Here is a 144,179-nt window from a genome sequence, read left to right on the forward strand (position 1 = left end):
TTACGTTTTTATCTCACTTTGGTGAACAAACCCCCCCCAAAAAAAAAAAATAAAAAAATAAAAATAAAAATACTAAAATAGAACTACATTGACAAAAATTATACGTCAATAAGGAACAATGTCTAATAAAAAAGTATTTCAAAAATTCAATCATACCCATTGACAATAATAGTAATTTACATTTTTTATTTACAGAAACATACACCAATTTTAAAATTGTTTGTATGATTTCTTGAACAAAAAACGGCAAAAAAGACCATTTGTGAGGGGAAATAATCTGCAAATTGTTCGTGTATATAAAGGCTTGGGGAATAGAAAAATAAGAATGAGTGTCAATGTTCCCGTACATGACACTATTTAGATGAATTTCTCTGGACACTGATTACTAGACCTATCTGGAATTGGATACAGAATATTTTTTCCCCGTAGCCTTATTTCATTGTTATTATTTTTAGGGGATTTGTTCACAAAACATGTCAGATTTCAAATGAATATTCATTTATTTCTCCTACTGCACAATTTACAGCACTGCATTAAAATGATGTGTTAATTGCACAGTGGATACAGATTAATAAGATTTTTGACAAATACTTTCAACTCAGAGAAGACCTCGAAAACTTTGATTGATTACTGATAACGGTGTAAATAAATAATACCGTAACCATGCCATTACGTGCGCTCATCTTGTAAACTTATACTGTCTGCTTAATGACAAAGTCCTGCATCGCGTTATTCTAAATGTATGTTCATTATAAATTTCACACCTTATGACCAATGACACGATAAAGCAACAACATAAAACCCAGAGCGACAACGCACTTTGCTTCTCGTAACCTTCCACCAAGCCGTTATACCGTTGCGTCGCACAGGATGAGCTAAACAGAACGCAGTTATTTGAATCAAAGTTAAGACTAACGTCGTGAATCAAGACTACGATTCCATTAGTTCCAGTTGGATTCAGGATCATACTCGGCGATCTCATGACCATTAACTCTCACAGTATTCATTTAGAATATTTATTTACACAAAGGCATTATACTATACAGACAAACACCTGTGCAATAATGGTGAAATTAATGGTACGGTGCATTATTGGTTTGGAGAGGACTCATTCAGCCCGAGCATACGCCTCTCAGTTAATATTTATGCATGACGTCATAATTTGTACCAAAAATGAGGATATGGGCGCACGTCCGCCACCACTTGTAGTGGCTGCGCCAATAGCCTCGTCTTTGGGGTCATATTGTGTCGTACCTCATGCATAACAAAAAATATGAAGAGAGGCGTATAGTTTTCTACAAACAATCAACATGTGTAATTTGATTGATGAGATATTCAAATTGTTTTAACGAGTGTTTTTAGTGATTTGTACACGTGGACGTTCACCATGTGCCTATTTTGATTGCTAAGAGCGAATTCAGTATGACGATGTTATTTTTCATGTCTTCAAATGATGTATTCTCGAATTCTAGTATTTCAGGCAGAGACATTTTCCTGGAGGATTGACCCAGGTAAATTTTAACACTACATTCAATCAGCTTAAAGATTACCACCAGTCCTATAGCAATCCTATGTTTATCTTTCAAACTCAACCTGAACGACAATGAGTCAGCAACATGTCGACCATATAAGATGTTTTGTTAAACTTTCAGCAAAACTATGATTTGCCGTGTCATTACAACTATCAGTTAACAAAGTCTCTTCAACGCAAAAAGAAAAGTAAGTAAGTTCAACAAGCCTCGACAGTTCACTGAATGTTACCGGTATACTTGAAACAAAACTTATCTCATGATTCATGAATAATTTATATTGACGTGCCACCAGAAAATGATTCCCGTGCATAATTACAAACCAAGTGTATCAGACGCAGGGGTCCTTGCCCATTCAAACACAACACCTGCCAACACCTCATTATGCTGACTTTGCATTACATCTCACTTCATGAACATTGACCAAGGACAAAAAGCAACCTCGTACAGTCCAAAAACTCACATCTTGAGTAGCACTGATGTATGAGAATGGTATTCACACTGCAAAGACTAGGGTGTTGAAAGACACCATGTGTGTTTTCACGTATATATACTGCACCATGGGTGTTTTCACGTATATATACTGCACCATGGGTGTTTTCACGTTATATACAACACCAACAATCCGAACATCTAATAATAATAATAATTTATTGGTTTTATATTGCGCTCTCTCCAGGACCAGCCTATGTTCGAGGGCGCATAACAGTACAAATTGCAAGATATTAAGAAAATCTACTCCGCGGTAGTAGAATATGTAGCAAGATAAGTTCTCTAAAGAGCAAAATCTACCTGGCAAGTAGATACACACATGGTGTACCGCACACCAAATATACATTGATACCTCATCATGCAATGCCTTATATCCCATAAAACATACTTATCCCAGACAACCTTCTCACCCAGTCTTCAATTTGACAATAACAAAATATGACATCGCAATCCACTTCATGAGATAAAACACTGTCATAATAACGCCCCCCCCCCTCCCCAGCCCACACCTTAACATCATACCCACACCTCCGTGTTCAAATCCCCTCTTCAAATCATCTATAACTTGCCATTTTACAAACCGAAGTACGTGCTCACCCTACGGTCGCGATCTAGCGATCCGACACTTTATATGCACTTAAGTAAGAGGAATGACCAATACGGGCAAGAAGATAAAATGAAGGCACATAATTTGATCGACGGAACTTTTACCAGCGTGGGGAGAAGAGAAGGAGATAAAAAGCCCGGGGAGGTGGAGGGCCTGAACTGACTCTCTCTTAAAGGCACTGGACACTATAATTACTCAAAACAATTGTTAGCATAAAAACGTATACGCGGTAACGAGCAATGGAGAGCTGGATAGTATACAACATTGTGAGACACGGCTCCCTCTGAAGTAAAGTAGTTTTTGAGAAAGAGGTAATTTCTCACTCAATTATTTGAATCAAATTAAACACTTTTGGTCTGAAGTCCTTTTTCGGCATCTGAAAGACGCGAATTTGTGCAACAAGTGTCTTTTTTAATTCATTATTATCTTGCAACTTTAATGACAACATTTTGCAGTTTATGCATTTGTTAGAATACACTAAGTGAGAATCTGGTCTTTGACAGTTACTAAACGTGTCCGGGGTTCGATTTCACAAAGAGTTACAGGACTAATCCTAACTTAGGACTTGTCCTAGGACATATGAAAAACGTGTGGCTAGTCCTAAAACTAGGACGAGTATTAAGCTCGTCCCAACTCGAGATAAGACTAGTCTTAACTCTTTATGAAATCCACCCCGGTACCTTTAAAGGACAAATATGATTCGTGGTTATAAACTGCAAATAATAATCAGGAGGTATTCTATTTCTGCTCGATCGACGCAGGATGACAGGCCTATGACACAGTGACTGATGGGCATTTGGAATTCTACGCGGAACGGCAAGTAGAGGGGGATAGCGAAGTGCAAACAAACCCGATGAAAAGTCTGATATGCCGGCCAGGCCACATTGCCTTGGTTCGTAATAGGATAGTACACGAACTTGGGACACGTCCCCTCTATACATACACAGAGCAGTCACTCGGTGTACTTTTATACGAGTAGAGATTGTGTAATGCTATAACTAATGGTCTACTTCTATGGAAATGATCGGTCATTTATTCTATCCCAGGGATTCTCATTTATTTTCCACTGTCTCTTGTCTCAATATTCGTACAAACAGTTCTTACATGACAAATACAATATACAATACCATTATTAACAATAAAAGCAAGTTAACCTTGGCCTAAGATAAAAAATGAGTCCCATTTCTGATAAAACTTGAAGTTTACTCCATTAGTAAAAAACATAATTTTTTCCATTGAATAGTACTTTTTCACCTCTCGTTTTAAAACTAAAAGTGATGGGTGTTTCCCGATCATTTTCATTGTATACACGTGAAATCTACATATCAACAAGATCAAGTTAACCACATTGCTATTTTTGGTATTACCAAAAAGAAAGACTTCGTTATCCATTGCAAGGGAGAAATTGGTCTGTTCTTTTATCCATGAAAACACTGAGGACCAAAAAGAAATAGTATGGGTGCAGGAACAGAAAAGATGGAAAATGGTCTCTTCTTCTTTTTTGCAGAATGTACAGAGATTAGTGTCAGTCTTATTGATTTTAAACAAAAATGAATTAGTGCCCAGGATCCGATGGATTAATCTAAATTGAAACCATCTTAGTTTAGTGTCCACAGTACATGAGTAGGGAATGTTAAAAATCAAAGACCACTTCGAAGAATCGAGGTTGGTATTAAGTTTGACGTTCCACTTGTCAATAAATTTCCTTTTGACCTGTTTAGATAGGACTAAAACATGATAGATTCTTTGTGACCCCTTTTTGTCCTTTAAAAGGACTTCAAGGTTGAAAGGTAAAAAAGGAAACTTAAGATGCGAGTGTTCTATCAAGATGTCCTTAAAGGACGACTTAATAGCTCTTAACACCCCACTATACTCCAGGAAGTTAGTGTGGACACTAAATGTGTTCTTGAAATCTTCAAGAGGGAGAAAATCCCCATTCTCGTCAATAAGATCACAAATAAACTTAACTCCTTTGCTTTCCCAATGTTTATAATAAATACACTTCCCACCAACTTTAATTTTATCATTAAACCAGAGTGTGCTCTTTAATACCTCCACTGTAGTTGTGGGTAAGTGGACCCGAGTAAAATTAGACCACGATTTGAACACATCGAGCCAAAAATTATTATAAATTCTTTGCGTACCCACAAATTTTGCTGAGCCACCTTCCAATAATAACCAACGAGTAATGGCAAAAATATGATTACATAAAGTGGACCAGTCTGACGACTGGTTAGCCTTGGGAAGGATTTATACTTGATACGCCTATGTTTGTTTGCTTTGCAAAGCAGCCATGAAAAATGTATGTATTTGGACCACTTCCACAAAGCCAGACTTTTCTGTGCTCGGCAACTTGATGATGCTTGACAAATATAGTAAGAGTGAACGTGCACGTTTCAAAAAGATGTGTGGCACTTCAACATACACGTTAAAGGGACATGAATGTATAGCAATTGATGATAGCCCAAACCCAAATCTAGGCTAAAGATTGCGCCTAAATGTACCCAGAATGTACGCCAAATTTTGTACATATTGTACCCAAAATGAAGGCTATGTCAAATTGTGTACCTATATGTACCCCAAATGTATAGATAAGACCAAACACTGTACCTGTACCCTAATGTAGGCAATTACCCCAAATGTAGGCCAAACATTGCAAATAATAATTATACCCCAATCTTCTACTCAAGAGTGGCGAGCTATCAACCAACTTGGCCTGTATTTCGTGTTGACCAAACTTGTGCCGCACCAACTACAGACAGAATACACACTAAAATTTTCAAATTTAATGCTTTTTCTATGCTATTAGAATATATTTGGATAACAAGAGCTTGGATCGATTTAGATAATAAAACCAACTGCCAACTTGTGAAACATGAGACAACCGAAGCCGATTCTAAATAATATGTTATGTCAGTTCCACACAAAATGGTCCATTACAAAGCAACACATACGAAGAAGACTCTGGTGATCAACTTGAACAACTAACTCCTCACATATAAAGGCTATTTGTCTCTCTTTTTCTTACAGACATGAGGCGATACGCTAGCCCCCCTAGGACGAGGATTGTAAGCTGAAACCGTCCCGGACTCTTCTCGAATCTCTGCAAAGAACACTTGAGGAGCACTCCTAAAGACGGCAGTCCAAATCCAGCGAAGCTTGGACTGGATCAGATTTCTCCGACAAAAGCACTTTCAGAGTCAAGAACGGCCCGCAATCATTTCCGAGTTTTTTTTTCCTTTCTCTCTTTCTTCGTGATCAAGGAGACACTTATTGCAGCTTAAGGCGTGAAATCTTGTGTGGATCTTGCCCTTCCTTAGCGTGTGTCTTTTTTTTTTTTTTTTTTTTTTACGATAACGCTATTACTATTATGGGTGATTATACACACATCTTGGCCGTGATGTCTACAATGAGCCTCAAACGGTGAACTCTACTACGATTGGGGGATGGTTTCTTGCCATGTTATGCCCTCGTGCATCTTTGTTGTCAAAGCAACCATTTGAAGACGTCCAGTGGACAAAGAAAAGCTCATCATTTCTAAGTATTATTTTATAATGTAGTATACTGTGAAATTTATAATGAATAAATTCAAGTGAATTATGCAGAAACTGTACAAATTTGGGTCTGAGGAGCGTTACTGACAGTAACGTTTCTCATATTGTATATTCTTATTAGAGGTTGTTCTCATCTCTGTCGCCATAAACGCTCCGGATGTTGGGTGATGGTTTGCCATGTAATGGAGCCCTTGCGCATCTTTGATGAATTCGAGTGAATTATGCAGAAAGTGTACATCAAATTTGGATCTAAGGAGCGTTACTGTCAATAACGTTTCTCATTCTATATTCCTATTAGGGATTGTTCTGTCGCCACTAACCGCTGCGGAATTTTTGGGTGATGGTTTGCCATGTTACCCTCGTGCATCTTTAATGTCAAAGCAACCATTTGAATACATCTAGTGGGCAAAGAAAGTCTTATAAGTTTTTATTGATTAATGTAACATGTTGTAAATTTATAATGAATAAAGTCAAGCGAATAAACTGTACATTATTAGCATCCAGTGACAAAAAAGTCTCAGCATTTCTAAGTATTGATTGATAATGTAATAAAATACTTTATATTTATAATAAAACACAGTCAAGCAAGTGCAGACACTCTATATCTTTATCACCACCCCAGGAGAGCTTTTATAAAACTGACACTGTCATTTCACTGACATGCTCTTGATGAAAACGAGCAAAGTACCACTGACGGAAACTCATCCGAGTTTTCAATCAATACTTTCCAATAAGTTATGCATTCTACATTTATATTTTTAATGTTTTCAAAGTACTCTCATGTTATCCTTTTAGAAATATCGATACATTGCTGTCATATTATTGCACATGATGAGTTCCGGCACGTCTTAGCTTGGTTAACACTTCCGCTAGCGCAAGATGTAAAAATAACACGCTGGGTGAATACTAAGGAAAACGAGAAGAAATTTTAAATTAATATCTTTATTTATCGTTAGCATTGTTTCATCATCACATACACTTCAGTACATTTAATCACGATTCAGATGGTACTATTCATGAATGGCATTACCATACACAACAAGGTTTCCAGCCAAACCACTGTTATCACTTTTACAATTTGTGACATTATCCTGCTCATATCTGCTTAGCAGAAAATTATTAAGCAATATTTTCTGTATAAGCATCCCTATGAAATGGGGCCATGTGTCAAACTTCATAGAGCCGCTTAAGCAGAATAATTTGCTTAAACAGTGATGTGCTTAGCAGAATGGGGAGGACACCAGCGTTACAACGTCTCATGTTTTGACGTTCATATAGTTCGTTACAGGCAAAGTGTAATTCCTCAAATCGTCAGTCTTTTAAATGTCTTTTAATATCGTGTGTGTATTATATACTCGTGCCACTTTTTCCTTCTTTTTCCAATGTTTTTTTTTGGCTGGTAGCCTTAACCTTTTAAGAATAACTTGGTGGTGCTTGTGGTGTGCTTCTAGTAGCACTGTTAGGGCCTGATGGGGCTACTTGGACCAATTCCTGTTGCCCCTTTCGTATCGATAGAGCTCCTTCAAGTTATATGAGAAGTAACGTGCCTGAGCTCATATGAACTCAGACTGTAAATATCAGATGTCGAATACGGAAATAGGATTCCGGTTACCGGAACACCATGAAAACAAATACTGCTCGGCTTTTTGAAAGGGTAAAGGGAACATTGAGCTACGGTAATGGATAGACGGTAACATTAGGGAATGTCTTCGATAGGCTCTGAAAAAGAAAGTGCAGGATTGATGTTAAGGGGAATTGACGAGAAAGTGTAGATTCGGATGGATAGAATGTACGAGCCAAAGGTGAGTACATTGTAGTAGGCCTAATTGTAGTAACGAATCTACACTTTCTTGAACTATTTCCCCTATTGATTATGTAGCAGTTTCAATTACTTGGATTTCCTTATAATAACCTTAGTGTAGATTCGTAAGATTACTCATGCGTAGGGCCTATACATATTTTAACGTGAGAGAATTTCAATTTGAAAGCTCACTGAATAAGTATACGTAACAAACCAATCCTCCCAAAAGTCCGTAATAGCATTTAAAGACCCAATACAAATCGCAGACGTTTATTTCGACGCAGCAATCTAAATAAGTTTGACGTAAACGTTCCTCAACACAAACTCCTCCACATAATGTTCATGGCCTGACGTTTCAACCCTAGGAGAGTATTGCTCTAAGGCTTACAACGGTCGAAACTCTGTCGGTTATAACAGCCAATTCTATTTCTCACAGTTGGAGACTTTGCAACGCTAGGTGGCAGCAGACTTACCAGGTAAGCTCACATTGTATACGTAGTCCTGAGCATGCGCACATTACCGAGAACAATTTATTTACCCGGTACCACCTAGCCCAAAGTCCCTATTACATGACAATAGTTTGTTCAACCCTTATACGTCTATGACGTATATACTTATAGACAGGATGTAGTCTGGTGCACTTAGAAGGAGGCAGGACCGTGACCGGATTTAACCCGCTCTTTAAAGTGCATACATGCTAATCTGAAGCGTATGATTTCGAAATTGTGAGCCTTGTTGAGATCGCATTGAGCGGAAAAGTGCATATTCCCCGTGGCATGCATTTATTACATGAAAGCAACAAATCAATGACAACAGTTTTAAATTGTAAAAAATAATCAGGAAAAAGATAAGGCATCCTTGGTTGTATTATTCATTGATCAGTTTCAATCTTAAAGCTGACTGATTATTAAGCATGATCAACTATAAACGTGACGATCTGGTCCAATTTTATAGAGCTGCGCAGAAAATATTGGTTAACAATATTCTGCCAGGCACTTGTAGCATGATTTTTTATAGCAGGATATCGGTAACGTTTCGTGTAAAATGGTATGTTGGCTGGTAACATTATTTTGGTTTGCATACATTGTAGTCCTTGTCAACTTTTGGGCGTAAGCAGTTCTATGAAATTGAGCCCTGATTAGATGAGCATTCACAGGTTGGTTGATCAATTAAAAAAACTAATGACTTCACTCTTTTTAAAAACCAACGACATACTATCACTTTAACAACTACAGCAGGTCAGTTCTTGCCCAAATTACCATCGATTCTCACACACAAAAGCCGAACGAACATCAATATGAGCAACTCTCACCGCATGCAATGGCGCCACGTGCGCTGAAACCCCCGTTTCAAACAGAACATGCGGTAACCGCTATGGACTATTGATAAAACCTGTAACATTTTACCCACAAATAGTGTCGAGCATGTGAACCGAACCCCTCTAAATGCCCCTAGTCAATTGGGCACTGAGACAAAATCATTGTAATTACCCAATTGGCGAACGTGCCGTGAAATGAACAGGGTTTGTTTGAGAGGGGGTTTGAGGCTTACAGCTATGTACGCAAGGATTTCTGCGAGTACTTTCTTCAGAGAGATACCCATCTGATAGCTCTATTTACCGCTGTTGTCTGCTTTCCATCAACCACACCCATAAAGAGACGGTGCGACATTTCTAATCCACATCTTCCGAGAGACTAATCTATGATAACCCAATGGATAAATGACACAATCTTCGTTGTTTTAACCAAAGGGCCGACAGCAAGAAATGTTTAAGGACTAAACTCGCACATTTCTAAGGATTCAACATAATTTTTGTTGCATGGTAGATAAGATACTCCACGCTACCTAGATTAGTACAACCTTTAAATTTGGCAAAATGTGCATATTATTAGCCATCTCGATACTCTAAAATGGAGTATAGACTACTTTGCACCCAGGCCTCGTTTTGAACACGTTCACTGGTAACGATGATAAAGCACTAACAAGATCGCCATAATGTTATAAAAGTAAAAACAGTCAATGTAGTATTTTAAATCGTCTCGCCACAAAAGACAAACGACAAGCGTCAATACCAACACTTGAGAGTATCGAATAAGTTAGGCTATACTCTGTGGTAAAATTGACGCAAGGAATCCACAAACACGTACATATTTTGTTAGAAGTTTACACCAAAATTGACTTGATCGCAATAAACGGGTTCAACATTAATTTCAATGACAACCTCAAAATCATTCCCAGTTTGAGCACGAGTGCAAAAGTTTACCTCAATTTCATTAGGCCTTTGTAAGCAAATTATTTGTGCATCTCTTATGGGAAACCATCCATGAAGCGCGGACAGTCTGAACGAAAATGAAGGATAGTGTTGTGAGTGTAGGCCTAATGACTTCTACCACTGAATTTGAAAGTGTTGATACTTCATCTGAAAGCCCACTTTATTTAGAAAAGATTATACAACCATTACCAATCCTCCATAAACTTGTGTCTGAAAATAGTGGCATTTTATTAATTTTGTTTTATTTCGATTGTTGCAATCGAAATAACGTTGACATGAATGTGCAGGAAATCCCCCAACCCTTTTTATATTTACTAAAGGTAAAGTGAATATATATAATAAATCCTTCTCTCTTAAACTTCACATACATTTTTAACAGGTTGGTATTCATGGTATGTTTATTAAAAACTATAAAGATTGAGAGTGTAAATTTGTCATGCCAAACCCACAACATGACAACAAAAATAAAAGAACAAACAAATCAAGTTCAACAATATCGCCTTACTGGCCTTGATGTGTCCCAGTTATTTTGGCCTAGTTATAAAAGAGGAGATCAGACCACTGTGACCCTGTAACTAATTAAATTGGCAACAAATCGGACTTGACGTCCATCCGTCTGTTCGATCCAATTCACGCTGGATTATAACTGTGTCCAATTGAAACTAGTGTGGGGTTAGTCACTGCAGCTAAAGTACGACACCTAGTGTCAATACGACAAAAGGTTGAGGCCAATAGCACACTGCGTGTATACTCATGTGAACGGTTCAATCTTTTGTATAGCTCCATAGTTAGTTCAATTAGCATTGCACAGTATGACAAGCGAAATGAAAATGTATGTTTCAATTTGGTGTACTCTTTGTACAGCTAGGCTATAATATCAGTCATCATTATTTGAATGCGCGTGTTACAGCCTTGCATGATAGAGAATGATAAACAGTTCATGAATAATGTCGACAAGTGAAGTTGTTGTGTATGTTACACAAACATGATGTGTACCTCCATACAGCACCATGGAGCCACAAAACCTCACAGCATTAGCATTCCATTGGGATAGGGACATTGATTACAGAATAGCACGTTCAAATCTAAAAGTAAAGGCCTACAAGCAATTTCAAAGCGCGTTGAGCACAACGGGCCGTATATACGTCCATATGGCATAGCTACTCAGAGACCCAAAACACCACAAATTTGTTCATATTCAAAGCGTTTGTTATTTAGTAGGATTTGAAACTTTGCCTCGTGGTTATACAGTAAAACCGTAACATTGTCGGTAACACCATTCAGTGCAATATCTCTCTGTGAGTTAAAGACAACTCGACGTTTCGAGCAGTGTGCTCTGATCGTCTTTAGGTAAATCTTTCTTTGCAATACGTATGCGTTTAAGCAGTATGCTATTACCTAGTAGAAAACGCACATTGAATAACGATACAGCCAAAGAGATGAAAGTACGTACAGCTATGCAGAGACTCAAAACTCAACATTAGTTTTATTTGTGTTGATCAATTAATCCTCATTTACCCACAGCTACGTAGTGCCACAAAACCCCACATGAATTACATTATTCAAAATGCATTATATAATAAAGTAACACAGCAATACAATAAACCAATTTCAACAGCAATATGTGGCTAATAAAACCCTTTACACCCAGTCCCAATACTTCATTAAAAAGACCATTTAGTTTTTAAAATAACATTATGTTAGTTCAAAGATTGCGAGATGGCAACTATTTTGAAATTCGTTAAAGTTATTGTCATCAGTCTCGGGACAATTCTAGGAAGCATTTCGTACAAAAAAAAACTGACGCTAACAACCACGAGTTTGTTTTCGTCTCTGCGTTTACATTAATTGAAGGCGAACTAGAAAAAGAGGGGGGGGGTCATTATTATTGCCCACGTTTCCCTCCTACTCCAAGCCATAGGCTAAACACACTCCTCTACCGCTGTGTCCAGTTCAATTTTAGCTGCTTATGCCATTGGCACAATTCCACTCGCATCCCCCAAAAGGCCGTGAAACTTTCCCACATCTCCGCCTTTTATCACCTCCCCAGAACCACTCCAACCTTCATCCCGGGGAAAATTCCACTTCTAACGGACACCCAAGACCTGTTAATGCGACATCAAAAAGATCTGTTGGGGATTAGGGGAGCTAATTCAGTTAAACCATAAACACGCGATCTCATAATGTTCAAACAGGACTCAGTTTTTGATGATTTTGCGCCTGAGTTGGCGCCGATTATATAGCCGACGGCTGTTCAAATCAAAATGCATTCCCCACTCGGAAGTTTCCGACACGGCGTCCCAAGGTCCTGCTCCTCCGAACCCAGACATTAATCAATCCTCAATATCTGGCAACACTAAAGTGCAATAATTCGGTTGATTTCCACCCACATTTAGGATTGGAAATTTGTTTCACGAAAATAAACTTCTAAACTTCCCACAGGCATTATAATGGGAGAGTAATGATCAGAGCAGGGCCCGATTTCATGGCTCTGCTCAGCGCCAAAATCCGCGTTTACGATCACCAAGCACCAAATTTCTGCGCTAGCGGTGTAAGCGAAGAATGTCTAGTAATGGAGTACGCACGCGCACAAGCAAAAATTCCAGTGAAATACCAGTGAAATACGCTTGACGTAGGCGTTGAATTAACGCCCCAATTTCATAGAGCTGTTTAAGCACAAAAGTAGCTAGGCAGAATTAAAAGATGCTTACCAGAATGCGGTTACCAGCCAAACAGCCATGTCATAATGTACAATCTGTGGCTGGTATCCTGCCCATCTCTGCTAAGCAGAATTGTATTAAGCAATATGTAGTGCTTATAAGTAGCTCTTTGTGAAATTGGGTCCTGCTTCCGTAAGCGCTGATTCCTTGCTTACGGTAAGCGCCGACTCGCTTACGGTAAGCAGAGCCCTGAACCGATAACCCCCCCCCCCCCCCACACACACACACACACACACACCCACACACACTTATCACCGAGCTTTGTACGCTTTGTATGATCATCACGCGTAGAGCTAGGGTGTTACTGACATGTTAAGGCAGTTAATGTAAGTATTAGAAGTAGGCTAATACGTACAGCCGGGGAGGGTTGTACATCGGATGCTATTAACTAGGTCCCCACTGGATCGCACCATCAGTTGGCAACATTCTGAGTTGACATTACCCTTAGATTGTGTACTGAGCTCTCCTGATGCAACCAGACATTGGATAAGCTTGGGACGTAATTAGCTCAATGGTTTCTACTCTAGGGAGGCAAGCCACAAACAGAGATTTCTGTACAAATACTGTGATTAAGATCAGAACGTAAGGTCAGATTTGTATTGCAGGGTTGAGGAAGGAAAATCAGATTTCTTTTAATTTGAGCACAAAACCACACACCTTCGATTTCTGGGGTATGGGTTCATGCACTCACTCCAATATTAAAACCATTGGATTTCCCTCGAGCATGAAGCTTGTAGTTGTAGCAATTCGCCCCGGATTTCTGCCCTTCATGAACGAACTAAAACTAACAACCTTTTTCTGGGGACGGGTTTTAAAAGCTCTCTTCAAGAATCAATTTGTCCAGAAAGGTTTTTTTTAAATCCGGCTTATCTGAAGATCTGATGCCGAATTGAGGCAAGGCTTCGAGGGAGGAACAACAGCCCCTTGGCGTACTACCTAGAATGACTGCTTCCTCAAATTTCCGTTTGGCAAGGACCGCTGCTTTTCCTGTAATTGGAAAAGAGAGGGGGACGAGGATTCGGTTCGCTTAGTAGTAGAATTGTGAATGATGTTTTGGTTTGGTTGATTGGTTTGAAGAACATGTGATGTGAACAACCCATGTCACCATCTTCACCCCCCCCCCCAACATCAACAAAAGAGGTGTTTTCATTTTAATATAACTCAGTGGAAACGAACGAATGAAACTTCCATTTTATAGAAATTATTATAATGAGTTGTGGTGGTCGGAAAGTTACTATAAAGGGTTTTCAAATCAAGCTTAATTTTACTTATTATAACTAACTAATTCAAACACTTCAATATTATCACCGTGAGACATAGAAATGAGCTCAATCTGAATTAAGATATTAGGTATGATTTGTGGTGGTCGGAAAGTTAACTAATGTTTTTTTTTAAATCAAGCTTACTTTATGATAACAAACTATTGATGACGCTCCAATCTTGCCGACGTGAGATTAATAAATGAGATCAATCTTAATTAAAGATATTCCTCAGTGGGAACATCTCCCTAAACACACAGTTCATTACAGTTCCAATGAAATAAATCCAACATGTAACGTGTTCATGCTCCTTGCAAAATACCAATCATTTTCGAGTTATTTTTCAAGCATGACCGTCTATAAAGGGATGAAGTTTTCAAAGGTTTGTTAAAAGGGAGATATCTTCGAAAAATGGGGACAAAAGCATACTTTCAATTTTGACATCAGATAAAATATTCTTGATTCTTTCTTAACATCACTTCAAATTCAGAGTTGACCCAGTTCCGGGACCTGTGGGGCCTGACCCATTTCTGGCCATTCTGACCCGCAAAAGGGTCAGAATGACGCATACAGAGTCCGTGTTCAACCTCAATGTTTAACCACTTCCCCCATTTAATTCACACTAAAGCGTTAATGTTTTAGCCTATCTTTATAATGCATCCACAATTCGTTTTGTTGCACACCTGATTACGTTTTTCTCATTCAGATTCAATCAAGTCACTCTACTTTAATATGTATGGGCATTAAAGACATTGACCATTGTCGAGATTCTACTACCTATTTACACTTAATGAAAATGAATAGTTCACAAGCTTCTTGCTGCTGGCTTTTACGAAACTGAATGAATCTTGCGGCAAAGTGAAATTGAATGCTCTTATTTATTTGATAAGTGATTTCTAAACTGGTGAAATTGCATTACTCCTTCTGACTAATGAATGCTGATTCAACGCCAGCGTTCATTTTGAAACGAAATTGAGTGAGGGTTTTAAAATGAATGTGCTTTTGTTGAAATTTGCCGGGAAAACCTACAAAATAATTGGACATCACTGAATCCACATCAGGTATTATTCTTTAAGGCGAGAAGATGAAAACAAAAGCAAGACACTTTCACTAGAAGGTGCGTTTTTAAAAAGTATTCCTTTAATTAGGTCATAATGTCATTATTTTGTTGGATTAGCAGTTCGCGACAACTATATCTATTTCTAACCGAATGCAGCTTAGATGTTATACACATTTCTTAAAACTTGGGAATGAAATAGTCTGTTTCGATTCACCGTAAGTGTCTTAACTTTACTTAAAATGGCCAACATGAACATCAATGAACCTAATCAAACGTCTCGCTCGTATGACAGCCTAAAATGAACATCTACATTTTTAGCGCCCTCTGGCGATGGATCGTTGTTATCTTGAAGATATTTTCATTGACTATCGGAACGCGTAATTGTTTTCCTGGGAGGAGTGAGATGAGAGTTTCCTGTATTTATAGTGGTTTACCCTCAGAGGATGATGTGTAAAGGTTATGGGGGGTCGGTTCTCATCACGGCCGTGTCTGAGTTAGCGACTATGGCTACGGCTTGATTGCCACATACGCGCTGAACCATGATGCCCTTAGCAACACCCTTAGCAACAGTCGCAGCCGTTGATGCGGATTAAAGGAAAGAGGAGAGAAGTAGAAAGTGAGAAAGGCTACAACTTATCATAAACGCCTACCATGAGTCCTTCAAGCATATAAACCTTTATCACACTGTCACCATCTTGGTCATGTTCCCTGTTTCCAATAACAGTAACGAATGCTGACATTCATTGCGAAAACATGGCACCAGACTATTATTTCGTCCAGCCTCAGTTTGGTTACAATGAGTTGGAACGGAGTAAAGTCAGGATGGCCAAACCGTGATTAAGGTCTATCGAGGCAAACATTTATTCTTGCCCCATCCCCAACGATAAATCGTGGGCGCAAACTGTACAACGCTACTCTTAAAAACAAAACGCTCTCAAAAATGAAGCCCGGTAAAGCATTCTTTAGTTTTTACCCTTTGATCCCACACTTTGCTTCCAAATAGACCTTGTACGCGAATTGCTTTGTGGAGTACCCCAGTCTTTAAATTAATTTTGTTTTCCCTATTTTGTTTTGTTTTAGGTCTCCATAAGGTCTCCGAAAATGAGCACGAAATTACTTTTACGTTTGTTCGTGGAAAGAATGGAAGGTTTCTTCCTCCATTTTACAGTCTACCGCCTCGAACTCGCGAAGAAAACGACTATTTTGTTAACTACTAGGACCATCGATCGTTATTAATAGTTCATTTTGCAATATGGTCCCTTATATAGTATATCAGTGCAGCAATGACGCATGCATTAAACGATGAAAAATTGAGAGATTCCCCTGAATGTATGCTCTTTAAAAGTGCGCTCGTGGTTTAACTGCCAAAATCATCTGCCACTTGGACGTGACACACAATGGTGTCGTGTAAATGCATTGCAAATAAGCCATGCGAGCAATCAAAAGTGCATTTTCTTGCCTCTTATTGGGGGATATAATCTGCGTAAGGACTCGCCAATAAAAAAAGGGACGCTTTGCAAAGCAGCTGTGATTGATGACTTTGGATTCACTACACTAATTATCAACCCTCGCAGGTTCTCGCATTACAAATACGTGGTTACGAATTTATGATTCTGTTTCTCGGATTACTGTTGTCTCCATGGTTAATTGTGTCGCTTGGAAGCGAGTATGAAACAGATTTGCAAAATTGTATAACGTAATGCCAAGGACACAGTGGCGCACTTAGGGTTCTATAGTTGAGCCACAGCGAACATTCTGCCTTGACCGGAGGGCATGTTCAGTTGGCATTTGGGGTTACAATTTATTCTTCCCATCCTTTCCTCTGGATCTGAAATATACAGTCGGCAAAGCACCCTAATGGAAACATCATGTGGACCATGCCAGCTTTATGTTTAGAGAAGACAATGAAGAGACGAGGGAGGAAAACCCCATAGGAAAAACCCACGCAGCCCCCGAGGTACAGGGACTGAAAACCCCATTCCACATGCAAGGCTCCAGTCGGTCCGGGCTCGAACCGTGGTCCGAAGAGGTGAAAGGCAGGCAGAACCCACTGAGCCAACCAGCTGCTCTTGGCATACATTCCTCTTAACTTATAACACTCTTGTATTATACTAATTAGTAGACAACCAAAACGAAGGGGGTAATCTCCGCACCCATGAGTGTCCGACGGCCAGGACAAGTCTTATGCAAAATCTCAGAACCGATCAAATATAATTATTAATGGATTAAGGCACCATCTATATGGATCCATCGAAACGAATTTTAGCACAACAAATTTAAAACTTTCAAACATTGAGTAGTTAAAGTTACTGTCAAAAACCAATATGTATGCACTTTTTAAAAATACACATCATATCACCAGAATATGAAAACCTCAGCAAATTTATGGATCCGATTCGTGTTCTCATAAAGGCAAAAACTATAACGACATCGATTGCTTTGTCATGGGAGTCGTTTACATGTTGATTTTCTCCATTTGATTTGTTCATAAAGAACAACTTCTAGGGAAAGCCAATTTGTTTCTGTGAGAGCTTTGCAGTAAATGAAAAAAAAGTTATTAAAACAAATGAATCCAGATTTGGATAAATCAGTTCTAATCTATAAAACCCACAGTAGCATCAAGTTTATAAATAGTTCCGGTCGCTGTGAGCTTCGAAAGATATGGTTTTCAATTCAAAGTGTCTAAGTGGTTTTAAAAAAAAGAATCATGGCTTCTTTTGTGTATTGACACTCAGTCTATTTTACCATTAAATAGATACTGTTTTCTTATAGCTCTTAGTTGTACGACTCTTATTTTATAATACGTGTCAATCAGTGTGCATTAAACAGAATGAAACGAATCCCTAACCAAAGCGGAGACTATCGCGTCTTCTTCGTGAGCTATCAATTTTCAGATTTAGATAAATTGGGCTTTATGTGAAATGCAACGCATATCGGAAGGTGTGCATCTGTTTTTCAATCAGACTTGAGTGCCGGCTTCTCCCGTCGATTCCACGCGGAGTATCACGACTTCTAACCAGGGGTAATCAATGATTTCAACCTCTGCCCCAGAGGACTAATCTCGCTCTAGTTTTCCCTATGGGTCCATTTTTGGGAAGGGTAGCTATATTGGGTTTTTTTTCTTCCTCTTGTCAAAGATACTCTCGCCTGAAGCATGAGTTCGGCTGTGATCAAGGGACCCAAAAGTAATTTGTTAAAATGTTTATTAATTGTAGTTGATTTACTAACGAAAAAGGGTTAAGGTAACTAAAAAAGGGTTTCTACGGTGAAGGTAATTCAAGTCCTTCATTCAAGTGTAAGGTGCCTGTGTTTTGGCATAACGATATCTTGTTGTCATATGGATTTTTTTTTTATTCCTCTTGTCAAGAAATTCGTCTTGTCTGAAGCATGGGTTTGGCTTCGACAAACTCTGTGTCAGTTGATCAAGGGATTCCAAAAGCAATTTGCTTAAAATGTTGATTAATTGTAGTTGATTTACTATAGCCCAAAATATGGTTCGGGTAACAAAAAAAAGGTTTCCATGGTCATCTCACCTTTTGTGACTGAGCCTTACAGTTTTGCTATAAAGTCTTAAATTGGGATATCACGCGAGAGCTGAGCCTTCAAGTGATTTGGAATTTACTGTTAAGTCTTTCATCCAAGCGTTGGGTGCCTCTGATTATTATTATTATTAACGATATGTTGTTGTCATCGAGTTTTTTTTTTCTTCTTTCCTCTTGTCAAGAAATTCCTATGGCCTGAAGCATGAGTTCGGCTGTGGCAAACTCTATGCCAGTTGATCAAGGGATTCCAAAACAAAAGTAATTTCTTAAAATGTTTATTTTATTTTGGTTGATTTACAAGCCCCAAAATAGGGCTCAGGTGTGGTATTTTTTTATTACACCGTTGCCGTTTTAACTTCTACGGTTCATATTGTATGTTTTCCAGCTATTTTAAATAACTGTATTTTAATGTGCAGATCGAGAAAGTAATGTTCATACTTGGCATGATGAATAAAGAATAAAATTGAATTGGATTGAACTGAACTGAATTGAATTGAATTGAATTGAATTGAATTGAATTGAATTGAATTGAATTGAATTGAATTGAAGAAAAATGGTTTCCACGGTGAAGTCACCTAGTGTGACTGTGCATTTTGCTATACAGTCTTATTTTGGGATATCAGTCTTAGCTTTGATGAGATTTAGCAGTTACTGTTATAGTCTTTCAAACAAGAGTGTGATGTGCCGGTGATTAGGCATAACGATAAGATGCAATAATTCAACATACGCAAGGCGGTGGGATTCGAACCAAGGTCCAAAGAGCTGGGTTTCACAAGGAGGTAAAACTATAGTCTTACTCGAGTTAGGACGAGTCATAATAGTCCTATAGGACTGTATATAACCTTATGCTTAGGACATAGCCTGAATCCTAGGAAATAGTCCGAAGTTGGGAGTATCCTAAGTTTTTGAAATCGATCTCAGGCTTCGATTTGTGACGTTTGTGCAAACAACGGTATCTCATTGGCAAACGTCTCTAATGAAGTATCACAATATTTTAATGAGGTGGTTAAAAGTGGGAAAAGCAAGCGAGCGATACCCCTGCATGTAACACGATACAAGACTGGATTGACGTACACTGTGTTTTTAAACACACTTCAACCCAAGCTCCCCCAGGCTAATGTAACAGTAGATTAATTACAAGGGCAACACTTTCCATTCAAAGTCATTGTTTCCTGCCTTAAGTCAATTTTCTGTTTTTAATTAAGGGAAAAAAACATATTTCTATAAGGGGATTTAGACAATAATCTTAACTGAAGGAAACTGAATACAAATATCTTCATTTTTAATTTGAAAGCTCTTTTGGAAATAAACTTGATCTGCGAAACGTTTCACTATGTTTAGTGCGGCTTATCGATCTTGAAAGAAGTGGAAAAATGCTGTGCACTGACAAAAATATCCTATCAATCAAAACAGAAATATGAACTAATTGCTTGTGACTTAAACAAACATATTTCTCTTTCGTTCAATTTCTCAGGTCACTTCAAGGCCCTGTGTATTTCTGTATGCTATTTTTCTTAACACACAGTGAAAATACCACTGCACTCAAGCTCTAACATTTTGATTTGCCTACATGGACACATGAAATTATGAAACACTCTGCATTGCAAGGTAGTAATGAACCATTTCTGTTTGGGTACTTTTTGTACGACACAAAACACAATGTCCACAGATTTGCATTACAAGGTCTGAAGATGATGATGGTAGAATATTACTTGCTGCTGAGGTGATGTAGTCCTTTGAGAAATGGGTAAAACGATGTCTAGAAAATAATGTTCGTCTCACGAGGCGAAAATTAATTTAGCATGTACAGCGCATTAGTACTGGTATTTACGCGACTCTCCTAAAAACGTCGCTCTGTGATTTTCTTTTTGTTTTCCCTCAAAACTTGATAAAAAAAGGAAGCTGAAACTTCTACAGGTAATTTTTATTACATAAAAAATACGTCTTCATACTCGGTGAGTAGGGATTCATGTCATGGCAAAAATGTTCATACAAAAGGTATCAACGACTTTCTTGTCCAATACCAGATTACCGTTCTCCATACGGTCTGACCGTGTCACTGATTTCAAATGCACTTTGAGTTTGCAGTGTACGAGCAGCAATCTGTTCGCTCAACTCTAAGCTGCATTGACAGTACAATCTCGTCCTCTACAAACCCCAACATGATCAAGAGCTTAACCCTTAAGTATCCAACAGGGATACAACAATAAAGTTCACCATGTCATTAAACATATGCCACATTATTGGTTTTCAGTGAGAAGCCTTTCCAATCCCAATATTCAATAAACATTGTATGTAAAAGACATTGCTAACATGGATCTTATATGGATTCATGAATCATCATCTCCAAGAAAAATTACATTACTGTTTTTTTTTTTATATAACAAAGGGAGTAGTTGATTCTGGTGATCTGTGGCAATATGAGTTGATATGACCAACAGTGGCAGGTGACAAAACAATTGTCAGAACTCTATCGTACTCATGCACGTAAGACAATAACAACCTTCAGCAGCTCCACCACAACAATCATGGGTACTAGTGAAAGAGAGCAGAGCATTGGCTTATTCTAGCCCAAGGCTGTGCCCGCGACCAGTGGCTATGGGCTGATGCTGCAGCTTGATCGTCAGGTGGACATGCTTTGAAGCATAAGGATGCCTACAGCAACAGCCGTAGACGTAGCCACAGCCGCTGGTTCGGCCTTATTCACGAGTCGACCAGCTTGGTCTTAATACCGGAATACATATTGAAAAGCTTACAAGACATGTTTTATCTGCATGCTAACCAATCATAGGTCATATAAGTGGATTCCGGATTACAGGGATCCTCATTATGTGTTAGGCTGACCCGGAAAATGTTTTTTAAAGAACGTTTTTTTTTACCCTGATTATGCGTCAAGTATTTGACCGCTTTCGCTGTCATTTTGATACAGATTCCTGGTTTTACTATATCCGGTACTACACTCGAAATTTATAAGCATTAAAGTCAATGACCTTAATATGCACAATATTTAACTTTTCTTTAAAAATTCCCTCATATCTTTCATTTACACACAAACAAAAATAAATTGAGGCTTTACAAATATGAGGCTTGGCGCATTATTTTCTCACCCAGTTGGCTTCTTTTTGTGGCTCTGTTTTAAAACAAACACCTACGTACAATATTGGACAATCACAGTGTTACCTTATTTAGACACTTTGTATGTACTTTCCAGCAAATATGGACGTACTGTTTTCCATATCCTTTCGTAGTACCTTGATAGTTATGTGGATCAGACGCAGGTGGCATTTTAGTACGATCGGTTTACATGGCTTCATAGTGCAGGTTGCAAGACAGGTGCGCCAAATCCTTATTTAACTACTGTACAGAGTTGCAGTTCCAAAACAAAACACTTTCAATGACACCGATCAAATTCACAAGCCGAGCTAAGCCAAGTCCTTCAAAACCCTAACACGACATCAAGTACAGGGGTGCTCCTAGTTGAGTATTTCTTTAGAAAATACTTACATTTTCCACTAATATAATATTTCATTATGGATTATGTCAATGGACATGAAATCTTGAAATGTACTTCACTGTAGTTCCCAGTATTTCTTTGGAAAATACTTTCATTTTTTGTTTCACTTATAATTCAGTTTCGATATTTCAACCCATATACACATATTTATACACGGACATATGGAAATCTTGAAATGTGTATATGTCAAAATACACATTCCCGTACAATCAAGACACTTCAGAAATAAAGACACTGTCTTTAATATAAAGTTTGATTGTGGGGATTTGTGACTATTTCTCAATTATGTCACGACCCCTACCAATTGTTCAGCACGTGCAAATCTCCAGTCATTAAACATCGGTTAATAATTTTATTTTTAGTGGAAACAAGTATGTCAGGCCAGGCGAAAGATGAAGATAAGAAAAATTACATCACTCAAATCCTTGCACCGTGTACGCATTTCTTTCTTTGTATGATACTTTAAAAGAACAAATGACAATACGAGAACTTGACATTACTTGACTACACCTACAAGAAATCCAATGCAAAAGAAAGTCATGAAATCACGTATAACATCAGGAAGCGAGAATTGTCTAAAAAAAAACTGGCCTTGATACAGCATAGCACTAAACCACGCGATTGTCCGATTATTATTTGTAAGCAAGGGAGATTCTCGCGGGAATGGTGCCATCTTTTTAATGGCTCTTAAGATGTTCTTGGTCTTAATTGACAGGATAATGTCGGAACTGAATCTGGTTTTCCCCCTCTCTTTGCCCCTTACCTCCTGCCTTATCGTTTCCCCGGGGGGTGGTAGAATCCGGCGTAAATCACTCAGAGTAGCTGCCGAGACAAGCGGCATTTCTCCCCACGGATTGCCCAGTTGCTCTTTCCAACAATTATTATTTGCAGACAGCATCTCACGTAGGCATTTTTGGTTTGGGAGTGATTGTTCTGCAAGGTTTTATTTTGTTGTGCTGGGAATTTCGTTTGGAAGGGCTTCAATTTTTGTATTCTAAAAGGCAGGAATTGGAACAATACTACCTGTCTTCCGTTAGTCCTTCAAGGTGTGTTTATTAAAATAGATATTCGTGGTGCAAGTTTGTTTGATGGTAACATTCTTTATCCCCGATGCAAATTTAACATCTATTATATCGTTGCGGTACCCGCTGCCAAAACATAGGATTCGAACTGCCTCTAGCTGCCGGGCAACCTCGGTAGTCTAGTTGGTAAGACACTGCTCTAGAATTGCAAGGGTCGTGGGTTCGAATCCCACCCGAGTAACATGCCTGTGATATTTTTTCACAGGACTCGGGAAAGTACTGAGTATACAGTGCTAACACACATCGGTGTATGGGTAAAAACTAAAATTAATATTCTTTATCCCCGATGCAAATTTAACATCTATTATAACAAATTATAAATAAAATATTACGAGGAAAAAATTCAATTACATCGAAAATCGCAATTAATTCATTAGGAGCGCACAAATTAAAATAATAATGTCAAATCGTAGTTTGCGTAAAGATGTGGATCAAGGGAGGGTATAATGGCGGTAAAAAGTTTCTGTTGGAAGCCTATACTAAAAAAGGAAGTTTTTATGCCCCAAAACTTGAATCGGAGGAGCGTTTGTGTCAGTAACGTTTTTCTGCTTAGCATTTCTAGTCTGTGCTTAGCAATTTTTAGGTTTTTCTGAAATTGGCCTAGGTCACTTTCCGTAACTTCAGACTTGGGCTCCCCGTCATCAATTTCGGAGCAGTGTATATTTTGCACATTGTTTGTAACATCAAACAGAGCCAGGGGTCGATTTCTCAAATAGTCCTAACGTATGACTAGTCATATAGGACTCTTTATTAGGTACTACAAACGTAAGGCTAGATAAGTTAATGGTCCTAAGTTGAGATATACTATAGTCTAATGAAATACCACCACATCAAGAGCAGGAGAAACCGGCTAGGACGGCAAATAGTCTGACTCATGAAAACTAACAGTATGCAACATTGCTATCCATAGCAATGACCCATACTACTGACCCATACGTACACTAAACTTCGCTTCGAGGCATCTTCGCTATCCTCCAGCGCGTCTTCAACAAGTGCCGTGTTTTGTCAGAAAATACCCCCATCTGAAGAGGGACCGTGTACGGTCACACTGCTAGCATCACGTACAGGACAGTGACTCGTGAAAAAAAACATAATATCAAGTTTGATTAAAGGCACTGGACACTTTTGATTATTAATCAAAATAATTATTTGCATGAGAACTTACTTGGTAACAAGCAACGGAGAGCTGTTTGATATAGTAAAACAACATTGTGAGAAACGGCTCCCTCAGAGATAAAGTAGTTGTTGAGAAAGATGTAATTTCTCACTCAAATATTAAAAGATTTCAGACCTGAAGCCATTTTAAGGCATCGGGAAGCACACAAATTTGTGCAACAATTGTGTTTTTTTTTCTCTTGCAACTTCGAAGACCAATTGAGTCAAAGTTTTCACAGATTTATGCATAATTTATGTTGGGATATCACCAAGTGAGAATACTGGTCTTTGACAATTACCAAACGTATCCTTTAAGAGTGTATATAATTGCAGCAATAACTTCTCTTCGAGCTTATTGTATGTTGTTTTGAGTGTTTTGCTTATACAACTCTCTTGAAATATCACCATGAAGTGATTTTAATTAATATTACATCGCAACGTACTTGACGTTATGATCCTTGCATTCTGTTAGACTTTCCTGCCTTGTCACTACGGAGTTAACCCCAAAGTACTTTTGTAATTCTAAAGAACATTTTATGATTATTAATTACATTATATGGCTTTACCGTCATTTACATATCAATTCTTGTCTTAAAATGCCCTATTAAAAACCGTATTATAATTATGAAGTCACCAAAAGTATATTCATCTGTCTCCAACATAATCAATATCATAAACATCACCCCCGCACTGGTCTTCCCCCTCCCCGTTCTCACCACCCCATCCCAACCCCATCATAATCATTATCACAAATCACTATCACCATCGTCACCTATCACCACGATCATCTCACCATCAACATCCCCATCCCTAACCACACCCCACCCACGCCACATCACATCATTACCATTGTCAATCACCACCATCATCGTCAACATCTTCTTCCCTTTCTTCTTCGCCAAATATTTTTTGAAAGTAAACAACCCCCCAAATTGAAGGCAAATAGCCTCTGGTTAAACCATCACCAGTCCACTCCAAAAGTCTCAGAGTATTTATTTCAAAATAATTATTCAACAGCGCCTCTCTCGTAGACACGATCCTGTTGAGAATAAAGTTGAAGATAAAAAACTAAGATAGCATTTCCTCCCCTCGGGGAGTACAGAAATTCAATCGCGTAATATTCCATCTAATCTCGTCAAATTATCAAGTCATAACTGGACTTCAGTTACTCTCAAACGTAATGGCGGCAGACGGATCAAAACGCTGATTGTCTCAGCCATGGTGTCTGTTGGATAAAGCCAACGAGGTAGAAAAAAGTTCTTAATGGGATGTCCGAATAAGACATCAAATCTGATTTTATATCAGAGCAATGATTTAATAAAGATATGACAAGAGGTAAAGGCCCGATCGCCTTTAACAATGTAAAAATAACAAATCACTGCTGTAAAAGTAAACGGTAACCACGAAGGGAAAACTATTAATTCAGTCATGAAAAGTACATACCATAGCATAAACTCTGGAGGGATTATTATCATTATTCCACAGTTGTAGGCTGGGATAGCGTCCTCACACGATTATAAAAATCAACAGACGTATACAAATCAAGAGAGGCATCCTGAACTTTGACTTCAACATTGAACTTTGAACTATAATCTCCAAATCCAAAGTACTGTTTGAGTGACATTAATGTTGGAAGCTTGTTTTGTTTTTGTCAATATAACATTACTTGTTTTTAATACATCTTTGACAATCTGACGTATGATATATTTTTAAAAGGCGCCGAAAAGGGGGCTTGTTTAAGAAAAGTGCCCGAAGGAATTTGTGCACCCCGTTGATCCCCAACCCCCCCCCCCCTTCCCCTAAACTTTTTACCCTAGTTACGGAGCTGGGGTTACATTATGCGACAGCAAATGTAGGGTTGAAATGTACACATTGCTGGAAGTAAAGATAGTGTGAGATAGTATCCTGTTCATTTATACTCACTGGTGAATCCCATTATTATCTGTGTATTTTTTGAGCCCACCATTGGGCAAATTCAGATGCCCTATCGGCACCTTCATCCACTGAAAAACAACCTTTTATCGTTCACATTTATACGTCAAGGAAAATGATCAAAATATTGATGTCATACTACCCAGTAACAGTTCACTTGGGTTTCCCTTGATGACGTTTGTGTGATTTATTTTGAGTTTTAACCTAACCGAGAACAAGTAGACCCTTATCGGAATCACTAGATCGAGCCAGCTAAAGCTTCCCTAAAGACATCAGATCTAGTCCCATCTTTGCTCGCTGTTCTGCAACAATAAAGAACTTTAACTGTGTTTAATGTTGAATATAACATTACAAAATTCAATCTGAAAGATCAAAAACTATGCAAGCTAAATTATTACAAAAAACTTCCATTTCGTCTAAAACACTAACAAAGTATTTTAAACGGGAAAACCCCTTGAAAAACACTGCATTGTTCTTCAACAATTCCACGATGCAGTCCGTGAAAGTTATAACAACCCTCAATTTCTTTTTTCGATTTAGCCCCCTAAAAAAGATCAAGTCCCACACAAACGCAATCCACATTGTTCTTTTGCCACATAACTTTGACGACACATTCACGAATAAATTTGCATATATAACTGTTTTCAAAGGTAGGTGCGTGACTTTGCACCCAAGCATCAACATAAAGGGTGAAAAATGCTAATGACTTTACATTGCAACCTTTGCAAAAAAGGTCGTGCACAATGCTTACTGGAAAATCAACTTCTCTTTCAAGTTTACGATAACAACAATCCATATACAAAATAAGCCCCACACAAACGTACTCCATATTTTTCTTCTCATACTTTTCTTATGCTAATTTCATCATCAATTTGTTAAAACATTTGTTGAGATAGTAGCTTTATCGATACTCGTTTCTCTAGGATTAATAATTTTGTGGTATCTGTTTTCTTTCGGTTTGTTTTTGTTTTTCTGCACCTTGAACACAGGGTGGATATATGCCGACTACAAGCCTTTATATTATTTTGCAGCCGCGCCGACGGGCTTTTGACCCAAACCACTTTCTTTAAGACGGCACAGGACGCTGCTCAAGGGGCTCGCTTAAGGATGCTCAGCCTTGAAGGCACTCGTGGTCCTAGGAGAGTGGGACAAGGGGCTTGATCGGTGCTCTATGTGCTCTATCGAGAGGCCTTGACTCACAAGAGAAAGGTGGTTCATTTTGAGAGCCTGGAGATCGAGAATGATGGGATGGAATAATTTTTAAGACTTTGAATGTTCACTATCGACAATAGCTATGGGTGTTACAATGAATCTATTTACCCCCAAAAAAAGTTACATGTAGCCTACAAAACATTTATCAAAAATAAACCGAAAATCGAAAATAAACCAAAGGGAAACTGACTGTTGGGTAAATTGTAAATGATTTTGAGTTGAACAACAAACCATTTTTTTAGGGGGATTTGGACCAACGGCCTCCACATATTTATGCCCCTAACCGACATGCTATTTGGTCCTTCCAACAAAGCGGGAACTTTGTATCAAGTACAAGGGCTTGCCTTCATAATACACAAGGTGAAGGCTCTGATAGACTTTTTAGGCCTTAAAGGCAGTGGACAGTGGACACTATTGGTAAATTCTCAAAATAAATATTAGCGTAAAACCTTACTCGGTAACGAGTAATGGGGAGAGGTTTGCAGTATAAAACATTGTGAGAAACGGCTCTGTCTGAAGTGCGGTAGTTTTCGAGAAAGAAGTAATTTTCCACGAATTGGATTTCGAGACCTCAAGTTTAGAATTTGAGGTCCCGAAATCAAGCATCTGAAAGCACACAACTTCGTGTGACAAGGGTGTTTTTTTCTTTCATTAGTTAACTCACAACTCCGACGACCAATCGAGCTCAAATTTTCACAGGTTTGTTATTTTATGCATATATTGAGATACAGCAAGTGAGAAGACTGGTCTTTTGATAATTACCAATAGTGTCCACTGAGGGCAAATCAGAATATCATGCGTGCCGTAAACATATCTATTTAGGCACGTCACAGTGGAGGCTTTTATATTATATTTCATGACATTTCTTGGAAAGAGTTTGATGTTCACTATTTCCTAATGGAAAAGGGTATTTGTAACGACTACACAACATCAAAACAAACAGCTGCTTTACAGTGCATCCCTGTCTTCATATTGTATGTAAAACTAGTCTAAGTTGCCCTCAAACCAGGCTCTGTGACGCTATGTAATAATAGTATAAACATCATCTTAATATTGGACTAGCTTTAGGCACTTCTTATATTCAGCATTATTTCAGGTTGAGTAAAATCTGTAGATCTAACAGGATGTAACTTCAATAAAACTTAGTGTCAACCTTTCAATAAGAACATATAGTCTGCAATTTTGTCCTTCCATTTAGTATGTTTGTTGTAACAAGAAGGAGTAGTTCAAGTGTAAAACAATGGTTATTCATGCAAATCGAGGTTAATTTTCCTCAGCATTGATTTCAGAGAAGAAAACTGTATTGATATGGAATTTTGAGATTGCCGTTCGCCATTTTGCATTTACATTGCTGAAGGCCTATTATATAAAGCCCTACATTCTAGGCAGACATGAATTTGACACGTTTGTTTTATAGAACACCGCGGCACTCCTACGCATCTTTGGACAATAATATGGTTCCTCACGTTACATTGAATTCAAACGAACTAGAACTGTTGGTTTTCTGATTGATTGTCGGGGCTGGTCAAATACAACTCAACCATTACAGATACGCTCAGTGCTCTACATTTCCATGTTTCAGGCGCACTTCTCCTAGAGATGAGGGGGCAAATGTTACACGGTGTAAGGCAGTGGACACTATTGGTAATTGTCAAAGACTAGCCTTCACAGTTGGTGTATCCCAACATATGCATAACATAACAAACTTGTGAAAATTTGAGCTCAATCGGTCATCGAACTTGCGAGATAATATTATGAAAGAAAAAAAACCTTGTCACACGAAGTTGTGTGCGTTTAGATGGTTGATTTCGAGACCTCAAGTTCTAAATCTGAGGTCTCGAAATCAAATTCGTGGACAATTACTTCTTTCTCGAAAACTATGGCACTTCAGAGGCAGCCGTTTTTCACAATGTTTTATACCATCAACCTCTACCCATTACTTGTTTCCAAGAAAGGTTTTATGCTAATAATTATTTTGAGTAATTACCAATAGTGTCAACTGTCTTTAACTACACAACAGACTTGGGGACACAGTCATCCACAGACAACACCAATTACTGGAGGATCGAACCATGAAGAAATCATTTAATTCCTCCATTGCCGAACATACTAATTCTGATGGATTCTGTGTTTGTTTCTATCTTGTTGATGGATAGGCTGCATTCACTCTAGGACCAGTTTGTATGTCTGGGTTTATTTATTTATTTTCTTTTTTTTTGGGACGTTTGTTTGGTGGTTTGTTGGTTTATTTTGGGTGTTTATTGGGATGTTTGTTCGTTCACTGGGGTGTGTTTTGTGTTTGTTTGTTTGTTTGAATTTTCAAGAGCGATAGAGGGCGCTCTAACACATTAAAGGTCGCCTAAATAATAATATAAAATCGCTTTCAAAACTCCTTCACCATTCCCAAGAGTTGCTGCACAATTCACACAATTTCTGCCAACCACTGAAAACTCGATAGCGTAGAGAGAGACATTATTTTGAAAAGTGCAACCTGACAACAAAAATTATGTTTCTCTTAAACACAGATATAGAAGTCTTCCAATACAGAATGCCCTCAAACAGTGTGTTCTTAACTATGGCCTTACGTTTCACAACACAAATAGTCTTTCTCATAACGTTTAAAAAAAAAAAATAATTAAGACCCGACGCCGAGGCACTGCTTCTCGACTGGGCTATCGCTAGAGGTCGCTATTGCAAAGTAACAATAGATTTGAGTGTAGTTATAAGCATGGAGGTAGTAACTGTTGTGACCGCAAATGACCCTTAAAGGCCAAATTGTTTCCAGTATTAAAACAGTTTTTAAAATGCAGGGGGGGGGGAAGAAAAAATATTCGTCTTGCGATGTTCAGCAGCTGTAGTTTGCAATTGCCATAAAAAGTATTTATTTTATTTTATTTAATAAGAAAATCCATTACAAGATTTAACAATCATGATAAATATCATTTAAGTTATATTTCAAGGCTTAACTTAATACCAGTCCATGTTCTGAGAAATATAAAACAACCGTATAAACCAAGATAACCATACATCAAGATTTCGAATAAGGTGAGAGGTATACTTCCAAACTCAAATTTATAAAAACACCGTCTTATTCAGTCATAATTCAATCACTTATTAATAAACCACTGCGCCCAAAAACCCACAATATAAGAATGATATTTATTAATTTTTACTGCAATGATACCTGTTTGGTGGTTTATTTAAAAAAAATTATTATTAAAAAAAATAACGCTTACCATATCTACTGACTTATAGTGCGCTTTTAAATCAATTACCATCAAGTAATTTTGCACAATTTGCCCCATGTACATTCATTGGACCTTCAGTATTCCTGAAACATGATCTCAACTCAAGTTCTTACCATGCATTAACGACAGCAATCTCTACACTTGTGGGTAACCCTGAACTCCTGGGTGAGGAGAAGCAATATTCTCGCCCATGACCAGGATTTGCACCCACACCCACCGACTCATCAGGGCCGAGCCTAATCACTAAACAACTTGACTCAAGTATCAAATAATTGTACAACTACTTCCCTATGGCATTGCACCTTCAGTATTCCTGCCAATGGGTTCTTATGATACTGTTCATTCACAACATCGATCTCTACATTCGCGAGGCGCCTTGATCGGTTTTCTGGAAAAGTGCGCATTATAAATCCATATTATTATTATTATTATTATTATTAACAGTGTACTGTTATGACAGCAATCTCTACACTTGTGGGTAACCCTGTACTCCTGGTTGAGGAGAAGCAAATCCTGGTCCAATGACTAAGAACTTTGGTCATTGAACCTTCAGTGTTCCTGAATGAATTCCTGAACCTATGGGTTCCTACACACGCAGGTAACACCCTATACTCCTGGGTGAGAAGAAACAATTCTTGCCCATGACCAGGATTTGAACCCACACCCATTGACTCAGACATCAGGGTTGAGGCCAATCACTAGACCGCTCAGCTACAAGCATCAAATCATTTCACACCGTTACTTTCCTTGATCATTATACACCTTCAGTATCACTATACATCCTAAGAAGTATGTTGAAGTAACCAATGGGTTCTTGTGATGGCGATCGTTCGCATCAACTATCTCTAACCATGCAAGTAACCCTGTACTCCTGGTTGAGGAGAAGCAAATCTTGCTCATAACCATGGTTTGAACCCACACCCAATGACTCAGACACAATTGCTTTCCTTTGGTCATTACAGCATCAGTATTCCTAAATCACTCTTACAACCTACGAAGTATGCGACCCATTGGATCTTGTGATGCTTATCATTCACATCAATAGTCTCTACACTAACAGGTAATCTACTCCTGGGCATGGGGAAGCGATAAAGGGTTTTTCTCACACAAGGATCATGACCCAGATTTTAACCTGGACCTATTGACTCAGACATCAGGCTAGTCTGATCACAAGATTTATTATTTTTACACGCATCATATAAAATGCATGTGAGGCCTCAGAATACAAGTACATCTATGGGAGTCGTCTTCAAATTAGTACAAAAGTATGGGATTCGTTTCACTTTCCTAATGAAAGGTTAGAAAAGAAGTGTCCAACAATTTTGTTTTTTTAAAAAGCCTACACTAAAACTAACCTTTTATCTCATACAGCTGTCTTCATCCTATCCTGCCAATTGACCTATTCATTATTTCCCTTTGAGCTCTGATAGCTTCTAGCACAAGTCCTGTCCAATTGAAATTATATAGGTAAACTTTATCGGTGGTTTCTTTAAAACTTGTTGATTTAAAAAAATTGCATTTGTTAAATAAAAATGTCCTTTTACTTTGAAAAATACGTGTTCTTTATTTAAAGTATGGATGAGAAATGCACTTTTAGAAACATTTTTATTGAGATAGGTTTGAAGGCAAAATTATCGATACAAAATCAATGTTTCTCGGTCAACAATAAGCATTTATATCATACAAAATTCTTTTAACAATTTAAAACTGGTTTCTAAATCTAATTAAAGACAGTGGACACTATTGGTAATTGTCAAAGACTAGTCTTCACAGTTGGTGTATCTCAACATATGCATAAAATAACAAACCTGTGAAAATTTGAGCTCAATCAGTCGTCGAATTTGCGAGATAATAATGAAAGAAAAAACACCCTTGTCACACGAAGTTGTGTGCTTTCTGATGCTTGATTTTGAGACCGCAAATTCTAAACTTGAGGTCTCGAAATCAAATTCGTGGAAAATTACTTCTTTCTCGAAAACTACGTCATTTCAGAGGGAGCTGTTTCTCACAATGTTTTATACCATCAACCTCTCCCCATTACTTGTAATCAAGAAAGGTTTTATGATGATATTTATTTTGAGTAACTACCAATAGTGTCCACTGCCTTTAAGAATGGAAGCTTTACAAGCTAAGAAAATTAATTTACAATAGCGCAATTTCTTCAAATAGCCTAAACCAAACCAATATATTATCTCATACAACAGTTACCCTTCATACAAAAGTCTTGAAACTAGGCATAAATTAGATACAAGTGTCAATTAACCAAAACAATTATTTCTGATATTTTTGAATACAATTCCTGTCCAATTGAAAACTATGTACCGGGTAAATGTTATCATTTGTTTCTTCAAAACGAATTGATTTGAAAAATTGCATTTGTTAAATATCAATGTCATCGATTAATGTTTCATTATATAAATGGCTCTGTTAGCAGAAAACTTTGCTTAAAGCCATTGGACACTTTCGGTAAACAGTATTGTGCAAGGCCCACACTTCGTGTTATCACAACTTCTATATAAAATAACAAACCTGTGAAAATTTATGCTCAATCGGTCATCAGAGTCGGGAGAAAATAACGGGAAAACCCACCCTTGTTTCCGCCATTTCCTCGTGTCATGACATGTGTTCAAAATAAATTTGTAATTCTCGCTATCGAGAATTGATATTGTGGTAATGTTTTCTCAAAAAAGTAAAGCATTTCATGGAGTAATATCTCAAGAGAAGTCTTTCACAATTACCTTTTGTAAACCCTGTAAGTTATTTGTAAATCTGTGAACTTTTTTTATTTTTTCTGTCATGAAAGTGTATAATGGCTTTAATGTAGTTAATTTAAAAAAATAAGTCGATCATGCAGCTTGTGCGTTCACCATGGATAAGCATTTTCATGCAGTAAGCACCAGATGCCTTTTCGTGTGCTTTGCCTTATGAACTTAGTAAGCATGAGTTCTAATGCTCATGGTGTCACCGCAAACTTCAATACATTTGTATTCCCGCCTCACAAAATTTCCCATTAATCTTACTTCGTGTGTATATTCCAAGATGCCATTATGAGCTGGCTCCAATACATAAAGCTGTTGAAGAAATATTACAGAATTGGTTTTGCTAGCAAAAAAATTGCTGGCAGTGTAAGCACTTTATGTAATCCACCATATACATAAACTGACAAACCTGTAGAAGTTCGAGATCGATCGGCCATCTGGGTCACGTTTCTTACCAATTCTGTAACGTTACTTTAAGCAACAGATATTGCTTCACAAATTTCTTTGCTTAGCAAAAAATGGGTGGGGCACCAGTCACAACAGGGTAAACTTAATTTAATTTTGGCTGGAAACCTGTTTCTGTTTAAGCAGTACTTTTTCTGTGCTTAACCAGTTATTGTGCTTGCAGGCTTGATGAATATTTTGACCCTGGCTACCTTGTGTTCATCTTTGTGTCCATCACCTGAACTCAAGTCCCTCGGTTCATCAGTCATCGGGCATAAACTCTGTGAATGCATCAAGCTCTCGTCCTGTTGTTGGTTTCAGGTTTTCCCAATACTCCCAATTGGTTCTGAAATAGATAGATTGATTACAGGTTTAGCACAAAGCTAAAGAAATCCAACTCATCCCCTTCACTCTTTCATTCACATTCTCCTATCAGAAGGAACCATCCCTTTCTACTTGTACAAACCGGTTCAGACTTTCTTTTTTATCCATTGCTCTTCATCTTTTAAACTCACTTTTGATAAGACTTTTGGGGGCTGTCAACTCAAATCAACTGTCACCCTGGGCACGTTGCCACCTACTCCAGGGTTACCCCATTCGGATTCCGTATGGATGTAGGCGTGGGTATCATCCACTAGGAGCCTGGCTGGTAGAGCAAGATGCACTACCATCCAAATGTTGTACGAAGCCATTATGGTTAAAAGTGTTTTTTCTCAAGGGCACAATTAAGTGTCATGACCAGGATTCGAACCCACGCTCTGCTGCTGACCGTGCAGAGCTTGGGTCCGGTCAAATAGATCGCTTGGTCAGGACACACAATGCAATGTCTTTGTTCGAGGGGTGCCAGTCAGACACCCTACAACATGTAACTACTGTGAAGCCAGGGATCACATCTGAATACACCATACAACCTGGGAAATGGCAGCCAAGGGACCACCTGAAGGGGATGCAACTTTATATTTTCAAATATCAAGAAATAAAGCACAAGGGACACTGATTGTGGGTAATTTTTTAATAATTTGAGATTGAACAAAGAACAAATTTACCAATGACCTCCGGGATAACATGCCGGTGCTCTACCAGCTGAGCTTAATGTATGTTAAGTGGTGTAACTAAGAGGGGGGCATTGATGTTTAAGAAAAAGGGCAGATAGAAACTTGGCCAGAGGTGTCCTCAGCTAGAAACTTAGTGCAGCCCCCCGTCCCCTTTAAATTTTACCCTAGTCACAGCACTGCCTATGTTTGGCAGTCTCCCTATTTTGTCATCTTTGTTCAGGGGTGTCAGAATCCGTACAATCTGTAACTGCTGAATAGCAAAGGATCATACCAAGGTTTACAATACAACTTTGGAAGCGATATACTAGCTTAATATGATTAGAGTCATTACAATAATTATGTTGAATTTCAAAATACTCACTTATTAGAATAGTACTTGATGTGACTCAAACCCAAACTTTTCCATGAGCCACCGACAGGAGCACTTGGTGGAAGACGCCCTCGCTCTTCAGCCAGCTGCCAATCAGAAATGACAACTTTATTAAACTATTATAGTGATCATTTTTTCAGGCTCTCCAACCAAGTCCTATTTGTTAACTTGCTGGTTCTGTATTATGGGTGTCATTGGCTCAAACATGGTCTGGTGGGGTTAGCTTATAAAAGCTAGTGCAAGTATGTGCACTGCAATGAACTGGAAAAGACATTGCATGTGTGTAATTTCCGAGTATAGACAAGAGCCACTGACGCCCGCACTTGGTGGAAGCGCCCTCGCTCTTAAGCCAGCTACCAACAAGAAAGCAACAATTTTATTATAATGTGCAAGTCAGGCAAGTCCATTTTATTATGTTGTTGGTTCTGTATTCTGGTTGTGGTTGGCTCGAACATGGTCTGGTTCAAGAAACTTGCACAGCATTAACCGAGACATTTCTTAACTGTGTCTCTTATCCCCGTGGAAATACAGCTTATGGAGGGAGGCCCCAGGAGATTGTTTTACCCCACCTCTACCTCGGTACACTTTCACACTGTCCCCCATCAAGGTTTCTAATCCACTTCTCCATTTGCACATTTTAAGAATACCCCTGGGTTGGACTGCTAACTCCTATTATAACACCCCTTACAAGTATTCTGCCTGCTCATTGGTTTAGAGCGCGTCACATGACATGTCTTAGTTTTGCTAGACGACGGCCATGTGATAGTGCGTTGGTTTGCCGTGCGCTAGTCCGAAGACTAGCACACGGCGTGCAGTACCCAGACGTCCTTTGCGTATACGAGGATTATAAATTAATAGTCTGTAACCATTTCGGATTGCACGACACAACATGCAGCACAGTAAAAGTTTTTGCAATCTGTATTCGCTGCGTCCGTTGATTGTAGCATTCAGGTCTGTAACTTAATAATAATAGTACAGTATTTAGAAATGTTTGGGGTGTTATAAAACAAATATTGACTGCTTTTACTCGTGCAATGGTTAGAACTATGACTCCCTCGGTGATCCCCGTGGCGTTCTATTTTCCCTCGGCTTCGCCTCAGGAAAATAGTACGCTCCGGGGATCACCTCGGGAGTCATAGTTTTAACCATAGCACTCGAAGCAGTCAATATTTGTATACTACAGTGCAGGGGTGGCTATTCCTATGTATGCCCATCTGCAGGGGTATATTGGGAGTAGAGCGATCCAAATGTGAAAGGGCTTATTCCTGAAGTTGCAACCAGGGAATAGAGCAGTGTGAAAAAGGGCTCAAATGTTTAACAGCAATATACTCAAAGTTTTTACTGGTAACAACCAATCCTTTATTTTGTCTTTAATAAGTAATTGAAAAGGTAGAATATCAGTGATGCATTACCTCTTCTGCTATTGCTTTGATATGATGTGGCTCGAATCCACAACATCCTCCAATGTAACGAACTCCCAGCTCATAAGCCTCTCTAGCAAAACGATGAACATCAATACGGGTTAAAGCACGAGGCTCCATTGCTGCAAAACAAAAAGAGAGAACATTAATGAGAGGCCAGGGTCTCTGTTCCTCTGTTGCCTTTAATAATAATAATAATAATAATAATAATAATAATAATAATAATAATAATAATAATAATAATAATAACAACCAATTCTTATATAGCACATTTCACAAAAACCGTATCAATGCGCTTAACATTAGTGCCCTGGTCATAGGGCAAATAACATCCCTTTTAATGTTTCTTAGCTCCCCTGGGAGTGTACAACCGTGGCAACCGTTTAGATCACTCCAAAGGCTTTTTTCATTCACAATATAAACCTCTACCCTCACAGGTACCCATTTATACCCCTAGGTGAAGAGAAGCAATTATGGTAAAGTATCTTGCTCAATGGCACAAGTGTCACAACCGGGATTCTAACCCACACTCTGGTGACTTAGCAACAGAACTTGAATTTGATGCTCTTAACCACTTGTTTTTGTACCCCCTTCATACAGACTTGAAGATTTTTTATTGTAATGGTTTCTGCATACTTAAAGGCATTGCTCGTTCCAGGCCTGTATAAGCATCAATTTTGAAAGGGTAAGGGCACCTAGGTGAGGGCACCAAGGCAAGGGCACCCTATGAGGAAATTGTAAATTTCTCCTAGGGCATTTCAAGGGCGTCATGGCAATGACAAGGGGGCATGGAGGCAATCGCCTCCGTTGCCTAGTGAAGTATCAGGCCAGCCCTTCAAAGGTGTGTTTTGGGAAATGAGACATTAAACTTAATATTACTTATAGGCATAGGCAACTAGTGCAATTTACTACTTGACTAGTCGCGCCTCAAATAGACTAATATTTCCCAAGACGCATTGTGGTATGTCGTTCTCCACAGGCACAATATAGTAACATTCACGCTGAATGGATTGAAGGATTGTGCCCCTGATGTCTGATTGTGATTCATAAATAATATTTTTGTGAATAGTCGTGAGCGACACAATCGGTTCACCAAGCAGGTAGTCACATCTGTTTTTGTGGTAGTCATGGCGGCACCATTATTCGAGTAGTGAAAAAAGAGAAGTCGCGACTCGACTAAGCATTCAATAGTTGGGACTTCAACACTAGTTCCCCCAGTCGTTCCCAGGCTTAATTAACATATTACTAAGAAAGTCAGCAAATTCATGGTCTTACCAAAAGGCCATGATGGTAGTGCGGCGTAGGTCCTACACTTCTCCATCCCAGGGTCCTGTGTATGATAGCCCAATGGTTGGACCATCAGATAGGTCTGGAGTCCTGCCTCCTCTAGGCCCTTCTTCATCAAGGCAATTGATTTTAGACTGATTACTGGATCATAGATGCAGTTAACTCCAACAACGCTAGCACCTGCATTTCGAAGGCAACCACAATGTAAAATGTCATACATCCCTCTAGGATAACAATAAATATACACTTAGACCAAAAAAGTTAGCTTAACAAAACTAACTTTCAAGGAAACTAATTTTACAGCTTTTTACCCATACACCGATGTGTGTTAGCACTGTATACTCAGTACTTTTTTTATCCCCGATGCAAATTTAACATCTATTATATCGTTGCGGTACCCGCTGCCAAAACATAGGATTCGAACTGCCTCTAGCTGCCGGGCAACCTCGGTAGTCTAGTTGGTAAGACACTGCTCTAGAATTGCAAGGGTCGTGGGTTCGAATCCCACCCGAGTAACATGCCTGTGATATTTTTTCACAGGACTCGGGAAAGTACTGAGTATACAGTGCTAACACACATCGGTGTATGGGTAAAAACCAAAATTAATATTCTTTATCCCCGATGCAAATTTAACATCTATTATATCGTTGCGGTACCCGCTGCCAAAACATAGGATTCGAACTGCCTCTAGCTGCCGGGCAACCTCGGTAGTCTAGTTGGTAAGACACTGCTCTAGAATTGCAAGGGTCGTGGGTTCGAATCCCACCCGAGTAACATGCCTGTGATATTTTTTTATTTTTTTTTTCACAGGACTCGGGAAAGTACTGAGTATACAGTGCTTACACACATCGGTGTATGGGTAAATACCAAAAATAATATTCTTTATCCCCGATGCAAATTTAACATCTATTATAATTTTACAGCATTCAACAACTAGTATTCATTTCAAGAATTCTCTTTTGAAAAACTCTAGGCCTTTAGTGAACAAATATTTTGTATACACCAACTTGACTAAACTAACTTCTAAGGAAACTTATTTCACAGCACAAAAAAAATAGTTTTCATTTTAAGAATTCTCTTTTCTTTTAAAAAACTCTATGGTGAGAATATAACACATGGATATTCCAGGTGGAAATGGATATAGCTATTTATTGTTCTAATAACTGCTATAATAACAACCATCTGATACAACACTACTTTAGGCCTAATGAATCAACAATTAAGAATTAGTTAACCACACTAAACCTGATATCTATACTGTAAAGTTAAATCTTTGTGTTAATCTATAATCATTTTCTGTGGGTAATACATGAACCTTGAACCTCAATGTGAAACAAATGCATTCAAATAGCAAAATTACAGATCAAATAAAATATTCAAAGACAACAATCATTTCAACTATCAAGATACAATTATGGCAGAGGGGGCTAGAATTAGAAAGTATAAAATTTGGGGGAAGATACCAAGTTCAAGAGGAAAATATTGGAAGTCAAAATGGACAACGGTTTATATGTATTCACCAAGGAAAGAAAGATATAACCAAACAAAAAACAAATCATATAATGCACATCTGTTTAGTGTGAATGTGAATAAGGAATGAATTGAAGTTATATATGACAATTATTTCTTTACAATTCTTAAGGATCTTTTAGTATAAGAAAGTATTCGTTTTAAATGCAAAAAAGTTCAATATGAATATGAAAGAATGAAAGTAATAGTTGAAAATATTACAATTCAAAATGCACAAAGGTTCAATTTGAGAAAGGCAGAGAGAAGTTACAGATGGAAAAAGTACAATTCAAAATGCACAAAGGTTTAATTTGAGAAAGGCAGAGAGAAGTTATAGATGAAAAACATTACAATTCAAAATGCACAAAGGTTTATTGTGAGAAAAGCAGAGATATAGGTAAGAATATTACAATTCAAATTATACAAAGGTTTAATTTTAGAAAGGCAGAGAGACGCTATATAGGTGGAAATATTACAATTCAAAATGCACAAAGGTTTAATTTGAGAAAGGCAAAGAGAAGTTATAGATGAAAAACATTACAATTCAAAATGCACAAAGGTTTAATTTGAGAAAGGCAGAGAGAAGTTATAGATAAAAACATTACAATTCAAAATGCATAAAGGTTCAATGTGAGAAATGCAGAGAGAAGTTATAGATGGAAATATATAGATTTCAAATTACACAAAGGTTTAATTTTAGAAAGGCAGAGAGCAATTAAATATGAAAACATTACAATTCAAAATGCACACAGGTGTATTGTGAGAAAAGCAGAGATATAGATAAAAACATCACAATTCAAATTACACAAAGGTTCAATGTGAGAAAGGCAGAGAGAAGTTATAGATGGAAATATTACAATTTAAAAATGCACAAAGGTTTAATTTGAGAAAGGCAGAGAGCATTTATATATGAAAACAATACAATTCAAAATGCACACAGGTTTATTGTGAGAAAAGCAGAGATATAGATAAAAACATCACAATTCAAATTACACAAAGGTTCAATGTGAGGAAGGCAGAGAGAAGTTATAGATGGAAATATTACAATTTAAAAATGCACAAAGGTTTAATTTGAGAAAGGCAGAGAGCATTTATATATGAAAACAATACAATTCAAAATGCACACAGGTTTATTGTGAGAAAAGCAGAGATATAGATAAAAACATCACAATTCAAATTACACAAAGGTTCAATTTGAGAAAGGCAGAGAGAAGTTATAGATGGAAATATTACAATTCAAAATGATAAAATTAAAAAATGCAGTAAATGCACAAAGGTGTTTATCGTTTAATTGTAATTCTGATATTTTCACACTTAAGAACAATTTTATTGGACTGTCTGAGTCAAACTCCTTCTTACATGTAAGTGAGGTGGACAAGGAAAATTTGAAAATACAGAGAAAAATGCTACAATTCAAAAATGCACAAAGTTTTAACAAAATTATCAATGCAAATACTCACATAGCAAAATATCACAATTCAAATTACACAAAGGTTCAATGAAAATATGGAAGAAAAGGTAGAGAGATACACAACAGGAAACAACATATCAGATATAGGGAAACAGCATAAATCATGTGAACAAGTATTTGAATAGCCTCACTAGGGAATTTGACTCAGACAGCCTTACAACAATTTTTCAAAAGTGCAAAAATATAAGAAGTATAATTTAATGAAAAACACACACGTTCTAAACAGGTTCAAAAGTCAATTACCAATAACTGTTTACTATTCAACAAGTTAGATTTTCTGATAAACCATTGTTAGTTTGAGGGCCTGAAGTATGTTACAAGCAAACAACGTACCTGCTTTTGCCATGCGGACAGCGCATTCTGCCACAGATACCCCAAGAATATCCCCACTTGGGGGTAATCGCATGGTGAAAGCCACTGGTACTCCAACTTCAACCATGGTTTCAATGGCCCATTCAGCTTCCGTCACATTATTGAAAAACTGCATTGGAAGAAGATGAAAAGGAAGAAAATACATACAGTTGAGCAGTTGCGTTATCCATTAACAGTGGTCTGTTGGCCAAGTGCCAGTTAACACACATCAGGACCAGTCAGAATTCACTCAAAGTGGTCCATATTTGAAAATATGGACCAGTGAAAAGCTGATGGACCATTAAAATGACAAGCTAACTGGTTCTGCTGGCCAGTCAATGAAAATTTTAGGGGCAAACCCCGAGATTCATGCTGAAATGTTGGGATGAATTTTTGAACCCACTTTACTTTTTGTTTAGTTATTTGTTTAATTAATAGTATTTATTGTTTATTTGTTCTTTTTTATTTTATTTTTCTTCAAGAAACTTTGTATTGAATATTTGCTTTTTCAAGGCCCTGCAGTGGGAGACCACAAAGTTTGTGAACAGGTTTACCCGGAGAAAAGATAAGAAATAGATTAATATACGAGATATAAAATTATGTACATATTTACTTAGACCCAGTCTGCCTCAGCCCTGTGCGTTTAAAAAGCCTTTAGTTAATGATACTACATTTGAAATTCAAAATAAATTAAGTTAAAGAGGTTGTTTGATGACAAGTAAGGGCTTGATTTTTACACTGAACAGCAGTCCTGAGGCCAGTGGTTTAAGTCAGGAGGTCTTGTGTTTTTCAATTCACTACCAGTCATATACCTCACTGCATGTTCAGAACTAAAACATAGTGTTCAACTGTTGACTTTGAGTCTAAAAACACCTTTCGATTCTACTTAAGTGTACTTAATAGCCAAATGAAGAACAAATGAGATCAAACTTCTCTATTATGTCTAAGTGCAGTTATTGTTCAAACAAGAACATTTAAACGCATGTTGACTGGAAGTTTGTTCACAATTTGATTCTAGTCTTGTACAAGAACCCCAGTCCAATAGAACATTTTCAGCAACACACCCTTGGGTTTTGTGGATCTTCCCACAAAAATCAAGCCCTGCAAGTTATAATTTTTTAAACTATCAATTTTATTGGTTTTATTTTTGAAAAATTCTAGTAGGAAGTTGCTATGGACCCCCACCGCAATCCCCCAAATGGGGAGGGGAATCCTCCAAATCTCCCAAGTGGAGCTCTAGCCTAGGAGGCCAAAGTCTGTCTACATACCTCGCCCAGAAGAAAATCCACACCCTTATCTTTGAAGATCGTCAGCTGCTGTCTGAAAGCATCCTGGCAGTACTTCTTGCCTTTCCCGAAGCTTACTTGGGAAACGAAGACACCGAGCCAGCAACAAGTGCACCGCCCTCTTGTGCCACTTCTTTGGCAAGGTCAACGGCAGCAGCATTAATTCCATCTGCAGTCTAGCAATTAAGCATGAAGTTATAGATTTAATAAGAGCCGGGTCTGGAACTTCATCTTTGAGAGGGCAAGGCCATTTCATTTTGCAAAGGCCATTTCCATCACTTGAAAAGCCTAAAAGGCACTGGACAATTTTGGTAATTACTCAAAATAATGGTTAGCATAAAAACTTGCTCGGTAACGGGCAATGGAGAGCTGTTGTAAAACATTGTGAGAAACGGCTCCCTCTGAAGAAATGTAGTTTTTGAGAAAGAGGTAATTCCCCACTCAAACAATAAAAGACTTCAGCTGAAGCCTTTTATTATGCATCTGAAAGCACACAACGTAACTCAAAAAGGGTGTTTTTCTTTTATTGTTCTCTTGCAAATTCGATGACCAATTGAGTAAAGATTTCCAAATGATTTATTATTTTATGCATATGCTGGGATATGCCGAGTGAGAATGCTGGTCTTTGACAAATACCTAATGTGTCCAGTGCCTTTAAGAGGAATATCAATTTCGACCTTGATCCCCTTGAATTATTTTCATCAATGTTTTCTTCTTGTAGCACTTTACCAAGAGTGGCTTATTTAGTTTTGTTTGCCCTGCTCAGACTGTATCTCTTATTCCTGTAAAATACAGCCCTGGGAAGGCCCACCACTACCCTAGAGAGCTTTCCCACTGTCCCCGCCTAGCTCGCAATTCCATTGTGTTCCGGCTGCATGTTTCATGAATACCCCAAATGCTCCACGGGGTACGCCCATTTGCCGAGGCAGACTGGGGTCAGACCTGGGCCCAATTTCATAAAGCCTGTAAGCACAAAAATTTGCTTAGCATAAAATGTCTTCCTTGGTAAAAACAGGATTACCAACCAAATGTCCACGTGACTTTTAGGATTTATCAAACAACAGCTAAATACCAGTATCAAGAAATATGCAACAAATGAAAACTTGGTTGGTAAACCTGTTTTTACCAAGGAAGCAATTTCATGCTAAGCAAATTTTTGTGCTTACAGGCTTTAAGAAATTTGGCCCTGGGGTTGAGGCAGGCCATTACCCCGGGCAACCCCGGGGAATAGAGTAGTGTGAAAAAGGTTTTATATTAAAAATTGCCTTAACTTACCAAATTTCCCTTGTTGTTAATGCCATCTGAAACATGTGCCAGTTGCTCATCTGAGCAGTAAAATGTAAATGTCTGTAACACATCAGCACCATTTCTCAGGAATTCACGGTGGAGCTGTCGAACTGTAAATATATATGAAGATACACAAATTATTATAACATTGTAAGATGTCATTATACAGTAAAAAGAAGGCCTCCTTTATATGTGGTACAAGTGTTCGAAAGTACAAGACTGTTGTATTTCAAAACTACAAAACCATCTGTCCAGGATTAGGTACATTCAGCTTGTAATTTTACTATATCCAGCAGGACCACTTGCGAAAGAGTTTTGGTCCATGGCTCAAATTTGTGGGGTGGGGGGGGGGGGGGGGGGGGAATCCACAAGACCAGCGGTCTTGTATCTCAAAATGCTTACTGGACCAGAAATATTGTTTTAGAAGACCAGCCAGACGAACCATTTGGAGAGAGTTTGACTGGTCCTTGAGTGTTTTAACTAGCATTTGCTCAGCGGACCACTGAGAAAGGACAAACAGTGGGTCTGATGAAGCCTGCTTCGAACCTTTTCGCAGGGCTCGAATTTCACGCTGGACCACAGGCCCGAGGCCAGTGATTTTAGCTTCGGTCCAGTCAACTTTAAGCCGAACAAGTCCGGCGGTCTTTTTTTTTTTTTATGCATACTAATAATTATAGTTACCATTAGAAATAATTATAAGAAATATATTATCTTTCATTAAAAAATGTATTTCAATCTCATTTAGAATAAAAGTTTTTGTTTACTTGTCGTCAAATCAGTGTTCTGAGCACGCCTGCGGAACGTCAATCCGTCCTTTTTTCACGTGCATCAGGCTGCATACAAGTTTTCCATTCAGTTTATTCATGCCCACACCTTGTACATCTAGTCTCAAACCATTTATGTTTATGCACCCGGGGAGTGAGTGAGCGGGGATGAGAGAGTGATGTGTTGGTACCCGGCGCGGCGGCACACCTTAGTACAGCGATGTTTGTTTACCACTGACCATGTGTAAAGTCTCATACCTTACAAAGGAGTGTTGAATTTGCATTAAGAAGGTCTGGTTGCAATACCACACATCCCTGTGTTGCATGGATTAAAAGTAAGGTCTTGTTGCCAAACATCTTGCTAAGTATGGCTACCAACAGTGATGAGCTTCTGACTACTGCTGTCAAATTTTTGGTCAATCTTTTTATGACGATCTTTTTATGAATGCTGCACGTTGCAGTGTTTTGTTGGTGATTTGCCTGTCAAATCAGAATTTTTTTTTTGAGGCGGCGAGAATGACGTGAAGTAGGTATATGGAACTTTATTGATTGGGTTTCAAAGCAAAAAAAAAAAACCTCCTAAGGGATGAAAAAGGCCTGCTGTTCTATCGTGTTAACTTTTTTTTTCCTAATAAAATTTTGGTCTTGTAAAAAATCTTCCGGTCCAGTAAAAATTCTGAGCAACAAGCCCTGCGGTCTTGTGGATTTTTTCCCCAAATTCGAGCCCTGTTTTGGTTAGCGCGTTCTGCACCAAGAGTAAGGATGAATAGGAAAGTGTAGCTCCTATAGTAAGGATCGTTAGTAATGAACACCTCATCACATCTTTGGGCCACTTATCAAAAGAAAGGAAAGAATTCACCACACAGGCCTACCCTGTAGGTCAGAGTCAATGTGTACCTGCATCGGGGTGTAGAATACAAGCCTCCGGTGTCCAGGCACCAGCAGTTGCATATCCCCTCTTCTCCATGGTCAAAATGAAGCTGCCATCACCCACTACAATCCCCTCAGCCAAACGCTCCAACAATCCCTGCAAAGAATAAAAGCTTCAAAATAATAACAACTTGGAAGTAAAAAACCCTTCAGTTTGTACGAACACACAAATATTCACAGGTTTAAATATGACACTTATTACACGGTTAAAAGATAATGATGGTATCAAGCTTCCTTTAAAAAATTACTTGCCGATCTATGTTTTTGCTATAGTTTTTGGAACAAAATTAGAAAATAACTTTTGTCTCAGTGAGACGACCAAATCATGTACATTATACACTTGATTTACATGAATCTCCTGAAAACATATCTGTGGTTTTCATTTTTTTCTGAAAAATTTGACGACCTACAGAAAATAATATATTACACACATTTTTCTTCATTCACAGTTAGTAGGACAAAATTAGATCTACAAAAGTTATCAAAACCCTTTAATTGTTTAAAAATTTATAGCATTGTACCCGAATTTGATGGATTTGGCATAGCACATCTATTCTGGGAATTGGGTCAGGTGACGTTAAATGTGACACAAATTCAACACTAAATATTTTGTTTGAGTACTTATGTTACAACTACTGTTTTTTTTTTTTTTTTACATTTAAGGCTTTCAATTAGACCATAAATGTGTTGACATATCTTCAAATGCAATATTTCAAAAACTATTACAGAGCCCCAGTTACTGGGTCTAATGGAAAGCCATTATAATGCAAAAGGGCAATTCTATGGTCAGTCGCATTACACTTTTATGTTTCATTTCTTGATCTTGGTGCTAGTAGTTCTATGTGAGATGTTATTTCCACAAAGTTTATAGACTGATTTGTACTTGACACCCAAGGCTTTGAAGTGATGATATTAGAAATGTTGTGGGCTTTGTACTCTGGATGTTATAGCTTTGTAAAAAGCGGTCAGTCGCATTACACAAAAAGGACATGGTAAAAAATACACCTGTCTCAATTCAAAAGTTTTCTCAAACTAAAAAACTTGTAAAAGTTTTACTAGTTTTGCTGCTAATCACATTTATTAAAGTTTTGCTGGAAGAACCCTTGTGGGGGAAAATATCTAACTTTGAAGAAACCACCTTAAAGCCATTATTCACTTTCAGAACAGAAAAAAAATAAAAGTTCACAGATTTACAAATAACTTACAGGGTTCACAGAAGGTAATCGTGAAAGACTTCTCTTGAAATATTATTCCATGAAATGCTTTACTTTTTGAGAAAACATTAAAACAATTATCAATTCTCAATAATGAGGATTACGGATTTGTTTTAAACACATGTCATGACACGGCGAAACGTGCGGAAACAAGGGTGGGTTTTCCCGTTATTTTCTCCCGACTCCGATGACCGATTGAGCCTAAATTTTCACAGGTTTGTTATTTTATATATACGTTGTGATACACGAAGTGTGGGCCTTGGACAATACTGTTTACCGAAAGTGTCCAATGGCTTTAATGTGCTCACTTTTAGGGTCCAGTAACAGCTTGTGCAAACATGAGCTGAGTTTGTACAAAATGGTACAGAATGTGTAAACAAAGTTATTGTCTGTTTCCTTTCATATGTTAGCTATAACTTTGAAGTGGAAAGAAAGTTGTGACACACATTTTATTTGTTGGTGTCATGTCCATGTTTGCTTGGAATTGCCCAAAACAAAAACAGTTGTTGTAACAGTGTTACATTCAAACAAAGTGTTAAATTGGTTGCAAACAAAATTAATGTGAGGTATTTGGGAAATAAATCATATTTTACAATGTCTCATTTGGAGTAAATTATAATATTTTGAGTAGTGGTAACACTATTTATTCATACTGTTTTTTGTGTTTTGTCTTTTGGGGGGACTGAGAATTCAGTACAGGCTAAGCCCCCAGTTCCTGGTTCTAGCTTACCATAGTTTTCCAACCTTGGGACTGGGTGGCAAATACTCAGACTTTGTAGACCTTGCAGTAAAAAGGTCCATTATGATAACCCCATGTAAAGAGGGCCCACTTTAAGGATACTAAGTGGATTGACCCTATTGTTTGCAAAGCAACCTACATTTAGCGTAATCATTATACAAGTGACAAGGGGCAATCTACAGGCATGGCATAGTGATTCACAATAGACGAGGTTGCTTTATCAAGTACTCTAGATTTATTCATTCATTCATTTTATTCAATTCTGTCACAGAAAAAAAAAAACTGGAAGCATAAAAAGCATAATACATTAATCATGATTATAGAATAGGTAGGATAGGGAACAGGATGTCTGGTTTATAAATGGACACTAAACAGACTAATTTTTTTTTTAAGCCAGAGTTAGGAGTAAGGGGTCAGGGAAGGGAGGAAAGAGAATGGGGTATGTGTGTTTGGAGTATAAAAAAAATAAAAAAAGCAGCAGATGAACATGGGCTACTACTATTTAAAAGTGACATTAATTTGTTTCCGTTTTCACAAAGTGGCGAGTCCACCCAAGCAGCTGAAACACAACAATTGAGAAAAACGTAACCTTGACAAGTCAATCAGTCCACTTAATATTCAGACATTTTCAGATGGACAAGAACTCAGTTTAGACATTAAACAAACAACACTGTGAAGAACAAAGATTTGAGTTGGGGGATAGTAAAAAATAAGTAAAACAACAACAAATAAAATATGGCAACAATAATGTGTGGGCAAGGCCATTTTCATTTTGCATTTTCAAATCTTGAAATCAATGGGGGGAAACTCTGTGTGGCTTGTGTATAATTCCCTGAGCTGTGAGTCACGTACACGATAGGCTACATGAACATGCAATGCATACAACAGTGAACAGTCAAACTGTAAATAAACTGGTAGGAACAAAAACAAACATTATTGACAAGCAGTTACACAGTCTGGGGTTCTAACCCCTACCCCCCCCCCCCCCTTACTTATGTTTAACAATTCTGACATTTGCAGTTCCGTACAGTCTGTAGTTCCGTACAGTAAATGCAAATGTCAGAGTTGTTCAAAAATAAATGAGTAGGCCTACATAGCCCCAGAATACTTGGTCTTGTATTGTATACAACCAAAGGCACAAATACTTCAGTTCAGACAGACATGACAGACGAGTGAAAAGCAGGTGCTGATATAGGATTTGAACAAACAAGCAAATAACGACTCCATAGAAACTTAGAAAGTAGTATTGTTTTAGACTAACAGACAATCAATGTACACACTACATGTACATCTAGCCCACCTTGTTGGGCTATAAATGGCTCCGCTTTTAACATCGGTCTCATATTACATGGCGACAGTGATGAGACACAACAAGGTGGGCTAATGTACATCATGTGTAGTGCACATGAAGAAGTATTTACTGAAATTTTACATCCAGCAATGACAAGCGGACAGGTGTATGCAAACAAATCAAAACAAGTCAGTAAGTTTTCGAGGTAAAAAAGTAATAATTTACACAGTAATAATACGCACCTTTTTCAGACAAGCCATGTCATTGCTGTGTACTATCAGCATGTGTGCACACTTATATCCATGAGAACGTGGCAAATACCCGGCCTCTTTTCGGTCGTTAGGTAGGTGGTTCCAGGGTCACTGAAGTCGAATGCATTGGTGCGTGAAAACGTATACAATGTCTATAAGCGACCGAAGGTGGCGCTCTTTCCGTCACTTTTTTCCGTTTCTTTTAGAGTTCCCGCCAAAATAGCCTAGTTCAACTGCGGTCGTCTGCGTGGTCGTCTGCAAGATGGCCACACTCCCACAATGGGGTTATCGTTGGATTTTTTGTTATAAAAAGTTCTCAGTTGGAATGCTTACGTTTGGTTATCACTTTTAAAATTGATGGCAATAAAAACTATTGGTTAGGGGTATTTAGGCTAGTAATTAGGCTAAATTTCACTTCAATAATATGGTTATGTAAAAGGATATTAGTTAGCATGCCCCCAAATTTGAATCTATTGAAACGCAATTCTAATTCTCAGCTTGAGTATTTCTACGGATTCTTGGTGATATCTTAAAAACGTGACCACATTTCCAAATGGAATTTTCACATAATTAATTAGTTTTGTTGTATAGGCCCCCGGGCGGTATGCCTACATCTATTATTTACATAGAATGTAAACAATCGAACGTAAAAAAAAGGCATGGTTAGACCCAGTGACTGGGGTGCTAGATACCTTTTTTCGAAATTTTGACATTATCGGTCACTCCCATTTTCAAAATGTTGACCTAATCAGTCACCGATAATGTCAACATTTCGGGGGAAAAAGGAATCTAGCGCCCAGTCACAGAGTTTAAAGGCTAGTACTTCGCAAGTTATAATATAAGAATAACCAACAGTTGAACTGCTATATTTTTAATGGGGTTTTCAAGGTGAAGCCCCCAAGTGGAATGAGCTTCAAATGGGTGTATGACTGAATTTGCTTTACATTTATTGGGCAAATTAATTTCGCTAACTATTAAAATAGTTTAACAGCACAAAGTTTACAATCAAACAAAAGATTACAACATTCAGTTATGCATAAAAGTTACTTTTATTTAAATACTTATCTTTAAATCTCTATCGCGATGCAGACTAGAGAGTTTTTTTTAATTATTATTATTCATGGAACAGCATTTTCTTTACGATTATTTTCATGTAACTTAAAAAAGAAATTATTATTAGTTCACCAGCTTTATTTTTTATTAAAGGCAAAAACAGAAACAAATATAATTCCTACAAAAGTATCTAGAGACCAATTATATGCTCAAGTTTCACATGTATAGACTTATAATTACTATTATTTCAAATATTATTTGCATAATTTTCAGACCCCCGTGTTACAGGATACTCTGAACCCAGAGATTCTGTCCCCCCCCCCCATACAGGGAACTGTGTACAAACTTCTTCTGAAAACGCCTTTTGAACCAACCTTCTTCAGTGCATGGTAGTGTCAAACAAGGGGGTGGGGGGGGGCCACACTGAATCTCCGGGTGACAGATGTCCCTATGACACTGGAATACATGACCGATATAATCAACTATCGGTTGCGGGAAGACTGTAAACACACATCTTTAAAAACAAATGTTTGGAATGTACAGGCTATTTTATTAAAGTTTTTAAAATCGTAACTTGTTTTGTTCTCAAAATCTTAGGTTTCGCGACATGTTTCACGTTCTTTCTAATGGTGTGTGTTTTGGGGAGTTTTTCCCACAGAGATGCTATGCTAAACCTTTTCACCCAATCACCCTGTTGTTGAAATCTTGTTCAATTATAAAATCATAAAGTCTGTATACTCTATTCATTATGCTAAGAACCACTCTGGGTTAGTCTATTAAAGGTCTCTTTTTTTCCTATCCTTTTTCCTGATTTCAAACCCGGTGATATTTCATTTGGAAAATTGCTTTTATTGATCGTCCTGGCATTTGAAACAGAATAAACTGGACCTCTGATGGAAAGTTACTTTCTCGTCATCAATCAATCAATCAATCTATCAATCAATCAATCAATCAATCAATCAATCAATCGATCAATCAATCAAGCTGGCTGGTGCAAGATCTGAGAATGCTTCGATAGAACGGCCGGCCGTTGGTGTCAAGTTGTCCCAATACTCCCAATTGGCCCTGGAAAACAAATTAACAATAAAATGAATAATAATAACTAGTTCTTTATAGCACATTTTGCATTTTACAACAACCGTATCATTGTGTTTTACATTAGTGGTCAATGGGTCAATAAAACTCCTGTAATCTTGATTGTTTGGCGCTATAAAGGCTTTTTCATACACAATCCACCTCTACCCCATGCCCCTTGGTATAAAGCAACTTGCTCAAGGACGCAATTGGAGGAAACCATATCATTGATAATTTATTTAATGCATCCAATACGATTCACAGGGTAGGGACTGGGCCTTTTTAATTTTAATATCGACAATTTTGTTATCCACATCACAAATGCATTTAAAATAAATGATAATAATAACATGCATTTATATAGCGCTTAATAACAGGGCCTGATTTCATAGAGCTGCTAAGCACAAAAATTTGCTTAGCATGAATTTTGTTGCCTTGATAAAAACAGGATTACCAACCAAATTTTCACGTGATTTTCAGGATAAGCAAACAACAGCTGAATACCTGTAACAAGCAATATGCAACAAATGGAAATTTGGTTGGTAATCCTGTTTTTACTGTGCTTAGCAGCTCTATGAAATTGAGCCCTGGATTCTAAGCACTGAACAAGAAGCGCTGAACTCATGGGGGGCGGGTGTTCAGGGTTGATTCACTTACTTTTCCGCATAGGTTTTGACCTCACAGAGGGCGAGACTTTTCCACGAGCCTAGGGCTCCCGCACTAGGTGGATGGCGACCCCGCTCTTCAGCCAACTGCCAACCAGACAAAAAGAAACCAAAATAAACCCAATTGTTTTTATACACATTTTTATTCATGCATGTGTATCGGACAGCATAATATTAAGCAGGCTTTTAATTTCTAAGTCTATTCGTAAGTTGATCATCTATCAAAATGAAAAAAAATCATTTCCCCATGACTTAACTAACAAAGTAACCTAAAACGCCATTTTGACAGTGGGCACACTAATGCGCCACTAGTCCAATAAGCCTTTTTGAGATATGGCAGACACAATACTACAACACTATGAGGTTTGAGTAAATAATTTGTCTGTATACACCCAAGTCATACGGTGTACTCCTAAAGTGTCCACCATACCTCAAAAAGGCCAACTAGGTTTGTGAGTATTAACCAAACCAAGCCCTTCTGAATCAGATTGTAACCAGGGAATAGAGAAGTGTGAGCAACCAATCCTGTATTTTGTCTTAAAGCCATTGGACACTTTTGGTGAACAGTATTATCCAAAGGCCCACACTTCGTGTATCACAACTCATGTATAAAATAACAAACCTGTGAAAACTCCAATGACCGATTGAACCTAAATTTGCACAGGTTTGTTATTTTATATATAAGTTGTGATACACGAAGTGTAGCCCTTTGGACAATACTGTTTACCGAAAGTGTTCAATGGCTTTAAAGCAATTGACACGTAGGATATCAGTGATGCATTACCTCTTCTGCTATTGCTTTGATATGGTGTGGCTCAAATCCACAACATCCTCCAATGTAACGAACTCCCAGCTCATAAGCCTCTCTAGCAAAACGATGAACATCAATACGGGTTAAAGCACGAGGCTCCATTGCTAAATGACAAAAAGAGAAAACAGTTTACTTCTCATCAAACCTATTAGCCTTTCGTCATGGCCTTCGTGGCTGGGACAGCTTTGTAGAGACCCGGTCTAGAGCAACTGGAATGGGAGACCAAAAAAGCCAAGAGGGCCCTCCTTCGCCACTAGTGTGTGTTGTCTCCGGTTCCAGTCGCTTTGAACCGCGGCTCTACGAAGCTGTCCCAGCCAAGAAGGTCTCGACAAAAGGCTACATCGAACCAGGTATGTAGTTAAACAGAGGGTCGCCTGTTCATCTATTGCCATTGGTCTTGGAATACCTCTAAAGACTTTTGAGGCCAGTTTTTAATTGTTTTGCTTTATTCAGGAAAATAAGATTTTCTTATTAATTTCAAATTGCACAAAGTTATCTGTCTAATAATAAAACATAATATGCATACTATAATCAACATGACTAAGAGGTGTGTATCATCTGCTTTTTTATTAGAGATATAACTCTCAAGCTTGTTAACAGTTATTATCTCAATCCGAGGAACATACTTCATTAATGTTCATCACATTACGAGCACGCCCAATGGGCAAATGTTCCCTTTATTTGGGGTAGGCCTACATGCCTCTATATTTATGTATGTAGTCTGTTCCTCACAAGCTTCAGCTTACTTGCACATCATCCTGACCCACTTCTTATAATATTTTTAATTTGCTTGTATTGTACTACTATAAATTTGTCCTAATTTGTGTTTTCTTATTTTAAGTATATGGAATTCATATACGGAGTTCATTGAATTGAATAGACCTTTATCATGGTATAGCCATCTTGATTTTACTCCATTTCAAATCATTGTAACCAAACTGAGGTTGTACAATAATAGTATGGTTCCATGTTTGCGCAATGAATGTTAGCATTCATGCTGTTATTGTGACTGCGTGATAAAGGTCTAGCGAAAAATTGACTCGAGCACCATCTAAATGCCTCACCATAAGGGAACTGTGGTAGCGCCTCGTAGCCCATTGGATGTGCTTCGGTGCCTGGATCTTGTGAATGGTAACCAAAAGGTTGGACCATGAGATACGTCTGGAGTCCCGCCTTCTCCAGGCCTTCCTTCATCAGGGCCATGGATTTGAGGCAGATGGATGGATCATACAAGCAGTTCACACCTACTAGGCTGGCACCTACGTTAACAAATCAAATGAAGAAATCATTTGTATGGCTTGCCTTGCTATCTTAGCAAAAAAACAAAGATATCAGGGTCCAATTTCATAAAGCTGCTGAGAAAAAAATACTTAGCAAAAGTTGAGTTGGGCACCAGACACAACAATGTAAATTAACTTCTTGTAATCTCGGCTGGTATTTTGTTTCTGGTGAGCAAGTTGTGCTTAGCAAGTTGTTGTGCTTCCAGGATTTATGAAATTGGGCCCCTGGTAGGGGTGGCCATCGGGGCAAAAAGGCAAACGGATAATTTAGGACAACTAGCTAGAAGTCATATAAAAAGTTTGTCAAAAGGCAGTACTGTAATTCATTGCAATGCATGCATTCTCGCATGAGTATACCGAGTGATATGCCTGGGCTTTTTTTTGTAAAGAGAACTCGGGAAAGTACTGTAGGGTAAAACCAAAATTACTATTCCATAAAGTTACCTGCTTTAGCCATTCGGACAGCACAATCCTGAACAGAGACGCCAGTGTGGTCACCACTTGGAGGTAGACGCATAGTACATGCTACTGGAATGCCCATCTCCACCATGGTTTCTATCGCCCACTCAGCCTCTTCCACTTTCTTAAAAAACTGTTGGTATTCAAAAGTAAAAAGGGGTCAGTTGGTCTTTTTTTGTTTTCTCTTTACCTTTTTTTTCATTAGTCTGAAGCCTGGTTCATACTTCCTGCAATTTTAAATGCGAAACGAAGTTTGACGTCACAAATTCGCGCGAACATTTTGTATCAGTTAAAATGTGCTCAACCCTTCCGAATCGTGGCGAATTTGTAATGTGAATACATTCGCATTCGCAGGAAGTAGGAACCGGGCTATATGGCTTAAATAGTTGTTGAACACTATATGATTATTTCTTTGGGATGTTCGTCTTTGTTTCCGCAAGAAACGTGTATTTGAACATTTTTGAAAACCTTGTGCCCTTATATAGATTCTGAGAACCTTGGGTTCCTAGACACATTCTTTGCAAACCTCGAATTCCCATATATTTTCTTAAGAAAGTCATGTTTCATATATTTATTTTTTTAAATCTAGGGCTCTCAGATACCTGATTGGGAGCCTCTGGTTCCCAGATACATTAATGAGAAATTTTGATTCGAGAACCTTTGGTACCCAAGTACATTTTTGAGATCCTTGGGTTAATTTTTGGGGGCCTCTGGTTCCCATAAACATTCATGATAGTCTTAGATTTGAGAACTTCGGGTACCCAGACACCTAGACACCTTTTCGAGAACCTTGGGTACTAAGTAACATTTTAAGGATTGTCCGGTTCCCGGATACAATGATGCAAGTCTCGGATTTGTATACGTTTGTGGGAACTTTGGGTTCCCAGTTACACTTTTAGGAAATTCGGTTAGCAAGTACTTTGTTTTTCACCCACATTAACGTGTGCAACGCTAGAAACTTGCACAGACTTTTCCCTTGGATTGCATTATCTCTTTGACTCTGATATACGCCTCTCTTAATACTTATGCATGACGTCATAATTCTTACCCCAAAAGCGGCTATTGGCGCACTTCCCCCATCAATTGCAGTGGCTGGGCCCATCGTCTCGTTTTGAGTCAGCATTGTGACGTACCTCATGCATAAATATTAAGAGAGGCGTAAATGTTTCCAACGTACCTCGCCGAGAAGGAAATCCACACCCTTCTCTTTGAACATTGACATCTGCTTTCTGAACTCGTTCTGTGAGTGTTCTTTGCCTTTATGAAAGCTGATTTCCGATAAAGGAGACACCGAGCCAGCAACTAGTGCACCGCCCTCTTGTGCCACACCTTGAGCAATGTCGATGGCAGCAGCATTGACTTCTGCAGCAGTCTGTGAAAAAAACAGACAACACATTGACAAAAACATGACAAAATCCTAATGCTTCTTCGAATGCAAGTTCATCTCTAATAATTACACCGTCCACACACACAAACAAAAGTTAATAATTTTGCCCGAGTTTTATGCACATTCAACTCGGGTTTATCTCGATTGCTATAATAGTGAAGGTCCAGTGGAACCTGGCCCACTTCTGGATCCCGTTGAACCTGACCCACTTTTTGGTCCCGTGGCACCAGACCCACTTCTTGGTCCCATAGAACCTGGCCCACTTATGGGTCAGGCTGACTTGGAGTCTGTGTTAAAATGGATCATAAAATGGTAAAATTGCCTAAACCTGATTTTAAATGCAATAGACCTTATGCACATAAAGCTATTTCAACAGGGCGCCCTCACCTAGAGGTCAAAAGGAGGTTGTTCATTGGCCATTCCTGTGCGATGCGCGTACAAATCTGAGCGTTTCGATTGTTTCGTCACCATTTGACCTCTAAGATGGCGGCTGGATGATGTCAATGCACATAAGGTCTATTTGATTTAATAAGATTCCGGCTTAGTCTGACCCAGAAATGGTTCAATTCTGCCAGTGAGTGTTTAGAGGGTAATCCTGGGCAGCAAGGGACCCTTGTCACTTTCCTTTCTTTATCCAAATCCCTCGGCGCTGACACTACCTCCCCACCAAAAGGTCATGTTGGTGTAGAGGTGTCTTGCCTCTCCTTCCACCTCTGGGAACAACAACAACAACAACAACAACAACAACAACAACAACAACAACAGCCGCAGCAGCAGCAGCAGCAACAACAACAAAAATAACAACAACATTATTTACCAGAGTCTTCATGTTGATATTGTTGTTTTGTTCGGCCGGTACGTTGTCATATACGGCTGAGGCCACATGCTGTAGTTGCTCATCTGATGAGTAGAAGGTAAATGTCTGCAACACGTCAGAGCCGTTTCGTATGAACTCTCGATGAAGCTGGCTAACTGTCAAACATTTCATACATAAATTCATAGTTGTTATTCTATTTTAAGGGCTCCAAGATCTATTCAGTTTTGTGATCAGGATATAATAATAAGGGCTTCTATAGGGCACATACCCGTCACTTGGTGATGCTCAAGGTATTGTTGAGCTTGAAGTATAAGACCAATTCCTTTACATAGCATCATGTAATGGTCTTCAATGTTGCGCAATAGACCTTATGCATTGACGTCATCCAGCGGCCATCTTAGTGGAAAAATGGTGACGAAACAATCGAAACGCACAGATTTGTACGCGCGGCACACAGGATTGGCCAATGAACAACCTCCTTTTGACATATAGGTGAGGGCGCCCTACTGAAATGACGTCATGTGCATAAGGTCTATAACAAGCCAATGAAACCAGGAACACTAGGCGAACTTATGTGCATTTCACAACACACAGGACCAACAGCTTCACGTCTCATCCGAAGAACACAGCAACAGTCTTGCTTGACACACAAGCGTCATGACTGGGACTCTAACCCACACTCTGCTGAACAGAAACATCAGAGCTTGAGCCAGGTGCTCTTATCCGCTGGGCCATGACAGACCATAAGATAGGGTCATTATTCTTGTGTTTCTGCTTAGCAGAGTGTGGGTTCCAGACCTGGCCCAATGACATTCAGCTTCTCTAGAACAACAAGTAGCTAAAAAAGCACAACAGTATTATTATGGCTTACTATAGCCGAACTACATGTACAATTTTACAAGTACAACTTTTGACTGATGTATCCTGCTTATTTCTGCTTATCAGAACATTTTTAAAGCAATATTCTCTGATTAAGCAGCTCTATTAACTGGGCCCTGGTCTTGGCATTCATTTTATTTATTAGAATGAATTATATAGTGCACTTTCCAAAAATGCCAATGCGCTTGACAATCAAAAATGAAATCAAATACAATTAAAAGTAAAAAGCACACAGTCATACATCACAAGAAACAGCACTTTAACCATTATTGCTTCGTCCTTCGGATGTGACTAAAAGCTGTCGGTTCGGTGTGTTGATATTGACAGCTATCAATCCAAGTAAAAGACCCCAGTACACCTCATCGCTAAGAGAAGGGGTTCACTCGGTGTCAGGATGACATTGTGTTTATTTCCAATCATTAAATTAAAATATGAATTTAAAAGAAAGAAGACGAAGAGAATACGGGAAGGGGGAATAACAAATCTTGAAATTTACAATATAGAGTGGTGTTAAACATAATTTTATTTCATATTTCAAAGCCGAAGCCATTTCTCATACTTTCAACAGTCTCTCTTGCTCCTAGCTTGGTAAATCATCTTCATTCACAGTGATTTGGGATTCATTTAACGTCCAAATACTTAATCAATACCCTTTTAATAAAAAAAGTCCTATGCAGTGCTATATAATACCAAAGATTATCTGATGTGAATGTAAAGTAAACATACATTATGTGAGTGTAAATGGAAAAACAAGTTTAAAAACATTGAAAATTTTTTCATTAAAACTGTTTCATTACTCTGGTAATTTATATTCTCAAAGTCCAGCTTCCAAATGGGTACACATGAAGAAGAAACGCTGTGAGTTCAATGCACAGTGACCCATATCACAGTCATTCAGGCAGTAACTGTGGTAACGCTACTCCCCTCCCCCCCCCCCCCTGCTTCTATTGCATCTAAGGTATTCAGATGGAACGTTCAGTTCAATCCACCCCACCACACAGTAATTCTGGTCCTGGTTCATGTAATTTTTTTATGCACAATCTCCACATATCAGGATCTACTCAGACAGGTGAAGAGCAGCAAAGTGTACATATAAAGTGAGCCCCCTGATGATGTTACCCGTATATCCCGGTAATTGGTGCTTGTCGAATATCTTGTGGTCGTCTTGAGATGAACGAGTTGTTCACCAGTGTCAGAAGGGCATGTATAATGGTTTTATATGTATGTACGTCTGATTTAACTGCGAATCTCCAGAACCATCAAGGCCATGTGAAATGATACAAGGTCAAAGGTGATTATGGACAGATCTCTGGCAGAATTCTAGAGCCTGGTAGTGTGATGTTCATGTTAATAAATCCCCTCCTCAAAAGGTATTGTTTACAATATAAAGCAAGTGAGAGATGCGACAGGTAGGGGGCGTTCACACACCACATTTTTCAGCACGTTAACGCAATTCCATTTATACCATTTGGGATAGATACCACTGACGACAGCACATCTTTCTGCAGACGTTGCATTCTTATGATGGTGCCATTCGGCGCGATACTTCACATCATTGGTGTCTCCAATGCACTCCCAATACCCTTCATTGTCGTCACTAGTAGGGCTACAACCAATCCACACAGGCACTGCCAAGTCGAAAAGGAAATCGTGTTCCTCTTTTGAGTTAGGTGTGGCAAGATGTGCCTGGAGGTCTTGGCAGCTTCTCAAACCTTTAATACAGCTAAGGGGAGAGTTTAACCTCTTGTAGCACGACCGTTCCCACAGTTGCCATCCTGCCATGCAAGGGCCGTAACCGACGGCATGTGCGACCGGCTGAACAGACCGCATGACAAACACTATCAAAGTGACAATTACCACAGCAGTATACTTCATGATTGTAGAATGAAGCAACAGGTCGACGAGAATTTGCAACTGTTAAATTGTTCACCTTGTTGCCCCGCCAGACAAGAGTCAATTCTGAAACAAACAAAGACAGTTCTCACCTGGAACACACGACTCAAAGATGCAACCTGTTGTTTACACGAACACACAATCAGTATTGCGCATCTTTTCCACTTCCCCTCAATTTTGTTGAAACCAAGAGAAAAAAAATATGCTTTGCCCTTGCAGCATGCACAGCAACTTTTTAAATGGTGCTTATTATTTTTTTATGTACAGTGCCGCCTTTCCCTTGAATAGCGATCTTTGCATAAGCTATTCTGTTTTAAGTGCATTGCTCATTATTTATTTACTAGTTACCAATTGTCTGGAATATAAATAATACAAATATTGGATGCATGAGTGCACTGTCGCAGAAAACAAAAGGTGAAATGTGCCATTCCGCGAGGCGAGGCCGGGTGAAATGGATTATTCACCGAGCTATTATATTCTGAGACAAAGCAGAAACGAAATGTATTCAAAATTTGTTTTATAACACCCACATGGATCCTTGATGATTCATTTGTTTCACGAGAAACACGTAACAATGATACACAAAATGTTGTCCATCCAGAACTCTGAGAAATCTTTAAAAAAACTTCTAAATAGTGGCTGACTCAGTGTAGACACCAACCTTGTCGGGGGCGGGACATGAACTAACCCAATTGTTTTGTCGGAACGACGAGAACGGTTATTTTTCATTTTGACGCTGCTAAGCATCAAAAGACCCTATATTTATCAATATAGCACTCCTATATTAATCAATATAAAACTCCAGACCTATATAAATTGATTACAGTTTACGATTCGCGGCATACAGGCCTACAACATTGCAAAATAAAGTGTGGCGCGTGACGCGAGTTCCACCAATCAATGAAAAGGATCTATGAGTGTGGTATACAAAATTTACTAACACTGCGTGTGGATGGTTTTGTGTACAAATTCAAATCAGGGACCTATAACAAGTGGACAATAGGGTTCCCAGTTGGATGAAGGTCCACGGGTGGAAAGTATGGGTTAAACCAATGGGAGTTCGCCAAAAGGTACCAAACTGACGACTCTAACACCCGATTGAGTTTTGGCGTAGAAAGGGCGTCCAAAACTAATGGAGATGTCCAATTAATGGGAGAACAAAGAACAACTCTCAATAGACTTGCATTAGCTGCCATCTTTGAGGAATCGTGTACGCGTGAAAGGCTATCATTGGCTGAGAGTTGTGCGCAGCACGTATACATGCATACACGTTTCCATTGCTTTACATCAAAGATGGTGGTTAATGGGGTCATGTGCAATCTATCTATATCACTGTTAACAATGCTTTCAGAGCAACATCCCGTGACGTCATGAAAATTGAGCTTCGTCGTAACTTTACACAACTCTTCTGATGATGTCATCCTATAATTTACCTGCTTCTGGGTGTAGGACACAAGCCTCCGGAGTCCATGCACCAGCAGTTGCATAGCCCCTCTTCTCCATTGTCAAAATGAAGCTGCCATCACCCACCACAACCCCCTCAGCCAAACGCTCCAACAATCCCTGCAAAGAAGAAATATAAAAATGTCTTTGGTATAATATACAGGGATACCAAGTGCGCCCTCAGTGTTGCTATTACGTCAGTGTCATTTGTGTGTTTATTATAGTAGACTTCTGTATGGACTCCCTGATAAAGATCTCCTTAAAATTCAACATGTAATGTACAGAACACTGCTGCTTGCTCGCCTTGTTTTTTATCTGCCTCGTTCTCATCATACACCAGCACTAGTGCAATTGCATTGGCTCCTAATGAAGTTTTGTACAGTTTATAAACAATTCTTCTGTGAACTTTCAAGGCTCAAACATGTCAATCTCCTGCTTATTTATCTGAACTTGTTCACCAGTATTCCCCTACTCAGACTTTACGATCATCTCAACAGTCACTGCTATCATACAACTACCAGGGCTTTTTCCATTTTTTTTATGGCCACAGATCTTTTTCACACATGCTGCACGGTTTCTTTGGAATAGTCTTCCTGTGCATATTCCCAGGCTACATGTAGTTCTTTACACTGTTTTAAGTCTCTGTTGAAAACTCATTTGTTTTTCAAAGCTATTTTTTGTAATCTGCTTATTTGTAATTTTGTATCTTTCTCTCATTGAATATCTCTTTATGCGCTTTGAGGCTTTTCCCATTAGGCGCTTTTACAAACAAATGCCTTATTGTTATGATTAGACTGGTCCCCTGTTCTCATCAACAAGGATAAAGACACAGGTGTTGGCTTATAAATGTACACAAAAATATACATTATACGATGAGTTAACTGTGATCTCCAGAACCATGAAGGCCAAGTTTGTTTGTTTGTTTGTTTGTTTGTTTGTTTGTTTGTTTGTTGTTTGTTTGTTTGTTTGTTTGTTTGTTTTTTTGTTTGTTTGTTTGTTTGTTTAGATGATATTCCCCTTAAGGGAACTCGGCAAACTCGCACAAGGGGATATAAACACCAAGCTGGCAACAGCCAATCTCTCTCAAAAAAACATATGATTATGAATTGCACAAATCAAGAAATTGTGGTTCAGTAACTAGACGACAATATTTAATCTAGTCATTGTGAAATCAGCAGTTAGCTGGGGGATTCGAACCCACAACCTTGTGATTGAAGTCATGCAGTCTAACCACTTGACAAGTGAAATGATGTGTGCATGGTCAAAGGTGATTATTGACATGAGCTCAACGGCAGATCTGGTGGGTATTTCACGACCCTCGAAGTGTGAGGTCAGATGTTCAGGTATAATAGTTGACATTTATACCGAGGACTAACAACAAAAGGAACAAGAAATGAATTGAACCCCGTAGCAACCAATCACTCTTTTTTGAAAACCTATTATAATTTAATTTACACAATGGTATCAAAGGTATAAAGGACAAACTACTGTTTACCCTTTGATCATTTTGATACCACACAAACAACGAATATCATCCACAGAATTGAGCAGGAAAAATAGTCTAATCTTGTCAGTCCTTTCCTTTGGTGTAACGAGATAGTACATAAATAAAGAAATTCTGACTCCTGGTGACGTCTCCATCACAATAACATACAAACAGGCCTGTAGCGGTGGCTATACCGCACACCTACACCATGGAGGTAGAATTAGACCTCCATGCCTATACACACATGTCCGACAGAGATATCCTTTTGATTATGTAACATTTTGACATTTCCACCTCCATGGTTTGAGGTTTGAGATTTCAGTTTGGAATAAAAATACAATGTGTATACTCCAAATTGTTCTTTTCATGCATTTTTGACATGACCGTCCCTTCAAAATCATTAAAAACGGTGACGATTTGTATAAGATTACAACGTTATTTATCTAAGAATACACCTACTTTTTTGGGTTGTTCCATCTTTGCAGTTGACCACCGTGAAGCCCAAGACACAATGTCCTAATGATTTGTTTTTATAGTCGGCGTCCCAGCACCAATGGTGACTACACACATGGATGGTGACTACACATACATGTACATCTACATGAATGTAATTTGGTACATAGTCCAATATTCATTACGTCATTATTTGCTCAGTGGGTCCGGGCCTACACATACATGTAGCCCCCCCCCCCCCCCCCCCCCTAAGCATTTAGACCATGATTGATTGATAAGACTGAGATTGCAAAGTGGACCTACCACTTCTACCTCCATGCTATAACGAAGCATTCTACTCGATCGAAAGCACACTATTTCGGAAACACCCTCTAGAATTATCCATCAGCTCTGTTTTTCTGTTCTTTTCGTTTTCAAATTCTTGTGATTGACTTTTAAGTTAAAACATTAAGGGCGGTAGCATATACGTTTAAAAAACGATGGATTATTTTGTATTCGCTTGTCAAATGGAGTGAGTTGATCACTTATTTATAAATAATAAAACAACGTATTAGTGTTTAGTTGGTGTTTAATTGATTGATTATTATTGTGTTAATGTTTTCATGATACAATTTTAACAAGGTTCTTTATTTAAACTTTCTTGCTGGGTTCCTTCTTAAAACTTGTTCAGTCCTTCCTCCATTGTCCAAGTAAAATGCCTAATAAGTAACATTATACATTTTGAGTTGTTTTAAAATAGAGGGCGGTATATAAGATGAGTGGTATACTCTCAACAATGATAACGACTTCCAAATAATAGAAGCAACTGAAACACTAACCGATTACTGGAGTCGATATTTTTAAAGAACACTAATTTTTGCAAATGTAACGCTAATTCATAGGCAAAAGTTGCATGGAGTTGGAATCGATTCTCAACAAGAATCGATTCGTTTAATACTTCGGCAATGAATGATGAATTGTCAAATCACCAAACTGCTAAAATCTAACCTCGTCTCAAGAGTGTGTAGTGCAGTAAGTAGTTGATCGCTCTCTCACTACTGGAAACGTGATTTGAAGTAAAGTAAACCATGGGCAAGAGGTTGAGACTGGTCCCCTGTTTTTATATCCGCTGGCCTCGATGTTCAGGCAAGCTGGGTTTTAAAACGTGCGCGCGCACAAAGCAAGGGGGTTTTCTACGAGGCAAAAAGCATGTGATAGAAAAGCATGAACAGTAGGCAAGGTAAAATTCCATTATTTTCTTCATTTTATGACAGTTTTTCTTTCATGTGCAATGCAGAATAACAATTAATATATGTTGGTGCTACTTCTCTTCAAATAAACCGGTTCTCTGGCATAGCTTTTTCTGAAAAGATTACAAAAATATTGATGTCGGGTTTTTTGTTTCGCCAGCGAATTTTTTTTTTAAGTGGTACACTGCAACTGCAAGTCCGGTGTCGACCGAAAGACTTTTATTTTAACAGAAATATTTCCAAATTTGTAATGCTCTTTGAACATGTGTAATGTAATCAGGGCCCAATTTATTTCATTAGAACTGTTTAAATAAAAAATAGTTGTTTTTAATTTAACTGTTTTCTGCTAAGCAATAAGCAAAATGACCACAGTCAAACTGCACACTCACCAGTGACCAGTCATCACACGTGTGTACTATTTTGGATGGTAACTTGGATGTTTTTTGGGAAAAGTTTCCGTATGGCACCACCACTTTTTCATTCGATATGAAATAAGGATAACTTTCCGTATGGCGCCACCACCTTTTCACTCATTTTCACAAAAAGGGATATCTCATTATTGAGGTAAATTAGATACTATATTATTTCATATCGAATGAAAAAGTGGTGGCGCCATACGGAAACTTTTCCTGAAATAATATAGTATCTAATTTACCTCAATGAGATATCCCTTTTTGTAAAAAAGTGTGAAAAAGTGGTGGCGCCATACAGAAAGTTATCCGTTTTTTGGAAAAGTTTCGGTATCACGCCACCATTTTTTTTATTCAATATGAAGCAATGCTAAAGTATCTGATTTTAAGCAAGACACTTAGGGCAGTGGACACTAATTATACTATTGGTAATTACTCGAAATAAAAATTATCGGAAAAGTTTCCGTATGGCGCCACCACTTTTTCATTCGATATCAAACAATATAGTATCTAATTTACCTCAATGAGATATCCCTTTTTGTAAAAATCAATGAAAAAGTGGTGGCGCCATACGGAAAGTTATCCAAATTATCAAAAAACTTTACTTGGTAACGAGTAATGGGGAGCTGTTTATACTATAGTATAAAACATTGTGAGAAACGGCTGCCTCTGAAGTAGTTGACAAGAAAGAAGTAATTTTTCACAAATTTGATTTCGAGACCTCAGAATTAGATTTTGAAGTCTCGAAAGCAAGCATCTGAAAGCACACAACTTCGTGTGACAAGGGTGTTTTTTCTTTCATTCTTATCTCGCAACTTTGACGACTAATTGACCTAAAATTTTCACAGGTTTGTTATTTATTTAAAGACACTGGACACTTGGTTATTGCCAAAGGCCAGTCTTCTCACTTGGTGTATCTCAACATGTGCATAAAATAAGAAACCTGTGAAAATTTGAGCTCGATAGGTCGTCAAATTTGTGAGATAATGATTAATCAATTTTATTAAACTAATTAATTTGTTTAAAATAAATACCAAAATACCAAATATCAGCTTTATGACCGAATAATTCTAGATCGAATGGAAAACAGATGGGAAATAAGCGTTGTTAAATTACAAAACTGGTCTTGATTTCCTCAATAAACATTTCCCAAAAATTACCCCTTCACTTTATAGTATGTATCACAGCACTGGGGCCCAACAATATTTTGTGGACAAGTTTTACTGCATTATTTCTATTACTTTTAAATAATTTCAGATGAATTTAAAGGGTCCAAGAAATGTCTCTGAAATGGCACCAGAGAGTATCTCTGACATAAAGTTTTCCCAGGGCCCTACAGCGGGCCCAGGACCCCATGCATAATGGCATCGCGCTACGCGACCCCAATTTAAAAGAAGTATTCAAACCGGCCACTTGAATTTTGTTCACCTGCTCAGCAAAAACTGTGGACAACCCTGTTAATTTACAATGTACTATGACTACAACCTTGATCATAGAAAAATTGGTGATAATACAAATCTTGGGGTGTTATTTGTATGCTTTGTTTTTCCTTCTTCCAAAAACGGTAACAAATTTTAGCAAAGTTTCAACAGGTCACCTATGTCCTAAAAACACAGTTGAAATTCTACATAATTTTTTTGTTATAATTGTGGGCCCATGCAGCATCATGTTATCTTCTCGGCTTGTTTTATGCAGTGTCAACCAACTTTGATTAAAGAGGCTTGTTACCACTAAAAGATGTGTCCCTCCAGTGTGAAGCATGTAAGCACATAGGCAAGGAACAGCGTGTTACAGCTACAACCTCAAGTTGCCCAGGTGAGTCAATATAAAAAACTTTCTTCTGTTTGTAGGCTCACAGTTTTGGACTTGTCACTCAGTGCATTTTTATTTTACAACCAACTTTGAGGCAATTCAACTGCAGAGATGCATGAAAATTAAGATTTAATGTTGGCTATTATTACCTATTACCAAACCAGGGTTCAATTTATTAAGCTGGCAAGCACAAACATTTGCTTAACACAACAACAAAATTGCAAAGCAAAAATAGCATACCAGCAGGAACAATGCTACCATTTGTTGCAACTGGTACTCCTATCGTTTCTTGCTCAGCCAATAAAAGTGCTAAGCAGAATTTTCTGCTGAACAGCTTTATGAAATTGGGCACTGCAAACTTATTCATGTCTCAATGCAATTAAACATTGAATATACCTTGTGAAGTGTTCATAAATGAATTATCCAAAAAGCAAAGATAATTTTACCCTCAAACATTATAATTATGTACACCCCCTTTTCATACGAAATAAATTTGTAAACAAAAGTAAAGCATTAGCCTCAATTGGTATTTATTCTGTATTTGTTTGTGATGTGTTTTGTTGTGAATGGCCTTGAAGAAAAGAGTCTTTCTCACCAAAATCCCCTAACTTTGTTGGATTGTACACTAATGGTTTATGGATACTTCCTGTAGTGTGTAAAGGAAATAAATTTGCCAGATTTTAATAATAATAATAGACCGTTTTTATATAGCGCTTTTCTTGCCCGAGGGGTGTCTAAAAGCGCTTCCGATATTATTACCCCTGGTCACTGGGCCTAAAATGATTCCTTAACCATCTCAGCTCCCTGGGGAGTATACAGCCTATTTGCAATATATGCGCTACTCGGCTAAACCAATCACAAGAACTAAGCTTGGGCGATATCATGATATTATCGAATATCGCGATATTAATTTGGAAACGATTTCGATATCGGATGGATTTGGTTTGAATCGAAATGTCGATATATCGAAAATACTCAAAAACTCGATATTTTTTTTACATCGAAATCGCCGATGTCACTTTTATAATCATATCGTAATATCGGATTTTCGATATATATAAAAATTTCGATGTTTTGAAAATTTCGATGTTCCTAAATGATATCGAAAATACCAAAAGAGTGTCCGATTATTTAAAAGAAATCTGTGTTTGAGTATTAGAAAAGCCGTCGTCGTTATGTAGTTTCATCATTTTGAGTTGCCCTATTAAATAAAATACGTTTTACAACCAAGTATGTCTGCATGTTCTTTGTGTTTTCGCCATCAGCCGCCGGCCCGCCGCAGAAGTTCACGACCCCGCAGCAAGCGCACGGTAAAACCTCAAAAGAAACCGCCGCTGCTGCCCTAGCCTATCGGCTGCAACTTCTCATTGTGCATGTGATCAAAATCAATGCGTCTTCATCACAGCATTATTGACTTTGCAAAAATACCCCGCAAAAACTTCCCCGAATCAACAAGACAAAACAAAACAAGGAAGAAAACAATCTTACGTTATACAGTAAAATAATATTTCTATCAATCCAAGGTATCGTAATGGCGTCATTTTGGTCAAATAAAGCCTACACGTTTTGTTGTTTTCGGTAAACAAGCTAACATTTCCGAGGAACTATATGCTTCGCAGACCACGCTGTCGGCGGCTATTGCGTGCGTACCAGCGAAGACTATGCTGTTGTACGGTTTAAGCGTGTACACCAGCGTGTATTGTTATTGCAATTCGGGGGGGAAACCCGTTTGCCCAAGCATGCGCAGACACATGCAGTCTTTGGTCAAGGCGGTATCGCGTGATGCGCTGAGTTATTTCGACAATAGAGGGCGTTCTAGCATTCAATGTTTCTTGCCTTTGTTATAGAATGCAAAGTAAAAAGACTACGACCCTTTATTGGAGACTATGTGACTGCATGCTACGTGCGTTGTATATTGTGATCGCTGAGTGGTAGGTCTGTGTTTTACGGGACTTTCTAGTGATTTTTTTTTTATGATTATCTCAACCATTTTCAACCGTAAAGGTAGTCTGCGCGCCCGTCGGACAACTTGATTGACACTTCTACGTCAATGCATCGGCAACTGACACCTTAATGTCGGCGAGTCACGCAACTCACAAAGGCTCTGTGTCATTTTGAGACGGCCAATCATGGCCAATCACGAATCGAGAATTGTGGTGAGCGTTCACCATTGGCCAAGCCAGCGGTAGCGGCGATCATACTTTGTTGTAAAACCAGAAATAATCGAGGCGGGACTACGCAATCTGAAATTGTTTGGACTACAAACAAGTTCGGGGGATCAGACAAAAACAGGTTGAAATGTAACCCTATTAAAATGTCAGTCTATGGCATATATATTTCTACCTCCATGAGTATACCAAGTGTTGTTTTTAGGCTTCCATCTTGCGCGCGGGAAATACTCGATATATCGAGTATACTCGATATTAAATTTTCGATATATCGGTTATGGGAAAAAACCGACATCGACGGACGTTATCTTGCACCCCATAGGTTTGGAGTAAAACCAGAAGAATAGGTCATTAGAACACCTCTCTTATGCTGTGACTGTCTCTTCTACAACTTTCACTTGGAGTTTGAAGACTGATGATGTCAAATTTAATTAATCGCGATTATATCGAATATCGCGATATTATGTTGGCGATATATCGTGAATAAAATAAATCGATATCACCCAAACTTAACCAGAACCATCTCTGCCCTCACAGGTTCCCATTTACCCCTGGGTGGAGAGAAACAATTATAGTTAAGTGTCTTGCTCAGGGACACAAGTGTCCTGACCAGGATTCGAACCCACACTCTGCTGAACAGAAGCATCAGAGCTTGAGTTCGGTGCTCTTAACCACTCGGCCACCTTGATCAATTCATTTTCACTATTGTGATGTGTATTCTGTCCAACTGGATGGGAATGTTTGTCGTAATGCCACAATGTGATGAGATCAAGCAAAATGAGTCTTTTGTCGACTGAGGTTATTTACTTTTTCTATACATTTGAAAAGAGCATCATGCTTTAATACTGTTAAAACCCCATATCATATTGATACTTATACTTTGTTTGGTTCAAAAGTTGTAAAAGTAGAAACTACGAAAGAATGAAAATGAGAAAAAGAAGTTTGAACATACAAAGGCACATTTTCTTAGAAAGCTTTAATTTTAACCTCTTTTTGATGTTATTTATCAGGAAAGAGGTTGCCTAAAAACAAAGATATATTTTGGCGTTTACATTTATTTGTAACATTGTTTTGACACATGAGTCGGGGGCTAGACCCAGTAAAATGCTATGCATTTCTTGTTACTTGTCATTGTCTCGTTCCACCAAGACCAAAAACTGTTTTTAAAAGCCAACACCCTCATTTGAGGCAAGACGAAGGGAGACACATGGTCTTCAATCACTTGAAGTCCGTGTGTTTGCATTTGATCTCTATTTATTTGTCTTGTTCATGCGCCAGATACGTTTACACGACATGAAGGAAACTAAATTAATATGGCAGTCATCGAGGATCCACCTGTCCAAAGAATGCAACAAAAACATCTTGAAAATGGGGGTGAACAAGAATTGTGGCCTATGTTTCTGTTAATTTGTTTTGTGTATGCTTTGTTTATGCTGCAGTAGGCTAATATACATGTAGACTCATGGCGCTGGCCCAAAATCCAGACAAGTTTACTGCTTTTGTTTTCTCCATGACACGCTCAAAAAAAGTTTCTGCACATCTTTCACATGCCTGATTATGCTGCAATACATCTTGGGAATTAAACAATTAGGCACGACTATATCTAGTGCTCGTAGTCATGATTTAGTTGAGGTGCAATTCGTCACTTCTAAAATTTCACTAGTCGCACAACACTACATGGCGTGTAGTATACATGTAGCAGTGTAGAAGACCAAATTTCCAGTGTGCATGATGATTTGAATTTCTGTTTGTTTGCCAAAAGAATTGTCTGGAAAGGAAGGTAACATCAGATGTTTTTAAAGTAAATAATGTGCCATGTTATTAATTTCTTTGTACACAAGTAAGATGCAGATGTTGCTTTCTGTGCTTGCCTGGTAATTTATGTGTAGGCCGACTGCAGTGGTCAATTTGGAAATAAATGTAGCACTACATTAAATTTAGTTTTGGTGTTTGACTGTACATTGAGGGGTCAAAATCTCTTAGCTGCTAACTGCATCTGATGAAAGTGTGGAAATGGTGTAGGACTGGTAGTGATCCAGCAATGCTGAGGTGTGTTCAAGCATTCACCTGGAGTGAACCTAAGCCACTGATGTCATCCAACCAGAGTGGAGATGATATAGGACTGGTAGTGATCCAGCTATGCTGAGGTGTATTCAAGCATTCACCTGGAGTGAACCTAAGCCACTGGTGTCATCCAACCAGAGTGGAGATGATATAGGACTGGTAGTGATCCAGCTATGCTGAGGTGTATTCAAGCATTCACCTGGAGGTGAACCTAAGCCACTGATGTCATCCAACCAGAGTGGAGATGATATAGGACTGGTAGTGATCCAGCTATGCTGAGGTGTGTTCACATTTACTACACTGATAATGCTGAGAGTGATGCAAGGGATGGATGGAGTTGATGATTACACTGTCATCCCACCAGAGTGGTGAAGTCCAACTGTTCCGACTTGGATGAGATCTGAAGGACTTTCTAATGACAACATGTATGAACACCGTCACCCTCCAGAAAGGAAAACAGCCACAAATCCTGCAGATCATATCCGAGGAAAGATGCAATGAGTCGCTTTGCAATGATGAGCAACCAGCATGTGATGTTATGCTAGGCTAGGCTTGACGTCCAAGACAGAGCTTGAAAGAGCGCTTAAAACAACCTGATGAAACCCTGAATTCCATGAGTCATTTAAACCCATCTGTTAAATGTGCATGGAAGGGAGCTAAAATTAGACGGACTTTAAGATGAGCAGTGTGATGGAAATGGCATGAGAGACTACTGTAAACTGAGACACATGCAAGAGTCTGGTGTACACAACTGAATGTGAGATTTAAGCATAAAAAAGGCATCAATGCTTGCTCTGCAGAGTGTGAATGTGAAGCTACTCAAGTTCCAGAAGTCCTTACATGATTGTGTGTGTAGCTGTGTACGTACACATTATGTCAAGCACCATCTAAAAGACACTCATACAGAGCTCAATTTCATAGCATCTGCTTACCGTAAGCAAAGAATCGCACTTGTGGAAGCAGTAAGCTGTGCTTACGTCAAGCGTATTTCTTAACAGAATAGCTGGAAATTTTGGCTTGTGCGTGTGTGTGTATGCTACCTTGCTAGGCATTCTACTTTGTTTACACAGCTAGCACAGAAATTTGACACTAATTGTGATTGTAAGCACATAATTCGGCGGTAAACAGAGATGTGAAATTGTACCCTGAAGAGAACAAGATGTGATGACTAGTCTAAACATTCTTGTCAAAAAGGGAATCACTTTTTGAAGGGAAGGTATAATTATGTTTGTTTTTAGTTTAGTGTTGATGTGGACTTTATATGTACTAAGGTATAACTGTCTAGAGACTAGCTTGCTATGTTATTTGATTTTATGCTTTGTTGCACCAAACACCCAATTGACTTGTGTTTTAGCGTAGGTCTAACCCAATTTCAAGGCTCTGCGTACTTTATGTAAGCGCTGTAGCAATGAGTTGTTGCGTGTTCACACCATGCCACTTAGCATGTTTCACTATAGGTATGCACAGCTATACTGCAAATTGGCACTTACCCTGAGCGGAGAATGATGGCAGTAAGCGTGGAATCCGCAGTAAGCTAAGCTATGAAATTGGGTATATACTTTTAGTCTTAACCACTAGACCAACAAGTCACTTTTTTGTTCACTTGTCCGGAAGGTTGGTATCAAAACATACACAATTTCATACTGAGGATGACACGGTTAAAAACGTATATAAATTTTTTTACTTATCATTAAAAACATGTTCTGTTTGGAGGGTACTATAAACCACCTGTGATCCTGAGTCTGATGTACCAGAGAGATGGGTGGCTGGACAGTTATCTACAAAACCTATTTTACAAATTTCTAGATCTGACTGAAGGCAAGTCACAGGAATCAAATTATGAGAGGCCTGAAGATACAAAACAAAAACAAAAGTTGATAACTTTATCAAAAAATAAGACTTTGATGCACTAGTCATAGACTGCTCAGCCAGAACACATGAACATTTTGTTTCACACTAGAAGATTAAATGTCCTTGATTTTGTCTTCATATTCCTGAATCAATTTTAGACTTTATCTGAATTCAGACTTTATGTCTGTCTGATGAAGAAAATCAGATGTTATTTTTCCTTCTCTAGTGCTGAAAAAACTCAAAAGTTCTCCAGGGGTGACCATAATGTAATAATTTCAATATAACTAAGAATTTGCATGCCTGTTACTTTTATGAAACCAATGACTCACCTAACGTCCGTCGATATATCGAAAATACTCAAAAACTCGATATTTTGTTTAAATCGAAATCGTAATATCGGATTTTCGATATATATCGAAAATTTCGATGTTTTGAAAATTTCGATGTTCCTAAATGATATCGAAAATACCAAAAGAGTGGGACTGTCCGATTATTTAAAAGAAATCTGTGTTTGAGTATTAGAAAAGCCATCGTCGTTATGTAGTTTCATCATTTTGAGTTGCCCTATTAAATAAAATACGTATTACAACCAAGTATGTCTGCATGTTCTTTGTGTTTTCGCCATCAGCCGCCGGCCCGCCGCTGAAGTTCACGACCCCGCGGCGAGCGCAAGGTAAAACCTCAAAAGAAACCGCTGCTGCTGCCCTAGCCTATCGGCTGTTTAAGATGCAACTTCCCATTGTGCATGTGGTCAAAATCAATGCGTCTTCATCACAGCATTATTTAGGGCCACTGATTTTCCGCGATCGCGGAAAACGGACGGAATTCGCGGAATCCGCCCTTTGAAACGGAAAACGGGATTTCAGAAAATTTGATTTTTTTTTTTTTTTTTTTTTTTTCTTGACGCCAAAACTATTGAAATTGCATTCTTTATTAAGATTCTTTTTGTTAAACTAAAAAGGCATCAGAAATCAGACCATTAAAAAGTACGAGATCGTAACCGTGGATCATTCTGTTCTACTTCACACCATCCTCAATGTTTACACACATGATGTACACACGTTGTTAACATGGTTAAGCGAAGGGCATTATTCGCGGCACGTTTTAAACATTTTTTGTTCACCCAAATTGCATTTTCTCCCTCTCTTTTACCAACAATAATACACAAACTAGCTTACCTATGATCTATAAGAACACATACAATGTTTTTTCATCTCGGAAAGGTCTAAAATAAAACCGTAAACTGTCAACATTCTGTCGCCAAAGCGAAAACAAAATGGCTGACATTTTGTTTGTGGATGGAGAATGGTCACGTCCATAGACTTGTTCCCAAGTCTTTGATCATGCTGAAACAGCGCCCTCTTGTGGATACACTCCTGTCATTAGCCTACAATGTGGCTGATGCAGAGGATCAACTGCAGTTTTAGACTTGGAATCAAGTCTATCACATCATGTGCATTGATACTGCAGTCACAGTGCAACCTTTTTAGAACAGCAGTATACAAAATAATCCACAATTATAAAAAAAAGTATTTTTTTTAAATTTGTCAGTTCAAATGAACATTTTACGAAGTCAACAGTGCAACTTATCTCAAATAAATTTGTATAAGTGTGTCCCTGGGTATTAAACAACCTTTTATCTAATTAAAAAAACATGAAACGGAATTTTTTGTGCCTGAAACGGAATTCATGTTTTTGCCAAACGGAATTTGCACTTTTCTGAAACGGAAAATCAGTGGCCCTAATTATTGACTTTGCAAAAATACCCCGCAAAAACTTCCCCGAATCAACAAGACAAAACAAAACACGGAAGAAAACAATCTTACGTTATACAGTAAAATAATCTTTCTATCAATCCAAGGTATCGTAATGGCGTCATTTTGGTCAAATAAAGCCTACACGTTGTGTTGTTTTCGGTAAACAAGCTAACATTTGCGAGGAACTATATGCTTCGCAGACCACGCTGTCGGCGGCTATTGCGTGCGTACCAGCGAAGACTATGCTGTTGTACAGTTTAAGCGTGCACACCAGCGTGTATGGTTATTGCAATTCGGGGGGAAAACCCGTTTGCCCAAGCATGCGCAGACACATGCAGTCTTTGGACAAGGCGGTATCGCGTGATGCACTGCGTTATTTCGACAATAGAGGGCGTTCTAGCATTCAATGTTTCTTGCCTTTGCAAAGTAAAAGGACTACGAGCCTTTATTGGATACTATGTGACTGCATGCTGCGTGGTAGGTCTGTGTTTTGCGGGACTTTCTAGTGATTTTTTCAACCGTAAAGGTAGTCCGCGCGCCCGTCGGACAACTTGATTGACACTTCTACGTCAATGCATCGGCAACTGACACCTTAATGTCGGCGAGACACGCAACTCACAAAGGCTCTGTGTCATTTTGAGACAGCCAATCATGGCCAATCAAGAATCGAGAATTGTGGTGAGCGTTCACCAATTGGCCAAGCCAGCGGTAGCGGCGATCATACTTTGTTGTAAAACCAGAAATAATCGGGGCGGGACTACGCAATCTGAAATTGTTTGGACTACAAAAGAGTTCGGGGGATCAGACAAAAACAGGTTGAAATGTAACCCTATTAAACTGTCAGTCTATGGTACATATATTTCTACCTCCATGAGTATACCAAGTGCTGTTTTTAGGCTTCCATCTTGCGCGCGGGAAATACTCGATATATCGAGTATACTCGATATTAAATTTTCGATATATCGGTTATGGGAAAAAACCGACATCGACGGACGTTAGACTCACCACTGGGGGAGGGGGGGGGGGCCTCTAAATTTGTCCATTAAATTTTTTATTTTTTTTTAGTCTTTACTGTTCAAATGTTGTATGATTCTTTGCAGATGGTGCATGTGTGTAAGTGGACACTCGTCAAGGACCAGAACGAGGCAAAGTATCTTTTTTCACATGTCGTTACATGTCGTTATAAAATAGCGTGTACTGTTCTGTTTGAATATGTCAAAGCGTCTTATCTTGCTTAAAATAGCATGGATGAAAACACTAAACAAGTATGTGTCAATATACATTTTTGCACAGAGGAATGTTTTTTTTTAATACAGCAAAACAGAGATTCTGCGCATTGAACAGGGTGGTTATGAGCCCTTTACGAGTCTTTATTATTATTATTATTAAAATCGCAATTGAACGCTTAAGCAACTGATGCTGTGATGTCTGTATGTTTTAAAGAATCTATCAGCATGCTCCAGTGTTAAGAGACACTGGACACTATTGGTAATTGTCAAAGATCAGTCTTCTCACATGGTGTATCTCAACATATGCATAAAATAAACCTGTGAAAATTTGAGCTCAATCGGTCGTCGAAGTTGCGAGATATTAATGAAAGAAAAAAACACCCTTGTCGCACCATGGTCACACGAAGTTGTGTGCTTTCAGATATTGATTTCAAGACCTCAAATTCTAAATCTGAGGTCTCGAAATCAAATTCATGGAAAATTACTTCTTTCTCGAAGGAGGAGCTGTTTCTCACAATGTTTTATACTATCAACCTCTCCCCATTACTTGTAATCAAGAAAGGTTTTGTGATAATAATTATTTTGAGTAATTACGAAGAGTGTCCACTGCCTTTAAAGCCATTGGACCCTTTCGGTACAGAAAAAAAAAAAAAATCACAGATTTACAAATAACTTACAGGGTTTACAGAAGGTAGTGGTGAAAGACTTCCCTTGAAATATTATTCCATGAAATGCTTTACTTTTTGAGAAAACAGTAAAACAATATAAATTCTCGTTAGCGAGAATTATGGAGTTATTTTAAACACATGTCATGACACGGCGAAACGCGCGGATACACGGGTGGGTTTTCCCGTTATTTTCTCCAGACTCCGATGACCGATTGAGCCTTAATTTTCACAGGTTTGTTATTTGATATATAGAAGTTGTGATTCACGAAGTGTGGGCCTTGGACAAAAGTGTTTACCGAAATGGTCCAATGGGTTTAAACACGAGTATCAAGACAAACTAAATAGCATTTGGTGAAGGTTCGTCATTTTCTAGATCAGTTTCATTCTGAGAGTTCACTGACAAAGCGCTAACCAGTACCCAACCTTAAGTGAAATGTTTCAGGCACTTACATCACCAAATATTCCTTGTGATTATTTTGACAATCAAAATGATCCCAATATGCATGACCTCCTTCAAACAGTTTGTTTTGGCTGCTCACAATGTTGGTCTTTGTCACTCCTTGTAGGTTGAAAAGTTTTACAAAACTTGTAATAGTAAAATTAGAATTGGTTTTTGCTAACAAATCAGTTGCTGGCAGTGTAAGCACTTTATGTTATCCACCATAAACATAAACTGACAGTTTGATATCGATCGGCCATCTGGCTCACGAGAAAATAGTGAAAAAACGATTACACATTTTGCATGACATCGATGCAAAAACTAACAATGAAAAAAACGCTCACTGAGTGATAAACTCCAAACCGGGAAATAGTTTCATTTATTTCTCATCAAGTTTGACATTTCAGACAGAAATATTTCAAGGGATGTTTTCTACTATCATCATCAATAGACCGTGTAAGTTGTATGTAAGTCTGTGATAAATGTTTTGTACTTGAAGATATAGAAATCAAATCAAAGAAAAGCAATCAATTGAAACTAATTGCTTTAATAATGGGCAATGTTTAAAATAGGCATTTTGTTGTTGTTGTGTTGCAGTCAGTCAAAGACATCTACCCATCAACAAAGAGATGTCAAAGACCAACCTATGATGCAGGAGCTCAAAGACCCGTCAACAAAGAGATGTCTTAGACCAGCCTATGATGCAGGATCTCAAAGACATCTACCCGTCAACGAAGAGATGTCAAAGACCAACCTATGATGCAGGAGCTCAAAGACCCGTCAATAAAGAGATGTCTGAGACCAGCCTATGATGCAGGATCTCAAAGACATCTACCCGTCAACAAAGAGATGTCAAAGACCAACCTATGATGCAGGAGCTCAAAGACCCGTCAATAAAGAGATGTCTAAGACCAGCCTATGATGCAGGAGCTCAAAGACATCTACCCGTCAACAAAGAGATGTCAAAGACCAACCTATGATGCAGGAGCTCAAAGACCCGTCAATAAAGAGATGTCTAAGACCAGCCTATGATGCAGGATCTCAAAGACTTCTACCCGTCACCAAAGAGATGTCTTAGACCAGCCTATGATGCAGGAGCTCAAAGACATCTACCTATCAACATAGAGATGTCAAGACCAGCCGATGATGCAGGAGCTCAAAGACATCTACCCATCAACAAAGAGATGTCTAAGACCAGCCTATAATGCAGAAGCTACACTACCCAGCAAAAGGTAAGTTCACAACAAGTATACTCTTGGTTTGTAATAAAATTAATGTGCAGAATGCATGCTATTGCTCTTTTTAGTCATTTCTTGTATCGTTACAATTCATTCAAAGATATTTGTATTTTGTTGGGCAAAACCTATTAGGGTTGACAGGTTCGGTAGTGATTTTATTTCTGGGTTAAATGATTTTGGGAAACTCCTAAAACATGTTAAACCCAAACAGCAAGACACAGTCTCAGTATTTGGTTCTTATTATTGCAATTTGCAAAATAAGATTTTATTCTCAAAGAGGACTTCTGATAATAGAGTTCCTACCAGCACTTATCTTCGTGAACTGTTTCAAGCAATTGAGACCCCTCCCCCTCAAGTAACTCTTGTGTGTTTTGATTGCAACAATCACAGTATTCCTGTTCATGGGTTCCTTCGATAATTTTGTTGCTGCTTCAAATGCGTGTTTTGTCTTTATTTAAGTTTGATTGAGAAAAAAAGAAAAAAGTTTGAGGGAAATTCAAATTATCAAACTGAATGTTTTCATGAGAAACAGTGAAGGTAGTGGTAGCACTGTAAGACTTACTTAAAGGGAAGGTACACCTTTGGAACCTTTAAAGACCAGTCTTCTCACTTGGTGTGTCCCATCATTACCATAAAATAGCAAGCCTGTGAAAATTTGAGCTCAATTGGTCACCGAAGTTGCGAGACAATGATGAAAGAAAAAAAAAACCCTTGTTGGACGAATTTGTGTGCTTTCATTTCAGATAAGAACAAAAGAATTCTAGCTAGAAGTCTTTTATTATTTTAGTGAGATTACCTCTTTCTCAAAAACTATGTTACTTCAGAGGGAGTCGTTTCCCACAATGTTTAACACTATCAACAGCTCTCCAATGCTTGTTACCAAGTCAGTTTTTAAGTTAATTGTTTTGAGTAATTACCAACTGTGTACCTTTCTTTTAACTACATGAACACAAGTCATGAGCTTTGGTAACAAAAACTACTTCAATTTAGTTGTTGCCTTGAAGCTTTGCAGTTTTTTTTTGTGTAACTAGTTAGTCTTAAAGTGAAGTCACTTCCGTCCTTGTTATCTATCAGACTATACATATCTCTAGCATTGTTTTAATGATATGTTTTTAAACACTCAATGTTATGAATTGGGCATTTTGGTTGTAATACAGAAAATGTTCTGCGTCTCCGAAGACATCAGCAAGTAGACGTCCAAGACCAGCCTACGTTGAAGGAGCTACACTCTCCAGCAGAAGGTAATTGCACAAAAGTATACTCATCAGTTACCCCTGACACCAAATGAATGTGTAGAATGCATGATGCTCTTTAAACAGTGCCCCAAATCCCCCTGCCACCTTTCCCCTGCAACGCTGGTGGTTGCCAGATGAATCAACAGAGACTCCTCTAGGCTTCACAGATCTGACCACAACTACGACGTTTCTCGCAGAACCATTAACGCAAGGCCACCAAAGCTTTTCATTGCCCCTTGGCATGGCAATTGCAACTTAAATTGTGTGGCCTCTTCGGCTCTATGCCACTGGTCGCTGATATCCGTTCACTGTCGTTTCTTGAACGGCAGACCTTTGGTTCTAAGCCACTGGTTGCTGATGACAGGTTACTGTTGTTTCTTGAGCGCTGGCCTCTGGTTCTAAACCACTGGTTACCAATGTTCGTTCAATGTCGTTTCTTGAACGGCAGGCCTCTGGTTCTATGCAACTGGTTTCCGATGTCTCACTATCATATCTTGAGCGACAGGCCTTTGGTTCTATGCTTTTTAAAGCAAGCAATCACATCCCTGTTGCTGATATCAGCTCACTCTTGTTTCTGAAGCGCATGCTTCTGGTTCTTTGCCAGAGACGGCCAATGTTTGTTCACTGTCATTTCTGGAACGGCAGGCCTATATGCCACGTGTTGCTGATATCGCCACAGGATGCACATTTTGGTTCACTGTTGTTTTTTGGAGCCCAGGCTTCTGGTTCTATGCAAGAGGTTGACGATGTTCGTTCACTGTCATTTCTTGAACAGCAGGCCTCTGGTTAAATACCACTGGTTGCTGATGTCATCTTGCTGTAGTTTCTCGAGCTCGGGCTTTTGGTTCTATGCCAGAGGTTGCCAATGTCGGCTCACCATTGTTTCTTGAATGGCAGGCCTCTGGTTCTAAGCCCCTGGTTGCCGATGTCGGCTCACTGTTGTTTCTTGAGCGCAGGCCTCTGGTTCTAAGCCACTGGTTGCCGATGTCTGCTCACCACTGTTTCTTGAGTGCAGGCCTCTGGTTCTAAGCCACCAAGTTGCCAATGTCGGCTCACCATTGTTTCTTGAGCGCAGGCCTCTGGTTCTAAGCCACTCGTTACTGATGTCGGCTCACTGTTGTTTCTTGAGTGCAGGCGTCTGGTTCTAAACCACTGGTTGCTGATGTCTGCTCACTGTCGTTTCTTAAACAGCAGGCTTATGGTTGTATGCCACAGGTTGCCGATGTCTGCTCACTGTCGTTTCTTGAACGGCAGGCCTCTGGTTCTATGCCACAGGTTGCTGATGTCTGCTCACTGTCGTTTCTTAAACGGCAGGCCTATGGTTGTATGCCACAGGTTGCCGCTGTCTGCTCACTGTTGTTTCTTGAGTGCAGGCGTCTGGTTCTAAGCCACTGGTTGCTGATGTCTGCTCACTGTCGTTTCTTAAACAGCAGGCTTATGGTTGTATGCCACAGGTTGCCGATGTCTGCTCACTGTCGTTTCTTGAACGGCAGGCCTCTGGTTCTATGCCACAGGTTGCTGATGTCTGCTCACTGTCGTTTCTTAAACGGCAGGCCTATGGTTGTATGCCACAGGTTGCCGCTGTCTGCTCACTGTCGTTTCTTGAAGGGCAGGCCTCTGGTTCTACGCCACAGGTTGCTGATGTCTGCTCACTGTCGTTTCTTAAACGGCAGGCCTATGGTTGTATGCCACAGGATGCAGATGTCTGCTCACTGTCGTTTCTTGAACGGCAGGCCTCTGGTTCAATGCCACAGGTTGCCGATGTCTGCTCACTGTCGTTTCTTGAACGGCAGGCCTCTGGTTCAATGCCACAGGTTGCCAATGTCTGCTCACTGTCGTTTCTTGAGCGGCAGGCCTCTTGTTCTTAGCCACTGGTTGGCGATATCGGCTCACTGTCATTTCTTGAGCGCTGCCTCTGTTTCTATTCCACAGGTTGTCGATGTCTGCTCACTGTCGCTTCTTGAACGGCAGGCCTCTGGTTCCATGCCACAGGTTGCTGATGTCTGCTCACTGTCGTTTCTTAAACGGCAGGCCTATGGTTCTTTGCCACAGGTTGCCGCTGTCTGCTCACTGTCGTTTCTTGAATGGCAGGCCTCTGGTTCTACGCCACAGGTTGCTGATGTCTGCTCACTGTCGTTTCTTAAACGGCAGGCCTATGGTTGTATGCCACAGGTTGCCGATGTCTGCTCACTGTCGTTTTTTGAACGTCAGGCCTATGGTTCTACGCCACAGGTTGCTGATGTCTGCTCACTGTCGTTTCTTAAACTGCAGGCCTATGGTTGTATGCCACAGGTTGCCAATGTCTGCTCACTGTCGTTTCTTGAGCAGCAGGCCTCTGGTTCTACGCCACAGGTTAATGATGTCTGCTCACTGTCGTTTCTTAAACGGCAGGCCTATGGTTGTATGCCACAGGTTGCCAATGTCTGCTCACTGTCGTTTCCTGAGCAGCAGGCCTCTGGTTCTACGCCACAGGTTGCTGATGTCTGCTCACTGTCGTTTCTTAAACGGCAGGCCTATGGTTGTATGCAACAGGTTGCCAATGTCTGCTCACTGTCGTTTTTTGAACGGCAGGCCTCTGGTTCAATGCCACAGGTTGCCAATGTCTGCTCACTGTCGTTTCTGGAGCGGCAGGCCTCTTGTTCTTAGCCACTGGTTGGCGATATCGGCTCACTGTCATTTCTTGAGCGCTGCCTCTGTTTCTATTCCACAGGTTGCCGATGTCTGCTCACTGTTGCTTCTTGAACGGCAGGCCTCTGGTTCTATGCCACAGGTTGCTGATGTCTGCTCACTGTCGTTTCTTAAACGGCAGGCCTATGGTTCTTTGCCACAGGTTGCCGCTGTCTGCTCACTGTCGTTTCTTGAATGGCAGGCCTCTGGTTCTACGCCACAGGTTGCTGATGTCTGCTCACTGTCGTTTCTTAAACGGCAGGCCTATGGTTGTATGCCACAGGTTGCCGATGTCTGCTCACTGTCGTTTTTTGAACGTAAGGCCTATGGTTCTACGCCACAGGTTGCTGATGTCTGCTCACTGTCGTTTCTTAAACTGCAGGCCTATGGTTGTATGCCACAGGTTGCCAATGTCTGCTCACTGTCGTTTCTTGAGCAGCAGGCCTCTGGTTCTACGCCACAGGTTAATGATGTCTGCTCACTGTCGTTTCTTAAACGGCAGGCCTATGGTTGTATGCCACAGGTTGCCAATGTCTGCTCACTGTCGTTTCCTGAGCAGCAGGCCTCTGGTTCTACGCCACAGGTTGCTGATGTCTGCTCACTGTCGTTTCTTAAACGGCAGGCCTATGGTTGTATGCAACAGGTTGCCAATGTCTGCTCACTGTCGTTTTTTGAACGGCAGGCCTCTGGTTCAATGCCACAGGTTGCCAATGTCTGCTCACTGTCGTTTCTGGAGCGGCAGGCCTCTTGTTCTTAGCCACTGGTTGGCGATATCGGCTCACTGTCATTTCTTGAGCGCTGCCTCTGTTTCTATTCCACAGGTTGCCGATGTCTGCTCACTGTTGCTTCTTGAACGGCAGGCCTCTGGTTCTATGCCACAGGTTGCTGATGTCTGCTCACTGTCGTTTCTTAAACGGCAGGCCTATGGTTCTTTGCCACAGGTTGCCGCTGTCTGCTCACTGTCGTTTCTTGAATGGCAGGCCTCTGGTTCTACGCCACAGGTTGCTGATGTCTGCTCACTGTCGTTTCTTAAACGGCAGGCCTATGGTTGTATGCCACAGGTTGCCGATGTCTGCTCACTGTCGTTTTTTCAACGTAAGGCCTATGGTTCTATGCCACAGGTTGCTGATGTCTGCTCACTGTCGTTTCTTAAACGGCAGGCCTATGGTTGTATGCCACAGGTTGCCAATGTCTGCTCACTGTCGTTTTTTGAATGGCAGACCTATGGTTCTACGCCACAGGTTGCTGATGTCTGCTCACTGTCGTTTCTTAAACGGCAGGCCTATGGTTGTATCCCACAGGTTGCCGATGTCTGCTCACTGTCGTTTCTTGAACGGCAGGCCTCTGGTTCTACGCCACAGGTTGCTGATGTCTGCTCACTGTCGTTTCTTAAACGGCAGGCCTATGGTTGTATGCCACAGGTTGCCAATGTCTGCTCACTGTCGTTTCTTGAGCAGCAGGCCTCTGGTTCTACGCCACAGGTTGCTGATGTCTGCTCACTGTCGTTTCTTAAACGGCAGGCCTATGGTTGTATGCAACAGGTTGCCAATGTCTGCTCACTGTCTTTTTTTGAACGGCAGGCCTCTGGTTCTACGCCACAGGTTGCTGATGTCTGCTCACTGTCGTTTCTTAAACGGCAGGCCTATGGTTGTATGCAACAGGTTGCTGATGTCTGCTCACTGTCGTTTTTTGAACGGCAGGCCTATGGTTCTACGCCACAGGTTGCTGATGTCTGCTCACTGTTGTTTCTTAAACAGCAGGCCTATGGTTGTATGCCACAGGTTGCCGATGTCTGCTCACTGTCGTTTTTTGAACGGCAGACCTATGGTTCTATGCCACAGGTTGCTGATGTCTGCTCACTGTCGTTTTTTGAACGGCAGGCCTCTGGTTCTATGCCACAGGTTGCCAATGTCTGCTCACTGTCGTTTCTTGAACGGCAGGCCTCTTGTTCTTAGCCACTGGTTGGCGATATCGGCTCACTGTCATTTCTTGAGCGCTGCCTCTGTTTCTATTCCACAGGTTGCCGATGTCTGCTCACTGTCGCTTCTTGAACGGCAGGCCTCTGGTTCTATGCCACAGGTTGCTGATGTCTGCTCACTGTCGTTTCTTAAACGGCAGGCCTATGGTTCTTTGCCACAGGTTGCCGCTGTCTGCTCACTGTCGTTTCTTGAATGGCAGGCCTCTGGTTCTACGCCACAGGTTGCTGATGTCTGCTCACTGTCGTTTCTTAAACGGCAGGCCTATGGTTGTATGCCACAGGTTGCCGATGTCTGCTCACTGTCGTTTTTTGAACGTCAGGCCTATGGTTCTACGCCACAGGTTGCTGATGTCTGCTCACTGTCGTTTCTTAAACGGCAGGCCTATGGTTGTATGCCACAGGTTGCCAATGTCTGCTCACTGTCGTTTCTTGAGCAGCAGGCCTCTGGTTCTACGCCACAGGTTGCTGATGTCTGCTCACTGTCGTTTCTTAAACGGCAGGCCTATGGTTGTATGCAACAGGTTGCCAATGTCTGCTCACTGTCGTTTTTTGAACGGCAGGCCTATGGTTCTACGCCACAGGTTGCTGATGTCTGCTCACTGTTGTTTCTTAAACGGCAGGCCTATGATTGTTTGCCACAGGTTGCCGATGTCTGCTCACTGTCGTTTTTTGAATGGCAGACCTATGGTTCTACGCCACAGGTTGCTGATGTCTGCTCACTGTCGTTTCTTAAACGGCAGGCCTATGGTTGTATCCCACAGGTTGCCGATGTCTGCTCACTGTCGTTTCTTGAACGGCAGGCCTCTGGTTCTACGCCACAGGTTGCTGATGTCTGCTCACTGTCGTTTCTTAAACGGCAGGCCTATGGTTGTATGCCACAGGTTGCCAATGTCTGCTCACTGTTGTTTCTTGAGCAGCAGGCCTCTGGTTCTACGCCACAGGTTGCTGATGTCTGCTCACTGTCGTTTCTTACATGGCAGGCCTATGGTTGTATGCAACAGGTTGCCAATGTCTGCTCACTGTCGTTTTTTGAACGGCAGGCCTCTGGTTCTACGCCACAGGTTGCTTATGTCTGCTCACTGTCGTTTCTTAAACGGCAGGCCTATGGTTGTATGCAACAGGTTGCCAATGTCTGCTCACTGTCGTTTTTTGAACGGCAGGCCTATGGTTCTACGCCACAGGTTGCTGATGTCTGCTCACTGTTGTTTCTTAAACAGCAGGCCTATGGTTGTATGCCACAGGTTGCCGATGTCTGCTCACTGTCGTTTCTTAAACGGCAGGCCTATGGTTCTACGTCACAGGTTGCTGATGTCTGCTCACTGTCGTTTCTTAAACGGCAGGCCTATGGTTGTATGCCACAGGTTGCCAATGTCTGCTCACTGTCGTTTTTTTAACGTCAGGCCTATGGTTCTACGCCACAGGTTGCTGATGTCTGCTCACTGTCGTTTCTTAAACGGCAGGCCTATGGTTGTATGCCACAGGTTGCCAATGTCTGCTCACTGTCGTTTCTTGAGCAGCAGGCCTCTGGTTCTACGCCACAGGTTGCTGATGTCTGCTCACTGTCGTTTCTTAAACGGCAGGCCTATGGTTGTATGCCACAGGTTGCCAATGTCTGCTCACTGTCGTTTCTTGAGCAGCAGGCCTCTGGTTCTACGCCACAGGTTGCTGATGTCTGCTCACTGTCGTTTCTTACACGGCAGGCCTATGGTTGTATGCAACAGGTTGCCAATGTCTGCTCACTGTCGTTTTTTGAACGGCAGGCCTATGGTTCTACGCCACAGGTTGCTGATGTCTGCTCACTGTTGTTTCTTAAACGGCAGGCCTATGATTGTTTGCCACAGGTTGCTGATGTCTGCTCACTGTCGTTTCTTAAACGGCAGGCCTATGGTTGTATGCCACAGGTTGCCATTGTCTGCTCACTGTCGTTTCTTGAGCAGCAGGCCTCTGGTTCTACGCCACAGGTTGCTGATGTCTGCTCACTGTCGTTTTTTAAACAGCAGGCCTATGGTTGTATGCAACAGGTTGCCAATGTCTGCTCACTGTCGTTTTTTGAACGGCAGGCCTGTGGTTCGACGCCACAGGTTGCTGATGTCTGCTCACTGTCGTTTCTTAAACGGCAGGCCTATGGTTGTATGCCACAGGTTGCCAATGTCTGCTCACTGTCGTTTCTTGAGCAGCAGGCCTCTGGTTCTACGCCACAGGTTGCTGATGTCTGCTCACTGTCGTTTCTTAAACGGCAGGCCTATGGTTGTATGCAACAGGTTGCCAATGTCTGCTCACTGTCGTTTCTTGAGCAGCAGGCCTCTGGTTCTACGCCACAGGTTGCTGATGTCTGCTCACTGTCGTTTCTTAAACGGCAGGCCTATGGTTGTATGCAACAGGTTGCCAATGTCTGCTCACTGTCGTTTTTTGAACGGCAGGCCTATGGTTCTACGCCACAGGTTGCTGATGTCTGCTCACTGTCGTTTCTTAAACGGCAGGCCTCTGGTTGTATCCCACAGGTTGCTGATGTCTGCTCACTGTCGTTTCTTGAACGGCAGGCCTCTGGTTCTATGCCACAGGTTGCCAATGTCTGCTCACTGTCATTTCTTGAACGGCAGGCCTCTTGTTCTTAGCCACTGGTTGGCGATATCGGCTCACTGTCATTTCTTGAACGGCAGGCCTCTTGTTCTTAGCCACTGGTTGGCGATATCGGCTCACTGTCATTTCTTGAGCGCTGCCTCTGTTTCTATTCCACAGGTTGCCGCTGTCTGCTCACTGTCATTTCTTGAATGGCAGGCCTCTGGTTCTACGCCACAGGTTGCTGATGTCTGCTCACTGTCGTTTCTTAAACGGCAGGCCTATGGTTGTATGCCACAGGTTGCCGATGTCTGCTCACTGTCGTTTCTTGAACGGCAGGCCTCTGGTTCTATGCCACTGGTTGCCGATGTCGATTCACTGTCATTCCTTGAGTGCAAGCCTCTGTCACACAAAGTGGAAAATTACTTAATTTCTCAAAAAGTACGTTACTTCAGAAAGTGAGCCCATTCTCACATTGTTTAATACTATCAGCAGCTAGTATTTTAAGCTAAACATTATTTTGAGTAATTACCGGTACCAATAGTGTCCACTGTTTTAAACATAAGTTGAATAAGTGTCAATTTTTGCTGCTTATTACAATTTGTTCAAGGACAAATGTCTGCTGTTTGACACTCAATTTAGAGTTAAAAGTCTTTGGAATTGTATTTAGTTTCTTTTGGGTTAGAAAGATTTTGGGAAAATACCTAGGCAACCTTCATTTTAAACCATCAAGCCAAATTTGTTGCTGTTGGAAGTTTAAATTGTGCATTTAAAATTGATGGCAGATTTTAATTTCTGGTCCTCAAACTTGACCTTTCAGAGACGGAGATAAAGGGAATAGTTTCCTGAAAAGAAGTACAGAATGGAATCACAACTACTTATGTCATCAAGGATACTCGGGGAGTAAAGGAGAGCAACTCATATTAAACATCGCTATCGTCAAAACATCTAAACTGCAAGCAATTATGGATGTAACAACCGCGTTTGTTGTCTTCAACAGTAAGGTATTTTAAATGTGATTATTAACTGAAATGTATTCAGAACCCTGCACCAAGCCATTTGGCACGGTCTCCAAGAAATGAGCACATCATCCCGATTCTTTGCGGTCTCCACTGGCTGCCGATCAAGGACCATTATTGTGTTCAAACCAATCTCGCTCTTGCATGTATCTCTGAACTTATAACCTGAACTTATACCCTTGTATACACCTCCTCGTTGTCTTTCGCTCATCATCACAGTGTCTACTGTAAGGTCCCCACAGAGTCTCTACTTCGCATTATGGGGTTTGATGCTGCTCCAACCTTATGGAATGGTCTTCCTCTTATTGTTCGCCAAGCTACTTCGGTCACTTCCTTCAACAGTTGTTTGAAAACTCATTTGTTTTCGAAATAAAGATGCACTTGTTGTGCTATTAATTTTCGTTTTAGCTGATCAATTTAATGTTGTTTTTATGGCCAGATGCTGAGGATCTTGGCTAAGGGTGTAAGTGCTGGTAACCTCTCCCCTTTTTAAATATGTTTCAAATTTATAATGCACTTCTTGTGCTTTCAATTCTTTATTTAGCGAATCATTTCTGGGGGTTTTTATGGCCAGATGCTGAGGATCTTGGCTAAGGGTGTAAGTGCTGGTAACCTCTCCCCTTTTTAAATATGTTTTCTATTGGACACTATGGGTAATTACTCAAAATAATGTTTAGCTTAAAAATTTAATTTTTAACTTGCAATGGAGAGCTACATGTATTGATGGTATAAAACAATGTGAGAAACGGCTCCTACTGACGTAATGTAGTTTTTGTGAATGAAGTAAATTCTCAGTCAGATAATAAAGACTTCAGCTGAAGCCTTTTATTATGCATCTGAAAGCACACAAAGTAATTTTCTTTTATTATTCTCTTGCAACTTCGATGGCCAATTGTGCCCAAATTTGTTATTTTATGCATATGTTGGGATAAACCAAGTGAGAATACTGGTCTTTGATCATTACCAAACGTGTCCAGTGCCTTTAAAAGTATCTTTCATTATTGTTATTATGATTTTAATTAACATCTTGTAAATAAGTACACCATTGCAAGCAAGCACAAATGCGATTTTGTTTGCGCTTTGAAATTGCGATAAATTGCGAAATTGCGTGTTTAAGCAAAATTTGCGAGGTGGTGCGGCGGTTAGATTAAAGGGACCTGGACACTTGCACGTGGCATGTGGGGTCCTACTTCCGGCTCGGGCCACTGGGTGGTTGATCTTAAAGGTGCATTTGGGCTCCTCATCTGTCAGGATGGTGCCGGTGTTATCAGAAGTATGGTTGACCAACGGAAGTAGTCCCTAGTCCTTTCAACTAGGGACCGCGTTACTAAGAGTAGGGAGGCTGTCCTGGCGCCGAAGTTGGGACAGTGGACCGGACCCGTCCCCTTAAGGGGCGGTGCAATTGGCTCTTACGATCTCAGAAAGCGCGTGGGGCTGGTATCCTGGAACCTGCACGTTGGTAGCCCTGCTAATTGAACAAAGCTTACCAGGATGACAATCAGCAAAATCTGATGACAAAAAATCCTTGCGATGGTGAACTTATGTATAATGTTGTACTTAAATAGTTTTATAATTATAAGCTTTTAGGCTCAGGCAAAGATAGCACATTAATAAACTATGTTGGAGAACCCCCTCCCAAAAGAAAGGTTAAATTTAAAAATGAATAGAACAGAATATTCCTTACCCTAATCTTGCAACAAAGAATACATCAGCTTTGGGAGACGACAGCGTTTTGAAGGCATCTCACCCCAGTATGATGTCTTGCAGTGTATCCCATTATAGTCTGTCTCTTATCATGGGAGTATCAGCTCCTATAATGGTGACATTGTGAGATTGCACTTATCATGCGAAGGTGCGTGCCACTTCTGCATTGATGCGGAGGTGTGTGCCACTTCTGCCTTGTGTGGAGGTGGGTGCTGCTTCTTCACGGTCAAACTCCCTTAGGCTCAGGCAAAGATAGCACATCAATTTACTATGTTGAAGAATTCCCCCCAAAACGAAATGTTAAATTGAAAAATGAATAGAACAGAATATTCCTTACCCTAATCTTGCAACAAAGAATACATCAGCTTTGGGAGACGACAGCGTTTTGAAGGCATCTCACCCCAGTATGATGTCTTGCAGTGTATCCCATTATAGTCTGTCTCTTATCATGGGAGTATCAGCTCCTATAATGGTGACATTGTGAGATTGCACTTATCATGCGAAGGTGCGTGCCACTTCTGCATTGATGCGGAGGTGTGTGCCACTTCTGCCTTGTGTGGAGGTGCGTGCTGCTTCTTCACGGTCAAACTCCCATAGGCTCAGGCTAAGATAGCACATTAATAAACTATGTTGGAGAACCCCCTCCCAAAAGAAAGGTTAAATTTAAAATTGAATAGAACAGAATAACCCTCACCCTAATCTTGCAACAAAAATTACATCAGCTTTGGGAGACGACAGCGTTTTGAAGGCATCTCACCCCAGTTTGATGTCTTGCAGTGTATCCCATTATAGTCTGTCTCTTATCATGGGAGTATCAGCTCCTATAATGGTGACATTGTGAGGTTGCACTTATCATGCGAAGGTGCGTGCCACTTCTGCATTGATGCAGAGGTGTGTGCCACTTCTGCCTTGTGCGGAGGTGCGTGCTGCTTCTTCACGGTCAAACTCCCTTAGGCTCAGGCAAAGATAGCACATCAATTTACTATGTTGAAGAATTCCCCCAAAAGATAAGCCAAGTTTGAAACTGAAATAAAATGCTTGCAGTGGTGTACTTATTTATGTTAAACTATATGCATTACTATTTGTGAATTGTGATGTTAAACTTTATCATGGGTGTTTATATAAGTTTATGTTTAACTATATGAAATACTATTTGTGAATTGTGATGTTAAACGTTATCATGGGTGTTTACATAAGTTTATGTTTAACTATATGAAATACTATTTGTGAATTGTGATGTTAAACGTTATCATGGGTGTTTACAATACATTTGGCTGGTTGTTTGTAGACCTAAATAAGCATTCACTGGTTGAATTTGTTGGTATAGAAACGAGGTTGCTGCTAATAGGTTTGAATATGCGCCGTGCAAGTACGTTGAAATTGTTGCCGAAATGTTTCCTCATATAGGGGTCTTGTTTGTGTAAAAGACTTAATGCACTGGATCGTGTTATTGAATTTCTTCATCATTCACAGTCAAATGTAAATATTACAAAATTTAACAGATAGCAAGAGTATAATCTAACATAGAAATTAATCCCTAAAATTATACACATTACATATATTTATTTATACAAAAAAATATAAGTTTTAAACAAATATACTGAAGAAGAAAAAAATGACATATACAATATATTATTAGTATTAATCAATGTTTTTTAAATATATTTGGCCTTTAACACATCTTACAAGGATTTTGTTGTGAATATTTTATTCTTAAAATTTAAAAATGCTAGATCTAACCCAAGTTCTATATTATTAGTTGTTTAATCAATTTTAACCTTTAAGAAATCATATAAATGTTTTACTGCATGTTGCAACTGATGACATTGTTCAAATGATACATTGATGAATATAGAACAAAATTCAAAATATAAAACAATTAACAACCAACATTAATCTAACTTAATAAAGTTTATGTTTTACTCTACTAACTGCATTGAAATAAGAACTAACTTAAACATAAGAACGTTAAAAATATGATTATTATTTTATTGTTCATCACTTCAAAGAAGTTTGTTAAAAAGGTTGTGTCAGAGTGTGGGTGGGCGGAAGTCATCGTGCGGTGAAGATTTTGTGACTAATTTTAAAGTTTTTATACTGTATATAAATGTTTTGTAATTTTATACTGTATCGAAGGACATTACAGACAAATGGACAGGGGTCTTACAACAAATTATAAATAATTAACCATGACATTTATTAAAACAATTTATAAATGATTTGTAGTTGGGGTTTTGTTGACAACAGAGTCTGTCTTCAAAAACATTCAATTATGATTGAATTTTTAACACTTAATTAAATCCCACCATTAACTTATACAAATAAATGAAGTAAATTCCACGATTTAAATAATAATATATTTATATATACACAAACAAGTTTTATACAAAAATACGGACAACCACAAACAAATTACAAATAATAAGTTAATTAAACTAATCAATGTTTTTAAATGTATTTTGCCTTAAACACATCTTACAATGATTTTGTTGTGAATATTTTACTCTTAAAATTTAAAAATGCTAGATATAACCCAAGTTCTATATTATTAGTTGTTTAATCATGTTTAACCTTTAAGAAATCATATAAATGTTTGACTGCATGTTGCAACTGATGACATTGTTCAAATTGATAAATTGATGAATATTTATATTACAAAATTCAAAATGTAAACAAATTAACAACCAATATTAATCTTACTTAAAACTTTATGTTTAACATTACTAACTGCATTGAATCGAAAACTAACTTAAATATAAGAACGTTAAAAATAATTAACATTTATTTCGGTGCACCACATACATGAAAATTGTTAAAAAGGTTGTGTCAGAGTTTGAGTCGGCGGACTTAAAGTCATCGCGCGTTGAAGATATTGCGACTTATATCAAAGTTTTTGTATTGTATCGAAGGACATTACAGACAAATGGCACGATAACAAGGGTGTTACAACAAATTACAGAGTTAGGCAATCACACGAGGAATAAATAACCATGATATTTATTCAAACAATATATAAATGATTTGTAGTTGGGGCTTTAACCATGAATTAACCATGATATTTATTAAAACAATATATAAATGATTTGTAGTTGGGGCTTTAACCATGAATTAACCATGATATTATTTTTATTAAAACAATATATAAATGATTTGTAGTTGGGGCTTTAACCATGAATTAACCATAATATTTATTAAAACAATGTATAAATGATTTGTAGTTGGGGCTTTAACCATGAATTAACCATAATATTTATTAAAACAATATATAAATGATTTGTAGTCTGTTAACAACAGAGTCTGTCTTCCAAAACATAATTATGATTGATTTTTTTTAATATTAAATTAAATCTCACCACTAACATAGAAAAATAAATGAAATAAAACAAGTAACATTTTAGTTAGTAAAGAAAATAACAATTTATAGTATAAGAATGTTGTCTAATAGTTCTAAATTTAACACTATTTGATGAAGGTATTGTAGTGTCTTCTACTAACAGTACATACATTAAATTAGGTTTTGGATAACAAATTTATGAATGTTGTTTGAATGAAATAGAAATTTTACATTATGATGCATTATATGCTTATTAAAATGTTAACTATTAAAATGTTGTATTACTTCAGTAATAACAATTTATCAAGTGAAATGAAAATAAAACTGAAAGGGTTACGAAAACATGTAATAGGCTCAGACTAGGCACTACAAGTTCATAAAATTATGAGTAACGTCGCCAAAGCAAATATTGTTTTTTTTTTATGAACGAACGCTGACGAGATCGGAAATACGTTTATACGGGTCGATGCATCGATGGATTAAGCCGTGCGAAAAGACAGCCTCGTTTCTGTTAGGTATTGTGTAATACAAGAACTGTGTTAATAAAATAAAGACATGATTATTTGTGAATATTTAATCAGTGTGTATAAAGGACAGCGAATGATCCTACGTTTGACTTTAAAAATAACGTTTAAGTAATCTTTGATATTATAAAACAACTTTTATTGTATGGTACTTTAAGAAATGTTAAATTAATGAGGCATGTAATAAACAATTCATCAAGTGTAATGAAAATAAAACTGAAAGGGTTAGACAAACATGTAATATAGGCTCAAACTAGGCACTACATGTTCATAAAATTATGAGTAACATCGCCAAAGAAAATATTGTTTGTGTTTATGAACGAGCGCTGCCGAGATCGGAAATACGTTTATACGGGTCGATGCATCGATTGATTTAGCCGTGCGGAAAACAGCCTCATTTCTGGAAGGTATCGTGTAATACAAGAGCAGTGTTGAGAAAATAAATTTTGACATAAATATCTGTGAATATTTAATCAATGCGTTTAAAGGACAGCGAATAATCCTATGTTTGACTTTATAAATAAAATTTAAGTAATCTTTGATATTATAAATCAACTTTTTATTGTATTGTACTTTAAGAAATGTTCTATTAGTGCGACATGTATAGGGGGGGTGCTGTTAATAAAATGTCAAAGATATATCAGAGCACCCTCTGTACAGTAACCAAATTAGCTTTAAAACTATGCATTATGCTATGAATATTAGAGTATGTATAACATCACTTGCATTGCTTGCACTCGGTGTAGTTTCAACTCCGACAGAGTAAAATGTGGGGGGGGTGCAAATTTCGTTAGTACTTAAAATATTAATATAAAGTACCAAAAGACTTTTTAGTAAAATTATGAATTAAATGATACAAGGTCTATTATTCTGCTTAACATGTTGTACTATTTAGTTTGTAAATGTTTAAGTACTTTTATTTGTTGTCTTTACGTATACTTGCGAAACAAATTTGTGTGAGCAATTTGGTATTCAGAAAAATGATAAAACGTTTATTGTGTTTAAAGTACACTCTAAATTAAAGTTAAAATAATTCCGTTAAGTATTTTGTATCACTTACTCTGTAACTTTCTAATGTTAAACTACTCGGTATGTAATGTATTTTTAATGGTCTATAGTCTTACTCGTTTAACACATTTGGTAATATTTGTATTGTTTATTTTTGTAACTTTCTTATGTTAAACTACTTAAGATGTAATGTAATCTTAATGGTCTATAGTCTTAGTCGTTAAACTTATTGGTAATATTTGTATTGTTTATTTTTGTTCTACAAATAAACCTTTATTTAACGTACACCAACTGACATGGCTTTATTCTATTTTTCTTGTGACTCGTGCTAAGGTCAAAGGTCATAGGGTTCATCTCCCTTTTTTCTTATTTGACCTATCCATTCTAAGGTTTAAATATTAGTTCCGAGCAAATTTTTTCAAGAGCCGCCGTGGCGCAGCGGGCTAGCTCACAGCCCCAGGAATCCTGGAGCTGTGAGCAGGGTGGGTTCAAATCCCTCCGGGGACCCTTTTTTAACAGTAAAAAAGATTTTTTTTATAATTCTGATAAAAATGTGCAGGGTTTGAACCGGGGACCTTCCACTCTGTAAGCACTCTCTCTCACTGCTGTGCTACTGAGCTGTTATAAAAATCTAACGGTTTTTGGAGTGATGAAGTTAAAAATGGCTGACTTAGAAAATTTTCCAGAAAGTATTTTCCCTGGCTCAACCCTTGGATTTCTAGCTGATCTGATGGCTGACCAAGGATCTACAAGGGCCTACCAAGGGCCTTGGAGCTTGGCTGGAGGAGTAAAATTTCTAAGTGCTGAGGGGCCAAGGAGGTTGCTCAGTGGGTTAGGGTAAGGGTTGCCTCTGCTCTGAGACTCTTGGGCAAGGGGCTTGGAGGTTGCTGGTCAGCCAGTGGGTTGGGATGAGGTCTTGGGTGATGGTAGGAGTGATGATGGGCTGTTTGGGATGAGGGCTTGGGGTAATAGTAGGAGAGTTGGATGGGCTGGTTGGGCTGAGGGCTTGGGTGATGGTGTAGGAGTAATTGGCTGGACTGTTTGGGATGAGGACTTGGGGTGATGGTAGGAGAGTGGGATGGGCTGTTTGGGATGAGGGCTTGGGGTAATAGTAGGAGAGTTGGATGGGCTGGTTGGGCTGAGGGCTTGGGTGATGGTGTAGGAGTAATTGGATGGACTGTTTGGGATGAGGACTTGGGGTGATGGTAGGAGAGTGGGATGGACTATTTGGGATGAGGACTTGGGGTGATGGTAGGAGAGTGGGATGGGCTGGTTGGGCTGAGGGCTTGGGTGATGGTGTAGGAGTAATTGGCTGGACTTTTTGGGATGAGGACTTGGGGTGATGGTAGGAGAGTGGGCTGGACTGTTTGAGATGAGGACTTGGGTGATGGTAGGAGTAATTGGCTGGACTGTTTGGGATGAGGGCTTAGGATAACGGTAGGAGTGATGAGATGGACTGTTTGGGATGAGGGCTTAGGGTGATGGTAGGAGGGTGGGATGGGTCTTTGAGATGAGGACTTGAGTTGAGGATAGGAGTGTTGGGCCTAAACGGGCATGATAAAGTTTGGGAGGACTAGGGGGATACGTTGGGATGAGATGGTTGGTATCCGGAAGGGGGTGGTATCCGTTGAAGTGTAGACTCCGTTCGGTGGGTGAGGTTTAAAGAGACATATTGCGGTATAGAACTGATTTAAAGTGGCAGTTAAAACTATTCGTTTAAAAATATATATATATTTTTAAAATTAAAGTGGATATTCTTAGACGTAATTTAACGACAGGTTTTTTTTGTATTAAAGGTGTGGTATGGTACTTTTTAGTTAAAGTATTTAATGGGGTGGAACTTTTTCAATTAAACTGGTTATTCTTAGATGTAATCTGACAGTAGGAGTTTTTCGTATTAAAGGTGTGGTATGATACTTTTTAATAAAGTATTTAATGGGGTGTTTGCTTTCTATTAAAGTGGATATTCTAAGATGTAATTTAAAGGTAGGGGTTTTTAATATTAAAGGTGTGGTATTGTACTTTTTAGATTAAAGTAATAATGGGGTGGAACTTTTGTTATTAAAGTGGTTATTCTTAGGGGTAATTTAACGGAAGGGGTTTTCGTATTAACGGTGTGGTATGGTACTTTTTAGTTAAAGTATTCAATGGGGTGGATTTTTTTCTTTTAAAGTGGTTATTTTTAGATGTAATTTGACGGTAGGGGTTTTTCGTATTAAAGGTGTGGTATGATACTTTTTAATTAAAGTATTTAATGGAGTTGAACTTTTGTTATTAAAGTGGTTATTCTTAAATGTAGGGGTTTTTCGTATTCAAGTTTTTTTGTAGGTTTTTTTCGTATTAAAGGTGTGGTATGGTACTGTTTAGTCAAAGTATTTATGGACTAGAGAAAGACTATCAGATGTTTTGTTTTAAAGTGGTTTTATTCTAAGATAATTTGAAGGTAGGGCCCCTTGTTTGGCTTAAAGGTGTGGGACATTTCACAATGTAGATATAATTTAAAGGTAGGGCCTGGTTGTTTGTATTAAAGGTTAGGTACATTTCACAATGTAGATTTAATTGTCAGCACTTATTTGTATTGAAGGATAGGGACAGGGTTCTATATCTTACTTTTAATACTTATAATCCACAACACATTATTGTAAAACAATAGCACATTAAAGTAAGGGAATGAGAGAGAATTCATGTTTCATTTATAGAATCATTTTATTTGACAACTCAAACTTCAAATAGTATGATATAATGTTAACAAAGTAATCTTAACACTATCGCGAAAGTTTTAATTTGGGTTTTTTCCCAAAAACTTTTAATCTTTTGCAGAGTGATGTTTTATGCACTCTAATGACACTTCTTGTAGCTAAGCACAACAAAGTAATCTTCACATTATCAGCATAAGACAATAGTTTAAATTTTCTTGTGAAAGATTAACTGTTACTATTTTATTTGTCAAAACATAGTTTAAATTTTTACCCTGGGCCTTATTTCATAGAGCTGCTTATTTTAATATTGCTAAGCAGTTTTCTGCAGAGCAGAAAGGAGCAGGATACCATACCAGTCACAATTTGTTTACATAGCATGGTAGTAAGGCTGGCACTGAAGGCTGGTAACCATAATTTGCTAAGCATAATTATGTTATGCTTAGCTACTTTTTGTGCTTTAAGCAGCTCTATGAAATTGGGCACATTTAAAATCCAAATAATAGAAATTACAGAAAAAGCTTTTGCATTAGATTGTTTGCTAGTAACACTTTTTTACTATTATGAGGAATGTTGTCTTGCCCAATTGATAATGGTGCAACAGTTCTGTCATCAAGTCAGGTATTCCTGTCAAGAAACTACAATGTCTGGTGTTGGGTTTTGGTTTTGAATCATGGTTTTTATTTGGTCAATTCAAATTAGATCTGCAATGTAGCACATCTTGAAACTTATCTGCATTAATATCAAGAAAATATCAAAACACTGAGACTCAAAGATTAGGGTTTTGCCAGCCATTAAAGGCAGTGGACACTAATGGTAATTACTCAAAATAATTATCAGCATAAAACCTCACTTGGTAAAGAGTAATGGGGAGAGGTTGATAGTATAAAACATTGTGAGAAATGGCGCCCTCTGAAGTGTCGTAGTTTTCGAGAAAGAAGAAGTTTTCCACGATTTTGATTTCAAGACCTCAGATTTAGAATTTGAGGCCTCGAAATCAAGCATCTGAAAGCACACAACTTCGTGTGACAAGGGTGTTTTTTTCTTTTATAGTTATCTCGCAACTCCGACGATCAATCAAGCTCAAATTTTTACAGGTTTGTTTAGGCACATGTTGAGATACACCAAGTAAGAAGACTGGTCTTTGACAATTACCAATAGTGTCCATTGTCTTTAAATAAGATGAGACTTGTGAAGGACATTTTTTTTTAATGTCTAGCTTTTCATTAATATGAAATAATAATTTGCTTTTAAGATCTTTGTCCACTATGCAAATAATACCTCTTAAAGGCACTGTACACCTTGCGTAATATTTAAGTGAGAAATTACCTCTCAAAAACTATGTTACTTCAGAAGGAGCCGTTTCTCAAAACGTTGTATACTATCAACAGCTCTCCCATGCTTCTCACCAAGTAAGTTTTTTTGCTAACAGTTAAGTTGAGTAATTACTATGAGTTTCCAGTGCCTTTAAGTCCACAAAATTAAATGCAAAGAATATGGCTACTTATAATTATTGAGTTATATGTTTACTCTAAAATTTTTGAAGCTTTAAGTTTGTGGAGTGAAATAAGTGTACCTTGCAAGCAATCTAATTTTAAGATAAGTTTTTTTCCTCCTGGTTACAAAAGTTTATTTCAGGCCAACTATCTTTCTGAAATCTTAAGGCCACTCCTTCTGAGAAGTATGCCACCCCGAGAAACAGGGTGTGTGCTTGCCTGCAAATGGTGCACCTACTTTTTACAAGAACATTTACTTAAATGTAAGATTACACCTGACAAGTTATCTGACATCATTAATTAACATGTCTACAATAAAAAAAAAATGAGATCAACAAATCTTGTTGCTCATTTATGATTCCTTCATTATATAAAATGCCTTGAAGACCATGAGGATTCAATAATATTAGTTTTTCTCTCAAACTCTGAAGTTTCAAGATCATAATGAAAGTTTTAGGAAATCAGCTTTTTCATGCTGTAAAATGGAAACATTGAGATGTCCTAAGATGTATAGCAGGACACAAAAAAGGAAGCCAAAACTAACTAGGGGCGTTTATTTGCCCTTGTCATCAAAATATGGTGATCCATCAATGACGACTCAATTTATACATTTCAATATTTCCAAAGTATACCTTAAATAAATTGGTTCTGATTTGCCTGAACTAAATTTTAAAACTTTTTGTTTTAGGTCAGGAAAGGTGTTAAGCACATTCCAGCTCTTTTACTATCATCATACGATGGGAAATAATTTCATTCCTAGTTTATGGTTTAACTTGAGAAGAAATATCAATGGTTTGTACTAAAAACCTTTTTCATTATTTAAAATTGTATTTTTGTACAGTTAAAGGGGTTTTGTTAATCAAAAACATGTTTCCTATCTTTTAAATCTGTTATCAATCTGTAGGGACGAACCTCTCATTTCGGGTTAGGCTGGTGCCGGCATTTCATCCCCAAAAATGTTGTGGCATGTGACGAGATATTCTGTTGGTATGAGTGCTGCAAAAACAGACCACCCTTTGATGTTAGTGTAAAACAACCACAGGTATTTTACCTTCCTCTTGCGTAACCCTCACACATCTAAACTGGTGATATGTTGACAGTGGGCTGACTATACATGGTGCAGGTCTTGGAAATCTTCTGTGTGACAGGTAGACACTATCTACAAATTAAGACAAACAAATGTTTATTTTTAAGGTATAATTAGAATGTGACTTTAAACAAATGTAATTATAGTTTTTCATGTACTAGGTGAAAAGATAAAGATGATCGAGATCGAACAATGAGGTGTAAGCATTTGAAACAACAACCCTTATGTAGGTATGTGTTTAAATTTTGTTTAATGTATCAGAATTTTTTCTCAGAAAAAAATTTGAAACTATTAGCTTCCCGAATCCTCCCCCCCAAAAAAAAAAAAACAAAGGTTGTTACTATTTTACTTTTTGTAGATATATTAAGAACATCATTCATAATAAAATATAGTTTTTAAAAGATTTGTTTGGCTTGAATGATACAGTGGAATTCCCAACCAACTCTTTACACCATACTTTATAAGTCTAGCTACTCTACTGCCAATAGACCGATCCATTAAGCTTCACCCAATTGCGTATTGACCAATCACAACCCAATGGGCAACCAAAAGTCCGACAAATAAAGTCCGACATACGTGTGCGTCCCGTATGCTAGGCGCGCACGGCAGAGTTGTGCAGAATGGCATTGGAGAGGCTCACATGTGCAACGTGGGCGGAGCCTAATAGATCGGTCTGTATATTGAACTACTAAGACAAAATAATGAAAATAAAAACGAAAAAAACTGGGATAGATTTATGATTGATCCATCAACTTTCGTAATAATTTCCGCAAGCTTGTGTAAAGGAAGGGGAGAGCAGTTCATTTACCTGATTCAATGTAAATGGTTAGGAAGCTCATCCACTGCAAGTCTCAGACATCTTCTTGGTTGATGGGAAGATCTACAGGGAGATGACAATCCTCACTGTATCATGCAAATAAAGAACACAGTAATGCTTTGTTTTAGCTTTAGTAATGATAGGATATTTATTCAGCATACACTCGCTAATACTGTTCCTGTGTACAGATTATATATAATGAAGCACAAGGGTAGTTTGATTAACCATTCATAAATTTATTTAAAGACACTGGGGTCGATTTCACACAGAGTTAGGACTAGTATACAAATTGCATGGACAGTCCTAAGTTAGGACGAGTCACTGGTCCTAACTCAAGATAAGACTAGTCCTAACTCTTTGTGAAACCCACCCCTGGACACCTTTGGTAATTGTCATAGACCAGTCATCTCACTTGGTGTATCTCAAAACACCCTTGACACACGAAATTGTGTGCTTTCAGATGCTTGATTTCGGGACCTCAAAATCTAATTTTCAGGTCTCAAAATCAAATTCGTGGAAAATTACTTCTTTCTCAAAAACTACGTCACTTCAGAGGGAGCCTTTTCTCACATTTGTGTACTACATGCAACACATTGGCACAAGTTTTTAAGTGTTTTAATTTATTAGAGACCATAGTGGCTGGAAACTGCTTGTACCAAAATGCCCAAAGTGGCCGCAAACAGCTGTAAAAAGTTGACAAAATTCCACACAACCGGATGAAGTAATATAACAAGTTTTGGCTTCACACTTGTTTTTTGTTAGCAGACTTTACTGTGCTTACTTTTTATCGCTCTTGCTGTTAACATTTTGTGGCAAAATTAAACATTTGATTCTCTTCAAACAGTATCACTACCCCCCCCCCCCCAACAACAAAAAATGTAATTCAACTTTACATTTGTGTGGCCAGTAGGAGGTACAATAGAAAAAAGTGGCAAGTTTGCCAAGGAATTAAGGAAACTAAGATAGATTTATGAACTAACAGCTGTTCTAATGTTCAATACTCAGGAGTTTCCATTACCTTTTATCAAGGAGAGAGCAGTTCATTTGCCGGACTCTTTGTAAATTGTTAGGAAGCTCATCAACTGCAGGTCTCAGACATCTACTTGGTTGATGAGTAGATCTCTGTGGAGATCACAACACTCGCTGTATCATGCAAGAAGAAAATACAACAATGCTTATGCTTTATTTAACTTTTAAATAATAACAAGGGTAGTATGGATAGGTAGACTTCTTCTGACCATGGCATGTGGGTTGCTAAACTTAATATTATGATTCTTGAAAACAAATTAAAAACAACATCGTGTGACAGGGGTGTGGTGATGTTTCTCAATTGTAGCTATGCTGTGCTCATATGTAATAATTTGGGGGATGGGTGGCTAATCATCCTTACTCGCAGCTAGAGCTGAATTGCGAAGGACGCAGCTACAACGTGTTAGAGAAGCAGGCATGCAAGGGCGCCTTTGGCTGCCAGCCACATCAACCCATTATGACCATGGAGCACAGCCAAGATCGAAAGTGTTTGATTTTTCCGATCCCCCAAGGGAGGAAAACCGGATGGTCTGGAAAACCCTTATGGCACAGCAGAGAACCAACGCACAACTCAACTCACACATGGCCCTGGCCGGGAATCGAACCGGGGGCACCTTGGTGAGAGGCGAGCGCTTTACGCACAAGCCAAGGTCACCTTGGTGAGAGGCGAGCGCTTTACGCACAAGCCAACCGTGCCACCAAATATAATGACAGTGCCTAACAAGTTACATAAAAAACACAACAAATACGTATAATGGTCTTTGAAGTAATGACTCAATTTCACTTCATCATTATTTCCACAAAGTAATGTATGTGCTCCTCAGCCAAAATTGTGTAAGGAGAAAACAACTGGGCCCAATTTCGGCACTTACGTCAGCATGGAATTCTGTGCTTAGCGGCGAGTTTTGGCTTCTGCGCGTGCGTACTCAACGTTACTAGGCATTCTATGCTTAAAAGGCTAGCGCAGAAATTCGGCGCTTGCACGTAAGCGGGGAGTCGTGATTGTAAGCGCGGAATTCGGCGGTAAGCAGAGCCATGACATTGGGCCCCGGTTGTAATTACATTGTCAAGCTAAGTGGTCTATTTGTACGACATCTGCTATAGAATGACAAAGGTCAAAGAACTTGTGTACGACACATCAATATTGGGGTAAAACACACCAAAAAAAATTGTTTTAAACATTGAAACCCATAAGGTACTGAAACTTGTGCTTGTGATCTACCAACTGGTAGTTATCTAGCCCTATGTTATAGTAGGCCTACTTGTAACCTAGTGGCTGTTGACACAGAAGAATTTTCAAACCACCCTTTTCGTGGCTTTTGTTGGGCCAAGATGCAAGTAAAATTTGAAACTGGTGTTGAAACTGGTGCTCAGGCCGGATACTTCGCGGAGGCATTAAAGGCGATTGCCTCCATGCCCCCTGGTCATTGCCATGGTGCCCTTTAAAATGATCCAGTAGAGCTAAACAATTTCCTCATAGTGTGCCCTTAACCAAGGAGAAAATGCCTTGGTGCCCTGGCCCTTTCAACAACGAAGTAACAGGCCTGCCGTCGATTTCACCAAACTCTTCCCAACTTAGGATTAATCTAAGGACTTAGGACGGGTTCAGTTCCGTATCCAAATACGTAGGACGCATTGAACTCATCCTAAGCTAGGACGGGTTACTCGTCCTAACTAGAGTTAGGATTGATCCTAGCGTTTCGTGAAATCGGCTGCAGGGTGCTTACCTGTTGCTGGAGAAGACATTGTTTTATCTTAACACTGGGCAGCCATACATCAAGTATCTTCTATTGAAGAGGTAGACTTCATCCTAAAATGGCGTGTCTGTAGCTTACCTAAATGAAAACAAATAAAAACTAGGTGTGTGTGTGAACAACACAAGGCTGGTCCATGTTGTTTTGCTTCTAGATTAAGTGCTTGAAAGCTTTATTGTTGATCTGATTTCAAGATAGAAGACTCCTGACCTTTTTATATGTGTGCCTCAAAACCTGAAACTGGTCCTGATAATAAATCGAAATGAAATTGTAAAACAGAAATGTAGGTCAACATTAGGTCATGGTTAACCTTGCCTAACCTTTAATGCTCAAAGGGTTGTAACTGGGGGGTCACAGTTTCCCAAAGCTAATCTTGAATGCCCAAGGAGTCTAGAATTGAAAAAAAATGTTTAAAAATCAGTTGTGTAGTGGCTTCTCATATAGCGCGGTTGTCCTACACTCAGTGATGCTCAAGGCGGTTTAACATACAGTATTTCCTGCAAGGTTGTGGGACTACTATTGAATTATGAGATCTACTCCTTTTAGATCTAGCACTTGTTATGGTTTACCAGGTGCTATGGGGCAATCTGCAGCCAATCAAACCAGAAATACCGGGGCGAACCCCTTCTATTTTCCACAAGTGCATTGCTTGCATCAGGGAATTAGTGTCACGACTGCTTTACATTTAGGTGGTTGAAACAAACAAAAAGATTGTCCCAGAATGATGTGATCAGACGTTTTGAATGTTGACATTCTTGTACTGGAAGGGTGGTGAGTACGATGGCAATTTGCACCCTTTTAGCGAGAGGTTAGAGACTTGTTATTTTGTCCCTTTATAACGGCACTGGACACTTTTTGTATTTACTCAAAATAATTGTTAGCATAAAACTTACTTGGTAACAAGCAGTTTAGAGCTGTTGATAGTATCAAACATTGTGAGAAACGGGTCCCTCGGAAGTAACATTGTGTTCGAGAAAGAAGTAATTTTCCACTAAAACATTTGAATTTGATTTCGAGACCTCAGAATGAAATTTTGTGATCGCGAAACAAAGCATCTGAAAGCACACAATTTTGTGTGACAAGGGTGTTTTTTCTTTCATTATTATCTCGCAACTTCTACGACCAATTGAGTTCAAATTTTCACAGGTTTGTTATTTTATGCATAATGCTGAGATACACCAAGTGAGAAGACTGGTCTTTGACAATTACCAAAGGTGTCCAGTGTCTTTAAATAATGATGAAGACATCGTTTATTCTTAAGAGCGTGAATGGTTTTTAAACCTTTTTTTTCAATGGCTTTTGTTGGGCCAAGATTGTAAAGAGTCCCAACAAGGAACATTTGGGGCTATTATTTGTTAAACCTACAAGTTGTAACTGTTGCTTACCTGTTGCTGAAGAAGGCATTGTTGTACCTTGACACTGGGTAGCATGGATGATGTATCTCTTTTTGGAGAGGTAGACTTCATCTGACATTGGCATGTCTTAAGCGAGCCCAACTGTAAACAAATGAGAGCAAATTGTTGTGAAAGGGGTGTGTGTTTTTTTTTCAATTTGACCATATATGAGGGCGCAATACATGCAATCTCAGAACACTTGTTTATATTTAGGTGGTTGAAACAATAACCATATCAAAAAAAGATTGTCCCAGAATGATGTGATCAGATGTTTTAGATGTTTAAATTTTTGTACTGGAAGGATGGTGAAAACAATGTCAATTTGCAACATTGGCTTGTAATTTGCCCCTTACAAATAAGGAAATTGGAAATTAACATCACAAAATAATTAGGGACTAACAGTGTTCATACCCGGTCTTCACTGCGTGGTAATGACCGGGTTGGTGGCTGGCGCTGTTAACAGACCGAGCCGGAAGCGAGGTCCATTAACAGCGCCAGCCACCAACCAAGGTCATTACCACGCAGTGAAGACCGGGTATGAACACTGTTATTCCCATTAATAAATACCTTGTTTAGCGAATTAAATGGCTAAAATTGTCCAAATTTTGTGACTTTTCTCTCGGCGGTACTTCCAGACATGTACTTCCAGACATCGTTGAACCTTGACACTGGGCAGCATGGATGATGCTTCTTTTGGTAGGTAGACTTCATCCGACTATGGCACGTCTGTAGCTAGCCTAAATGCAAACAAACAAACAAAGACAATGTTTTATAAAAAGGGTGTTGCTTTTCTTTGATAGCAGCAGCAATCCTTCTACCACAAGAGGGTGCAAAACAGGCCTTATATTTAAACGATAATTGTTACCAAAAAAGGCGTCCCATTACGGGTTTTTTTCTCCTGCATGTCTACTGTGGGTGTATTGATGTTAAAGGAACACAATGCCTTGGATCGGACGAGTTGGTCTATAAAAAGCGTTTGTAACCGTTTGTTATAAAATGCATTATGGTTAGAAAGGTGTTGTAAAAGTAGAATATAATGATCAATACAAGTATCACTCAAAATTGCATGATTTTCTTTTTACGTTGCGAACTATCACAGTCAGCCATCTATGGGAGTCAAAATTTTTACTCCCATAAATGGCCCACCAAGTTAGTGGACGAGGTTAAAAGAAAACCACTCAAATTCAAGGCATATTTGGGTAGATCATTGTATTCTACTTTTACAACATCTTTCAAACCATGCACTTTATAACAAACGGACACAGAACACCTTTCAAAGACCAACTCGATCGATCCAAGGCAACGTGTTCCTTTAATGACAATGTTCTATTCATTTTGGGGGTGAATCTCTGATTACCGAAGCAGTGTTGCAGGTTCTTTCTCCATAACACCTCACAATATGTAGGCCTACAAGTTTAGAAGCAATGACTTCAATTCACCATGTCATCGTATTCACAAAGAGACGTAAGTGCTGCGCAGCCAAAGTTCCTGACAACTTACAAGGATCCAGTATACATGTTTATATGTATCATAGAACTGCTTAACCAGATTGCTTAAAGACACTGGACACCTTTGGTAATTGTCTAAGACCAGTCTTCTCACTTGGCGTATGTTAACATATATATGCACAAAATAACAAAACTATGAAATTTGATCTCAATTGGTTCTCGAAGCTGCAAGATAATAATGGAAGAAAAAACACCCTTGTCACTCGTAGTTGTGTGCTTTCAGATGCTTAATTTAAAAGACCTCAGAATCTAATACTGAGGTCTCAAAATCAAGTTCAAATATTTTAGTGAAAAATTACTTCTTTCTCAAAAACTATGTTATACTTAGAGGGAGCCGTTTCTCACAATGATTTCTACTAGCAACAGCTCTCCATTGATTGAAAACAAGTAAGTTTTTATGCTAACAATTATTTTGGTAAGTACCCCAGTGCCCAGCCGTCGATTTCACCAAACTCTTCCTAACTTAGGATTAATCTTAGGACTCAGTTCAGTATCAAAATACGTAGGACGCATCGAAGCAACCCATCCTAAATTAGGACGGGTTACTCGTCCTAACTCTAGCGTTTCGTGAAATCGGCTGCTGTGCCTTTAGTGCCTAATAGAATGGAAAATTAGCATTCAGATCTCCGTATCCTGCCACTTTTCATAAATGTGTACAACCACTCATGTGGGTACAAGACTCCAAGTCCAAGAGGAGTACTTGATTGAGTAAATTATGTATTAATTTATTTACTAACGAATGAAAAAGAGGTGGCAGGATACAAAAAATGTGTTTTCATTCTGTTCAGAAAGTGTAGAAAAGCGTGAATAATTTTTGCAGCTTGTCGTCTTGAACTCGCCGCGCCGCGTACACGAATGTAGACCTGGCCGCTCATGAGTCAACTCGATCCCAAGTCAACTCGGTCCCAAGTCAATTCGGTCAGTATGGTTGACGGAAATTTCTTTGAATTGGAAAAAATAATGTTGGGCGAATAAATTTCAACAGAAAAACAATGAGTTCAAATGTTTTTTTGCTTTCAACCAGAGTATTGTTTTTTGTATGGCTCTCAACAATTAACATTAATTGACAAACATTTAAAAAATAATACTCTTTGGGATGTTTATTTTATCAACAAATTTTCTCAAAAAACACATACAATAAATAATATTTTTAAAAAGTACGATTAATTTCTGAAATTAAAACATGAGAAAATTAATGTTTGGTTAAAAATAATAATAAACAAAACTTTCCAGTTATACTATACACGTAATAAAATTAAAATAAAAACACATAGGCCTACCGATAAAAATTTTAAAAAAACATTAGGGTTGGTTGATAACAAAAATTAAGTTAACTTACACGAACATAATAAATTATTATCAAGTTCACTTACTTGCACGAAATAGTACCAATAAAATAATTTTAAAAACATTAAAGTTGGTCGAAGGACGGAGTTGACTTGGGACCGAGTTGACTCGGGACCGAGTTCACTGGTGGAACCGAGTTGACTTGGGACCGAGTTGACATGGGACCGAGTTGATTTTGGACCGAGTTGACTTGGGACCGAGTTGACTGGGACTGAGTTGGCTTGGGACCGAGTTGACCGGAACCCAGGTACCCGCATGGGCCTGGCCGGCCGCTGCCTGCCCCCTGGCCGGCCACGCGGGACGAAGTTGGCTGGGCTAGTGTAGTGTCGAAAATGTCCTCAAGTTTCGTTTAATTCTTTGTGTGCAAATTTATTAAAACCCAAATCATCATTTTCACAAACAAATCAGTAACTCACCGTAACCTTTTCTGATGGTTGTGTCCATTGAACTCAGTAAAATCTTGAATCTGTTTTGACAAAAAGCGCAGAGACATGTTGACTATCATTTCTTTCTCTTTAAAAATGGCGGTGTTGTGCAAAAAGCTGATTACGTCACGAGTGATCGAGCTACGCAAGCGGAGAGCTTCCAGAAACTAATTTGCATATAGAGGGCGTTCTCATTGATGGACAGTTTCTAGTATTAATCGAATAAACTGGAAGACACAAAAAGTAATTATTCACGTAGGCTTCAAAAGTTGGTGTGATGTTTCCTGAAAGGATGCTTTGCCGACTATACAATTCAGATTCAGAATTCAGATTCAGAACATACACTAATTTGCCAATCTCAAACCACACATGCTTTTTTAAATACTCTTCTTTTTTTTTCAATGAAAAAAATTAAGAAAATAAGTCTAAGTTGAGAACATTATAGTGCTTTCATTTCTATAAGTTAGTCTTTTACTGGTGGTAGGAAAGTTGCTCGAAAAGGCCCAATCACTGAAAGAGAAGTGTTACGGAGGCACCTTAAAAAATATATATTTAAAAAGGGACCTACGTCTACATCCCCCTCCCCAACGCCTGGGTCTACCGACCCATAACGAGGGCTTCCTTTGTTTGGGTTTCTCAGCCCGCTTGGGAAATAATATTTAAATTTATTTTACACGTTCAATCATGCAATCAATCATCAGTTTAGGCCTGATGGGAATATTATTTGTTTTTTCCACTCATCTCATCTGCCTAGACTTGATGACAAGTCGTTTAAATGTTTGCGGTGATGACGCTCGCCGACTCTCTCCACGATTCTCGCGTTACTGGCATCGTTCTCGCCAGCCAAAATTATGTTAAGTTTATATTTTTGTGACTGGTGCCCCACTCGATTTTTGCTTAGCAAAGAAATTGGGCCCATTCGGGAAGCCAGGAGCCTTGCACACGAGAGCAGTGATCTCGCGAGAGAGCAGTTCTTTTTTCGCGGCCGGAGGTGGCGTTGCCGAAGTGGGAGCTACTGAGTGTATAACGCTATAACGACTTGTTTCCAAGTCTACTATCTGCCCGCCTCATCATTGGGTGGCTAAGGCCGTGTCCGAAACGGCGACTTCGGCTACAGCTACGGCTAGATCGCGCGCGTCTGCTATTCTTCAACACTGGTAGACGCGCTGATCTAGACGTAGCTGTAGCCGAAGTCGTCGTTTCGGACACAGCCTAACATTCCTCACACGTCCCCATCTCGAAATATCAAACAAACCCAAAGTCATCGCAACAACAATTTATCTGGAAATTTCAAACACGGGAATTGTTTATAATTTTCGCAGGGAAAGTGTGGAGTCCTGACAGGTCTAATGACGAATGTGTGTGTCGGGTAGAATGGTGTTTGGGGGGGGGGGCAACTGAAGATTGCTGTAAACAACTAGGGAATGTTTCCGAGGTCGTACGAGAAATAAATAAATGGGACTGATTGGTCATTAATCTTCCGTAGTTCAATATATCCGGGGGTTGGGGGTAAACAGAATTCTGTCATATTACACGCGATATGTTGTTCTCAGTTTATTGAATGACATTTTTGTTCTCTTTGTCTGTAAACTGAAATGTGGATGACATAAAACAGGGTACGATATTGCGCAGACATTGCATGGGATTGCACCGTAGTGACAATAAATTTAAACAGTAATAATTTTGATTTGCAATCTAAAAGCTTTCCAGTGAAATGAAAGGTTGACATTCGGTACCGAGTATTGTAGAACCTTGCAACATTCAAGAAGATTGGTAGTATATGAAATTATACCGAATTGGAAAATAAAAAGATAAAGCATCAATGTTAGTTAGTTGAAAAGCTTAGTAATTGTTAATTTCAAACTACTAGAGAAACAAATTTCTGTGAAATATGTCCCTTAAACTATCTCAAAACCTTCAGAAACGCAACAGCCTCATTGTTGTATGACTCGCAACGTTCCCTGGTGCAGCTGCACGTTCCTGCGTTATAGCGCCCTCAATGATGAGAGCTGAATCGGGGAATTTCAAAGGTTGCGTTGTGTGCTTTCCCATTCCATGAAGGGAAGGGTGGGTCTTTGCAAAATGTGGACTTCTTCAAGGAAGAGGGAAGAAAAACATTATTTGAAAAGTATTGTTTCAGGTGGAGAGGAAGCTTGAGTGAGGTGGGGGTAGGGTGAGATGTGCGGGGGGGGGGGGGGGGGGGGGGGGGTCAAGTAGCTGAAGGAAAGCCCCTAATATTTGTGGGTGATGTGAAAAGAGGATTTAGGTTTATTACAATTTTGTTTGCACGTAATGTGCTGGCTTTGCATCAATAAATGATTTTTCAAATTTATATAAAAAGTCATCTTTACTTAAAAAAGTCACTGCCTAATTGTATATGTACTGGGAAAACAGAATAAGTGACTAGTGTTTACCCCCATTTCAACTTGGCAAAGGTCCTCAAAAATGAGGGTGTGCAGCAAAAATGACCATGCACTATTAGACCTATTCTATAGACCCTCAAGCCTTTCCAATTAATGCCCAACACGTGTTTTGAACCGACTAAATGCTGAAGTAGTAGACTAGAAAAAAACTAGGCTAGTTTACGAGTTCTAATAGTTTCGAGTCCAAATTTCCGTAACCCATTTCAAAAACACATCCATCATATCAGTGAGGACTTACCTTGACACTATTTTGTAGACAGTCTGCGTGATGATGTGACCCTATATAATGAGGGCAGTCACCGGTCGAGGGGTTCCGAAGGGGGTGAAGCAACGAGGGGGGAGACGGGGGCACTTGACGTGTGAGCACCCACGTCATGGAGGGACCATAAGAGCCCTATGGGTGACCGTACTACGCCAGGTGGGTTCCGTCTTGACGCAGAAAGTTGTACCATGTCAGTCGAGGTCTGAACGGGGCTGGGGGAGACGCGTCGTATCACTCACCGGGCTGATCTCGGTGGGATGACGAGACAAAGCGTAGACACACAATCGATTTATCAAAATCTAAAACCTTCTCTCTCTCTTTTTTCTCTCTCTCTTTCATTATTTCTGAAGTGGAGAATTCACACCAGTGTAGTGTGGAGCAGATACTTTCAACAACATTTTGTTCGATTTGTTAAATAAGTGATTTGATAATGATGATGTTTTAAGTTTGTTTATGATATTGTTGTTGTTTGATGCATGATGTTGTTTGTTGCTGGAGTTTGTGGTTGATGAACTTGGTGAGTTTTGTTTATAGTGATTTTTTGTTTAATGATAAAGTGTTGCTTGTTAATGGGGATGCTGATGTTGTTTGTTGTTTGTTCAAGTTGTTGTATGCCGAGAATGTTGTTGTTTGTTGATGGAGTTGTTAGATGACGATAATGATGTATTGATGTTGTGTTTGTTAATGAAGTTATTTCTTTTACGACGTTGTTGTTTGTTAACGATGTTGTTGTTTGTTGATGATGGTTTTGTTTGTATGTGTATCTTCTTTCTTTATCCGAAAAATAACAATGATACTCTAAATTTGTCGGCCAATTGTTCATTCAAAAAGCTTAAAAACTTACATGGAAACAAACACCAAAAGCTATAATAAACCCGAATGAAATTTGGGTCACTTTTTCAAGTGAAAATATAACCATAGGACAGGGGGCATTCAGAGGTAGGTAGGCATACTTTCCAAACTGCCCCTTCCCCTTCCCAACCCATCGCTAACCAGATTGATTGTCGCTTTACCGGATGGGTAACAGCTTTTCAAACATGTGTTTTCCTTGAAAAAGCAACGGGACAGTTTTACAGCATGAAAAATGAGTTTTAAACGTCTCTGATTTATTGTGGTATCTTCGGTCCTAAACACTCATAGTAATTGTTGACGGATGATTTTCACAACCGGATCTGACAGCTGGAGGAAGGGGGACAGAGAGGGCGTCAATTGCGTGACGTAAGAACTGTCAGAGGCCATTACCCTCAAGGTTTTGTGTACGAGGGGTCGTAATGAAGTTTGACGTTACAGGCACGGGTTTCTTTTCCGTTGCCTCCGGGGCTGTGGGATTGCAAACTTCAAAGGCCAATTAATTGTTACATTCGCCAGTCATTTTTATAATCACTGGCTTGGGTGAAAAGTACGAGGTTTAATAGTTCTTTGCTCTTCCCTACCCCCCCCCCCCCCCCCCGCACCACACCCCCTTCACCCCATCAAGTAGTAGATACCCAAGTTTCGTCAACTGATTTTTTAAGCAAATAATCAAAATAAACAAATTAGCTATGTTATGAGTAAAACCAAACTTAATATTCTATGTCCCCGATGCAAATTAAAACAAATTAGCTGTTATGATCGCGAAAATCGCTTCTAAGCACTAGAACATTTGCAAATGGTTATTCAAGCTAAATAATTGTCCCTTGTGAATTCTTCATTTCGTCATATATGGGTCAAATTACAGAGCTGCTTTAGCACAAAAAGTAGCTAAGCACAAGCTTAGCTGCTTAAGCACAAAAGGTAGCTCAAGCACAACAAATTGTTTTTGTGCTTTAGCTGCTTAAGCACAAAATGTAGCTAAGCACAACAAAATTGTGCTTTAACTGCGTAGGTACAAAAAAGGTTACCGGCCAAACTGCTAATTGTCACATCATGGAGGTAGGAATAGACCTCCATGGTCACATGTACAAATTGTGACTGGCATCCTGCTCAATTCTGCAAAGCACATAATCCTTAAGCACTGTTTTCTGCTTAAAGTCAGTGAACACTACTGGTAATATAGTCAAAGACCAGCCTTCTCTACTTGCTGTATCTCACCTTTGTATGAATTAACAAACCTGTGAAAATTTGAGCTCAATCGGTCGTCGAAGTTGCGAGATAATAATGAAAAACAAAAAACACCCTTGTCATGTGTGCGTTTAGATGGTTGATTTCGAGACCTCATGTTCTAAATCTGAGGTCTCAAAATCAAATTCGTGGAAAATTACTTCTTTCTCGAAAACTATGGCACTTCAGAGGGAGCCGTTTCTCTTAATGTTTTATACTATCAACCTCTCCCCATTACTCGTCACCAAGTATGGTTTTATGCTAATAATTATTTTGAGTAATTACCAATAGTGTCCACTGCCTTTAAGCAGCTTTATAAAGGTAGGCCCTGAATGTTCCTTTCAATTTCAATTTCATTTCATTTTGATATAGCATCCCCATCCATCACAATATTAAAAAGTGCAATCTACTTTCCAGACTGGCAATTAAAATATTCACCATGAAAAGATACAAACATCAGTACTGGATGGTGCAAATATTTAAAATTTGTCCAATTTAAGAAGGGGTGGGCGCTTTCGCTTGCCAGACAACCTGGTTTCAGAGATAATTTAAAGGGGAAGGTTTACGTTTGTCAATACAAACTACTGGTTAGAAGCAAACAGAAACTTTTTGAGAAACATTTCACTTCGAAGTACTGTGGTCATTTAAAAAAGTTTCCGCTCCAAAATTTGAATCTGAGAGGCGTTAACCCGTAACGTTGTTTTTTTTAGACTGTGTTTTCATATTGGGGATTGTTACTCCTGTGTGGACATAATAGTCCCAAAAACGCGTCCAGGCTCCCTCTGAAGTAACGTAGTTTTTCTGAAAGAGGTAATTTTCAAATAAAAATAAAAGACTTTCGGCCTGAAGCCTTTAAACACATAAATTTGTGCAACACTTGTGTTTCTTTCTTTCATAACTCTCTTACAACCTAGATGACCAGTTGAGTAAAAAAAAAATCACATCTGACAGCACATTAATTTGTGCAACAAGGGTGTTTTTCCTATTATTATTCTCTTGCAACTTCGATGACCAATAATTGAGTTCAACCTTTCACAGGTTTGTTATTTTATGCAAATGTTGGGGTAGGCCTACACCAAGTGAGATCACTGGTTTTTGAACAATTACCAAAGGTGTCCAGAGCCTTTTACAGAAATGGGTCACCAACCAAAATTCATGCCTGAAGCCTTTCTCAAATTCAATTTTTCTGTGTGAGAGTAAGTTTTTATGGTGATTTTTTTTTAGTAATTACCAAAGGTGTCCAATGCCTTTAAGATTGATATTAATGTGACGTCAACTGGGGTGGTGCTATCGGCACTTCTATAAACAAGTCACTGGTATGTTTATCTCGTCCTCGTGTCAGTTACATATAGCAAGGGGATAATTTTTATACACAGCTACTGTGAATGATTGGCTAATTTTCTGTCGCATGGACTCTAATTATTTTCCAGGCATTTTTTGATGAAGAGCCCACGGGCCTTATACAATCTGCTGTGTATTTTGCCAATCGCTTTCTGGCCAGGATGTGTTTATGTATCTAGTGTGGAACTATGAATATCAGTTTGATTTGGACCCCGCAGCGTGTATTCGGGCGAAGCTTAGTGGGTGTTATCCGTCTGGATTGCCCCGCAAGAAGGGGGAGACAATCACGCTTCGATTGAGTTCGCAGTAAATATTTACGGAGAATGCTATGGCGAAGTGTCTAAACAAATGGAGATAATGAAAATGACATGAGAGTTTCACAACATAATGAATCATACTGAAGCAACTGACTTTATTGTTGTTGGACAAATTGATAGTAATTAGCTTGCTAATGCAGAGGGCACTTTGGCTTATATGGAGCAATTCAGCTTATAGTTTCTGTTGACTCTTTTGTTTTTAATTGTACTCAAAATTTGTTTATAATATGTTTTGAAATAGGTATATTAACAGAAATTATTTTAAATGTCAAATTACCAATGTTAACATTAATCAAGCTGAAACCACCTAGAAGGTATACCAAAGTTAACTATACCTTAAATTATTATTATTAGTCAGCGAGTTTTTTCCGGTTATTTGTAACAACTTGTATCTGAGTTTCTCATGAACATCTGTTTAAATAACTTTCAATGTCATCCATAAACTGAATAATTTAAATAAACTGTATAATTGAAGACGTTTCTTTTCATCAGTTTACAATTTCCCAAACGAAGAACAAAACAGTGTTAGCGGACGCCGCTTCGTCGCTCTGCCGTGATTCAGAGCTTTGGCCTTCACGAGGTTTCGGGCAATTTGTCACAAATGATAAATGGGAGACCATTTCGCGGGTAATTGTGTTTTGGAATTCCACTTTCTGTTTACAATTCGTAACAGTTTCATGGTTTCGAAATGTGAATCGCCTAATTCCGGAAGCACAAACACACTTCTTTATTGGTGAGATATTGGTCTCCAAAACCTATGTGGCCATGAAGTTACGCTGATCATGATTACGCTGGAGATAGTGACAAACTTTGCATGCATGTCAGCTTGCAAGCTCTTTCACAATTCTTTCTTCTTTGAACAAGCCAGCTACTAGTTCGGTATTCAGATCGTTTGCGTACATCTATGCGTATTCCTGAATATAACGGTCACATGAATTACGACGTCACATGGTCAACGGGTCGGGCTCCATATGGCGCATTCATTATCAGGATTTATAGGAACCCGGGTCGTACCTGGTTCTAAATTTCACAGAGTACCCCACAAAATGTTTTTTAACAAGCCGGCTACTAGTTCGGTATTCAGATCGTATTCGTACATCTATGCATATACCCGAATGCTACGGTTTTGTCACAGAGACAGGCTTCAAAAGGCACATGATCAGTACTACAGGGTCGAACCTATTTTTAAAATGCACAGAGTACCCCACCAATGTTACTACACGTACTTTGAACAAGCCAGCTACTAATTCGGTATTCCGAAAGTTCTCGTATTAAACATGGTCGGCTAGTAGTCGGGCTTCAAAAGGCACATTATATTTATAGGTACCTGCTAGGTGCGTACCTAGTTCCAAATTGCCGAAACTGCACCCCACCTGCACCCAGTAATGTCCTTCTACCGTTTATTTACATCACTACGAGCCACTTAAATTAATTATTAATTGTGTTTTCATCGGCTATCTGACTGATCCCACTCAAACCCATTGTTCGTCTTTCAACCTGTCCATGTAATCCCACCACACAGTCCCTTTTTGTCCTCCATGGGAACTTAATAAACGGTCTCATGTTAATTGATTTTTTTAAAATCTTTTTGTCAGGTTGGCAGTGTTAGATTTTGCCTTCTCTTTGTGTAATGAGGGAAAACATGACAGTGACAACAGTGACAACATGTATTAATATTTAACGTGGGAATGTAAGCAGTGAATCTTGGGGTGACAATATTAGTGAATTTCGGACCGGCAAAAGCGCCTCAACGACCGTGTTTCACTTTAAAGGCAAAGTATACCTTAGGTTTATGAAACTGTTCGACTGTTTTTAATAATCTTGTATTATAGACGATGTGACCTGTGACATCAAATGTTTACAAACGAGCCACATAGCCTGGACTTCCTGCAGGCACGATTTGTACACAGCCTAACGGAAGAAAACATGGAGATTGCACTGTCTAATTCTTATTAACTTTTGATATGATGAAAGGGGCACATCTCGAAACTTAACCAGCTTTTATTTTCATAACTCTAGGTTTTATGTGGAAATTATGGCACAAAATGTCAACTTTCCCATATGACCAGTGCAGTATCTTGCCTGCCAGAATACTGAAAGAATGTACAAGGTCACACTTATTGTAAACAAGGTTCACACAATAAAACTATTATATGAGTGCAAAAGGTGGTCGCGTTTTTGAGATGTCGACGACAATCCGGAGCGAATATGTCAATGAAGGAACAATAATCCATAAGGAATACAAAATCTGAGAAGAGTTACCGCAATAATGCTTCTCAGATTCAACTTTTGTGGCATAAAAACTGATATAGTTTTTTAAATAGCCACATTACTGAAGTAAAAACTAAAAAAAAAAAAAAGCTCATTTCAAACCGAGGCCGGGAGTGCACAAATAGTCCGGTCCCCTGTTTTTCAATACCGAAGCTTAGTAGGTCAACACATCATACATACATGTAGGCTATACACTTGCTATCACATGCAGGGAATACGACCAATTTGCTGGCAACAATGTATACCCTTTCCAGCTAGTAAATGTTATCGTTATCAATTCTCTTCTTGACACCACACGTAAACTCACAACCCTTTGATATTACAAGACAAACCTATTCCTCGAATTCCAAGCATTTTTCAAACATGTCAGTGTAAGTTTCTAAACAGTAGACGCAAATGCTACGACCATTAATTACGTTTTCAAAACCCACTAATTGGAGGTTGATAAAATACACTGGTTGGTGACTGTACTTTTCTGCAAGGAGATGTGGTTGATAACTGATATACACACACGGGGTAATTTGTCTCTAGCGTTAAAGGCACTGGGCCACGTTTGGTAATTGTCAAAGACCAGTATTCTCACTTTGTGTATCCCAACATATGCATAAAATAACAAACCTGTGAAAATTTTGGCTAAATTGTTCATCGAAGTTGCAAGACAATAATGAAAGAAAAAACAACACCTTTGTTGGACAGCTTTGTGTGCTTTCAGATGCATAATATAATGCTTCGGGTGAAGTCTTTTAATATTTGAGTGTCTGAGAAATCATTCATTCTCAATAACTATGTTACTTCAGAGGGAGCTGTTTCTCACAATGTTTTATAAGGGTCAACAGCTCTCCATTTCTCGTTGTTATCTCATAATGTAAAAGGGTAAACATCTCTAATGTCCGAGTTGTGTCAGTATGGCTCTTTTGAGAGTGAAAGTCAATCGGTGTCACACTTTTTAAGTAAAATCTGAAAGAAATTCACTCTAAATCAAGTTGAAAGTACCCGTCTTTCACTCTAAAAAAAAAAGAGGGACGGTTTTTATGCTAACAGTTATTTTGAGATAGTGTCCAGTGCCTTTAACCCTTTCTTCTCATCCATCTGACATCTCCTGCCTCATCCTGCCTTCCTCCTGCCCCCCGTAACTCATCCCTGGCATAAACACAAATCAACCCCAAAGCAAGCCAATTATCTCCCCACTCCAAACATGCCATAAACGACTGCGGACTGACGGGCACATCGCTTCGCTCGCCCCCGTCAAATAAACTTACACCCGGGCCCGGCAAATAATTGACGTAGGAGTAGTTTACCAAACTTTTCCAAACTCACCATCAAATATTTGCGGCTAGGCGCTGATTAGTTTATACATGTTAAAGGGGTGATCTTTTGGTTTTGAAGAAAAGACAAAATCGTTCCCATCCGTTTTTCAGTCCTTTAGGCTTACGGATGCATAATCTGTTATAACGGATTCAATATTCGTTAAAACGGATATAAATCCGTTATAATGACGTTCCATCAATCACAAATAGTAATAATGACCCACAAGCTATAGCCATAACTACGATTTCAAAATCGTTGTTACTGATTCAAATTCGTCATTACGCCTACGGATAAACAATCGTGTGATTGCGGATTCACAAAGGATTCACACCTGTCCTTTTTGCGAATGCCAATTTGTTAGTTAGAGATTCAGGGGCTATGATATTTTGCATCATGAATAACGAACTGGGAACTGGTTTGTTGTGCATCTCACTTTACGAACTCTCAATGAACTTCCAGACCTTTTGAATCTGTCATTAGCTCAGATGGCGTATGTCTGAACACAGCCGCTCCACAGATGCCTCCCTCCCGACCAAGTTGTCAAGACGGAAATCACAATTTATCTAATCTTCCCTTCCTATCATACACGCAATTACCCCCTTACTACATGACAGCGAAGAGAGGGGGGACACAGACCCGAGTGGCAGGCCCAAAACTCCGCCGAGAACAAGCAACAATTAACGGTACACCAGGTGAGAAATGTCTCGCTTGAAGTGACTTATACACGGTGATCAACGTTTTCCCGTACCAGACTAATCAACTAGTTTATAATTTAATCAGGAGCAAGGGGGTGGCTGACCCCAGCACTGACTGAATAACACCCCTCAGAGGAATACAGCACCGGGGTCAACGAGTGTCATCCTTTTTACTTTCTACGAACTTCGTTTAGTAATACCACACGGGTCTATTAAAAGGTGCACTTAGCCCCCTTATGAACTTGGATGTTGTGGTGACAGTTATGTGACAGTTGCTGTCTTTAGATCAAAGTGCCTTGTTGGTGGAGACCACACTTATGGCGTGACGTGTGTGGATGTTTTGGAACTATTTGACCCCGGTCATGGATTCGGGTTTACTCCACGTGTAAGATACAAGATGTTGCTTTCTTGAATGTGTCATCATGATTTTTTGAACAACAATGAAAGTCAATGTTTAAGCAGAGGTGAAGTTTAAGAACATTGTTTCTTGTTGTGGGTTGCTGAGATACCAAAACAACACTTGAAATGTGTTGAATACAACGATATTTTGTACCGTTTTAACAATAACATGAGGTTACAGAATTGTGATTTGTTTTCCAACTTTCTCAAAGGACTCGTATCTTTCAATAAATGATTACATCACACAAATTTCTTTGACTTAAAGCCCCTCCTTGTTTGTTGCGTAGCCCACCAGTAAAAAGGGTCCCTCAATGAAGTGGGTTCAAAATTAACTTGGTTTAAAAGTAGAAAAAAATCTTAAATAAATGTGTTGTTTTGGACAAATAAGCTGGGGGGGGGGACCAGTCACAACCATACCACGTTCTATAGTTTGGCTAACAAAACATATTCTTGAATGCTCTTAATAAGAATCGTGCTTAGCAACTCTTGACTTTGGGAGCGTTCTTCCAGAGAATCCAGACCCAACCTTTATGCCAATTTGAAGCGTGCAGAAAAGCTCTCATGTCATTGCATGACGCTGTCCACTCATGAAACTTTCAACCAATCAGCGACCATGACGCACTGTTACGTCATAACTCGCTTTAGTTTGCTCACGTGCAGTTACGGGCCAAACTGGTTTCTTCCTCAATAGTTCAGTATACATGTACTAGCACAACAGGCACAATGTAAGTGTTATTTATCAGCAAAAGAAAAGTACCAGTGATTCAAACGGGTACAATTTGAGGAGGAGTCCACGGGCATAAATGGAGGGCAGCCTTCTTCGGTCTGGTGTGCACCCACCATACAGGTCACCGTAAAGTGGACCCGACACTGGATACATTCAATACCAAAAGGGTTTGAAAAGTGAACTAGACAACAGGCTGCAACTCTCTGCAAACAAAAAATGTTTAGTATAGGAGTACAATATCATTTGCTGAATGAAACAACCACAGTATATTACCCAAGCACTAATCGTTGGTATTTTTAGGTGAAAACTTCAAGCTATGGACATGGGTAACATCATCAGATTGGGGGGGGGGGGCTCAGTCACCGACACCTGCATGTGTACATGTACATCCCGATATACATACATTTGTATGTGGAGATAATGCAGTATTCACCACAACCAGAACCAGACTTGTTCGGTGTGGTGTGCACCCACAAGACAGGTCACAAAAACGGACCCAGACCTTGGCTTTCTTTGTGTGAGAGATGTAATGAATGACCGACCCCCAAACCTAAAGCACCATCAGTAATTCAGATTAATGTCCAGCACTGTCCACCAATAAATCAGTGTGTATAAGGACATTTTATAGACCCAACAGAATTGGGTCACTAATTTATGGAGGAAACTGAGAGGTGAATTATTTACCGCCATGTGTTGACATCAACAATAAATGCCACGACGGAGGCCTGAAATGTGACAAGAGAAGTATGGTGCACTTTTCATGACTTGCACATTGGCGTTTGTGTGTATTGTTTTTATAGTGTAATCCTTTGATTGATTACTGTGAATGTACGAGGAGGTAATTTTTCCGCGGTGGGACTCATGTGGTTGGAGTACCTGTTCAGGGGTGGATTCCACAAAAAGTTAGTCCTAACTCTTTGTGAAATTACGATCCTTTGAGCTACGGTGTAGTACTGAGTAGAACGTAGTCCCAGCCAATTTGTCTATACCTTCCGCCCGGGTAGTAGTTCAAAAGCACGACAGTTTCTTTTCAGAACTGAGAAGTCTCCCGATCATCCGATAAATCTACTCCGCAGTAGTAGAATTAAGAAAGACAGTTCTCTAAGAACAATCTTTACATGGCAAGTAGATACACACATGGTGTTACCGAAAACTAAATATATAGTCTTAACTCTCTGTGAAATCGACCCCAAGGTACGGTATTGAAACAAGATTGGGTTGAATCATGGTTGAATAGTTTCTATTCTGAAGGCTTCAAAACATGGCGGCCATGTGCGAACAAAATTGTCTCATAACACTAATGACTTCACGAAGACGAGTAGAGTATACCATGGAACAATTAACTGAGTAAACCGATTAAAACGTCGAAACCACCCATCTGATTTATTAGAGCCATACGACCAGCGTGGTATCTTGCCTGCCAGAAAGGCTGTGGAATGTACAAGGCCACTCCTTGTGTTTAGCCACCACCATGGTATAGCTAAATGTTACATTGTCTGTAAACCGTTGAGCTAAAAAAAAACTTGAAGCTCCATGTCTTAACACATGAAATATTCACAATTTATGGTTTGTTTGTTGAACAAATGTTTAAGAATGGGAGATTAATTTATTCCACTTCTAAAAGTAGATGATTTAAAAGCAAATACCTAGAAAGGAATGGGAACGCATCCAGTCCAAGAATTTTCTCAAGTCCCATGTGTGCGGAACGTACGAGAAGCTAGTGACGAAGCAGCGTAAACGTACGATTCCATGAACCGTCAATTCTCGACTCCTAGCCACCCACATCGACCGATGTCAGTTATATATCATCGGGAACTATTTCCCCTCCATTTGGCCTTTGGTGTTTTTATCCTTTCCCCCCATTTCCCCATTGGTTTTCCTCGCCTTGGTTTCGTTTGGTTCTAAACCATAAGAGGCGTTGATTTACTTCTTTTTATTTAGTGCGACCTGTCACAACTTCTCATTAAGTCGGTGTTTGTGGTCAGATTCCAATATTGTTATTACCCTTTTTTGCCAAAGTGTAAACACCTCCATGACAAACTACAGGATCTTGGTCCAACTTTTATCTTCCCACGGACAAATATTGTGTATAGGCAAAGTATACATTTGGTTTTATTTAGAATGATTCAATTGTGTTAAAGGCAGTGGACACTATTGGTAACTACTCAAAATAATTATTATCATAAAACCTTTCTTGATTGGAGTAATGAGGAGAGGTTGATAGTATAAAACATTGTGAGAAACAGCTCCCTCTGAAGTAACGTAGTTTTCGAGAAAGAAGTAATTTACTACGAATTTGATTTCGAGAACAAATCAAGCATCTGAAAGCACACAACTTCGTGCGACAAGGGTGTTTTTTTCTTTCATTATTATCTCACAAATTCATTTATTTTCATTTCATTGATTAATTTCACAGGCAAAAATACAAACACAGACAATAAGAACAGTAAGAAAACAAACATGAGCATACATTAAAATTACGAAAAAGCAGCACCCCTGAAGGATTTTTAAAAAGTAAACTAAATTACTATCGATTTAATCTCCTGATGCCACAATTTAAGAAGAGACAGAAAGGGACATTACAGATGGACATTATTAAAACATGGCATAAAGTATAAAAATATAGAACTATACAAGCAGTTAAAACTACAAAAGCACTAATGGGCATTAAAAATACAAAATCGTTAAAAGAGAGAATCTAGTTAATCTTGTTTTCGAGAAAGAAGTAATTTTCAACGAATGAGATTTTGAGGTCCCGAAATCAAGCATCTGAAAGCACACAACTTCGTGTGACAAGGGTGTTTTTTCTTTAATTTTTATCTCGCCACTTTGACGACCAATTTATTGAGTTCAAATTTGCACAGGTTTGTTATTTTGTGCCTCATTATGTTAAGATACACCAAATGAGAAGACTGGTCTTTGACAGTTACCGAAGGTGTCCAGTGTCTTTAACAACTGAATTAAAATTAAAAAGCCTCAGGTTTTTTTTCTTTCTCTACAATGTTGTACCTGGTGAAATGGTATAACGTTTTTAGTATTCAATTAAACTTGCAAAGTACATATTTCTGATACGCCGATCTGGGCCACCATTAATTGCCAAGAATCCATTTGGTTTGTGTAATTCCTATAGGACAACCATATTGTCATTTGTCATAATTGTCCTATTGTTCTTTGATTACCCAAGGCTGTATGAGGTGAAAGCACAATTCAAATATTACAAATTAATTTTCTATCATGTTCAACATGTTCATTCCGGATACGGATACAGACGTTCGAAATAAACGACAAGTAATTAAATGTATAATCAACTCATCCAGCTGCAGGTTTCGGTTTTTGTATCGGATCGTTTAACTTTCAAAGTAATTATTTAATGAATATTCATATAATTACACTGCCCCAACCTTCACATTTTATTCGCCACAATTCTTGTAATAGTTTATCGTCACTAATCCTAATTAATTGCCACTGCAGTGCACTGGTGGGTTTATTCGTTCAAGGTATCAAACGATCGCTAATTACTTTTCATATAGGGGCGTACTCCGAATCCTAATTTGTAATAGCAAATTCACATTTAAATTAATTTTGGGGCATAAAACTGTTGTTCGATACATCTTAACCGACAACACAGTAAATACTTTGACTACAGTTACCAGTACGTGTAAAGAAAGCAAGTTTCCAGGAATACCAGCTAATTTTTTGCAACCGTAAATAACTTTGACGAAATCATCATACATTTATAAGGACCCTCAGCCTCTCGAACATACTGAAAGTAGACTGCACAACAAATGAGCTGCCATACAATTTACTTGTCAATGAAGGCTCAAGTTTTTGTCATTGTAGAGCCCTTATGGAAACAGCAAAATGATGAATTTATCACACTTAGAAGTATTGAACTTTGACCGGCACTGTTTCTAAGCAAGATTTGTCTGTGTTTAGCAAGATTTTGTGATTATAGTCATTATGAAATTGGGCCCTGATCTGTCTGGGTGCATTTAAATTTATTCAAAACATTATTTGATTTTTGAATGATCTGTATATTATTAAAAATATAGCTTATCTACCTCGACTCACATGTGGTTTTTATTTGCTCCTCGACCCTTGTAAAACCTTGTCTTGTTGGCTACCGCCACACGCCCTCACATGGCTGCTTTTGGACATGTCTGTGGAGAGAGTAAACAACCAAACAGTTTTTTTATTTTTATTTAAAACATAGGTCTGGAAGATGTAAACAAAACGTCACAACAATGCTCTGTTTACAGTCGTGGTTTGATAAAGAATGTGTAATGTTTTGGCGAGAGGTTTATTGGCGAAAACAAATTACACAATTTTGCAATTTTTCCATTTTTGCACAGCAAAAACAAACATGTTTACCAGAAACGGTTACTAGCCAAAATACCATGTCACATTTACAATTTGTGACTGGTATCCTGCTCGTTTCTGCTTAGCAGAAAATAAAGCAAAATCCTCTGCTTTAGCAACTCTATGAAACTGCGCCCCGGCAAATCATAAACAAATGCGGCCAAGTGAAGTACCGAGGGGAATACACGTCAGCAACGGGGCCAATATATTTTGAAAAACCATGGTCTCCAAATTGACAACTGGGGGAGGTTTGCTTGCATACTCAGGCAACAGCCCGTATCCTTGATAAATTAACTCTGAGCTTTAGTCTGGCAGCATACCAAAATTATTAGCAAATAAAGTGGCGCATAATTTACGCGCGAAAACGGGGCAATAAAATTGTTTTTCTGCGATTAGGCCCTTATAGCCCAGTCCCTCCCACCATACCGTTAAATTGACTAGATTAACGTGGTATTTTATTACCTTTTTTTATTGCTTCTAGATTAAAATTTGAACATCGTTTTTAGGGCCCAGATAATCATATACCCACCAGGTTGTAAAGTACCAGCTACCAGTATAAATTACTTGGCATAATAACATCCTGTTGTTTTATATGTTCTTAGCACATTTTGTAAAAGTTCTCAGCACATTGCAAGTTCTTTGCAAATTGTATAAGTCCTTAGCACATTTTATAAATTCTTAGGACACAAGTCATTGGCACATTTTATAACGTCTTAGAGCATTATAAGTTATCTTTTACTTTATAAGTTCTTAGCACATTCTTTATAAATATTACACTTTGTTCTGTATAAGTTCCTTGCTTGTGTTATAAGTTCTTATCCACTTTATAAGTTATTTGCGTATTATATAACTTTTTTCCAGCACATTATAAGTTCTTGTCACATTTTATAAGTTCTTACAACATTTCGTAAGTTCTAGGCAGATGTTAAAAGTTCTTTGCTTATATTATAAGTTCCTTACAAGTGATTTCATTTGACCTTGGGATTTAAGAATACTCTCTTTTGTTCCACAATTTCACTGATGTGTATTGGTGGATGAATTTCTGCTTTCAGAGTCATGTGTGGGGACTAATCACCGACTAATCGGGCGGGACTCGACCCCACGCTCCCCGTGTTTTAGAGCAGATGTCCCCACCATAAAGACCACCGAGCACGCCCGGTGACAGAGGACCACTGCCCGATTTCACACAGCTGCTCAAGCAACATTAATGTTTTAACAATGTTCTGCTTGATGCATTAAATGAGCAGGAATGTGGAATGTGGATGTTGGGCTGTCTCCTTGTTCTAGGAAGCTTAATTTTGTTAAGCTTATCCATTTCTGTGATTAAGCAGCTTGAAGTTGGCTTATATAAGAAGCACCATACTTCACAATGGTTGCAGATGGACAAAGTATAAATGAATGCGGCACATAATGGTTTTTCTTTGAACTGTTATTCACAGTTGAGACAGTTCGTGGGTCTCGAAATTATGTATGGAAAACCACAGCCAATTATAACACAGGCCTAATGGTGCATTTCCTTTACTAAACTGTTTGTCGGTTTCTGCAATTAAAAGACGAATGTTCAAAAATCATGCTCGTCTACACTACCATACGGTCCCCTAAGCACGGTCTCACTACTATGCCCCTTTCACACGAGATTAGCTTAGCAAGGGTCCCTTGCTAAGTTGTATATCATGGTTGTCAGTTTTACAAAATGTACCTCGTGTGAAAAGGGACAATATTTGTACTACTGTCCAAGTTCTCTTGAAAAACCTTATCAAACAATTGCTCCATTTTACAACCATGTTCAAACTAAGCAAGGGACCCCAGTTAAATTGCCGCCGTGTGTACACGAGAGATTTAGCAAGGGTCACTTGCTAAATTGTTGCATGGTTGTGCAATTTGACAAAATGTCCCTCATGTATGAGGCCGGACAACAATTTTTTTCTACTGTCCAAACTTGCAAAATCTTATCAAACATTGCTACATTTTACAACCATGCTAAAACCCCAGTTAAATCGCTGTCGTGTGAATCTGCCCCAGTATAAACATGGAGGCTTTCTTTCTCCATGGGTATTCTTCAAATGGTCGCGCTAAACGGGGAATTGCTCCCTATCAAACATCTTGAAACATAATGGCTCTTAATTTCTTGGCCCGTCACACACAATCAGAACGTCTCATGGTTGTTTGAGTTGCAGTCATCAGCCCCAGAGCTATTTATGTAAGCCTACACTGTATGTATCTGGTTGAAAGCCAACATGGCATGTGTGCTTTGATGTGCACGAGACCTTCTATTGACCAGTCCGATTGTTCTGTCTTCGGTCCCCCGTGTTTGGAGCTGGTTCTCTCGCCGGTGTTCCCAGGCCTCTACCCCCGTAGGCTAAATTACCACGGCTCGCTGCCTCACCATGTGTGTGGGCCTCTGGGCCTGCATGGATGGTGAAAATCTAGCCACTTTCTCAAGTTTCGTTTCCCAAATATTTTATATGAATTGATTGGATAAGTCGATAAGAGCTCTGGAACCATAGGGAAGCCGCCAGGAGTGGTTGACCTTTGCTTGTTTTCAGTCTAAACGTAAACACAGCCCGATTTCTTTTAGAGGTCAATCAGCAGAAGAGACCATTTTGCCCCAAGGTGCTTTAAGCAGAGTATGGGTTGTGAAAGCATGTAGTAATGGCCGAGTGAAAACAAATTAAGCCTCACCGAAATTGTTCAGCTCCCTGGGCTGTGGACGTAAGCTGGCTAACACGTTCCTTTGATGTTTTGCCTTGTTATCTGGCTCCTTTCCACATAAAAATCATTCAAAATGTTAAATCGTGGACGATGTATAGCAGTCGTCATGATGTGCATGCAGCTTTGCTGTCAATAGAGTGAAAAGCGCCACCTATCGGCAGCAACACCAACAATAGTTGGTCACGCATGCGGTGTTACATTTAGCAAAGTATGGTGCGGGGCAATTAAAAAAACCTTCCTAACTGATTTAGAATTGAGAGGGATTTTAATTACCCCTTGCAACAAGTTTAATCGCTTTTATAATTACCAGCCTGCATAAAACCTATTCCCATTGTTATCAGAGCCAAGTAAGGTTGAGCAACAACTACACCGGGTAAATTAATTTCCTTGTCATATTATTTTTGATATTTTTATGAGGGTTATTGGCACTTGGTTTCAAGTATGAATGCGCAAACAATGTGCAATGTAAGCATTGCACTTAGAGGAAGAATTAATCCATGGTTAGAACATGGAGGTATAGAATTCGAAATATTAGATGGACACAGAAAAACTAATAACGGTTCTTGATACAGCAATATATCATCACCGTAAAAACAGCCATGCGTCTGAACTTTCTTATTTCAAAAAGGCTTATGTCTAAAAAGGACAAAAACAAAACATGTTATTATATTCTTTACCCCTGCTGTGGACATTTCATTTAAACAGATGGTCGCGTTTGAGATATCGCCGAAAATCAGGAGAAAATGTCAGAAAAAAAATAAACCTTGAGTACAAGTTCTGAGAAACATTACTGACAGTAATGCTTCTCAGATCCACAACTTGGGGCATAAAATTGTAAAACTGAATATCTTTTTTCGAACCGCAATGTTTCTCAAAATGCTTCTAACCTGTAACCAACCGTTTCTTTTGCCATTGAGATTACCAAACGTACATCTTCACTTAAAGGCACTGGACACGTTTGGTAATTGTCAAAGACCATATTACTATTATTACTAGGTGGATCCAAACATTATGCACAAAATAAGAAATTTGCAAGAGAATACAGAAAGAAAACACAGGCTTGTTGTGTGTTGTTCTTTCAGATGCCGAAAAAAGGCTTTACGTCTGAATTCTTTTAATATTTGATGGAGAAATCATTGCTCAATAACGACGTTACTTCAGAGGGAACCGTTTCTCAAAGACCAGTATTCTCACTAGGTGTATTCAAATATCACATTATGCACAAAATAAGAAATTTGCAAGAGAATAAAAAAAGAAAAAAACAGGCTTGTTGTGTTTTGTTCTTTCAGACGCCGAATAGGGGCTTTGCGTCTGATTCTGTTAATAATTATTTGAGTGAGAAATCACCTCTCAACAACGACGTTACTTCAGGAAACCGTTTCTCAAGGACCAGTATTCTCACTAGGTGTATTCAAACATCAGATCAGCACAAAATAAGAAATTTGCAGGAAAAAAAAGAAAGAAAAAACAAGCCTGTTTCGTTTTGTTCTTTCAGATGCCGAAAAAAGGCTTTACGCCTAAATTCTTTTAATATTTGAGGGAGAAATCACCGCTCAACAACCACGTTACTAGGGAACCGTTTCTCACAATATTTTATATTATCAACAGTAGAAAGTACAACAACAATTGGCCAGAAGTGTCCTCTGGAAAATAAGCAATCCCATGAGCCACCTTATAACATGTTACCATTCTGCCCTGCACACGATTAATATTACCTTGCACTCACTCAACCGTCTGCGTTTTCAAAGACATTACTACTACACTCAGCAAAATTGCAATTTCGGCAAATACAAAACTAACCAATATGACCGATTTTTTGCTGAAAAAGACCCTTGTTCTCGCTTTTTTTCGTCCCTACGTGCTGGGATTCCATGGCCATATGGTCATCATCACGTCATGTCAGTTTAAATACTCTGGTTTATAAATCCCGGATTTTGTGGGGAACATAACCCGTTTAGTTTCGGTCATAACGAGCGGGTGTAATCCTGGGAGGGATCTAAAACCAAACATTGAGATCGAGTTCAAAACATTGTGAGATTGTGGTGCCGGTATGGCGTGCCTGTTGAAACAAAACTCGATAAAGGTACAAAGTCATTCCACAATTGTTTTTATTTGTGCCGTTATACAATGGCTCAGACGTGCGTGGCCTCTCTTTGAATATTCATGAGCTCGAACTGTTCGTGGAGTTGTTGTAGCATATGTATATATATTTTGCATATTTATTTCCACATACTTTTTATCCATGACGTAATGGATTTTCTTGCAAGCAATACAACAAGCTCAATAGACGAAACTGAAGCTCTTTCGTTGTGCTATTTCGTTGTGCAACAGATACAGAAACTTTGAACTGATACAAGAAATAATAATAATAATAAGACTTGTAATGCGCACATATCCACCCTGCTGGGTGTTCAAGGCGCAGTACGTGGAATAAAGCTGAAAACCAGACTTTCTGCTTTTTCTCAGCAGGCCAGGTACGTTTCGTTTTTGAAAGGGCATGGACACCAAGGCATTTCTGTTTCCTTCGTGAAGGGCACCCCTTTTGAGGAAACTATAAACTTTTACATGAGCACCAAGGCAATGACACCAAGGCAACAACAAGGGGGCATGGTGGATATCGCCTCAGTTGCCTTCGTGAAGTATCATGCCTGCTCACCCGTACACTCTTGATTTGCTGTAGAACAATGAGCGACTCCAACAGCTTTATTCCACGTACTGCACCTCTTTTGAACTCCCTGCCTGGCGCATGTTTCCCCCACCCTACAATCTAGGCTGGTTTAAGAGAAAAATAAATTCCTACCATCAGCTCCCCTGAGTTCTTTTTACATATTTTAATAATTTGTCTTCTTGTAGCCCCATACAATAGAGTGGCTTCTGGGTGTGGGTGAACTTGCATAAAGAGAAGAAGAAAGAAAAAAGACAGCGATTTTTTTTAAAATGCTTTATACAACTTGTTTACTATTTGCAACACAAAACCCATCTGTAGCATTTATCATAATTTAATTGCCTGTACGTGGAAATACTACTCTTTTGTCTGGTGACATAACACTAATTGCTACATGGAGATTAATTATAACTGTCTCATTTTGCGCTCATTAATTTTATCATCCATCACCTCATCAATCATGTGTCAAATAAAAATATCTGACAGGGGTGTTTTTTCTTCCATTATTCTCTCGCAACTTCGAGAACCAATTGAGTTCAAATTTCACAGTTTTGTTATTTTGTGCATATATATGTTTACATACACCAAGTGAGAAGACTGGTCTTAGACAATTACCAAAGGTGTCCAGTGTCTTTAAGCAATCTGGTTAAGCAGTTCTGTGATACATTGTACATGTATACTGGACCCTTGTAAGTTGTCAGGAACTTTGACTGCGCAGCAACTTCAAATTTTCACAGGTTTGTTTTTTAATGCGTTGAGATACACCTAGTGAGAACACTTGTCTTTGACAATTACCAAACGTGTCCAGTGTCTGAAAAAAACCCAAGGGTGCGGTATTGTAGCGTACAGCCTGACCTGAAACCACCGGAGTTTCGAAAAGGCACGCACGTGCACTAATCAATTTAAATTTCCAAAAGATAATAACGCTTTGTGTGTGACGTATTTATGACGGTGTTCGTGTAATTGGCAATTACCTGTCTGCTACACAAGTTGAATTAATACATGATGAATTTGCCACCCTGCAAGTTGGTCCAATTTTTTATTTTTTCTTCTTCTCGTTTTGCATAGTTTAGAATTTGTTATTTGAACAAATAAACTTGTGAGAGCATTCTTTTTTGGTAAGCTAATAAAAATCCACATGCTGTAAAAACACGCACGTAGAAAATACACGTGTGCAGCATACCAAATGATACACACACTGTTTTTATTGTTCACTTTTTATTGTTCCCTATTTTAATGACAATTTTATGCGTTTGTTGTATGATTGCGTTCATTAAAATAAAAGTTATTGGTGTGTTTATGAAAAAATATTGATGATGAAAGTGAGTTCACTTTCCCCAAACAGCGATGTTCTTCTCTTTTACAGAGTCGTTCCTTTGCTCACACAAGGGGATAATTATAAACGGCAAGCTGCCATCAAACAATCTCTCCCATACAAATTAATTGGTTTAAAGACAGTGGACACTATTAGTCGTCGTCAAAGACTAGCCTTCACAGTTAGCGTATCTCAACATATGCATAAAATAACAAACCTGTGGAAATTTGAGCTCAATTGGTAGTCGAAGTTGCGAGATAATAATGAAAGAAAAAACACCCTTGTCACACGAAGTTGAGTGCGTTTAGATGGTTGAGTTCGAGACCTCAAGTTCTGAACTTGAGGTCTCGAAATCAAATTCGTGGAAAATTACATCTTTCTCGAAAACTACGTCCCTTCAGAGGGAGCCGTTTCTCACAATGTTTTATACTATCAACCTCTCCCCATTACTCGTTACCAAGTGAGGTTTTATGCTGATAATTATTTTGAGTAATTACCAATAGTGTCCACTGCCTTTAATGGAACTGGACACGTTTGGTATATGTCAAAGACCAGTCTTCCCGCTTGGTGTGTCCCAACATACGCATAAAATAACAAACCCGTGAAAAATTTGACTAAATTGGTTATCGAAGCATGCACGAGAATAGTGCTTGAAGTCTTTTAATATTTGAGAGAGAAAGTAATTTCCAAGTTTCTCAAAAACTATGTTACTTCAGAAGGAGCTGTTTATCACAATGTTTTATACTATCAACAGCTCTCCATTGCTCTTTACCAAGTAAGTTTGTTATGCTAACAACTGTTTTTTCGTGTCCAGTGCCTGTTACGTCTACGATTATTGCACAAAACTCACAGAATACACAAAAATACACAAAATCTCCTTTCCCTCAAAAGATTTTTACATGATTAGTAAAATGAGTGATATCGCTTTCTATAGCCAGTCACAACATAACCACGCTCCCCTCCCACAAAATAATTATTCTTGTCCTGTAGCCGTGCCATAAATCAGACCTACTTTTGACACCCAGTGTTTCCCGTCAAGGCAGTGGCTGACGGACATTCGAACCCCTGTGGGGATTCCACCGTTGAGAGTGTTTGTTAGTGTTTGTTGAAATTAGCGCGGTCCAAACTGTTGCTATACCGTCCCCACCTCCTCTCAAGTTTGTGGCAAAACAGATCTCGCATGTTCTGGTCGGCTTGCTTCAGTGCAAACATTGGTAAACACACCGCACACGTTGGTTAATGGGAGTCCACGTTAGGGTCAAACTCTCACTTCTTTTTGGCGGTGGGTGTTTTTCGGTTGAAAGTCTGTGCCGAATTACAGCGACATTTGCCAGACGGATTTTCCAGGTAGATTTGCTCTACCTTTTTGCTTTCAAATGGAGGTGAACCAATTAATCACATCTCCCTTTTGCTTTTGTGTAGTAAGCAGATTTTTCTTTTATGGAGTTGGAACATTTTAATCGTGAACTGACTATCATAAGTCTTTTTATTGTCGCAGGTTTTTGGGCAATTCATTATAGACGTTGGACCAGTGTTTGTATGTGTGGGAGATTGGCTGTTGCTAGCTTGGGTGGTGTTTATATCCCCTTGTGGGAGTTTGCAAAGTTAACTTGATGATCATCTAAACAAACAGACTGAAACGAAATTAATTTACATTGTATACCTATTCCTTTTTCTTTTTTTCTTTTTCTTTTTTAAATCATCTTACATATTTGTGTATTAGTGTATTTGTATATTTTATCTATTTGTAATTTGACTGCAATTTAGCCTTTGGCTGCGATAATACTAATAAGAAGAAGAATATTTGAATATACATTCACAAGTACACATGTACACACATTAACAATATTTTAAAAGACTAAAGTAAAACAAGTATAACTGTCGCCAAAAGGCGATGGTCTTTGCTTTTAACAAAACCTTTTCAAATTGAAACCAAATCAAAATATCCCACAACATTTCTGATGAAGTTCAAACACAGTATCAACCTCCATATGACCATGATATGACGCACCCCTATGTAGGTACCTTGAAGACCATCACGCACCTCTGATGAAACGTCGAGTTGTCATACCACTGTTTCTTTCCAGGACCACCGGTAACCCATTAAGGGAGATTAGACTGTCGTACGCAAACCTTGTCGAGAACGCACTTTTTTTTAAATTAGATTATATTTGATGAGTCAGGTTATGAAAACAATATTGACTAATATTGTACACACATTTTATTTTCAGCGAAGCTTTTTCTTTCTGCGATTTATTTTGTGAATACATCAAACTTACTCTCGGTAACCGGCAGAAATGCACATCAATAAAGTTCCGATTTTATCAATTTTATACACCCCCCCCCCCCCCCCTTCCCCAGTAAGATTACGGGTCATGTGCATAGCCAAGTGAGGTCATCTCATGTACATGTACAATTAACTCATTATTCTATAGTATAAAATACATGCATTATTTGCAACATACAATTCGTGTCTTGTGGCTAACTCGTAAAACTTGAAGGTAATATTTCACGCCAAAAGCAGTCTTAAGAATTTAACCTTTGAAGTAATCCTATGTCCAGCCGTCGATTTCACAAAACTCTTCCTAACTTAGGATTAATTAGTTGCTAAGACGAGTTAAGTTCCGTGTCCATAGACGTTAGGACGCATTGAACCCTCCTAAGTTAGGACGAGTAACTCGTCCTCCTGACTCGAGATGGGATTAATCCTAGCGTTTCGTGAAATCGGCTGCCGGTCCCTTATTGAAAGATGAGGAAACTTTTGAAGCACCGTAAAAGAAATTTTCTTGTGTTTTCGCGATGGTTTTCGTGTTATTGTTTTTGTTTTGTTTAGTATATCAATATTATGTCATGACAGCGCCCCCTCGTGACTGACAGCTGAGAGATCCAGTCACGTGTTGTCTAACGATTCATTTGAGAGTTTGCCGCCACTTTGGCTGCTTGAATTACCTAACAACGCGTGCAAACCCAACCTGAAGTAAGATTTGTTTTTGAATCACATCCTTCTGTAGTTCGTCGAGTTGTAGCAGATCAACAAGAGACAGGCACACGACAAGCCTGACCTGCTGTAAAGTGTAACTTTGTTGACCATGACGATGGCATTTATAAATGACTTTACCACCACAAACCAGTTCAACCTCTTATTAAGCCTTGGTGTCACAGTTCCAGGCAATGAACAAGAGTTAAAAGGACACGTTGCCTCTCTGACATGGCGCTTGGGGCCATTTCCGCCATATTTATCGCTTTTTGATGTTTTGAATTAATTGTGGTTGGAAAGAGATTTTACAAGTAAAATATATTGATTCACATAGACATCCCTTGAAATGGTGTGGTTTGTTGTGTGATTTCTAACTTGTATATAAAAAAAAATTGAAAAAACAAAAATGGCAGACCGTAGGGGCGTATTGTTCATCTGGTTATATTCAAGTTGAACATTGATGTCACTATTGACCTAACAACACACTGTGTGTTTGTGCACAGCATTAGCAACTCTTCAACGGGATAAGGAATTGTTCTCATTCCACACAGGACACTTCTGAGAGATTTGAAGGCAATGCGCACCTTTGAGAATCTGGCAAAAAAATACCAGATTCTATTTTTGACTTTGGCACCGTGCAAAACAACATCATTCTTATGAACCTGGCGCTCATAAAACACACACATCCTTGTTCAAGAGCACACACATTTACATGCCTGCAATGTATAATTGTACATTTACCAAATATCATAACTGTAGCAACAATACCTGAAGGTGAAACCATGGACTATGACATTAGAAACCTCCAAATCCAGACCAGACCACTGAAGTTCCAGCCACACTTCTTACTAGAGCCATGACTCAGTGCAAGGCCTACCGGGTATTTCAGCTCCATATGGACTTTATCATCCCCCCTCGACACGCCGAGCAGAATCTGGGTCCCATTTACATCGTATCCCGTGAATTAGGAAGGGGCGGTCCCGAGTTGTTGTAATAAGCCCACTTATAAGCCAAACAAATTTCAGAGTTTCCTTTCATGTGTCATTTTGAATTTATAGCTAGGATGGTACTTGAGTGTAGTAATGATGCAACCGCTGTGTATATGTCGGGGTTGTTAGGGGGGTTAGTGAGGTCCCCCTTCCTTGTTGAACAAAACCTGCCCTGCAGAAAGCAGAAATTGTTTTTAGGAGTTCAGTTTGTAATTATATACAGAGGAAATCTGTCTAATTAACTGTGTCAATTCTGGATGGACTGTTCCAGTAACTTTTTGCGGCATGTTAAGCTATGATTCATATTTCACATTCATAAATGTGACGTTTTTCTATTTCATATTCAAGGCCTGTATAGACTATACGTTTGGTAATCACTGCCATAAATTATTGCCAATAAACACTTATATACTTAGTAATGGAAGTAGGCCTACAACTTTCGATAGTAAAACATATTTTGAGAATCATTTCACATCGAAGTAGTGTATAGTTATGGGAAAAAAATATCAGTTGTATCCCCCAAGTTTGAATCTGAGAAACGCTACTGTCAGAAACGTTTCCCATGTTGTTTCTTCGTGGACATAACCGCTCCGGATTTTCGGCAATTTCTCGAAAACGCTCCCACCCTTTGAAATGAAATTTGCACATGTTATACAGCACCAGGGATAAAAGCTACCGAACCAAATGTATACTTTGCCTTTTGGACAATTAAGATTGGGTTTAGGGCAAACTGGTTCAGAAAACTTGTCTTTTTCCTTGCATATAAAAAGCCATGTCACGCTCCATGTTTGCAATGTGAGTAAAGCATATACTGACTATATTACACCCCAAAAAGAGGTCTGACTATTTTTTTTTCTGATTACATGGTGAGTTAACATGTCTGAACCATGATAGAGATGTTTTGCTCGGACATCACGTCCTGCAAGCAACCCTCACGAGAAAACACGGGAAAGAGGGGTGTTTGAGAATTTGTAAGGTGTTTGCTCTTATGGATAACTGCATTAACTCTATTAAATCATAAATTAAAAGGGCTGCCATGAAGTGGCATACCTAGGGACACATGGGGCTGGTGGATGGGGGGGGGGGGTCGCCCATTGATTTTAGTAACCCCTTGTTATACCAGAGCATGTTAAATTTCACAAGCTTAAATGTGATAATTTCAACGTTTCAAAAACCATTTTCCCATTTACACGCAGACGACATTGTATATTTTGTTTGCAACAGGCAAGTGGAAGTTTGGCCCCCTTAGAAAAAAGATGTGCATCCACTTATGCCCCATAAAATGTTACCTAGTTTTGGCGCTACAGCATGGAACACAATTTTGCCGCAATACTGTGAACTCGATCGAGTTATTTAGTGTAGATATACTGAAATTCCCTTGCATGTGTAAATTTACACCGTCCCGAACGACTTGTTGAAAGGCTTTTTTGAGCAGTTTATGGTTTACCTGTTCCATATGTTTCCAGGAAACAACTGCGGATGATAGGCGTGGTGATTAGACGTCTTCTCAAGGTCACACTTTCGTTTTGAATTAGAAATTCTACAAATCAGTGATTTCATGGGTCCTTGTTGAGAAATGTCCATGTAAAGTCGGGAGGGGGGTGTCACCAGAGACTGGTTGTGTATAACACACTGTTGAGATTCGTAAAGCTGTTATGCAGACTTATTCTGCTTAGCAAATTTCTTGGCTAGGCAAATACCGAGGTACCGGTCGCAGCAATGTGGTGTTCAGGCTGGCAACCTATTTTGCTAAAAGAAAAAGTTGTTTTGAAGTGAGCAATTTGTTGGCTATATTTATGGCTTTATGAAATTGGGCCCTTACCCTAAGATAGTTTATAACATACATGGAGTAAGTATGAACAACTAATTGGTCGTTCAATAGGCGTGGCTATACATTTTGCAAAAAGAGGGGGGAACATATCACTCAGCTCACCACAACGCATGGATAACTATACACAGAGAAATCTAAAGAAGAGAGAGAGAAATAACTTTCGACAGCTTAAATAAATACACCCAGTGCAATTTACTTTTGATATTCAGGTGATTTGGCAGAAAGCTGAAAGAGTGTGGCACCAGTGATCCTACCCTATCGATAACGACTCGTTCATTATCCCAAAACTTGCACTCTTTAAATTATTATTGATATTTACTTATCCCCCGCTATTGGCGAAATTTCACCCGAGACATTATTTTGAATGCAAAGAACTCCTGTGGTTTGTGTATAATACAAGAGCCCAATAGCAAGTTTGTTACTCTCGCTTGGTTTGACGTTCTAAAAAAGTGTTTACGCTAGCGGTTCAACTTGAAGCATTCAGTGTGAATTTTTTGTCGGCAAACACACCGGGTTTATACCAATAGCTTGGTGAATAGGTTCACATGATCCCCCCATAGTTTATGCATGGACCGGTCGACACACACCTGCACGCTCAATTATTTATACAATATTTAGGTTAAGCAGACACTGATGGGAAAATAAGGAAAACTTTTTCTTTTCTTTGGCAAGAATTTAAAACTCGGCCGCGGGGATCTATTTCGTGCAAACAAAGCTAGGTTATGTTTCAAGAATTTTTTAGTCTGGGGAGCTATGTGAGTAACTTGGAATTTAAAGGGACAACATATGTTTTTTCTTCTTTTATTTTTAATTTTTGTTTGTTTGTTTGTTTGTTTGTTTGTTTGTTTGTTTGTTTGTTTGTTTGTTTGTTTGTTTGTTTGTTTGTTTGTTTGTTTGTTTGTTTGTTTGTTTGTTTGTTCATTTTGTTTGTTCACTCGCTGAATGTTTCCTGAGTAAGCAAAGTTCTGGGTCAAAAAGCTGTCAGTGTAGCTGGGCCAATGATTTGGAACAATCTTCCTACTGTCATTAGATAAGCTGTTACTTTATCTACATTTCGTGAAGTTCCAAAGAATAGCCTTTTCCATGTAATTGCTATCAAGTGCGCTATGATCTAGAATTGCAAAGGTCGTGGGTTCGAATACAAAGTCATGCCTGTGATTGTGTCACAGAAAGCACCAAGTATACAGTGCTAACATACATGGCGTATGGGTAAAACCCCAAATGAATTAGTTATGTTTGTTGTTTGCATTGTTGTTTGTTTTTTGTTTTTGTTTTTTTTTTTGTTGAGGGAGGGGGTTGGGAGGTGCGTTGGGGTCGAAGAAGAAGAAGTTCACCACCTTCTTATCATTTCTACACCACCCAAATAATCTAGGACAATATTTTCACGTTCCTAGTTGGTCACGTTTTACGTTGAGTGAAAACAATTTTCGTTTTGTCAGTGAGCTTTGTGCACCCGCTATTAATCTTGATTAATAGCGGGTGCTACAGAGAGAAGGAAACCCACATATGACAGGAATTATAACCTGATGTCCTTTCACACGAAGCTCATTTTGTAATATTTCACAAACATTGAGAAAATTTCGCTAGGAATGTTGGTTTTATTCCGTCGTGTGAAAAGGGCTTTATTTAAAGTTTTCAGAAAATCTCCAAAAGTGGCATGTATGAGACCATTCACGCGCAAATTACTTCCAACATTTAAATCCCAACTCCAGCGTTTTGTGCCAATGTGTTGTTTGATCACACGAAGCGTGAAATTCATAGGGGTGAGAATTGTGATCTCCCGTCTGAACAAACACCGGGGAGTAAAAAAAAGAAGAAGAAAAAAGCCCCAGCAAAAAGCACCCTCAAACTGTGCCAACTCGAGTGTGTAAAAACCCCTCCAAAACTTGAGGGTATGGTGAAAGAAAGTGACACCGTGTATAGCAATTGATCGTGTTTTTTTAATGATGGTTGTTGATGTTGACTCTAACGTGTGTTTATCCTGGGAAGAGAGGCGAGAATGGAAACCTGCAACAATCCATTTCGCGCTGGACTGACTTCAGTAAACCATGAAGAGAAATAAACCATGAATATCAACTTGACCTCTGATTGCCTTGGAGGCTAAGATTGCTTTTCATCTGAATCAACCCTGCTTTTATAGGGTTTTGACGTTTATTTGGGGTCCTATTCTTAACCTAAGGAAGGAAGTATTGGTTCAATGTTATCTTTCCTGAAATCTTGAAGGAGATTTACAAAGGGCTGGACGGACGTGAAAGTTTTTAAAGGTACACTATTGGTAATTAGTCAAAATAATTGTTAGCATGAAAACTGACTTGGTAACGAGCAATGCAGAGCTATTTATAGTATAAAACAATGTGAGAGACGGCTCCCTGAAGTTTTAGTAACATAGTTTTTGAGAAAGGTTTACTTTCTCACCCATTATTAAAAGACTTCAGACATGAAGATATTTTTTTAGGCATCTGAAAGTTCACCAATTTGTGAAACAATGTTGTTCTGTCATTATTCTCTTGCAATTTCGATGACCAGTTGCGCCCAAATTATCACAGGTTTGTTATTGTGTATGCAGATGTTGTGATACACCATAGTGGGAACACTGGTCTTTGACAATTAATAAAGTTGTTCAGTGCCTTTAAGACTTAATCAACCCTGCTTTATAGGGTTTTGACGTTTATTTGGGGTCCTATAACATAAGAAGGAAGTATTGGTTCAATGTTATCTGTCTGAAATCTTGAAGGAGATTTATACAAAGGGCTGGACGGACGTGGAGGTTTTCAACTGAATTGTGTTGGTTGTTTTTATACAGCACATTAATGCCAACAAAATTATATTTCCAATACTTTATTTACGGATTAACAATCCGATATTACAGATTCACAATCCGTTATATACTTATTCACAATCCATTATTACTGATTCTCATTCCGTTATTACTGATTCACAATCCATTATTACTGATTCACAATCCATTCTTACAGGTTCACCGTCCATTTTTACTGATTTCACAATCCATTGTTACTGATTCACAATCCATTATTACTGATTCACAATCCATTGTTACTGATTCACAATCCATTATTACTGATTCACAATCCATTATTACTGATTCACAATCCATTATTACTGATTCACAATCCATTATTACTGATTCACAATCCATTATTACTGATTCACAATCCGTTCTTACTAATTCACAATCCATTATTACTGATTCACATTCCATTATTACTGATTCACAATCCGTTCTTACTGTTTCACAATCCATTATTACTGATTCTCATTCCGTTATTACTGATTCACAATCCATTATTACTGATTCACAATCCATTGTTACTGATTCACAATCCATTATTACTGATTCACAATCCATTGTTACTGATTCACAATCCATTATTACTGATTCACAATCCATTATTACTGATTCACAATCCATTGTTACTGATTCACAATCCATTATTACTGATTCACAATCCATTATTACTGATTCACAATCCGTTCTTACTGATTCACAATCCATTATTACTGATTCACATTCCATTATTACTGATTCACAATCCGTTATATACTTATTCACAATCCATTATTACTGATTCTCATTCCGTTATTACTGATTCACAATCCATTATTACTGATTCACAATCCATTGTTACTGATTCACAATCCATTATTACTGATTCACAATCCATTGTTACTGATTCACAATCCATTATTACTGATTCACAATCCATTATTACTGATTCACAATCCATTGTTACTGATTCACAATCCGTTATTACAGATTCACAATCCGTTGTTACTGATTCACAATCCTTAATTACTTATTCACAACCAGTCACAGGCAAATGTAAGTTTCTGACTTGTATATCGCACCTAACAGTTTCATTGTAAACCAGGCCCATTTTCGATTGCCTAAACCGTGACACACGCATGAGACAGGTTAAATCTCTTATGATTTACAGCTGAATATTAAACCCGCCAAAACTTTCAGACTTATTGGGGGCAGGTACGTCCGTTGGGATAGCAGGCATACAGTGTTATTAATATATGGTTCTAGGTTACTTTATTGGCTAAATATCCGGGCTAGCCGCCAAATCATATCCAACTTGTTGCTGTCAATTATTTTTCATCGAGCAAAAAGACCAGGGAGTTATGTCATTTGGTTTCATTAAGCTCTATGTGATGAAACTGCAATTGTCGTTCATAGTTTGATGTTGAATTTGGATACAGTGTGATTTAGGCCCATGGCTTTGCATGATCGAGGTATGGACCACAAGACATCACAATTCTGCAAAAGAGCCACAGAGCCCGGACTTGATGTGTACACCTCAAACAAAGGAAGAAACATTCAACCTGATATGTTGGGAGATTGCAGTGTTTGGTTTTTATCAATTTTGAATACGAAGAAAGGGGCACATCTCAAAACCTGTTCAGTTGAATTTGTGTGGAGATGACACCAAGTGTACAATTTACCATGTGACCAGTGACTTGCCTGCCAAAAAGGTCATGGAATGTACAAGGTCACTATTCTTGTCAAATTTGTACATGGTCTGTAATGTTAGTTTCATATCACAAGTAAAACCATACAATCGCTCGTTGATGATGTGGTGGCAGGGAAAAGGAGCTCATTGTCCTGCTCCCATAGTTTCGACTGCCTGGTTGCCAATTGGTCATTGGTCCGCTGGTCAAATGCTCGTTAGAACATAAAATGACCAGTCATAACTTCCTTCTAGTGCAGCTGGCTAGTTCAGTCATTGTTGAAAAGCATCCATATTTCTTTTGAGATACGGACTAGTGTAATAATTAAAAAAGGAGAACAAATGACAAGCATAACTGGGACCTGCTGACCAGTCACTTTTTAAGCGCAAATCCTGTTTGAAGTGGGTGGCTTGAGTTCGAGGATAATTTTGTATCACACCTACTGGCGAGTCGAAACGTCGGGGATTAATAAAAACGGCTCCTACAGTCTGGAGCCATCACCACCTCCGGGGTAAGAGACCTTTATATGAGCATCAAATTAACTAACTAATTACAGTCTAAAATTCTTTATTAACAACCAATTATTGTTAACTCCCTGCTCGTGGCAGTTGCCTCAGCAGCTATCTCACTGTGTGTGCATTGATTGCACAGACTGGAACTTTACAAAAATAACCGCTGAAGGAACAAAGGGTATCAAATTCATGGCGTTTATTATAGTCTTGGGTAACAAACCATCACTTACGGTCAAACAACTCTCCCCCTGGGGTGTGGATATGCCCCCAAATATTTACATATTTGTTTGTTGATGCAGTCCTTCATTGATACACACTGCATACCGGGGAACTAAAGAAGCAGAAATGCGTCAAGTGAAAATATCAATGTACAATGGACGTCCCTCGGTGTTCGGTGACCGAAAACTCCTTGCCGATTCCCCCCGCTGAAAAGCTGGGGAAATATTTCGATTCATGGGTACCCTTAAAGGCACTGGACAACTTTTGTAATTACCAAAGACCAGTATTCTAAAATAATGTATCCCAAAATATGCTTAAAATAATAAATATGCGTAAAATTTTGACTCATATTGGTCATCGAAGTTGAAAGAGAACAATTAAAGAAGAAAAAACACCCTTGCTGCACATTCAGTTGTGTGCTTTCAAATGCACAAAAACAACAATTTTCAGGCCTGTAGCCGATTATGAGTAAGAAATTACTTCTTTCTCGAAAACTACCATACTTCACTGAGGGAGCCGTTTCTCACAATGCTTTATACTATCAACAGCTCTCCATTGCTCGTTACCAAGTAAGTTTTATGGTAACAATTATTTGGAGATTACCAATAGTGTCTGTGCCTTTAATTGATAATTGCAATGATTTACACTTCAGTGTTCTGCCTCTCTTAACAGCAAGATACCTTTTTGATATCAAGCTTGGATGCACACTTGTTTGATAAAACTTTTTTAGAAGGTGTTACTGTTGAAGGAATTCACACGTCTAAGAGTTCAATATTACGAGAATTAAAATTTACTTTTTAGAACGCCCTTTTAGTAAAGCGTTGAGTGACACTTTGTCAATACACAAGAGAAGGCATGACAGTCTATGGTATTTGAGACATTGCATGGTGAGGTATCAATATATAATTTGGTTTGCGGTAACACCATGTGTGTATCTACTTGCCAGTATGTTCTTATGAGAACTTGTTACTACCACGGAGTAGATTTTAGGAATTCGGGAGACTTCTCAGTTCTGCTGAAAAGAACTGCCCTGCTTGCCTGGGCAGAAGGAAGAAAATCGGCCGGGACTACTACTTTAGCTTTAGTGGATCGAGGGAACTTCTCGGTATTAGCTTCACTACCGAGGAGCGAGTTCGCCCCCAAATTATTTTGAAAGGTTCATTTATAACATAAACTATCCGCTTAAAGACATTGTACACTATTGGTAATTGTCAAAGACCAGTCTTCTCACTTGGTGTATCTCAACATATGCATAAAATAACAAACCTGTGAAAATTTGAGCTCAATCGGTCGTCGAAGTTGCGAGATAATAATGAAGGAAAAAACACCCTTGTCACACGAAGTTGTGTGCGTTCAGATGCTTGATTTCTAGACCTCAAATTCTAAACCTGAATGGTCAAATTCGTGGAAATTTACTTCTTTCTCGAAAATTACTCCACTTCAGAGGGTGCCGTTTCTCACAATGTTTTATACCACCAACCTCTCCCCATTACTCATTACCAAGTAAGGTTTTATGCTAATAAATATTTTGAGTAATTACCAATAGTGTCCACTGCCTTTAAGTGTTTATGCTGTCTGCACTGATCAGTTCTTTGTTTTAAAAAAAAGAACATCACCTTGATTCGGATAAATACTGCCCTCTACTGACCAAGTTTCACATTTTCATGTCCTCCTCTTTTTACTCCACGCTCCAATTGTTTTAACATGTATCTAGAACAAGGTACTTCAGTGACGAAAAAAGTTGAGTCTGCTTCTTAGTATAAAAAATAAAAAATAAAAAACCGGTTATAAAATGGGGGGGGGGGGTGATATTGCAGAGCAGGAAAAAAATAATCTGGAAAAGAAATTATTTATCAATCTACGTCATTTTTTGTCCTCTTCATCTGAATCTAATGGAGCTCTTCTAAGCGTCTTGAGGATTGCGACACCTCAGGCGATCTCTGTTGTTTGCAGAAAAAGAAAGAAAGAAAGAAAGAAAAGGAAATTTCTGAGACGAAATAGAAGCCCCGTCTTAATGTCAGCGAATCAGATCATCAATGCTGAGATCGGATAACTAGAGAATGCGGCGATTACCAGCTGAATTTTGCATGACACAAAATTCCTAATCCTATTCAGCAGGCTGGTGGCGCGGGGTCCATTGAAAGGGTATTATTGCATTGCTTGAGGGTACGGGGATCTAGACAATAGACCACAAAGGACAAGTGGATAGGACAAATCAAAACGAGGCGATTTATTCACTTTCAGAACTAACACACCTTAGGAGTGCTACTTATTATAAGAAAAGATTATCTTCGTCTCAAAAGAAGATTTTTTTCCTTCTGGTTTCAATTTTTAATGAGACATGCTTTTGGAATGTTTATGAAACATTTAAAACGCCCGTGCTCTCACTTCTTGTATAAGTTCCACAATAAGCAATGATGATATATGACTTATGGATCTTGATTCTGTTTCTTCTTTCTCATTTTTACAAAAGTACACTCTTGTATTTTACGAAGCATTATCGAAGGATCACGAAACCTGCCATCTTCTGAAATTATAAAGTTTAAAGGCACTGTACACTATTGTTAATTACTCAAGATAATTGTTAGCAGAAAAACTTACACTTTGTATAGGTGTAAGTGTATCTGTTGGATAGTGTAAAACATTGTGAGAAACGGCTCCATCTGAAGTAAAGTAGTTTTTGAGAAAGAGGTAATTTCTACCTCAAATAAACTTCAGGCCCTTTTTTCGGCATCTGAAAACACACAAATT

The 144,179-nt window shown here is 38.8% G+C and overlaps 3 protein-coding genes and 2 long non-coding RNA genes across 6 annotated transcripts; 2 read left to right on the plus strand and 3 right to left on the minus strand.

Annotated features, from left to right (window-relative positions):
* Positions 1–34,162: 34,162 nt before the first annotated feature.
* On the minus strand, positions 34,163–49,509 carry LOC117291624 (betaine--homocysteine S-methyltransferase 1-like). Its single transcript, XM_033773454.1, is given in 10 exon segments — positions 34,163–34,528; positions 35,599–35,693; positions 37,020–37,150; positions 38,304–38,495; positions 41,629–41,776; positions 42,915–43,021; positions 43,024–43,108; positions 44,208–44,329; positions 45,881–46,010; positions 49,400–49,509. Coding segments are annotated over 10 exon segments (1,137 nt in total). The 5' UTR covers positions 49,442–49,509; the 3' UTR covers positions 34,163–34,443.
* A 1,354-nt stretch (positions 49,510–50,863) lies between these two features.
* LOC117291614 (betaine--homocysteine S-methyltransferase 1-like) lies at positions 50,864–63,313 on the minus strand. Of its 2 annotated transcripts, XM_033773434.1 has the most exons (9): positions 63,115–63,313; positions 61,160–61,289; positions 56,955–57,109; positions 55,928–56,122; positions 54,736–54,883; positions 54,076–54,270; positions 52,985–53,115; positions 52,193–52,287; positions 50,864–51,526 (listed from the first exon to the last, which is right to left on the minus strand). In XM_033773434.1, exons 1-9 carry the CDS (start codon positions 63,130–63,132, stop codon positions 51,433–51,435), a joined length of 1,161 nt encoding a protein of 386 aa, XP_033629325.1. In that variant the 5' UTR covers positions 63,133–63,313; the 3' UTR covers positions 50,864–51,432. The 2 variants fall into 2 exon arrangements, with proteins under 2 accessions (XP_033629325.1, XP_033629334.1); XM_033773443.1 differs by lacking the exon at positions 63,115–63,313 and having other exon boundaries at positions 56,955–57,105; positions 61,160–61,283.
* A 962-nt stretch (positions 63,314–64,275) lies between these two features.
* LOC117291636 lies at positions 64,276–75,547 on the plus strand. The gene is made up of 3 exons (XR_004519181.1): positions 64,276–64,327; positions 66,443–66,562; positions 75,500–75,547. It is a non-coding gene; the product is annotated as an uncharacterized LOC117291636 (long non-coding RNA).
* Positions 75,548–77,159: 1,612 nt separating this feature from the next.
* LOC117291628 lies at positions 77,160–87,753 on the plus strand. Its single transcript, XM_033773466.1, has 4 exons — positions 77,160–77,191; positions 77,333–77,967; positions 79,131–79,214; positions 87,233–87,753. The coding sequence occupies exons 2-4, from the start codon at positions 77,879–77,881 to the stop codon at positions 87,423–87,425; spliced, it is 366 nt and encodes a 121-aa protein (XP_033629357.1). The 5' UTR covers positions 77,160–77,191; positions 77,333–77,878; the 3' UTR covers positions 87,426–87,753.
* Positions 87,754–98,099: 10,346 nt separating this feature from the next.
* LOC117296809 lies at positions 98,100–107,639 on the minus strand. Its single transcript, XR_004519799.1, has 7 exons — positions 107,546–107,639; positions 104,842–105,011; positions 104,266–104,376; positions 102,854–102,961; positions 101,116–101,240; positions 100,089–100,183; positions 98,100–99,352 (listed from the first exon to the last, which is right to left on the minus strand). It is a non-coding gene; the product is annotated as an uncharacterized LOC117296809 (long non-coding RNA).
* Between the last annotated feature and the right edge of the window lie 36,540 nt (positions 107,640–144,179).

The sequence above is a fragment of the Asterias rubens genome, chromosome 1, assembly GCF_902459465.1.
Source record: "Asterias rubens chromosome 1, eAstRub1.3, whole genome shotgun sequence".
Classification (NCBI taxonomy): domain Eukaryota; kingdom Metazoa; phylum Echinodermata; class Asteroidea; order Forcipulatida; family Asteriidae; genus Asterias; species Asterias rubens.

Coding starts and splice junctions, on each gene's coding strand:
- LOC117291628 (XM_033773466.1), top strand. CDS start 77,879: ATGATGCAGGAGCTCAAAGACATCTACCCATCAACAAAGAGATGTCTA. Junction 77,968..79,130: donor GCTACACTACCCAGCAAAAG/GTAAGTTCACAA, acceptor GTTGTAATACAG/AAAATGTTCTGCGTCTCCGA. Junction 79,215..87,232: donor GCTACACTCTCCAGCAGAAG/GTAATTGCACAA, acceptor TTGACCTTTCAG/AGACGGAGATAAAGGGAATA.
- LOC117291614 (XM_033773434.1), bottom strand. Junction 54,271..54,735: donor TGTCCGAATGGCTAAAGCAG/GTAACTTTATGG, acceptor TTGTTAACGTAG/GTGCCAGCCTAGTAGGTGTG. Junction 52,288..52,984: donor TCAAAGCAATAGCAGAAGAG/GTAATGCATCAC, acceptor TCTGGTTGGCAG/TTGGCTGAAGAGCGGGGTCG.